Source organism: Sipha flava, unplaced genomic scaffold (genome assembly GCF_003268045.1).
Source record: "Sipha flava isolate LNK unplaced genomic scaffold, YSA_version1 246_pilon_pilon, whole genome shotgun sequence".
In the NCBI taxonomy this organism is placed as follows: Eukaryota; Metazoa; Arthropoda; class Insecta; order Hemiptera; family Aphididae; genus Sipha; species Sipha flava.
The window spans coordinates 156,398-275,749 of record NW_020272894.1 but is presented as its reverse complement, the minus strand read 5'-3'; the positions used below and the strand labels follow the sequence as shown (position 1 = coordinate 275,749).

At 30.3% G+C, this 119,352-nt stretch overlaps 5 protein-coding genes and 1 long non-coding RNA gene across 12 annotated transcripts; 2 read left to right on the top strand and 4 right to left on the bottom strand.

The window, feature by feature from the left end:
* Positions 1-14,829: 14,829 nt before the first annotated feature.
* Positions 14,830-28,158, bottom strand: LOC112684216. Its single transcript, XR_003148674.1, has 3 exons — positions 27,527-28,158; positions 16,588-17,398; positions 14,830-16,500 (listed from the first exon to the last, which is right to left on the bottom strand). It is a non-coding gene; the product is annotated as an uncharacterized LOC112684216 (long non-coding RNA).
* Positions 25,478-51,468, top strand: LOC112684215 (serine protease inhibitor dipetalogastin). The gene is made up of 9 exons (XM_025555599.1): positions 25,478-25,906; positions 43,072-43,203; positions 43,373-43,520; positions 44,148-44,309; positions 45,940-46,254; positions 46,769-46,930; positions 47,369-47,491; positions 48,708-48,884; positions 50,473-51,468. The coding sequence occupies exons 1-9, from the start codon at positions 25,837-25,839 to the stop codon at positions 50,702-50,704; spliced, it is 1,521 nt and encodes a 506-aa protein (XP_025411384.1). The 5' UTR covers positions 25,478-25,836; the 3' UTR covers positions 50,705-51,468.
* LOC112684214 (N6-adenosine-methyltransferase subunit METTL3) lies at positions 50,620-57,850 on the bottom strand. The gene is made up of 12 exons (XM_025555597.1): positions 57,149-57,850; positions 56,857-57,085; positions 56,624-56,787; positions 56,481-56,572; positions 56,287-56,413; positions 56,062-56,224; positions 52,793-52,953; positions 52,563-52,707; positions 51,958-52,105; positions 51,680-51,858; positions 51,474-51,601; positions 50,620-50,706 (listed from the first exon to the last, which is right to left on the bottom strand). The coding sequence occupies exons 1-11, from the start codon at positions 57,273-57,275 to the stop codon at positions 51,475-51,477; spliced, it is 1,662 nt and encodes a 553-aa protein (XP_025411382.1). The 5' UTR covers positions 57,276-57,850; the 3' UTR covers positions 50,620-50,706; position 51,474.
* A 1,772-nt stretch (positions 57,851-59,622) lies between these two features.
* Positions 59,623-63,299, top strand: LOC112684237 (putative ATP synthase subunit f, mitochondrial). The gene is made up of 4 exons (XM_025555636.1): positions 59,623-59,633; positions 59,692-59,917; positions 62,133-62,231; positions 63,032-63,299. Exons 1-4 carry the CDS (start codon positions 59,623-59,625, stop codon positions 63,239-63,241), a joined length of 546 nt encoding a protein of 181 aa, XP_025411421.1. The 3' UTR covers positions 63,242-63,299.
* Positions 63,300-69,844: 6,545 nt separating this feature from the next.
* LOC112684229 (zinc finger protein 664-like) lies at positions 69,845-92,360 on the bottom strand. Of its 7 annotated transcripts, none has more exons than XM_025555617.1 (3): positions 73,398-73,888; positions 71,936-73,110; positions 69,845-70,028 (listed from the first exon to the last, which is right to left on the bottom strand). In XM_025555617.1, the coding sequence occupies exons 1-2, from the start codon at positions 73,404-73,406 to the stop codon at positions 71,959-71,961; spliced, it is 1,161 nt and encodes a 386-aa protein (XP_025411402.1). In that variant the 5' UTR covers positions 73,407-73,888; the 3' UTR covers positions 69,845-70,028; positions 71,936-71,958. The 7 variants fall into 7 exon arrangements, with proteins under 7 accessions (XP_025411402.1, XP_025411405.1, XP_025411408.1 ...); XM_025555620.1 differs by lacking the exons at positions 69,845-70,028; positions 73,398-73,888 and adding exons at positions 74,234-74,396; positions 92,153-92,360 and having other exon boundaries at positions 71,628-73,110; XM_025555623.1 differs by lacking the exons at positions 69,845-70,028; positions 73,398-73,888 and adding an exon at positions 92,153-92,360 and having other exon boundaries at positions 71,628-73,110.
* A 13,169-nt stretch (positions 92,361-105,529) lies between these two features.
* Positions 105,530-116,018, bottom strand: LOC112684217 (THO complex subunit 2). The gene is made up of 30 exons (XM_025555600.1): positions 115,761-116,018; positions 115,573-115,652; positions 114,890-114,978; positions 113,822-113,950; positions 113,643-113,755; positions 113,189-113,561; positions 112,993-113,133; positions 112,754-112,926; positions 112,493-112,691; positions 112,224-112,387; positions 111,929-112,115; positions 111,570-111,841; positions 111,380-111,497; positions 111,129-111,308; positions 110,906-111,070; positions 110,551-110,832; positions 109,430-109,543; positions 109,156-109,347; positions 108,832-109,092; positions 108,490-108,747; positions 108,283-108,427; positions 108,129-108,222; positions 107,938-108,064; positions 107,697-107,856; positions 107,194-107,234; positions 106,554-106,703; positions 106,432-106,489; positions 106,313-106,374; positions 106,175-106,230; positions 105,530-105,737 (listed from the first exon to the last, which is right to left on the bottom strand). The coding sequence occupies exons 1-30, from the start codon at positions 115,802-115,804 to the stop codon at positions 105,707-105,709; spliced, it is 4,458 nt and encodes a 1,485-aa protein (XP_025411385.1). The 5' UTR covers positions 115,805-116,018; the 3' UTR covers positions 105,530-105,706.
* Between the last annotated feature and the right edge of the window lie 3,334 nt (positions 116,019-119,352).

Genomic DNA, 119,352 nt, shown 5'->3' with positions numbered 1-119,352 from the left:
TATTTTTTAGTTGAATATTATCACAATTATTAAAAAAAATACATAATCATATCAGTTGTGTGCTCATTTAAAATTTATGCAACGGGAATCGTAGTACGTTTTCTGAGCATTATTTAATATAATGCGTATGTGTATGTAGAACTACGCGTATTTTTGACCAAATAACACTTCACTCAGATTCGTACAAAATTAACATGATAGTGCTTTAGAACAAAAAATAGAGTTAGAGATTAGCCCTCTAATCAGATCTAACCAGATTAGACCCTCTAGGTCGATTAAAACATCAGAAAACCATACTTTTCGAGAAAAATCGTATATTTATTTTGAAATCAATAACTTTCTTTGCTAACCGGTGTTGCTAACCGATTAATGTTGATTATTATATTGAATATTGATTGAGGTATTAGAATAAATCTTTCAAATTTTTTCTAAGTCCGTAATATAAATAACTTCGTTGCTATCCGGATGATCAACAAGTATTTAAATAATTATTGCAAATATTCTCTAAATCCGAAATATAACAACTAGGCGTTGCTAACAGTATTATTAACAAGCTATATAATAATTTCATTGACATTTTTCAAGTCCGAAACAAGACAACAACTAATACCCGTCCAGATAGGATTAGTTAAGGGAGATCTGGGGACTAGGCTAGCATTAGGAAAGAAGGAAAATGGAAGACAGAGATAGACCAGGACCTTCTAAAATGACAAGAGGTAAAAGAGCGTTACTGGGTAAGAAACCCAGGGAGCCTTCGCTTCCTCCGTTTCGTTATCATCAGATTCACCAGATAGTAGCAACAATTCGATTTCGATAAGTAAAATCCTAGTAGATGCCATTACAAGGAATTGACAACAAGACATACAGAAATTAAAGGAACAAGAAATAGTATCAGTAGAAATGTCAGAGAAATGTGAGTAATGTACAAAATGTCTTGCAGAAAAAGAAACCAACTTATGTAGAGTCATAACTTATCTAATAGATATACGGAATTCAATAACGAATAACCATTCAATTGACGACTCAGCAGTTGGAAAACTACAAGTATCAATTGAGTATCTAAAAGAAATATAAACACAAACAAAAGTGACAAAAGAAAACGAAAAAACTCAGACACTAAGACAAAAATTAGATCTTGTGGAAAAACTTATCTCAACAACAAGAGATGAAGTTAGAGATCTGAAAAAATCACTAGATCAGTCTCACAAAGAAAAATAGACAAATACAATTGCATCCCGGCCAATAAAATCACGTCTTGGTACCAGAGAAAGGCCAAAGACTAGAGAACAAAGACCAAACACTCCAAGAGATGTAGAACAATTTACGATTGTAACGAACAAAAAAAAAAGAAAAGAGCGCACACAAAAAAACTTAATTGAAAAGGCCAAGGAAAAAGAAGTGGAAACTGGGTACTTGATTAAAAACAACGAGAGCACAACCTCATTGGAATTAAAGAGAAAAACCTTTGCTGAAATACTTAAAAGAAACTCGACACTACATATAGCTGTAACCAGAACAATTAGAGGAACTGGAGACATATTTATTAAGCCTGAATCAAACACTAGATCAGCAATAGTTCAGAACAATCTACGGGTCATCATTCAGTCACCATTGAAACCAAAGGTATTGATTTACAATGTCGACTCGGATCATACCACTGAAAACCTAATCGACAATCTTATACAACAAAACCGAGATCTGAGAGACACTTAATTTAATACTTAATTAATTAATTAATATTTAATACTTAATTTAATGTTAATCAATACAACGTAATTTCTAAAAGAACACAATTCGAACAGCCCGTATCGAGAAGAGTATCTTGACTAGTTGAAGTAGATCCCTCGATCTACAAAAAACTGGTCAACAAGCAATACTATATTGACATGACGTACTGTAGAATACAAGCTCACGACCAAGTATCGAGATGCTTTATCTGCCAAAGATACGGTCATACCTCCAAATACTGTCCTACTTACGTACATACATGAGCGATATGTTCCTTTCAGGAAAAAGACCACGATGGAAAAAACTGTACCGCAACTCTTAAATGCGTAAAATGTGGTAAAGAAGAACCCTCGTACCACCTCGACTGTCCATCACGTTTAAAGGCAATCATCCAGAGGTGCAGAAAGATAAACTATGGCCCTAGCTCAACATGATGGATTTAAAAATAATTCAAATAAATGCATCTAGAAGCCATATAGTCAATGACGAACTGTTACATTACAGTCAAAATAACGATATAGATATTATACTTATAACCATACACAAGAAATCACAAATTAGAAGGACTCGACATTAAACCACATTGTGTTATATGTTATAAAGGCCATCATATAAGAAGAAGAGAAAGCATAACTACTTGGACAGCTATTGTGGTACTAAAACCAGACCTTGAAGTGGTCGTACTACAGCAACATATGAGTAAACACTAACAAAAACTAGCAGTTGCTAGTATAGGAAAAAATTGAACAAATTTAATTTTTATCTCAGCCTACTTCCAATTTAGAGAACTCACAATTAGATCCACAACAGAACTAACAATCATAATAGAGAAAATAGGATTAGAAAAACCGATCATAATCGGAGCAAATGTGAATGCATTCTCTACAGCGCGGAGCAGTAGAACAACTGACCACAGAGGAGTTTTTGTTGAAGACTTTATTACAAGGGAAAACCTTAAGATAGAAAATAGAATACCATATATTCCCTGAATAAGATTTATAGCTTTGAACTTCTAAATCTGTTGTTGATTTTACAAATATTTAAACTATTGTTAGTTGAAAAATTAAATTTTAAAACGTTATAGCAACGCGTTATTGTTAATAACCAATAAAAGTTATAGTGCGAATGATGTCATTTATTTTCCAATGTTTTCAATATACCAATCAAAAACTAAAAGATAATTATTTTAAATGCAAAGGAATAAAATTTTAATGTTTTTTATTTTAATTTTAATGTACCAACTACTAAATTTTTACATGAGAACTGTATGGAAGTGTTTTGGATAATTTCGATACTATTTTATTTTAAGTACTCGGATACCGTGTATCTTATGATTTTTTTTTTAATAATATTCAACTTATTTCCCACGAATATATACGTTCTACAATATATAAAGAGTATTGTGTTCCAATCATTTATCTGATATTTATTTATTTTATTTTAGATTATATTCGGTCTGATCCTTGTCGACACTTAACAAATAATAATAACAAGTTCGGATATAAATTACAATAATTATCAATTAACAATCATAATAGTGATTTTGATAGTGAAATAAAGGTATTATACAACAACAGAAGCAAACAGTTTTGATGCAGAATATAACAACGCTGATTTATAATACAAATGGTCAAATAAGAAAAATGGGATTCGAATTAGCATTAGACATTCTACGTCTTAACGGCTCATTACACAAGTAGTTGGTGGTACATATAGGGACATGGAAAGTAGTTATAGAACGAGAAGTGCATTGTGGAACTCTAAAATTTTTAAATGAAAACAAGGGGAATCTACGATACCAGATTACAATCCTTTTAAGTAGTTTGCACCCATATTACGCCTACGCCCCGCTAATGAAACTAGCCCAAGGTGGTCGGAAATAAGAGTTTAGTCATGTGGTGCACAATTAATGTACAGAAAGTGGCTGGTGAATCTTAAAAACCTACGCTGCACTCTTTCGACCTGACAAGCGTTGTCGGCGATATGGGATCCCATACTATGGCACCATACTCGATAATTGACCGGACTAATGAACAGTATAATATTCTAAATGGGGATAGTTAGCTTAAGATCCTTTCACAGCCTCATTACAATACCCAAGTCTCTTAGGGCTCTACAGCCAACCATATCAATATGAAGACTCGGGTCAATATTATTGTAAAGCTTGAAACCAAGGTTCAGCATGAATCCATCACAGCGTTTATATTGATTATATAATAAAATGTAATTTAGTAGTTTACAAAGTATTAAGTATTCATTTTTTAATAGATAAAATATTTTCGTAGACATCAATAAATTAATTAATACATACTCGCAAATAAACGCTAAATATGTATTTCGCCTTTCACTGTATAAAATAATCTACAGGAACGATTATAGTATTGCGTTCAGTATACTTACAAGGTGTATTTAACAATGATTCATGAAAATAACTATAAAAATATAGTATACAACAGTATTTTAAAGTTAATTTTGATAAGAATTTAAAAACGCATCTATCATAGTTATTCAATTATATTTATCATGTAGAGCATATTGATTATTAAGTTTTATACTATGGTTAATTGTATTCGTAAGAACGTGTACAACTGTAATACAGACGCAGTATGTTCGTTTTTCGTTGTAAGTCGTAAATAATTATCCAATAATGTTTTGCAAAGGCCACTAATTCGTAGACATTAGAAGAATAAACCGTTATTATTTAATTATATTTTGTTAGCAAATGCGTTCAGTCTGCAGACGTACCATGGTACGTATCCTTGAAATACAACTAAATACAGCCGTGTCATTACGCAGTCTCCATTTGTACTTCACTTCGTAATCTCGTCGTCCATCAAAGGTGTCTTCACAGTACAAGATGGGTGTGCACTTCAAAGGTATTAGGACCAAAACGTTTAGATAGCGAATTACTAGAAAATGATAATGTTTTGACCAATTTTTCGGTGTAGTAAGCATGTTAACAGATCAGAGTAAATTGTCGAATCTTTTTCTATGCATTATCTTCAATTGCTCCGAGCATAGTCGGTTTGATGATCGAGTAATGAGGAAACGTGATTGATGATACTATAGTAAATGAAATAGCTAGAAATTACCCTTCCGAAATCCGAATTCTGAACTAACTAATGTTATAAAAGAACGCATTTTAATCTATTCTTATGTCTGTACGGTAATTCAACTATACAGGACACTCGTTAAGTATTTAATAATTAATGACTTTCATAATGTCAAACATTAACTATGAACTGATACGTTTACGTATTTTTTATATCACATATAACACCTACTAATTTATATTATTTGACAATATTGAATTATCGTGATTTAATTTATTCGACTGACATTGCTAATATATTTGCACTTGTCATTCTCAGTTGTAAGACACAATATAATAATGTAGTAACCAGGATCGGATTCAGCATAATTACGTCGTATGCCGTTATAATGAGGGAGTTTAGCAAAAATATTATACACGATGAAATGGAATGCATCACTTAGAATCAAGATGTTTCACCTGTCAGTTTGACAAAGAACTGAAATAATTTTGACCTACGTCAAGTAAAAGTGGAGAATACCATAGCTATAATGGGCCTCGATCGGTAATGTAACGAATTCATATAATAATAATAATAATAATCCTTTTGAAATACGAAATGTCTGCGTGTATATGGGGTAGGGCTTGTCATAAATTAAGATAAGTTGTAATTATACATTTCAAAAGAAACATGTTTTAAAGTAAATGTCATGTTGATCAAATAATTGTAATTTTCAATGAAAATGTTTCCACATTTGTCGAACGGTAAGTATAATTGAATTATCATAATGATGATGTAAACACTGATATCGTACCGAGTCGAAACACTCGAAAATTACACATAAACAATTCGAATACTTATTTATTTTTATCGAATTAAAATGATATAGTTGCATGCGCATTTCAAAATAATCTTATAAAGTGTAGGCACCCATATCGTTTGATATGCATATATCAGGAGGGGCTTAGCCCCTCAAATATTTGTCTAGCCCCCCCAATATTTATATATTTTATATATAAAATATATGACTTTATATACTGTACATACTTTATATGTACTTTATATATCCTCCACATAATAGGTATGGATACAAATAAAAAAAAGTAATTTACTAAATTGATACAAAAAAATAATAAAAATAGCCCCCCCTAGAAAAAACAAAAACCCTAGTTGCGTCTTTGACCAAACTCGGTTCCAGGGGTATGTAAAATAAGCTCACACCTAGGACGTCATTTAACATTTTTATACTATAGAAAATTTATAAAAAATAGATTACAATTCCTAGTACCTACTTATATCAAATTTTGTATAGTAAAAAAAAAAAAAAAAAAAAACTATAATTTGTTTTATTTGATTTAAATCAGTAATGGTTTACTTGTCTACAAATATATTTATCTAATCAATTGTTAACTTTGTGTAAATAATTATAATGAACTCAGAATTAAGTCTATTTTAATATTACTTATGTAAAAAAAAATTATTTAACGTAGTATTTACATGTTAGGGGCAGCAAGACTTAAATTTGTCTAGACGTGATTAAACATTTGAGCCGGTCCTGCCTATGACTATACGTATTGTACAACATGCATTAACATATAATTTTACCACATGGTATATACTGTACGGATGGCAAAGAGAACGCGAATAATCCATTAGCTGTTTATTATTATTATTTCGTATGGCGTCTATGAGCAACATCAACATCACTTAGAATATTAAAATACAGAACATGTTAAAATTAAAATTAAAATTAAAAGATGGTCAACAGTGATAAAATTCAAAAATAAATAAACACATAAAACACATAAAACATAAAATAGATAAGAGGTTCTCCATTTGGTAAATGTTAGGGTCATGCTATAGCTTCACATCCAGGTTCTTCATCCATTCCACCGCTTCTTCCTTCACCAGGTGGATATCTTCCATGGTGCCTTTAAATGCACGAATTGGGCATTCAGTGGTGATGTGATTGATCGTCTGGGATTCACACCCACAGTCACACGTTTCATTGTCACGCAGTCCCCATTTATACATCATGTGGCCACTCCTACCATGACCAGTTCTAATACGGTTTAGTGTTACCCAAGTATTTCTTTCGAGGTCAAATCCCGGTTGTTTGATAGTTGGGTTGATCACCAGTTTTTGGTTATCTGGATTTTCTATTCTCCAATCGTTTTCCCATTTAGAACTTATATTGAAATTGTCTTTGGTGAGATCCCTCGCTGTTTTCCATGGTGGTTTTCGTGACTTGAGTCGTTGGATATTTTCTAATGCAGTCAGGTCCGTGTGTATGGGAAGGAGGGGGTTATCACCGTACTTTTTCCATTCTTGCAATAGTGCATGTTCTCTTCGTAACTTTGGCGGAGCAATGTTACTAAGCACTGGTAGCCATTTTAGTGGTGTAGACTTTGTTAACCCACCAATTGTGCGCATTGCGGCATTAAGGTGTTTGTCTACGTTCTTTGTGTGGACGCTGTTAAGCCAGACAGGGGCACAGTACTCAGCTGTAGAATACACTAATGATAGCGTGCTTATACGTAGCGTATTCGCATCAGCTCCCCATGTTGAGCTAGATAGCTTTGAAATGATGCTCTGACGGGTCTTGACTTTTGCTGATAGTCTGGTTAGGTGTTCTCTATAAGTGAGTGTTCTATCTAGAACCACTCCTAGATTTTAGCTGTTTATCTTTCGCGATCGAGTACTCTGCGTAGTGTAATAGATGCATATCGTGCTTTTGCGACAGGGGCAGGTCTATGGGGGAAGGGGATTTAAGAGGTTAGTTGACCCACAGTTTATAGTTTGTTGACAAAATCGGCCTGTTAAAGACTTCTTATATTTTTTAAATATGCCGACTATAGGTCGAAATTAATATTAGACTGGGAAAAATACCTCAGTTTCTATTTCCCAAATGACGCCAATGGCGTAATTGTATGATCCAGTAAAACATTTCTAAGTTATGTAAGACTATAAAATAAAAATAAATACGAATGTTTTCAATGAGAATTATGAATAAACTTAAAAACACAAATTATATGATCTTAATGTGTTTTTTTTTTGTCACAAGGTACACGTTAATAATCCAGTTTCAGCCTTAATAAGTGGCCTCTTGAAAATAGCTTAACCCACAGTTCTCTCACTGTGGATCTGCCACTGCTTCGCGGTGTACAAATAATTATCCTTGCAATTAGTGTAGTTATTTCAGCGACACGTGAACGTCAGCAAAATACACCGTACCATGGTCGTATTATTATATTTAATTTACGTGGCAAAACGTACAAACGGATAATATGATTAACAAAAACGTGTTAGGCTACTTACAAAAAATAAGGAAACGTTGTCGCGTACATTATCAGATACATTTTTTTTTAGTAAACGTATCCAACAATGTCGGCTACAACGTCACACCAGGTCTTATTCTAACGGGCAGTACGACCCAAATTGGGTAGTAGGAAAAATAAAAGGGGAGTTTTGACTTTATGAAAATGAGCACCTTACAAAAATATAATTTTCCTTATAGAATGATTGAATTTTTACTGAGTATTTGAAATGTGCGTAATTTATAAACCCAACCTAATACGTAATAATTAATAATTATATAAGTCTACAATCTTTGCTACTCCGATGAATGATGATTTAATAAAGCACACACGAACAATAACAACGTGTACGACGTGTATTTAACTCGGACGGTTCCTAAGATCATCATTATTCTTGTACGCGCGAGATCGCCCGTCGTATAACAGTACACGTGTGTGCTACTAGCCGGGACGTGTGCGATTTTGATTCTTCTCCCGTCATACGAGTGCAAACGTCCTGTAAGGTCCTGGTTTGTTCATACGATTTTCCCCCGCGACGATTGGAATGCGTCTCGCACTAACCTTCTCTCGTCTTTGTGCCTTAATGCAGTGTTAAGCATATGCGTGTCCAGACTTTTCGCAGAGAGTGCAACCCTAACCATAATAATTCTTACTAACTCAATAAGGTTGCCCTAGTATAATTTTACCGATCTTTTAGTAAATGAGTATACTCAGGGATCACACGCAAAAAAAAAACCATTCTAGGACTTTTTCTAAGAGACCTTTTAAATATATCCATTTTGCTATCTTGACGTATCCGACGAGATATTTCATCTGAGCAACAATTATATCTTTAATCGTGATAATGATATAGGTAAATAATTACAGGATATCCGTATTATTATATTCATATACATTAATAGATAATTATGCGGATTCACGTTGGTTTTGCAAAAAGTTGGTATGGGCTTGCGGCAGTGACCGCTTCATCTCGCAGGGGGTGCAAGTGCATACCCTGCCATCCCCGTGGACACGCCTATAACGATAACGTGAAATCCAGGTCACGGAAAATGCAAGATTGCACGTCCAAAATGATTGTGTATTAATTTTCTAATCGAAAATAGTTAATATTACAATTTTGGGATCTAAGAAAACAGTTGCGTAACAAATAATCAATACCGTTAACTAGTGTGTGATCAATGATTATGGCTAATTAGGTTAAGCGAATTTGTAAAACGAAGAGGACATGAAAATAAAGAGACTTCTCGTGTTACTCGACCACTACGGAAACATACGCCTTACATTAAGTGTTACCTGAATTCAAGTTGTTGGCCTGTGTCTATATGTACGATTTGATCGGCGTATATGACACTGATTATATACATATATACTCGTATAGATGCAGTGCATTATTTTAGGAAAATTTCGCTGGACGACAAACCATTTTTTTCTCAAAATTGTCAACGTGTAATTGTATATAATGGTAATATTACACGTTCGATCCGCGTAATTATTACAAATAAATCTTATTTTAAAATACTCTTGCTTTCTCTAAAATTGCTTTGAGTTCGTTGGTGTGAATTTTAGAACCTCCACAGAATGTTACTACAAATCGTATATTTATTTTCCATTGCTTGACCTCTGTCACCATGATTCTGTATCAGAAAATGTCAAATCGCGCCTACACGAATACACCAAATACGTAACAGGTACAAATTTTACATTAATTAAAGTGTAACAGGTACACTTTATGTACAAATGTATTCGTCTTACATTACCTAACTATTCTTTTTATTTAATTAAAAAAAAAATCTTTTTACAATTAACTGTATTCTACTGAGTCTTTCAAATTACCATCGAATTAGGCAACAACATATTTTCATAGGTCAACATTTGTGTCGCCCAGTTAACTAATTTAAAAAAGGCACTGTATACATGTATAATAAACAATAATAAAATGTACACGCAAACGCACACATCTGTACGTGTACGTGTACACCTATGTGTGTATGTTTTATATAGTTGATGCGAAATATATTATTATTGTTATTATACACTCTCGGTTATCAAATGAACGTCAAGAGCGAAAAAAAGAATATTCTACTCGCGCGCCGGCATTATGTGTTGAACACACACAGTTATAAATTTTATATTATTTCGTTAGTTTTCCAAACAATATGTAGACAACAATGATGTATTGTAAAACCACGATAAAAAAAAAAAACACTCACGTACGAATGTGCCATACACCTATCTCTATAAACGTGTATTATTTATCTTAGTTGCCATCAGATCCGACACCAAAGACGTTTAAAACTGAAATAATCCAAGTAACTACACTAGTTGTACATGTACACGTTTATATGTACATAATTTATATATATATATATAATCTTATTCGTGCGTTACTAAGTCATGGTGCTCTGTGAACTGAAACACAAATACAGTTAACCAACTATATAATAGTAATATATCCGTGAGGATAGTGTTTGAATTTATTTACATTTTTATTTTCTTCCATATTTATCTTTTATTTCGTTCATTTTTCCCTTATTTTTATTGTCCTCTGTCGCGGAGAGACCGTGATTTGTCCGCGGTCCAAGGTTTCATATAGATTTCAACGAACGTTATCTTCTACAATATATAGCAACATACAGTGCCGCAATAACCGTGTGTGTTGCGTGTGTCAAACACACGGGCCCACGACCCTAGCTCATAACAGGGCCCAATGGTAATATTTTAAAAATATGTAGAAAGCAAGAGAATTAAACAATTTTGTAATAATAATTAATTATGGAGATTGAAAAATAATTAATTGATTTTGTTTTGAATACATTATCGTACATCAATGTTTTTTTTTACAGCCTGTATAATCGGAATTCAAAATAGTTTGGTTACAAATACGGTACGGTTTCTCTGCAGAGTCCGGATGCGGGGGAGGGTATTTATTTTATTTACACACGGTTCCAAGTTAGTGTAGTTGCGGCACTGGCAACATAACAGCTATATAAAGTCGGTGGCCGCTCACAGAACCGCAGCAATAAATCTACGTCGCTGCTGCAGTCTTATGTATGTACATTTGATATTGGAACGACTCGGCAACGTTTATAAAACGAACGAAATAAATAATGTAGTGAACTGCACGGCGAGACTGGATCATCTGCGTAGAACGAGGTGCACATTTCAATTTGAAATTCAGCTCAACTTCTTTTTTTTTAGTGTTTGTGTGTGTGTGTGTGTGAGTCGTAAAGTGATAAATACACCATAACTTGTACGGACGAGTTGACATGAGTGTTGTTAAAAGTCCAACTAAACTTGCAGTTGTATAGTATCGTGTAACGAATTTATGGCCGATCTAGTAATAAATAAATATGTGTCTTCGAAGAAAACAAGCTAATAGAACGGCTTCGAAAATCTATTTATCACACAAAACAAGAAATAAATTATCCTATTATAAGATATAATATAATATATATATTCACTTGAATTTAACTAGAAACTTTCTCAGGATTCTCATCTTCCTATCCAAGTCAAATATAACACGTTGCTGGTACGCACGTACGTCTTATATTTTTACATATTTGATCGTCATTATTTTAATATTCTAGTATACTTTTTATAATAATATATTGCATATCGCTGTTCTATATCATTTAAAGCACTTTGTTTTATGGCTATAAGATTCATAACTCGTAAATTGCCCGTATAACTATTGAAAATACATCTATAAATCGGAGTTCACATATATTTTATACGTTATTAATACAAAATTTTCCTGGTTAGTGTTTCGGTTTTAACGATATGCCATAAACAATGATTAATTATTGTAACATTATATAAGCTCTAAAAGTGGTTAATTATTTTAAAATACCAATGCATATTTAAGTGTAGAGTAAATATAGGTACAAATTTTATGATTAAAACACGACTAGAAATGTTTATATACAATATATAACATAATGTATATGCTCGTAGTTGTGTTTCGGATGATTTAAAAACCTAACATTCTGTAGCAATATATTCTTATATTTATTGCCAATTAGAGCTCTTCGAGAAAATGTTCTTATCACACTAGGTTTAAAAAAATATTGTATACAATATCAATAAAATTAAATATTTCTTTCATATTAATACGTCGAGGATTCTATAAAGTTAATAAAAATTAATAACATCTAGTATTAAATTGTAATACATTATAACTGTCCGTAATTTGAAGTATTTTAATTCATGAGCTATTTCAGTATTTCGCCATATTGGAATGTGTTATTTTGAAAATTTCATTCAATAATAAAACAAATGAACTTAGCAAATCAATTTGCAATTTTGTTGCAATTATAGAAATAACAATCCTTAACTTTTTATAATATTATAATCATTACACAACAATTGTTGGGCTATATCATACAATATTTTATACGCAAGTACCGTTTAAGTTTAACAGTAATTTACTTGTTCACGATTTTATTAAAATGTTTACATTTATTTTAATGAGGTATACATTTTTGTATAAGAAACATAATATTAGAATACCTACTACATAGATTAATAACCTAATAATATACCTATTTTATCTGTTTAAATCACTGCTTCCAAATTCAATCGTGCCCACAACTCAGAGCACAAGTAATTTGTTGTTATAACTTATACGGAACAACTCTAAGAAAGAAGACTTTTGAAAAAAGAGTATCTATAACAATGTATTTATTATAATATATCATTTACGAATTTATTCGCGTAATCACTTCGAACAGACTTGAATTCATTTTAAATAAATGATAAAATGTAATATTTAATATTTTATAGTTAATGAATACGTTGTATAGTACAAATTGAAGACGATTTCCCCAATAAGATAACATTGATATACTATTATGGTGTAAATTTGTGAATAAATTTACATAAAAAGTAAAAATAATCCAGTCTGTATACTAAAAGAAAAAAAATTAATGTCTAAACAAGACGCAGGATTGACTCGAAAACAGATAAATACGTTTTTTATTTATACCATATTATTATGATACACACACACATACGTGCAAACGTAGACCGAAAGTTTTACGACAACTGAAAAGAGGCCGACGTGATTTGAGACTGAGGCTATAAAATCGAAATCTTTTTCGATTATACAAACCGATCGTTGCTGCAGTCCAAAAGCGAATAAAACGCGTCACGTGTGTGCATATTTATGCAAACATCCGACCACTTAGAGTGCATATCATATTATATATGCGTAGCGTAGTGGCCGAAAAAGGAGAATAGAAAGAAAGAAAACGACATCACGTTTGCGTTTACTACGTTTTTCATCGCGCCCGCGGTGTCGAATTTGGAAATTTCTCTCTCGACGCGCGCGGCGTGGAAACCGGACGGATACACACGTACCGGTCAACGTTCGGTCGCCGGGGGGGGAGGGACATATGGAGGAAAATCAGGCCGTACGAATAAAAACGGTATAATATATTGACGATGTTGTGACTGACGGACGGCCGTCATGACGACTAAAATCGTACGCTAATTCGCACGCCGCATATGGTCGCATATATGCACGTGTATATATATATCATTGTTGCCGTGAAGTATAACGAGACTGTTGTAGCTCCGAGTGTTTAAGCGTGCGGATCCTTAAGAGAGAAAAAGAGAGAACTCGTCAGTGTTGACGGTCGTTAATTAGCATACACGCCACGATTAGATCGATTAGTTTTTTTTTTCTCTCTTCTTTGGAAAGCTCTCGCCTCCCGGGTTTATTATACACTTATACTACATTTCATGTACACACACGACCGATCGGGTAGACGGCACACATTATTTTCCCATATCATAGAAGTACACGTGAACGCAACGTACGCTTGCATACATCGTACTTAATACATTTATCGTGTACGCCTTCGGGCCGGCGGACATCCGAACGCACACTCGAGCGCGCGTGTGACACATCGTAAAACGCACATTATAATATTGCGTATTTACAATCTCGATTCGGACCGGGTCCGCCGCCGCGGACGTATATGTAATGCTGCTTTTCCAGCGGCGTTGAAATCTCCGCGGAATCTCCGTTTACCGTACGCGGGCGTTAAAGTCGATCGCGAGAGCCTTCCGAGGTCCGTCTGCACGTTTCATCTCCGAAAGACGTTCTCCCCTCGCGCGCACCACTCGAATGAGTTTTGCCGACCGATTTGTCCACGACCGTTGACCAGTAACGGCTCGTAGTAAATATTCTGGGGTAAAATAAAACTCCATACAACAACGAACAAGAAAAATCCTTTTATTGAAATATTAATTATACTTAATACTTAATTTAATATTTAATTAATATTTTTAACTCGATTTAATGGTAAGTTTTTTTATAAACTGATTCAGTTCTGCATTTTTTTTTTTTATCTGCGAATTACAGAGATTAACGACGGTGCGATGGCACGGAATTACTGTCGTGAATTCAGTTTCAATAGCGTCTATAACACGCGGATTATGCTCCTCGGCTCCAGCCGTCCAACAAGCCTAACTATTACATGTTACGATTGAACCTGTCGGACGTCAGTGTCACTGAAACGGCGACCGTCGTCGAAATTACTAAAATAGTGTTTTCATCGTCGAAATAACTATTTATAGGTTTTGTATTTTTTAACTTATAATAATAAATATAGAAAACGCTGTAACATATTTTCAATAAAAATAAAAATATTTTTATACATTTTTAAATAGTTATTATTTACAAGAAACCGTTTTTTTTTTAATAAAAGAGAGGCGCAGTCTAAGAGTTTCCCCTAACGAGCCGCCCCTACCGTTGATCGCCACCACCCAATGTGAGACGCGCGCGCACGTCGCTTTTCACGCTTTTCGGGCTCATCCGAGGATTTTTTTTTTTTTATTCCATGCGGCCGTTCCCCGTTTCGCGCACGTTATCGTCAACGCCCGTCCAATATGGCACCGACGGAAACCGAGGCTGTCGACTAGGGCCACAGTGCACGAAATCCGTTATTCGACGATCCGCGGTTGGAGAAAAAAACAAAACACACTTTAAGACGCGTATCACGTTAAAAAAAAAAAATACAGTACATTATAATTACACGTACGTTCGTTGATAATACGAACGCCCGACGGGCACGTAATTAGTTTTATTACAGTGTAAAGCGATGTGTACAAACACGGCATCGCGATTAAACGACGTCGTCGGTGGCGGTACTTGCACCCGGTGGTCACTTTCTCCCGACTACTGATCGACGCGTGTGTCCCGGCACCGACCAAAATCGCCGCAACACCGTGCACCCATCGGAGCCTGGTGCGTGTACGTATTTAACCCCCGCAGGTATGGACTATCTTCTATAGGTCTAGCTATGTGTGCAGTCAAGTTACGAATTCGAAATGAATGCGGAACAACAAAATGAAGTTGTACGCGGATTGAACACATTGCGTTTGAAAATACCTGAAGTCTAATAATATAGCTATTTGTGACTCACTCGATGTTTCTGAACACGTATCTGAAGTGCAGAACGCTAAATAGGTACTTTGTACATATTTTCGTATTTAAATTTTTCAGTGAACATAAAATAATCGTCAAACCTTCGGTTAAAAACCAAAATGTAGAGTTCCAAATGTCAATTTGCGAAATTGCGAAATTAAACAATACTTCAATGCTGCAGGTGACGACGAGTACATCACGTGATGTAAAGTTTTTTCTTTTTAAAATTATTATGGTTCAACTCATTAGTAACGATATTTATGACAAGAAATTAAATCTTTTGCAACGGAATATTTTCCACCGTTGATTATACGAGCTAGATATTTTTCCAACGTTCTCGCGGAAAAAAAATCTTATTTACACTAACCAATATTTTAAAACGCTAAGCGTTCTCGCACTACTATCCGTGTTCATTGTCCACAGGTACGAAAATTGGTGCTTATTTGAGAGTGAGATTTATCTTCTTCGAAATATTTGTGACTTAAATAATGTGCATAAAATGGTATACAACGTATATCTTAATTACATGTTAGTGTCAATTACATGATAACAAAAAGTAAATTATTTCATTGATAATACATTAACAATAGCTGATACGTATACCAACTGAGCTAAGCTCGTATCTGGTCTGGTCGTACCTTATTCGAAAGGATGGTACCGTATCGGCTCCCACCAGACGTTAAGAGTTTTACTCCGTACGGGTCCGGATGAGTAACTTTGCCATCGATTAAGTGACCATATTGCATCCCGTTACGATAACGAATTGCTATTCTCACCGAAACTCTCTACATTTTTCGATTACGTGCCCATCACGTTGACGACTAACACTTCCCCCTCGAGTACAGACGATCAGACCACGAACTGCTACAAATCTTTGCACGCCAAATTAAGCACCGATAACTCGGCTGCTCGTCGTAACGTTTACAGTTCCATGGACATTTTGAAGCAGATACAGGCTGACCTCGTGTATAAAGCTCCGCAGCGAGAATACCTGGAAAAAAAAACAACTGTAGACCAGCGAAACATTTGTAATGTTATTAAAAAATCTCCGGATCAATTTAAACCAGGTAAAACTTACCGGAGCGGAATGTGTGAAAAGCGTTCCCTTCGAGTTCGAACCACAAGTTTCGATCAGTTTAATTGTTTTCGATTTATTTTGTATTCGTTTATTTTGCACGTCAACAACATTTTCGGTCGTGCGAACGGTAGTGGAAAATGTCATTGGGGAACCGATACGTCCGTGCCCGCCGGCTTCCGGACTTGGATCCGATGCGGTCTCGCCTTCGAAGGAATGGGCAGCCGTACGGGACCCGATGCGGATACGGACACGTCGGGAGGGGTTTCCGGACGACAATTATCGTTGCGACCGAAGTCGGCGGGACGTCGCGACGTTGCGAAAGGCGCGCTACCGTTGTTGCGCAATGTCGTTCGGTGACGAGCGAGAGACAAAAGACCAGCGGGAACCGTGCGCGGCGGCAGCGGCGGCCGTAACGATGGACCGAAAAGCGTACGGACGTGCCGGGCGGGTGACAACGTGACGTTTTCTGTGCACGTCGCGAGCACGTTTCGCAATCGTTTCACGCGACGTTTACTTTCGTTCGGGTTTCTTCTCCGCGTGACATTTTTGTTTTTCGTCGCCGTCGCCGCTCTCCCTTTCAATCGTCCGCCGGCGTTACCGCGGTATTGTACGACCATTGTTACCGGTACATGCGATTGCTGCAACAATGTACGTACACCGGGTTCTCGGCTTTTACGTCATCGCCGCCGCGGCGACGAAGAGATCACGCGGTCACCACGGATTCGCGCTCGTACGGCGGTGCAGGAATACTGCTTCCGGCGCCGCGAATAACGTGAGTGTACTACCGGACGCAATAGGGTTACACACATCTCTAAAAAGTGAAAACCATCGTTAAAAATAAAACAGTTAATAATTAAAAAATAACAATAACAATTACAACAATTTGTCAACGATTTGATTGATCTACGCACTGCGCACACGTAAAACAGGGATTAGCGCCTATACGATCGTTTCGAGGTCCTACGCGCACCGACGATGCGTTCTGGAGGTATTCTACGAACCAAAGAAATAATTAGTCGCGCATTACACGTTGTGTTTTGTGCATTTCGCTGATTTACAATAACTCTTTTTGTAATTATACTTAAAATTGAAAAACGTCCATTGTTCAGAAACGACTTCTTCTTCGATGTTTGAACGAGAAACGTTTTTTATTAACATACTCGTATAAACGATAACATATTATATTACAATTATATGAATTAACATTGAAACTCGATTTATGTTTACTATTACAGTCTGTCTTAGAACGTTTTGAACAAATAATTAAAAATAATGTAATCGATAAGTTTGTTTTGAATATATTGGTTTATAAAAATTACTAATTACTAATTTATATATACTCTTCAAAATATACCGAAAATGTCTCTACAATGTGACACATTCACAATTTAACGGCTGACAATCTACAATATATATATATATATATATATATATATATATATATATATATATATATATATATATATATCAATAAATTCGTAATAATCATAATCTCAGGTAATGTAAAATTTTTAACATTCGAAATACACAATAATCTTCATTATTATTGATAAATTTGAGTCCGATATTTTAATAACTATTTATAAATTTCTGTATGCGTATTGTTTGTAGACAAATCTAGTGCAACGTGTTCATCTATGTAAATTAAACAACTTTAAAAGATATCACTTAAATGCCTTTTTTAGATAAATATAACTTGGACTTTTTTTCAATACACATCAAAAACTGGTTTGCCACTTTAGCACTTGACTTCTCGAAACTGTCGACACCTCTTTGATCATAACACCGACATCTTCCCGCAATATTATAACTGTTAACCCGGAAATACATACGGTTATGCGTACGTGTGTGTATGTGTACGTCTACGTGTGCGTGTATGCGTTTTTTTAAGGCATTTAATTGATTTGTGTGAATTATAACGATACGGCATACTTTCTCTACAAATACTATAGGCGATTGCTTTTTTCCCTTCCTTTTTGTCGTCATCTCATCCTAAACGTCGTTTGCCCGCATTTCGAAATGGAACAATACTGGCGGAAAATGTGTTACGACGAGGCTAGACGTTTGCGTTTTACTCGCAGTTAACCTCTTTTACCGAATAAGGCAATAAGATAATATTTAAGTATCGCATTACATGACTTTAAAACAACCTATAGTTTATTACAGTTCCGGTACTCTTGGCCCTATTTGTCTTTCATCTGAAAACCAATACTCTTGTACTGTAAGCAATAAAAAATATTATGACTGTTTTGAATTTTCAAATAATTTTTTTTCGATTGGATCGCTAAGTAGGAACCGTTATATATTTACTGATTGATTTAGAATTAAAATTAACACATTTTTAATCATAACTCGTAGAGTAGTTTAATCAGGATATATAAAATAAGGAAAGACTTTTATCTTCTATCATATATTTACAAGATTTTTGAACATTCATAAAAGGCAAAAGTCATATTAGAACTGCAAATTATTTACAGAAAGAAAAAAACTAAAAGAAGGAATATTTTTCCTTTTCCCCCTCTCCATAAGTATACCACTGATGTTGATTATATTTTTTCCTCGAAGACTCGACAACAATATAATACGATGTTCGGTAGGGATTAATTTTTAATTTAATAAGGAGAACATTTAACGACTGGAATTTTTTTTTTAGAGAACATATGTATAAAATAATTATTTATTTAATAATAACATGTTGTAAAAATACCCTTCCCTTCAGGCAAAACTACAAATTACACTATGGGCCTATATTAAAATGTCACCAAGAAAGGAGTTGAGTAACCTGCGTTTTATATCACCATCTAAGTTGTATATTTATTAAGGAATTATAGTGTAAGACCTTCGACAATGATATATACAATGATACTAATAATAAAAAATAATTCGTACATAAAAAATGACAAGAACACTAGACTTGTATTTTACAAGACTATAATGTCCAAGGAAAAAAATTATAATGATAAGATTTTCTTTCTGAAAAATGTTATTATGAAATTAAGTTTTTTGTACATAAACGAATAAAATAAATAATATAATGTAATTTATATATAAACACGTAAATAATGAATTGTTAAGCTTGTGAATACAATAAAATATATAATTATACCTTAAAAAGAAATGCGCTACAACCGTCTACAGATTATACAAATATTAAATGTTAAGAACTCGTCTCACTTTACTTTCTTTGATACAAGACAATGTTCTATTGTTATTTTTTTATTCCAAAAGAACAACAAATCAAGGCATTTAAAAAATGATTCTGAGTGAAACTCAATTTAAGAAAGTCTTGATGTAATTTTTCAAACTTTAAACATACCTCACTATTAATTAAATATTTCTTTCAAGTATCATCTGTATCTATATTCTAATTTAAAAAATGCCGTAAAAAATATTGGAGCATTTTAAATTGGTTTTTTTTTTATATAATTATATCATTATTAAATTAATATTTTATTTTCGCTCAACTAAAATTTTGAAATAAAAAATAATTTAATTTAACTATCATTACATATTTCGAATCGTATTTAATATAAATACATTCTATTAAATATTTATACTTGTCAACATTATTTTCGTAAAGATTTCAATCTTCTTGGAGTCAAGAGATTATCATGATTATTATTACATAAAATAGTTGAACTATTTTATATGTACGATAAAATAGTTGAACTATTTTATCGTACATATAAAATTATGTAAATGCCAGTACGCTGTTTTATTAATGAAAACAATTTATCGACGAATGTTATGATGAAAAATTTTTACATGCATTCAAAAATAATATTCAAGTGCATTAAGAAATAACTTATAAATAATAATATAATACACCATACAACCTTGAAAACCACACGATTATTAGTGAGAATGCAGTTTTTACTTTGATTTATTCATAGATATTATTATAAATTGTACAAAAAAACTAATTTTACATAATAGTCACAAAATTATAAATCATATTTAAATTTATAAAGAAAAATACTGCTGCTTAATATAACTGTGTTCATGTAATTTATTCATAAGCATAAATTAAAAACTCTAAAATAGTAAACACGCGTGCATATTGCATAGACACGTATAAAATAAATTATTTTTAAACTACTTCGTTAAATTAATCACGACGTTACTACATTTTCTTTCGAGCAATAATTAACAAGGATTCCGAACATTATCCGAATTTAGGTCTCTTGTCAAAAACATAATCGTATTATGGAATTTATCTTCCAATTTATAACTACATGTACAATCTATTTTAAATTTATCATGTAATTAATTAAAACGTGTTCAGTTCTTAAGTGCGAATACGATATGGATGGTTAAATTTTATTCAGATTATAAATCTTTTAATTGTTTTAAATCATCACTTACCTATATACTAGAAAAATAAGAATAAAACAATTATAAAATACATGCAGACATGCATCATAAATTGTCATAAACTAGAATCTATTTCTGTATCTTCATCTTACACATTTCCATAATTCATATCTGATTCTAGTTTATTTATTGAACAGTGTATAAATAACTACAGTACTTAATTTCGCAGAGAAAATTCACCAAAGTGTATTCTTAAGGGAGAACATTTATTTTGTTATAACATTTTATGGCATTTATGTGAGAAGCGTTTGTCCCAATATTCCACTACAAATATTATTTTTCAATATGTATCACCAATAATATGTTGACCAAAAAGTTCTTTAAATGACAAATTAGTAAGAAATTATAAATATTTCTGATGATTTCGTATGAAGGTTGTTAATTCTTTAAATATTCTTGTCTACATAATATAAATAAATGTCACAAGGATTAATATTTAATATTTTTTACTAAAATATATTGAAATTAAAATTTTTAACAATATAAAGTTTACAATTTATTAAATTGGTCAAGTGAAATTATTTGAAATCCTTAGTTATAAAATTAAAATAAATACACAATGTATTATAAAATAATACTTATCAATTATAACATACTATATACATAACTATATCATTATAACACAATATTTTAAATAAAACGTAAAATAACTTTTGAGTCCCTTTAAGTTTTAAAAATCAACTATTACTAATACTATTAGGACATTGTTAAATGGTGACTAAAGATTTATCAGTATTTTATTATATTTTAAAAAACTCATAATCATTTATTTAAATTTTTGATTAATGTTAAAACCAATAGTGAAATTATTTTGAACCCTACAGCCAATTATCAAAATGTCTACCTACAACCTACACAGGGCTATAAATGTGTGATTTTAAACGCTAAAGGCCACAGCGATAATTACCACAACTGATACCTATTCATCACATAACATGAACTAAAAAAGCTAAATGAGAACAGGTTTTGGGTGGTATATAATAATAATTTGATTGGCTATTATAGTGGGCGTCTTTAAATTCGAAAAAAATATATTAAAATATCATCAGAATCATAATACTATCTCAGTTTTAAAATGTATTTTTAATTAGTTTTTTTATTCATTATTTGCATATGTCACATTTTTTCGCAGTAATCTATCAAAGTAATCAAACAATTATCTTTTTTAACGTATCAATTATGTTTTAATTTGAATAAATTAACAAGTTTACTAGTATTTCTTAAAACACTTATAATTCAATAATTTGTTAGCTGAAATATAATTAATGGAATAAAGACATAATAAACATTATATTTGTACTCATTTTTGTTCGTAATACGTTATAAATCATACGTTAGAACTTGTTATACTTAATTAATTTCAACAAAAGTATTGTTAACCTATGTTTTTACACTTAGTGTTATAATTATAACACGTTTGAATTTTTAAATTTTAACCATTATGTGTTTGGTCGTTTATAATTATACTATATTCTTAAAAAAAACATTGTTTTAATATTCTAAATATTACCATGTAGTTAACTTAAATTAGATAAAATATTATAATTTTTTTGTTTTTGTTTTTTTCATAAATAATGACGAACTATAAAGAGATTAATTTTCATCAAAATTTGCAAAAAAAATTATTACACGTATTTAATATAATAAAATACTTATATATATATATATATATATTTATTTATTTATTTATTTAAATTCTTTTAATTTATTTAAACTACGACCTGAATCAATATAATTTTAAGGTATTATGGAAAATTTAAGTAGGTATGTAAAAATTTAACTCACTTTATCAGCTAAATTGATTTAAACCGTTATTAAAACAGGAACAGGAAATTAACGACCCTCCAATTTAATGAACTTAAGTTATTTAGGTCATAGTAATAAGTCATCTTGGTGTGATGAAAACTTAAATTTAACTACTAAATTGAGTAAAATTGATTGTTTTTTTCTATTATTATTATTATTATTATTATCAAAAAATGTATGCCTGTATGATATGCTGCATGTAGTTATATTTTATTTATATATTGGAATAATTATTGTATATAATTATACACACACACACACACACACCAAACATACATATATATTTATATGAGAATAAATAGTAATACAGTAATGAAGGTGTTCAAGTTGAAAAATTTACAAAATATTAAAAAAATATTTGGTTTAAATCACGATTGATTAATTTGAAAACCGACAAGATACTGCTAAAAAAAATGTTAATTTAACATTAAAAATTTAATGTTATTAAATTAATTAATTCGTAATCTCTATAAATTAATAAACCTCGAAATAATCTTGAAAACTTATATATATATATATATATATATATATATATCATAATGTAGAATATAATTTTTACCCATTTTTAACAATAAAATACATTTGTGGTAAAAAAAAATAATGTTACTTACAATAGAAATTGTATATCAATGATAATGGTTGTATTTGAAAACCTATACTTAAAGTGTACTATTTGAGTAAAATTAGTATAAATACCTATGATTTAAGGTTAATAAAATAAAATTTGTGTGACACATATTTAGATCAACAATAATACAGGAAATTACAAATCAAAAATGAATTGTATCATAGGGAAAGTATATAATTTTCATACAGTTTAAATCGTGAGAATTAGTTTTAAATCCAAAGTCGTGGGTTCACGTGAACCAATAGCTATTAAAAAGAAACGTGTTATTCTCCTTTTTTTTATTATTCTTAAAATATGAAGGCTATACTATCATCATTGCTATCTTTTTAGTATTAAACATATTTTTTTCTATTTCATATCTTAATAAATAATATAATATAATAATATATATGTATTATTATCATAATTTAAGTATGGTTTTTTATTTTTATAAATTATTACTGCTCGAAAGGTAAAAACAATAAGAACAATTATGTTTATAGCAGTTTAAAATGATTTCTAAAATCAATTTAAATATATAATTTATTACTTATATATATAAATAAATAAATTGTATGAAAATAGTACACATAAGTTACTAACAACAATTGGTTTTTAATTTAATATTTGAAAGCTTTAGCCTTCAAAAATGCAATATACTTTTGTTTATGCATGTTTTTCTTTCACTCACACTTGTACTTTAAATATTTCTTCTCATTTGGCTATTATTACAGTTTAAGCAATAATAATAGAGAAAGCTTATTATTAAATTTAAAATGTATACATCTCATCTGAAAAAGAGATAGTCTTAATGATCCTGTTAATAATTCAATTCGTTTTGACCCGAATATTTGGCCTAAGCTTTCACATTAGACTACTATAATGTAATAATGCAATATAATAAATATTCATCAGTATAAATCAATCACGTATGTCAAAAATCACTTAACTAGAGAATTACACTTAGTCCATCAAAACATTAAACATAACTGCTAAATAACTACACAACTGAATATAAATCCTTTATAACAACAATTCAGTAAAATAATGCATTTCAAAATGCTCGAAGATTATACTTTAATGTAAGATAAATATACGTTGATAAGCAAAACATTGCTTTAATATTTTGTTTTTTTTTATTCTGGATGCCAATATTTTTCATTTAAAAACTTGTTTTAATTATATCAGTATACGAAATTCAAAAATATTTATGAACAAATATACTTATTATAAAATTCAGCTATACTTTTTGTTTTTTCCGTAAATTAAACGAATCTATATAAACGGTTATAAAATATTATTAATTTATACTAATCACTTCCTTTTTGTCGGACTATTAATCTGCATTAGAAAACTTTACAGTAAAACCAAATTCGTCATTAAGAATTTCTATCAAGAAGAGACTTGTTGCATCAGTTCAAAATAAGTTCATTATTTCTGTGTTCGCGCTCGTATGATAATAGCATCTGTTAAAATCGAAATGTCTCAAATTTAGTATAAAATGATACGAAACAATAATAAAAATCGGTGTGCAAAACCACAGCCTATATAATAGTTATCTACGCATTTTGATGATCGTCTCATAAGGACATATAAATTGTACGAAATGTGAACCAAAGCCGTCATGATTTTTGATAATACTAATTTCTTACATCGAGAATACAAGCAAATACGAATCGTTTTTCAAACGGTCGTTGTTGTTTTTTTTTTAAATGTTTCGCGTTCGCAATAAAAGAAACCATGTACTCATTGTTTTCCCGAACGGCCTAGTCATGGCCCATGGATCACAAATCACAACAATAATGACAATAATCATCGCATTGAAACAATCGCGAAACTAATCACGATGGATTTGCTCGGGAAAGGTCATCTAAGCTCCACCGATACGAAGTATGCATGCACGTGTATTACAACCCGTTGGCCGTGTTAGAGTTACGGAGAAAGACGAATAGGAAGTAAGAAAACGACGACGGAGAGAGAAATGAAGACTGCATCTCCCGACGCCGTGCATTCCCCTACCCCAATCACTTTTCCCTCCGCACAGCCAGACACAACTATATTATATGCGCCTTTCTCCTCTTGTGCATTTTTACTTTACTTATTTTTCGTGCAGTTCATTGTCGCCAGTATTTTGTAGAACGGAGTCAGTAGGTTGTGGCCCTGCTCCAGGTGCTCGTCGTTCACATACACGCAGTCTCGTGCACACACTCTTCGGCGGACAACCGACACGCGAATTTATTCGTTTCACGACACTTCTCTCGTACGCCTCTCGCCGTATACACCACGCTTGTACTTCATAACTGAACCTATTATTTTTTTTTTATTTTTTTTTTTTCATAAACCGTTTGCCTTAATAACCACCGCCGGTTTAGTGTAATGTGCAATTAATATAGTACGCGAACCAAATCGTAATCCAATTTTCTTACTGTTATCTGTATAACGAGAATATAGCCTGAAGAACAATGAAGAGTCTCGGATTTACCGAGTACCTTGCCATTTGTTGGTGTCTGTGCCAATGTTTGATATACCATGGTAAGCATTGTTTTCTCTTTGTTTAAATAATTATATTACCGTTTTACTATTTACATTTATTTGTGTGTATGTCGTTCGTTGATATTTCTAATGGTTTAAGATGGTTTAATATGTACTAGGATTTTTTTCATATGAAAAATATTGAAAATATCGTTTGCATATAGTCTGTATATTTTATTTTGCGGCAATTTGTATAAAACTTGTGTAACATAAAATCAGCAACATAATACAAACGTTAATAAGAGTTCACATACCTTCACTGCAGGAAAATTATAAATAAATGCATTCTATTGTCCTTTAAAATACGGATTGTACAAATTGTTATTTTCTTAATTAAGATTTCTAAAAATAAATAATATACTCATCGCTCGTTGAATATTATAAAATGACCGATTAAAGAAACAAATCATCTGTTTTCAGATTCACTTTGTACATATCTATATAGAATAATCCTTTGTCGTAGTAATCATTAATTAAAATCCAATTAAAAACCAGGTCACTATTATTTATACAAAATGTGATAATATTGATTTACTTGTAAAATAAAATACATTTTTAATACTTAAATACCCATTAATGATTTCATCTATATTTTAAGACAACTTATCCTACCAAAAATAATAAAGACAGATTAATAAAATTTTCAAATATTTAATTTAATTTATAGTTTATAAACTAATTTATAAATGTAATATATATTTTAAGTACTTAGATAATAGATATTTAATTGTTTTAACTTAAAACATTAGAATATAACATTTTTTAAACATTTAAGTATTTCATATAATAAAATAATATATAGTATAAGTACGTATGTAGAAGTTAACCTCTACAAAATAATAATTTAAATAAACTTTATTCCTTCTTCACTATAAAAAATCTAGTCATAACCTTATATAGCATAAAACCCTCAGGTCTGCTAATTGAATTAGATATTTAATTAATAATTTTATCTAATGAAATATGCTTTTCAAAATATATCTACTCCGAGGAGTAGATAAGATAAAATCAAATTTAATGTCGGTAGATATATAGCACTACTATGTTGCAATTTTAGAGAAAAAAATTATTAAGATTTTATAGTTCAACCAAGTATTCTGGACCAATAGTACCGTCATTTCTAAAAGAATTTAAAGAATTTTTATGCTAAGAACTCCATCTGTCTGTCAACAATGATTTATATTTAATATATATTTTCTTTGTTCATTTCTGATAGACTGTAGGGTGTGATGTATATATATATAAATACAAATATACACACATTATGAGTATGAAAAAAATTCTGTGTATAACACGTTAGCAAACATTATAAAGAATTTTCGATCAAAAAAAGAATTCTGATTCTGGTCTAATGGAGCAACCCAACCTCATAAATTTGTCACCAAACGCGATCTTATTTATATTTGATAATTGTGTTACATAGTAATTATATCGACATAAGGCAAATAGGACTTAAACAGCAAAAATACAGGTTGGACCGGAACGAATGTAAATGCATGTGAACACATTTGATTAGGTATTTTAATGATGCAAGCACGTCAACGGTTTATCCGTCCCGTAGATGACAAAAGTATAGTAAATTATATCTACGCAAAACCATTTAAGTACGACTACACTTACGTTGAGCTAATTAAAACGTTCGTACTGCTACACACGGCGATGTTTCAAATGATTTAACCAAGAAATAACCCGATCCGGGTACGATCGTTATTATACGACCAGTTCGATCGCGTTTCGTAGACTTTTACCGTCGCGATTTAACGCGCGTTGACATTGAGATACGCGATCAAATCGCGTCGCGCACTGCGGTGTAGTAGCCGCTCGAGCGACTACTCCGCGCGGGGACGGATTTCAAAACGTACAGTGTGCTGGTAAACACGAGACCGTGCACTGATACGATTTAGAAACGAATACGTGTAGTTTTTTTTTTTTTTTATATTTTTTACCCCGACGAGTCCTGCGACGTTTCCGTGCGAATGTTACCGTGCGCCGCGCGAGCACAAAGCGCCCCAATCGTTTTCGTTGCGATCTCGTGGCTCTGAACAACGACCGTCGGCACCCATTGAAACGGCGGAACACGCGAGGAGGGTCGCACGTACGTGCATTATAATGGGCGAAAGGTGGACGTCAGTGCCGCACGCGGTCGATGAGGCGCGCGCACACACGAATGGTGTATACGACGCACACGCACTCGCGTAACAAGTTCGCGTTATATAAACCGACGGGCCGAAGGGAAATGGACGTGCGCCAGTGGCTGGAAGAGAAAAAGCTTTACGGGCACCGAACGGAATGTATGGACGTACGGCTCTGACAGGAAACTGGTTTGTCCGCGTTGTCTCGGCGGACGTGAATAAATCCAAATCATCAATTAACCCGGACGGACGTCGAACGACGGAAATCCGCGCGCGTATCGTCGTGCATAAGCCCCGCCGCGAAGGGTACAACGCCGTCCGACCGACGATACACGTGCAATTGTCGAACCGTTGATCGTCCCGATTTTAGACGAATCGAAACGTTTGCAACTTGCACGTATCCAGAAAACGTTATAACAAAAATAAACACGCCGGTGCAACACGCAACGACAAGAACGGAACGTGAAGAAATTTAAAAAAAATCAAAACAACTTCGTACGTGGTAAACGATAAATATGTTATTGATCTCAACCGTGGACGCGTCTCCTTCGCTTCACGAATCGTGAATTTCGTATTCTCTCTCTCTCTCTATTATTCTGAAAATACCTATACTATTATATGTAAAACGCTTTAATATTTACGTTCGCAGTTAAAAAATAAGTTCTGGACTGGAAAATACGATCACGTCTACCTGATACAGAAATGAAAACGCGAAGAATCCACCGATACGTGAGATAATGTATCCGAATGAACCGCGAACGGTATTGCGCGTCCAATCAAACCGATCGGTAATCGAAAACGAACGTTTACGGGTACGACGATGTGCAGACGATAAATGCGGCAGCGGGCGCGCACACGTGTACGATAATCGTCGAAAATAATCCCAAGGAGGAGCAGAAACGTTGAGTCGTCGGAACGTCAAAACCGCATCGCTCGCGATATTGGTGTGCGGTCAGACCGCACTCTCGCATAACATACGCGTCAATATTACTTATGGCGATGCCCATATTTCTTCGGGCCGATTTGTTGTTTTGTTTTACGCGCTCGATTCTTTCCCGCCGATCACACTCGTCCAATTTTCCACGACACGCCACACCGATTACCGGGCACACACGACAACGGTTGCCGAAGGTACGGGGGGGAAAAGAAAAAAAAAAAAAGAAGAAAAAAAAAACTGGTTCTCGACCTTGTCATTATAATGCTCGCGGCCGGACGTATGTATATTTTATGTACCTCCGCGCGTGTGTACGTGCATAAGAAACGAGAGTACACGCCGCGTATAAATCCATCGACGTGACCGACGATCACGACGCATCCGTAACCGTCACCGCAGACTCGAGACCGTTTTTCTTATTTTTTTTCCCTTCTCGTCGGTATCGGAATTTCGGTTCTGGTCGACCGCGCGCGCGCGGGTTGTGATTCGAGACGCGTCCCGCGCGCCGGCAGTCGGTGGCGCGAGCAGGCGCCGGTGACCTCTACAGCAGCCGCGCGGATAACGTTATAATATTCAAATAGCGTAACTGGAAATCGTCACGGCAGGGAAATGATGGAACCCAAAACAAGACGCGTATCCTGTTACACGTATACAGTTAAGAAGACTTTTATCTAACGGGACGTAACGATGTTTGAAAACGTAGACACAATTTCACATTGTTAAACTGCACTACGTTTATCATATGGGTATGCAATGTTTTCGCGTTCGATGATAGGCTTTTGAAATCGAAACCGGCAGCATTTCTCGACCGACGAAGCGTCGCGCTAGTTACGCGAGGAAGCCGTTCATTAGGAACATTTTTGGACCAAGGTGCAGTGATGTAGTCAGGGGGGTGGGGGGTTCTAAGGGGACTATAGCCCCCCCCGTGGGCCGTGTTTATATGTATAATGTATCTTGACTATATAATAGAATCAATGGATGCTCGTTTTAATCAAAGGCTTATTGATGTTATGCCACTTGAAGGATTTATTCCGGCCAATTTAAATATGTATGACGATAAAAATATTATAAAACCTACTAAAATATATGTCCAAGATCTCCATGATGATACCTCATCTACAATCAGAGCTGACCTGTTCATATGGAGGCAACAATGGACTCAAAATACTATTCCAAAACCGAATTCTGCTCTTGATTCACTCTCTCATCGCACCAATCTTCGACCTAACATTAAAATACTTTTACAATTATTCGCCACGTTACCAGTTACCTCTTTCACTCCGGAAAGAACGTTTTCAGCACTTAATCGCTTAAAAATTTTTTTAAGAAGCACCATATCGGAAAACAGACTGAATGGGTTGGCTATGGCTAATATAAATAAAAAAGAGCAATTCGATGAAAGTGAAATAATAACTGAATTTGCCAGAAATTCGCCTAAGAGGATGCAGCTGTCAGAGTGGAGTAAGTGACTGAACACTGAAACCAAAATAATTATTATTATTATTATAAATTATATATTAATAAATATTTTTAAAACTATACAAAAATGCTTGAATTACGTTTAGAAACTTAGTGATAGATGGTGGGGGGGTTAAGGGTGAATTCTCATATCCTCTCTTACCTTACTTATCCAAAAAAGTGGTTAGCCCCCCTCATTTAAAAATCCTGGCCACGCCACTGCCAAGGTGTAATGTATCCGATTAACACTGTGACGAAAAAAAAATGTATATGCTAAGTAAAATATGCGTTTATCTGTTGTTTTGCGTCGAGTAACTTGATGACCATGGTTTCGTAAGAATGTTGCCCGAAGCCTTTTTCATCCGCATGGTGCAGAACTGCTCTTCTGAAAACTCTTAGTACTTCTACAATTTCGTGGGGATGTCTCGCTTTTTTTCTACTTCATCATTAGTGACAGCATGTAAAATGTTTAAGGATTCATAATCGCATTACAGATATCTTCTTTTGTTGGAACCTCTACAACATCGAGATGTGAGTTCACATCGATCCAATCTTCGTACGCTTTTTCCGAGAGTTCGACATAAGATTCGATCACAATGACATAAGATAAAGTACATTGTAATTACAATACACTAGTTATCGCCAAATAACCGGAATTTTTCGACGACCAATCCGTTGGTCGGTCGATTCAATAAACTTTCGTCGGCCTGTGGAGCAAAAATCGCGTTCGTAGCTACTGGTCGTCGGATGGACCCACACGATAACCGTTAAAACATGGTTTCGCCATGATCTCAATTGTGTGGGGGATAGAGGAGGGGACCTCCGAATAATTATCGATCCTCCACATAATGGGTACAGATACAAATTTAAAAATAAAGTCATAACAAAAAAAATATATAAATAAAAATAAACAAACATACAACTCTAATTGCCCCTATGGGTTTCGCGGCGAGCGGAACGAAATATATATCAACGGGCATTGTATGTACTTGCACGATAATATTATTATCATTCAATTATAATAATATTATTATTAACACTGCCGTGGATCGGCCGACGACCGATTATACACGTACACACGCCCGAGTCGTGGGTTACCGTTATCGTACAGGTATAACATAAGCAACTCGTACCGTATACCACATAATAGGTAACACCACGAACGACGTCGTGCAGAAAAATCAAAGGCGGTAAGTACATGCGCGCGCGCACTTATACGCCCATCGCTCGGCCCTCGCACTGACCGCCTTTCACCGCGCTTGTGCGCTTTTTATTGGGATGCACGGAGAACTCGATTCGCCGGACGGACCTTTAGACAACGACAACCCTAACCCTGACAACGGTAAAAACCACGATAAATCTCAGTGCAACGCGAGATTAACGCAACTCGTACCTGAACGCAATCGAAGCCACTCGGGCGGCGCGTATCGTTTCCCGGTCGACAAACGCAGTCGCGCAAAACTACGTGTTATCGGAACGTAATACGCGTACGTTCCGTTATTCCCTCGTACACGTATGTTTACAACAATTTTTCGATCTCTTGTCCCAACCTAAATCATAGCGCAGATGTGTGTCTATAAGCCAAATTTAGTTCTGTGTTCGTTGTCTCACATCATGTGCCAATATTAGCCACTGCCGACAGAGACGTCTTCACAAATGTGGCGGATTCTCGGACATTTTCTGTCCGTTATTTGCATTGGATTTATGTACTGATTACCGATGAAAATAATGTAGCAACACTCGGAATAAACAGAACCAATCAACTATCTGGAGAAAAAAAAATGTACCGATAATCGTACCGGGTTCTAAATAGTTTGTGTCAAAAAGAAATACCAAAACAATTATTTTTAATTTTAAGCTCTATACACCCGTGTCGGAGGGTAAATAACCTGATCTTACACACCAACGAAATCGAGCGCAGAAATTATGTCGTGTGGTCCAGTAGTCACAAAAGAAGTGTACGCCGTAAAAATGAATAGGCTCAAGGGTTATGTTATATTGTTTTTGTTATCTTTGTTTTATAAAATGATGTGACCCGCGGATCCGTTGAGCAATCCGAACAGTGCGCTTGCCGTTAAATCATACACCTCAGTTCAAACACTTCAAACCCGAAATCTGGTCGGAAATACTAAGAATCGTTTTATGCATATTTTTTTGATTAAATACAAACACCAGTTTTGGTTCAATGTATTATGAGTACTTTAACATTCGATACCACGAGTTTTGGAATGATAAGTATTATACGATACACAAAGTTTTTTATTATTTATTTAACATGTTTTGGTTTAATCTCATACCCGTTTTCAATCTAATCTAGTTGCGCAGATACCAAACGTCGTTTAAAATCTCTAGACATAACGTAATAATTTATGGCTTTGGAGTTAATTACAAAAACCCAACGTCATTTGCGGTTTTCTTATTTCCGTTACACTCTGAAACACACACGGAATATTCTATTAATTTTAATATCTACATAACATGTACACATTACATTGTGCGCCTTTATATATATATATGAATACATAAATATTTTAATAAAAAAATGTATTCATAGACACTGATGTACTCAAATGCGTATTACTCTACGGTTGAAATATCTATCGTGTTTATTAAAATATATTCAAGTCTAGCTATTGTGTGTTTCTGATTCGTATGACAAGTTTATAATAATTTTATTAGTTTGAAGTCAAAACAACTAAGTGTATAATTATTATTAAATTCGAGTATGGAAATTACTACGCATTTCAACTTCACGTAATTTAAAAAATTTATATTAATAGATACATTACGGTTGTATATAATTTCAATTGTCTATACTTAGGTAGGTTTTATTAAATATATGTCTAATGATCGTCTACGTTAATTCACGTAACGTAAAACCAGAAGGTATTACGGCAGAGATCAATGACAATGGTGATTCTGCCAGACAAAAGGATCTAATATCGCATAAAAAAATATAAGCAAAGATTCAAGAACGACCGTTTAACTTATTCTTTGAATTACATTAGTCATTAGAGGCCATTATTATTATTATTATTATTATAGACGCACAACTCACAGCTATGTCGGCATTTTATAAAAATTATTAATATTGCATCCCACGTTTTTCATTTTTTATCATTTGCTTCTTGGAAAGATTTCATTATTTTATACCACACTTATAAGCGCATTATTATTATAAAAATAGTCGTCACAAATAATAATAATTTCTAAAATCATGATGTAAGTGTTAATGTGTTTCAATTAAAATTGAATAATGCGTTACGCTGAAACGTCTAAAGCGTAAAAAATAATATTTCGAAAAATTAAAATACAAAATTGTTCTATTATAAATGTGAATAAATGATTTATCTGTTTAATAATTATTATACGTGCATCTATGTGTATTACATGTATGTACCTACCCACCCGTTGAAGAAAAAATAACCGTTCAGTGTATCCCACTGAAAGGTATACTGAATTTCAGTACCGTTCGGTTATACTGTTGTAAATTACACGTTTATATATAACTTAAAATACATTATAATATTTCGTTTAACTGAACCAATACGATCTTACTAAAATATATATCAAACCATTTCCCAATAAATGATTGTGTAAGTGTATTCGATGTGTATATTTTGTTGTTATTATATGATGTATTTTTTACGTTTCAATTTAAAGATAGCCTATCACGTCGTCATTATACGTACGTTGTTCACGCATTGAATGACAACATAGGTTGGTATATTTGTGTTTTTCATCATTAGACTGAGATATGATTTTCATCGTGTTAAAAAATATAAGAAAAAAAACTTGTTCAAATGTATGAAATAATATTGGAGGGTATACCGTATACCCGTGGTTCTCAACCGGTGTGTCGCGACATACTAGTGTGTCACGTATTACTTTGTAAGTGTGTCGCCAAAATATTATTAATTAAAATTATAAGCTTTCAAAGTATGAACGTATATTATTACGGAATTATGATGAAATAATAAAAGCCGCATATAAAAAAAAATTATAATGATATTCTTATTGATTCTTATTTTTTAGAAATATCATAAAATATAACGTTAAAATCTAAATTTTGTGTGTCTCAAAATGATTCATTTCGAATTTTTCTGTAAATTCAATACACAGGAATAATAAGAATTGAAAATTTCGTTTTGTTTTCAACATCGTACATGTCTGAATCAGCATATTCGATATTGGAAATAACAAAAAGCAAAAAAGATATTGACAGTAAATTACGCGAAAGTTTCATTAACCATTTGCCCATGAATCGAAGACCTATGCAGGCCTGCATATTTGAAAACTAATACTGTTTTTCATAAAACTTTCTTTAAACTTTTTAATTTCAATCAAGAAATTAAGACTTTTTTTTAAGTTTTAAATTTTTAAGTAAAATTTCCAATAATAATCAAATCCATTAATTGTTTCAAGTGTGTCACCATTTTTATAGATCCAAATTAGGGTGTCGTCATACAAAAAAGATTGAGAACCACTGCCGTATACAATATACATAACTCACATATAAGCGTCTGGTGACCAATACAAAATAAGAATGAACTAACTCCTGTTCCTCCTCCTCTACTTACGCAATGTTTTAAAGTTAAAAATTCAAGAGTTTTCGTTGTTACGTGTTCAATATAATACACGGTCGTCGACCGATCGTCAACCTCAAAAAACGTGATCGTGAAATATCGTTGGTATCGCAAAACATTAAATAATAGAAAATTATATGTGATATAAACATTAAAAATAGTCTACGACGTGAAAATTACGAGTATCATAGGATTATCAGACTATATGTAAAACTAATAAAATATTAATAAGTTAAACAACATTCTATTTTAACTTAAGTTGTTATTGTAATCAATGCATAGAATTCGCCCAAATTCTTTGAAGTGAATAAATGGGTTATTTAAAAAAAATAAACCATAACTTTACTAAATTCATATTAATATATACAATGTACACACCATATCATACACTTACACTCTAAGCAGACATTTGCTGATCATTTTATTGAAATCGATTTTAATTTTTTCATTCCATTAGTAACAGTGAAGTGAAATAATCGTCATGAGAGGGCACTCAACTGGTTTAGAAAACTAATATCCTCGACACGAATATCGCAAACGAACTTGTGACAGGATATAACTTACCATTTTGCCCTTCTTCGCAAAGATATACATTATATACATTTACCGATACACCTATAATTCCGTTTCATCCGATTCACTGTGCATGCATACAGACACGATTCAATGCGAAGATCAAATGCTAGTATACGGTGTGCAAACGCATTGTACCGTTATACAACACCGGTATCCTCGTTCCGAAACAATAACCACATGATACATAAATTATGATCTTATTAAAATATACAATTAATACCATTAATTAATCATAATCTTCAAGAAACTTGTAAATGCACATCTTTTCGATCATATACATAATATATTTATATAGCTTTCACATATTTCAACAAAAAGAGACTAAACTATTTTATTGCTATATAATAGTTATTACAATCATAAAAAAATATATAGGTACTGATTTTTTTTCTTCTTAATCCGGCATGTAGAATTGCAGAGACTTCGCAGTAACTGTTGATGATTTTATAATGATGGTGGTTTTATTGGGGAAGTATAAAAACCGCAATCAATGAATCATTAAATTCGACACATATTATGTACGCACTATCTCTTCGATAGAACCGTTTAAAATATTATAAATAATAATAAACTTGATGACGTTGTAAATATAATCGTTTCATAAATGTATATTTGTTTTCTTATTAGTCGCCACACGGCCTATTAAACGAAATAAGTGATTTCAAAGTATACCAATTTTCCATTTACTTTCGAAACTATTAAAATCAAAAAAAAAAATCTAGAACAATAGTGAAACGAGATCAATTATTTTATTGATTTAGAATTTTAAACACGAAGCGGCACAATTTTCTTTAACGCTTACAACCCCGAATGCACCCGCACGATGTTCATAAACGAGTGTCTTTTTAAATTATATTCACGTTTACGCTTATGTCGATGCGTCATCCTATCATACGTATTAAGTAGAGATGAGCAAAATACATCGATTTTTTAAAAACATCGATGTTTACGTTCGATATATCGAAACCCTACATCGATGTTTTTATTGCGATGTATTGAAAAAAATCGATTTTTTTCTAATCCGAAGTCCGATGTTTAAATAATGTATTTATTTAAACATTTTACAATTTATACATAACATGCACACATATAACGTAGATAAAATGTTTTCTTAAAACTTATTAAGGTACACATGAATATTTTTAAACATCGATGTTTAATTGGTTTAGTATGAATCAACAGTAATCTTTTCATGAACGTCAACCGCGCATAAAACCTGCGCACGGTTGCTGTAAAATACTGCTAGAGTAAATATTGTGATCGGTTATGTCCGCAGACGGCGTTACTATAAAAATACGACCGATCAACGTTCGAAATAACGAATGTATAATTGACAGACGTAACGTTAAAAAAAAAAAAATAAGACCAGTAAAATTGAAATACATTTTTATTCCGTCCGTCATCCGTCGGTTAACGATCGAACAAGGAAAAATGTACCCACCTACGTATCTATACACGAGTCTTGATCGGTTTTATTTTTACGAGCTTCTAAAACTTATTTCCGGGATAGAAACGTTACGCGACATTTCGCGGTGGTTGGGCGCAGAGTTTAACCGAATAATTGTACACGTTCGCGGATTACCGATTTTTGGACGGTCATTAAACCGTCCAAAAAAAAAAAAAAAAATTAGCGAAAAAAAAACTGGTAAACGATAACACTCATTTGGATAAATATGTACACACACACACACACACACACACACATACTCGTATACATACGTGTGTGACCGAGTGTTTGTAGTTTTTACGTTCTGGTCAGTAGGTCAGCCACGACAACTGTAGCCGTCGTGCGATGGTCACATTTCTATTTCTATTGTGTGCTCACATGCGTGTGCGTGCGCGTAGCCTAACAAAGAACGAGGCTAGTGACCCTCCGGACCCGACGGTAGAAAGTAACGCGTGTTCGTTCCGCCGTCGACAATATTTATATGGGTGAACGAGGCGCGACGCGACGTCTTGGTCCCGTGTTACGGAGCACCGGGCTGTCGGGACGGCCAGCGCCGGCGGAGTGTTTGAGGGCGAAGACGAAAGTGTTTTTACGCGGTTTTTTTTTTTTTTTCAATGACCGCATTCGTATCGCGTTAGACGTGATTTAATCTTAGTCCAAACGAATGGTTGACCGTTTGATTAGGTTGAACACGAAATCATAATATAATTTTTACCTACCGTACATAAGAATCGTATGCAACACGTGAGTGCGCGGATCTCACTGGTTTTTGCGGCGAACCGTTCCCATCGTCCCTCCAAATCTTAATCGGGATACGGCGTGGTACGTATTATTATTACCTACAATTATCCTAAACACCGACATCTAAATACAAATATACAAATACCTGAATGCATATTACACCCGTCATAGGTACGAGCTTGTCGTACGTGTTCAGATGTAAAAAAAAACAATTGAATGAAACTATACTTGGACGAGAGTTGTTTCGTTGTCAAACCACAGCGAGCGCGCGTGTGTGTACACGCGTTAATACTTTTCTCGACGTCGTACGAATATAAAGAGAGAAAAAAAATGCTTTTTATAAATATTGGTTTTTTTTCTTTCGATCCCGTGCGTATCATAATCCGATGGTATGGGAACTACTTTTCAAATATAAGCCGACGTAAAAAATCCATGCAAATATAACATCTTTGATCGAAACAACCCGAATACGTTGCACATTTTTGCTGTGGAATTACAAAAATCGTGATAAATAGGATTAAAACGTTATTATATGAATATTTTTCCTACATACTAAATGAAAAAAAAGTACATATTGAACATTATATGTGTATAGATATGCGTTTAACTACCTATATATGTAGTATTTTTTATTTTGCACAGGAGTTCTATAGATTTTTAATCAAAATGAGTAACCAACTATATAATTTTATTTAAATACATGCTTTTTTTAACATAAAAATTACGATACAAAATGGCAATAAATTTATACAAAAAAAGCAAATAGGTATAAAAAAAAAGAGTAGGTTTTTTCTAATAGAAATATAAATACAGTTTTAAAGCATTTTTCAATAAGAAGGTTATAAAAATTTTTGGAATCATTTTTGTACAAACTGAGCACCGTAACATTGTTCTTCGTTTTTTTAATGAAATCTAAATTGTTTGGAATTAAAATATATCTACTATTAACCAAGACTCGTAAGAACAGTTTAGAAACATGATTGAAATATTTCACGATTTCGATAATTATTTATTTACGAGTAAACGAAATGTTTAACTGAAAAGTATCTCGATGGACTTAAATAACGTGCATTCTTTTAAATATCAAAAATATCTTAACTTTGAGTTATACATAGTTACTATGTGTTGTAAATTTTTTCACAACAGATATTGTATTGTCCCACGCGACATGTGTGATGTGTCATACGAATATTATTGTGCTTAAAAACAGCAATGTTAAAATGTAATATATGTACTATTTTTTGCACACAATGACACGGTGTATTATTTAATTTTTTGTCAGTACATTCAACACACGTGTATCTAAACTCTACAACATAAACAAACCCATTCAAGTGAAATATATTGTAACGACTCGTATTGTTAATCCGTTGACAAAATTATAATAAATAAAACTATACAGTTCTTCTTTCGAATATTACGCCGAGAAATAAAATTGAATCTGATATAGTGTGCAATAATATGGTCGCAGCGGATGGATATGCCCGAAAACGCTTATTTATGGATATTGTCGCTCGAAAAAAGGATGTACAGTGTAAACAAATTACGGCGAGAGAAGTATTTAATCGTATTGTTATGCTAATAATTCTTACCTCGTAACGTAGGTACAGACACAAAAACATGCATAAGTATTCTGAAATCCTTGTATGTCTTCACAACGTACGTGGTGTGTTAATTGTATTACTTTTTGTTAAAGGAAATTTTTCCGTTGAATTTATAACAAATAAATAATATTAAGACCTATACGTGATAAATCTTTTGGTAAAAAAAAAAAACACTACATGCACACCACGCGTGTAAAATCTAGTACACAATAAATTGCATGCAAAATATTCTTAGCGTTCTATACGATATATATCACGTTTAGATTTTGACAAATGATTTGAAGTTCGTTTTACGCATATACGGTTTCGATTCTTCTTGAAACAGCGCTAAGCACGGAAAGCGTATAAGCCGTACGTGTATATGTACCAGGGCTTAAAATACATTTAATTTTAAGGGCTACACTTTTTAATTCAATTGTTACCATTTACATATTTCCATACAAAAAGCATCAGTGGGGGTTGTAGCGCCCAAAATCTTACCTAAAATCCTACACACATTTGTAGTTTAGAGGACACAGTATTTTAGGTCGTACTCGTCAAATAGCTTTGCTTACTAATTTCGAGTCTAAATCCGGTTCGTGTTATCTATAAATTTGACAAACATGTCAAATATTTAATTTATAAAAGCAATACAACATAACCCGGATGACAACATATGCACGCTCTAGATAGTGCCGGATCTAAGTCTCAGGAGGACGGGATGCAAGTACTAATTGAAGGCCCTTACAAAAAAAAATTTTGCTCAATATATATACGATTATATATTCCAATAGTTTATTTAATTTAAATGCAACAACATAAAATCAAAAAATATTCGAATCGCGAAAAAACAAAAAAAAAAATAATGAAACAGACAATTTTCAATTTTAGATTTCGATTATAGAGCTTGAGGCCCCGGTGCATTGTAACCCTGCACGTCCTCACTAAATCCAGCATGATAATGTTGATAATGCATAAACCTGTGCGTGAGATGTCGGTCTGGCTCATGGTTACAACCCTCCTGATTATCAACGGGCTCCCACAAACTTAATTTTGGTTAAAAAAAATAAAATAACAGTAATAACGTAATTTTAGTTTTTTTTTTCTAGAGTAGGGCACTCGACAAGCTCTTATTAAATTGCCGAATCGGTGGCTCATTTTACCAAAGTGCCGGTGAACGTGGTAGGAAGGGGACGTCCAACCAGTCTGAAAATATAATAATTTTTACTTTGCACATAAGTACCCGCATAGTGCAAGAATTATTTTTCTGATTTACAATATGTCAATGAATTTGTAAAATATGTACCTATTTATATTTTGATGATATTCTGAATTTGGAAAATCTAAACTCTAGTCCGTGGAAAATTCACGAGTTGCAACCCCCCCTCCCCCGTAGCTACGTGCGACGTGTAATTGCCGCAGAAACAAGGCACTGTCACCAGGGGCGTCTTCAGAAGGGGGGAAAAATGGGGCAGTCGCTCTCCCACAGGTCCTTCAGGCTGAAACAACAGCGACGAATGAACGTTCCATTTCAACATCCCTCAGATCGACAATGTGTGAAGATCAACTGAACGGTTTAGCTTCGTTCAATATACATCGCGATGTCGAGGTGAAGAGTTTTGGAAAAGTTTTTTTCCAAGCCTCGCAGAATAAACTTATTGAACGATTGTGACTGAATATCACGTTACGACATAATAAAATGTTATAAAAGAGGCTTTATAATCTGAACAACTGTGCACCATGGTCAAGTCGGAGTCTGAGATATTGGGGTTCCAATACGAGACACATACCGTTTCCTAAGGTTCGTAAGAGTTTGGAACCAGCTGCTACATACTGTACGATTTTACTGAGGGCGAGACAAGGCACGACGAACGGAATCAACGATTGCTTTCAATTTTATCGCTAGCGTATAATTTTGCTTTCGTCCCGCGTACACGTACGTGCGCCTGGCGTATTTGAAACGTGCGTGTACACGAGTAACGTGTAAAGTTAACGTGTTAACGTTTAAGGTTAACGGATCGAGATCTTCATCAATCGGCGCCCGCTCGTGTCACGCTTCCTGCACAAAACCGGGCAGGATTTCCAGCCACGCCCGTCATCCGCGAAAACGCCCCGTCACGTCAATTAATCCTTCGCGCACCTTGAAACGTCATTGTTACAATATGGGTTCCCGTACGGCGCGCGCCACAACGGACGCGCAAGTCCGTGCGCAGGAATCGAACGGAGAGGTTCAAAATCATACATGTTATGTTTGGAAAAATTCAATATAAAAATAATACACGTTGGAATATCCATGATCGAAGATACCAGGATCGAAAATCAATTAACGTCAACAAACGTCCGAACAGCTTGAACAGCTGACTAGTCAGTAAATGTGTTCTGTCAATGGCTGCATTTACAACCACAGATCGACGGTAGGCAGAAAATACGCGAAAACTCAAAAGAAAATCGTGTAAAACCGAAATAATCGGCATTGCTAAAACGGTTAAAATCAAAACAGAAACTTTCATGAAATGATGACTACGGTTCAATGTACGTAAAAATATCCTCAACGGGCGGAGGGGATCAACCCCCCTCCATCACCGCGAGTATGCCTGGTCCCGTGGAACACACTTTCGGGGTCGCTGGTACACTGTGTGCGGTATGGTATGCCGTCAACGCAACAGCTAAACGCTTCGAACAACGTTCGCGAGAAACGGTTCTTCCGTCCGTCCCAGTTGACTGAAACGGTGAAACGAAACGAAATACCGAATTTTCGCGGGAGCCTCGTGTCATCGAAACGTCGGAATAAACCGTCGTCAACACTTGACGACTCCCCGATGGCTTTATTAGTTTTGTGATTTTCGCTGTACACCGTTATTCTGTCGAATGTGAGCGGGTACGGCTCGCGCGGTAATGACTTGCCGCACAACATATCGAGTGTTCTGCACCCAGAGATTTATTTATCGATCTACTCAACCCCCCCCCCCCCTTCCAACCGTTTGCGTAAGTTTCATGTCGCCACGACTCTCCGCGATCGATCGCCAGTCTTGAGTCATACGTTCTGACCGTACGCAGTCGGTTGTGTGTAACGTTTGCGGTACGAATGCAAGGATTTCCTCGAGAGAAACGTTCGAGAGTAACGCTAAACAGGGAATGGGACCCATTGAATTTATCGTTACCGGTTCACAGAAAACAAATTATCTGTTCCGGTTCTTTGTTGGAAAAAAATTAAAGATACCAGTTCCTGTTATCAGTTTAATATATAATATTATTTCTTATCTAGTGAATATTCTGTAATATACCATTGTCCACCTGTTAAAGTGCATCATAATGATTATAATTATAGTGATAAACGAAAAATTATTTTACAATATATTACTACCCACCAAAGTAACCCCCTACATAACACAGTGGTACTGATATCGGAAATCGAAAATCACAGTCACCAAGATATTATTTTCGATTGACCAAACGTGTCGCTTACGCGTCGTTTACCATAATAATATACTAGCGGACGGTGTATAGTCCGTGTAATAATCGGTTTCTGTTCCTAACGCGAAAACGTCCGTTTGTAACAACGATATCCATGTACGTGCACGGATGCGTAATAACGGGCGGGAAATCGTGCCATGCTGAAAACGAAACGTCCCGTTCGTGTTCGCGGTCCGGTGCAACGCACGCATACGTCTGTGACGTATCGATCATTAAAATTATGTTTCGTTTCAGGCGCGTCCGGAGCCAGGGATTCCGGGTGCCCCAGAATATGTCCGCAGGGGAGTTCCGAGGAACCGGTGTGCGGTTCAGACGGTGTAATCTATCCGAACGAGTGCGAGCTGAAAAAGAAGACTTGCGGCAAAGGTGAAAAAAGGCAGTCGATTTATTATTACTAATTATTATTGCTCTTTTTATTACTATCGTTACTATTGTTAATACCGCCATCGTCGGCGATGAAAACGTTCGACCGCCTATTGGTACCAAATTATACTCACCGACTGCTCTGGTTTTTTACCGCGCGTGTGCACTGCAGGCATAACCGTAGCGGACAGCCCCACGCAGTGTCTGCGTGCCTACGGATCGAGTTGCGAACACCGTTGCGGCAAGGAACAGGACGCGGTGTGCGGCACCGACGGCCGGACGTACCTGAACAGGTGCATGATGCAAGTGGAAATTTGTAGGTCAGTATACAATACATCCGACAGGTTTTGAACGAAAACAATGTACGCAATAATAATAATATTATTATTATTAGTAATATTATCATTATTATTATCATTATTATGCGCACATTTCAACGGTAAATATACGTATGATATTCGTGTGCAGCGTACGACGGACTGCCCCGTATGACGCGCTGAACAAAACGAAAAAATATTATTCGAGTCGAACGTGACACGATGCGACTATACGCGGCAATCGAATTGTTTTAAAAAAAAAAAACCGTACCGTACCCCTAATGAATGGGGTAAAATTAAGTTCCGTGTACGCTCTTTTGTTCAAGTCGTTACGTCGCTCTCCTTTTAATTTTTCGATTCGAGCACTGTTGCCGAGCAAGTGCTTACGCTCAGTAGCGTCGAACTGTTATGTCGAAGCTATAGGATAAACCCGCAGTAATATTTATGGTCCAGAGAAACGGATCCGCTTCCGGAAACCCGTAGTAAAACTGGTAAAATCGAAAATAATGCGGCTTATCTGAGAGACCGCACTCTGACCACTTGTAAGGCAACTCTGCCCGACATGAACACACGTGATGCGGAGTCCCTGCTGCGTGCACTGCATTTAATTCACCCGTTTCTTGTGCACAGGGTCGGCACGTCGATGTCGCACTTGGGACCATGCAGCAACATATCGGCCCACAGGGAAAACTGCCCGGTGAACTGCGACCAGGCGCCCATGGACGGTCCGGTTTGCGGGTCCGACGGCAACGTCTACAGGAACACATGCCAGATGAAACTGTTCACTTGCGGGTAAGTTCGAACGCTTTTCGCACACCCGGTGCACACATAAATGTACACGTTACTTTGTAGTCGCGCGTAACTATCATCTGCGAACACAAGTCTCCCTGGGAGAAGATGACCCAATAAAATAATGTAGGTACCTAATTGTAATCCGACCGGACGCCGCTCGCGATAAATATCTTCGCGAGGCGACCCGCGTGCGTGTTGTGCATTTAAAAAAAATAATCCGTCGTTAGCCCACCACATAAACGTAAACGTTTAAACGATCCTCCTCCACACGGACATTTCGGAACAGTCTACAACTACACTAATGTAATCTCAATATATCGCAGCACTAGTGCTTAACAACTGTTAAAACCAGTGTTTATTTCAGGGGGGTGACCCGGGTTGATTTTACCTCCCCCCCTGAAGAAAGATGTATACTCCTTGAACAAATGTATTTATTTATTAATTATTTACTCCTATGGCATATCACATATCCTACCTCCCTCCCAGGATAAAAGGTCTGAAAGAAACACTGGTTAAAAGTTTTTAAACATACTAAGTTATACGTTGATTGCAGAGACAAGTTATTACTGAAATTAGAACACATAAAAATAAATTAGTTTATCGATAAAAATATCGTATTAGATAAATAGGAACCAACTACCAATAGCAATAAAATTCCAAGAATTCAGTTACCTGTTTATTATTATTGTAACTAACAAATAATAATGAATACACTTTATTTTACCTTAGGCACGTTTAGCTTAGAATCATAACATCCTAAATAGTCAAATATACATGTCCATTTCTCATTCTAGTTTACATAATTAATTTTTAGTACACATTTATTATAATACATAGTATCTATGACTTTTATACTTCATCTATTGAGTGTAACAAGTTTAAGGATTACGTATAAGCAAATTTATACTTACAACTTATTTTTCACAACTTATTTTTAAGAATTATGAAAATGTAACGACTTCAATTATTTTTGCTAGGTAGTTATATTATATCTGCAACACAAATAAGCATATATTGATTGTAAACATAAACATTTTACGATGAATATATGATTGGTTGGAAAAGAACATTTAATTTTAGAAAATAATCATCAAAGATTAAAATCAGCCAGCCACCATTTTCGATCTAACGAAACTCTGTACTAATTATAACAACAAATCTTAGATTAACTATTTGCCTAAACTATTAGTGCGTGTAGGAATCAGTACTCCTCGTAAGTAGGACTCCAACACAACTTACGGTTAACAAATAGCTATAATTTCAATGGTCTGAAATAAAAAAGAAAATATTCGAAAATCGAAATTGTGAATTACAAATTTTTACTTGCGTATAGCACAAATCCTCGGATTGATATAAATATACAACTCTTATAACTCGCAATGTGTAAACATAAAAAAAAAAATGTCTTCATAGTTTTGGTTATTTAAGTAATCTCCTAAAAGTGAATATGATACATCGTATATTGTCTGAAAGAGTATGTTAATAATGATAGCAAAAGCCAGCAGTTTCTATCAAAACCTATTAATTTTAATATTATTTGAAAAAAAAAATTAACCAAAATCACTAGCGCACCGAAAATCAAATAATCTAATTTAGAAGGTGTTAATCTTAAGGTTTTGTTTCTCGGCAGACAAGGAGTGGTCAGGACGTCCAAAAAACACTGCCAAACGACCAGGCACTGTCGGGAGTCATGTTGGCGAGTGTCGAAGCCCACTTGCGGCTCGGACGGAAACATCTACAGCAACGCGTGTCGCATGAAGTCAAAGAACTGCGGCAAGCATGTGTTCGAAGTACCCATGGCATTCTGTTTGAGCCAAGAACGTAACCGGGTGGGCTCGGCCAACGCGTGTCCCGTGAACTGCGACAAGGAGAAGGAAAGGTTAACGTGCGGCTCGGACGGCCACGTGTATCGCAGCGAATGCGAGATGAAAATGCTCAACTGCGGGTAAGAGCACTTCGATAGTTTACAACCGTAGGCCTATCAAAAATATTGCAGGACCGTTTTCAGCAAGGGAATTTCTTACGTCTCTTGCCAGACCGTGATTTCTGCATGTGCACAACTATAGGGCTCTCCCGTATATATAGAGAACGCTTCCCGTTCTGCACCCGAATTTTTTTTTTTTTTTAAATATATAATTTTTAGATGGATAACGTTTATTTGTACGTCTAATTTTATTTTGTTAGTAACATAACTGCTGAATTGCGAAAAAAATTTCGCGTATTATGATTAAATATACCGGATTAAACTTCTAATGATCTTCCTTTGATGTACTAAAGTAATATTTTTTTTTAATTTTTACCAAAAAATTAAGTTGAAAAGAACTCCCAGAGTTAACAATATTGCGCCTTGCTCCTTCCGTAAACGTCTCACCTGTGCGCCGACGCGTTAAGCTGAAACGTCATATTATTTTCAGTATTTTATCATAAACGTGAACAACAATCAATGTTTATTTTTCCAGGCAACAGACCAAGAAGAAGGTGACCAAAGTAGACTTGGAGAAGTGCAGGTCCAGGATTAACAAATGCAACAAAGTACAATGTCCCGACGAAGCGGACCCGATCTGCGGAAACGACGCGCAGACGTACAAGAACCAATGCCAACTAGACCAAGCCACTTGTTTGTAAGTAAAAACGATATTTTGCACGTGCAGAACCGGATCGGGAGGCTGGGGTGAAAACACCAATTAGAGATACCTGAAAAATAAAACAATACATTTTTTTTTTATAAAAGTACCTAACTTCTTTTTTAATATTTGTGCGTCACTTTCAAATACACATTTAGAAATTTCGATTTATAAATTTACTATATTAAACGTTGTTGAACAAAATACAACGAATGAACATTAAAAAAAAATAATAATAATAACAAAACTGACAATTCCAATTTTAGATTTTCGTTTTAGGGGCTCCTTAAATCTTGAGGTTCCGGTGCATCGCACCTCCGCTAGATCTGGCACTGTGCACGTAATAAACATCATTATCACATTAATAATATGCACTCGTCGGATCGCGGGAATTGCGATTGTGCCGTGTACTTAAACGCATCATTTTTGTTTCAGGAGAGGAATACAAATGGCACATTTAGGCAAGTGCTCGTCGCTGTTGTCCAACGAAAAATGTCCGCAGAACTGTGAAAACGAACGCGAAGAACCGGTGTGCGCTTCGGATGGCAACGTGTACAGGTCAGTGTCGTTTATCGAGGCGAGAAAACCGTTTACAACAATATCACGTCGTGCGCAATACAAATCTCAATAATCGAGCGAAACGTTTCGAGGACCTCTTAAAATGCGTGCACTATTACCGGCTTCTGAAAGCGCGTAACTCGACATGTACTCATAGGCGTGCGCACCGGGAGAAGGGGGGCACCCACCGAAATGTTGTAAGTGGGGAGGGGGCATACAATTTAAGTATAAAAGTAAGGGTCCCGTATTTCAACTGATGTTCGAATTAAATGTAATTAATTCTAAAATATTTGGTAAAAAACATAATTATGTTTCGTAATAAAAAAAAAAAAAAAAACAAAATTGTTTAGCCTTAAAAACATTTTTTAGCTATATTATAATTATTACTTATCAATTTATTAATCTCTGTGAAATATCTTGTATGCATATATATATATATATATATATATATATATATGTACTTAATTTGTATTTGAACTTTGAAGTATTGCCTGCCGGGTGTCATAATATAAATGAAATAAAACTAAATTTTCTAAATTTTCGTGCAAAGACTTATTACACGATAACGTAACAGCTACAACATAACAGCTGTCAACAGAAATGCAAATAATAAATAATCGAAACTATCCGAAAAAAATCTACGAGATTCAAGGAAAACATAAGGTCATCGGGACTAATATTGCATAAGAAATTAGTCACGTTTGTTTAGCTAACAATAAATTATAATGATTTAAATAGGTACACGTTTTCTTAAGATAGGGCCCAAAATAAACGTAGGCACCCCCCGAAATATAGGTCTGCGCACGCCATGCGTGCGCTCGAGTCGTGGACCATCAACCGTTTCCGATGAATCTTGGGCAAGCAAAACTTTAACACCTCTTTCGGTCCTCGCGGGTCACTGAAAACTCATTACGAACCACTGTCGTTGTATTATTATAATAATCAATACAACCATAATCCACGTGTGAAGGGAGTGGGATCGACAAGTAATGTCACGAAGCCGTAATGAATACTCGTAATGTCTGTACGTGGAAATTTATCGGTCAATGTAGGGATTTATATTTGAATCCAAACGGACGAATCAAAAATATCAGCAATCCGTTAACCGTTCCGCGTTCGAAATATTTGTGATTCGTGCGAATACTCGAAAACCGATTGTGCTGAACCGACGGTTGTGTTTCGCTTGTTTTTGCTGACGCGCGTATGTTTTACACAGGTCGGAGTGCGATCTGAAAATGAACACGTGCGGGCAAAAAGTCGTGCCCGTGCCGCCGCACCACTGTCCGACAACGGCCTCGTGTCACCAACAATGCGACAAAACCAAAGATTTCGTGTGCGGATCGGACAACAAACTGTACCGGAACGAGTGCGAGATGAAAAAGGAAAACTGCGGGTGAGTGACTGAAGTATTTTATCACCGGTTGCGTGCTGTTTTCGGCCGAGGTCAGGTTAAGAGTCAGGTTAAGGTCACCGAAAACGTGAGATCGCGCAACACCACACGCGATGTCGAATGATTGAACGATAAATAATGGAACGGAATTTTTTTTTTTTTTCGTACACGCTTACAGTAAAACCGTATAATTTCCCCCGGAAAATGTCAACGGACTCGCGTTAAAAGAATAACCCTAAAACGGTTCTACCGACCCGTCACAGGTGTTAGTACCGCGGAGAGGATGTTTTGAGAACACAGCAGTCCCAAGAGGATTCTTAGGACTGCGGGCAAATTAATTCGAGGGTCCATCAATCTTCGTAATAATATGATAAAAAAGGACAATATTTTATTTCCGATTTCATGTTTTTATCTCTTATGGAACCCTATCATATTCCGTTCCGACGTGACGCAAATGTTATTCTGTCACTGATAACATCACCGAATAATTGCGGCTCAAACACTACCACGAAGTTCAGCATCGTGGGAACGTTTTTTTTCCTACTTTATTGTGGCTTTACGAAAAATAAAGACTCGGTGTCTTAGGGTCCCGACGTAGAATTTAAACGGGACAAGTATAACATACAGATTTTTCGATACTATTAATACGATATAAAAAATTAAGATTTGTCAAAATAAGTTTAACATAGTTATAGTCACATATGCGGAACATAGAGTACAGTGGCACAACCAGGGGGGTGGACTCCGGGTCTGGACCCCCCTTGGTACGTATAATAGTATATTAATATCATATTCTAGATATATATATTATAATTTTTTATTATTTGTATATTAGTTTATTTTGTCAGACCCCCCCCCCCATGAAAAATTCCTGATTGCGCTACTGATAGAGTAATTATTCTATGATGCGGAATAAGATAAGCGTATTAATCTCAAATAAGGTATTTGGCAACATTGTATGAACTACTAATATTTTTTGTGATAAAATATCAATTAACTAAAGTGATAAGCATTCTTGGTAAAAAAAAACACCATCGCTTGTTGGTTCAATACATTTTTTTTTTCATTTATTACAATTTAATTCATACAATAATAAAAAGTAAAATGAAAACTAAAAATTATTAAATGGTTTATATCTTAAATATTCAATTGATTCAATTATTGTTTTTACATTTATGATAGTAAATGAAAAACAAATAAAATTTTATAATGCACAAAAAATAGAGGAATTAAAAAAAAAAAAAATAAAAAAATTATACTTATATAAGAAAATAAAATGTTTAGTGCAGTTATTAAACATACAATGTTTTTCATTTATTACAAGTCAAATTGTACGATGCACAATAGAGGAATTAAAAAAAAAAAATTTACATATGAGAAAATAAAATTTTTATAATGCAGTTGTTATACATGCATATATGTGATATGTAATTACAAGTTTAAATATATGGAAAATACAAACTTTAACACCAATTAAATTTCAATAGAATTATTGAAGTTATACCTATGAGTATAAATTAGATTTTTAGTTACTATTGTATATACATGTTAGTAACCCATGGTCCATATCATTCATTTTTTTTCCATGCAGGAAACACGTGTATGTGGTACCCATGAAGAGGTGCCTGACAGGATTTCAGTTCAAAGGATGCCAACGGGTATGCCCAACACTGTATGACCCAATCTGCGGAACCGACTTAAAGACATACAGCAACGACTGTTTCTTGGAAATGGAAAATTGCCGGTCCCGCTCGTTGGTCAGCAAACAGTATCACGGTGTTTGTGGACAACCCACCGAAGAACCTAAAAACTATCTGTACTGATCCTATAAATTATATGCGTCGACATATATATATATTTATTTTAATTATTATTAATATTATTTTTACATTTAACGATTTATATAGGTCATGTTTTTTCTCCTTTTCTATTAAGTTTATATTTTAATTTATTAAAATTATTCTTTAAGGCAACTATCTGACATAATTTTATATTAGAAACATGTGTTAATTGTGCGGGACATATTACATTGGATAGTTATATGAATGTTGCCGCCCAACACACAATAATGCTGTTGCTTAAAGTGTTTAAATGTAAATTTTATAAAGTTAAATTTATAGTTTAATTAACACATATTTCCCTCCTCCCAATATTCTAGGATTTCTTACAACATAAAAAAATGTTTCTTTTTTTTTATATATATATGCATAATTGAGCAATATGTTACAAAAATCAATCAAATTTGAATGTATTACCTGATACTTAGGTTATAGGGAATCGCATTTTAGTTATAAGATTATTTATTATTTAATTTATTTACTGTGCTGTCAAATAACTATAATTCAGCACCGGCCTGACCAGTTATGTGTCTTAACTGATTCAAATATAAAAAGTAATAAGTGCCAATACATATTATAATAAAATTAATTATTTATATAACTTTGAATTAAATATAGAAATGGTAATTTAATTTATTAGTTTTGTTTGTTTGTTATCATCAAATATTTTTGTCCTAGCTCATTTTTGACCGTGTAAAAAGTTTATTTTTTAGCATACTACAATATTAGACCAGTTTATAATAACAATAGAAACCTTATGTATTTCTTTTTGATGTAGCCATTGTTGATAAACAATTTCCAGATGGATATGCTTTTTTAAATTTTTCAATGAGATCTTGATCGGTTAACCTGATTCCTTCCACTTGATTTCCAAGTGTAATCCTGAAGTAAAATAAAACTTTTCATAAAACTATTTAAAAAAAAAAAAAAAAAATTAACAATGACGACCAATTTACTTACCAATTGGGTTGAATGTTATGTGCACGTCCAAATAACTCAATTTTTCTAGTACCAGGTGAAAGTCGTTCTATAATACCATATATTTCATCAGGTTTGTGACTAGTGTCACGTACCTCGGCAACAACCACATCGCAATCTAAACCACGGTTCAAGTTGGTAGGGTTGCCTTTCATGCCAACCTTTAAAATACAAATCCATTGTGTAACAGGATTGTTTTCATTAGATACAAGACAAATATTATGAAAACTGAAGTTTAATAAATTGTACATAAAACATACTAGACAATGTTCTTTGCCATGATTGAGCCAGTGACCTGTTCTACCAGTTCTTATGATTCTTTGTAATTGATTAGTCTTTACCCAAATTATTTCGTCTACTCTTTCATAACCCCATAATTTTAAACATTCCCTACCAAGCTCCATAGCCCTAAAAGCAAAAATAAATAAAAATATCTTCAATGATAATAATTTTAATTAATAGCTTAACCATTAAATACATAATATAATATGTAATATTATTTACTTTTTTGGTTTATTACATTGTACAATTAGTACGAACAATTTTTGAATAAATATACCAAAAGACTAGTACATAAAGACTATTTTGATTATCTTTTTTGTTATTAAAAATAAATTATTCAATAAAATATTCCTTTATTTGTTGACATATTTTTTAAATTAAAATGTATTGATAATTTTACAAAATAAATAATCTTTTTAGGAAAATAATTTAATTTGTTTTAATAATATTTCAAAACGTACATGTATAATAAAAAAAAACTAAAGAAGTCAGGGTTTTGTTAAATTTAAGTATCTATATTTTTTAGCATCTTAGAATATATTATAATTCCTAGTTTTATTGTATATTATTCACTATAACATACCGTCCAGTAACCCATAAAAATATCAGTCCTTCGTCTTGCAACTGTGGAATACCCAATCGTCGCATTTCATCATCAGATAATGTACCGTAAGGAAGTTCCATATGAATATCCCATGGTGGATCAGCCATAATTACAGCAAATTTTCCTAAAATGGATAACTTTTTATAGACTTTGAAAATTTTACAAAATGATTCTCTAAAAATATATCCTTGAAAATATTTATAACTAACCTAAGAATGTGAAATCCATAAATCTCAAATCGCACTGTATCCATTGACAAGGTAGTAATTCGTTTTTATCATCAACCAATCCTTTTTTTGATGGAAAATTATTTAAAGCTTTAACTAAATTTACTTTACTAGTGACACCATCCACTTCGTAATGAACATATCTGAAACAGGAAATTATCACTATTTTACTAAAATTAAAATAATGAATATTATTTTTAAATATTTAATCAAATAAAAATAAAACTAATAATAATAAAATAATAAAACTACTTAATATTAATAACTAATTAATAACATACCAAATAAAAATCAGCTATATTAAGAGTTATGACTAGGGCTCATAACTTCTAACATTTGAATATTTTTTTTTTTTTTAAGAAGTTCAAGAGATGTCTATGTGAGCTATACATTTGTTTCAGATAACTAAGAAGCTAAATATGAAATGTAATGTTGCATAGTTTTGCATATTTTAAAATATAAAAGCTATTTGGCTTTTTTAAGTCTTTTTGAGTTCAGTAGCATTATACACAATTATAAATTGTATTATGTATAATTCTATTATATTAAATAGGTGTATGTTTTAATAATAAACGAATAAAAATAGGTGCATTTTTTATTATTGATTATTTAAATTATAATGTGTTAATTAATTTTTTGTTTTTAATTTTGAATTTTTATACGGGGGTTTGAAAATAAAAATAGGTTTATGCCCTTTTTTTTGTGTCTAAATCAACTAAATAAAAAAGATTATTTTAAACCAAATAAATCATAATTAATAATTCATTTTTTTTTTATTTATAGAAAGTATAACCATTTTACAAATGTAACTTTTGAATGATGAAACTCTTTAAAATTATCTGTTTTTTTATCTGCATAAATGTAATAATATTTTATCTATTAGCCAGATAAATATTTAAATAGTTATCCATTACCTTAACTAGATGAGTTTTATAATATTCTTCATCTTATCTAGATCATTTTTTGGTTACCTATGTGCAACACTGTTAAATAGTGTATGTCAGTGTTTCAATTTGAACATTATATTAAAAATAAATTCACCAACACAAATATTAACTATAATTTACAATATAAATAATAATTGTTGAGATTAACGACTAGACTTCATGAAAAACCCGTTTGGTATGGCATTCACCGTATCTATAAATGCAGTATAATAGTAACAAATCAACGCTTCAATTTTATTACAAAATTCCATGTGGACATTCAAATGCATAGGCGTAAACTTGGGGGGGGGGCAAGAGAGCTATTCCTCTCCTAGAATAAAGAGGGGTAGTGCTCCCTTTGATATAAACATACCTTGTTTTAAGATAAATATAAAACAACTGGTTATAGCTATTATTAAATTTTTTTTTTTTTTAAACTACATTTTCAATTTTTACTTATTTAACATAATGTTAGAAAATGAATAATTTTATAAAATAATATATTGGTAGTGAAGCAGCGTTTAGCCGTAATATATGTAATTATATATTCTCCCCCCTAATAAATTTCCAAATTACCCCTATGTTCAAATGTGTTATTCATTGCCTTTTTTTTTACACAATGATAAATGCAAAATAATTTGGTGGGTCACGAAGGGGAAAAACATTAATTACCAGGCCAGCCTAAAGATGAGTTTGGGAAACGCTGGTATATAATATATTTATTAATATCATAGTAAAGCGATCGATAATCGAGCAATCATGATGAATTTTATTCATGAGGAAAATTTTTGTTTCAAACATAATATTTATCGCATAGGCAAAGTCAGCATTTATGAAAAAGCAAAAATTGTTATGCTCCAATAACATGAATATTAAGATGAAAAAACGTTTTATAAAAGTGGAGTGTGGCACTCTATGGTTGCAAAAGATTGATATTAAATAAGATAGAATAACAAACACTCGAAAGCTTTGAAATGTGGTGTAGGAGAGGATGGTGATAGTGAGTTGGATAGAACACCGTACCAACGAAAATATACTCAATGAAGTAGATGAAAAAAAATAGATAACCAAAGCCATCAAAACAATATGATGACACATGATGGGTCATATATTGAGACAATAAAATTAACTAACCCATAGAATAATAGAAGAGATAATTGAAGGTAAAAGGGACCGAGGACGTTTGAGAACTTAATTTAACAAACAAATGATTTCCAAGGCTGGATTAAAAAGTTACACCAAACTGAAAAGGCTAGCTAAGAACAAAGAAGAGTGAAAAGCACTCTTGAAATACCAACCTTAAAGGTTTAATACTAAAAGAAGAAAAAAAAGACATAATATTTATTTTTTCCACATAATTATAATGTTTTTAATGCATATTTAAGTGCTTATATGAATATTTTTAAGATCATATTATAGTGCTTAAAACAAATTTTTTAGAGCTATAAATTATGACGTTATATAAGACAAGCCATGGTTATGACTTATGATCAATGCAGGAACACACATAACATAACATACAACAGAATCAACCTATCTTTTATTTATCCCGGACACAAAGATGTATTTTATTACTAGCTTATTCATTTATGTAATAGTATTTATACAAATTAAATATAATATAGCTTCAATTAGCATTTTACACAATACTTCTAAAATATAGAAAATCAGTACATTTGTAGTCTTTTACAAAATGATTATTATTAGATAATAATATTTAGTCACGTAAGATTAAGTTATTGTATATTTCAAATTTCAAAAAATGCATTAATAAAGAAATTGCCTATGTATTATTTATTTATATAAAAAATAATTATTTATTTAGAATTTTAGTTATTCTAAAACTTGATATTTTAAGAATATTTACCAATACATATATTATTCATACAGTTTAGTGTTCATAAATATTTTATTAATATAATTTATTTTCATAATCTATATATTATATATACATGTCTGTATACTAATACAACCAATAATTTAAAACTAAAATGAAATTATTTAAAATATAAATAAAGTATATGTAGTAGATTGTACACTTTACCCCAGGCAATTACTTTACATTATTTTATACTTCTCCAAGTTTATGAACAGTCTAACATTACAATACAAGGCAACCCCAACTTATAGATATCTGTAGCTTCTTTGTGTGCTAAGCTACTTTGAAAAAACTTATAATTATTAACATTAAAAAATTAAAAATTAATAATTTAATTAATTTAATAGTTTGTAGAAAACAGTGAAGATATTAGTAAAATATTTTTAGGTTTATTCAATATTATTGAATAATAGTAAGAAAAATTAATAAAATACTCAGACACTTACTTACAAGTATCCATGTGAAAACATGTGTTTAAAAATGAACAATCACCTAAAGATTCATCAGTATGCATTTGAATATTTTTTTTGAAATGAAGTTTTTTACAGACATGTCCTTCCATACAATCTGACCGAGTACCATGTGGACAAAATTCCATAACATGCGTTCCTATAAAAAAAAGATTTAAATATACATTTTCAAACAGATATCACTATAATGCCTGTCATTACCTCCTTTGGACCGGAATTTTTCAGCAAGTGATTTTTCTTTAACTGTTGGTTTGCTAAGTAGTTCCATTATTTCTTCACTAGCTTTTTTTATTTCTTTTTCTCGAGCAGATGGCATTGAAATAAGAGACTACAAATATTACATTAATATATTGTCTTAATAGTTATTTTAAGTCATACTTCAATACTTTACTTACCATAATGTCATCGTCAGATTCAACAGAATTTTTAAAATCATTAGTTAACTTTCTTACTTTTACATTCTGTTGACATTCATCAAAATCTTCATCTAAAAATGATAATTTTAATAATATAAGAAATAACAACATAAATCAATTACATTCTAGTTGTTTAATTTTATCTTCAATCTGCAAACGGGACTCTTCAAGATGTATGCTTGTATCAATCTCTGATGATAAATCGTTTATCATTGCGAGCAATTTTGCATGTTCAGCTGTTATTATTTCCAAACCAATCTGACCATCTATGGTAATTTCTTTAAATCTAAATCAATTTTATAATTAAAAATATTTGAGGTAAGCAAATTGACAATGAATGAATAATACTACGAACTGAATGAGATTCTGTGCAGCGAATTTATTAAGTAAATTAACAACAGACGAATGTGATATATAAGTAGACTGTTTCTGCAAAAGATCATTTAGTAATTGATGAGATGTGATTGGAAGATTGAAAGACATATTAACGAGTGTTTCAAGTAGCACACGTTCGCCACCAACTTTGCTCCAATCAAAATCTGATTCATTCTCTACAATACTCTTGCTGGGTAATAACGATTCTCCTGCAAATTCGATATTGTCAAATGAATGGCGATGAGAACCCCGTAAATGTATTCAACACTTACTAGTAACAATATTGTCGGTGGTCTTATTCAGAATAACTTGCCATTCGATTTTTCTTTTCTGGAGTTTTTCGCGCATCGAATTTCGTTTGCTCAACACTGCTCTAGTCTCTTGCCACGCGTCGGACATGACGGACGCTTATGAAAATAGGTACGAAATTCAATAAAACGTACATGGGCCGTCGAAAGACGGGTTGATCAGGCGACATCTGATTCGTTGCAGAAAATACATTTGGACCGCAGCGAACGATTGTGCGAAAAATCCATCTCTGGTTCGAGTGTAGTTTCGAAAAGAAAAAAAAAAATGTAACAGAAATCGAGCGGTGATCGAAAACGACAGACTACGGTCCATGTCCGCGGCGGTCCAATTGGTGTTCACCGCGGAGACGCGAACGCATGGTGATTTTTTTTTTTTTTTTTTGGAATTCCCGTCGGAATATTGGCGCTTGATAAAACGGAAAAAGTTAATTGCTGCCAAAAACAATGATAAGGCAGCTTGTCCGGTAATCACGGTCCACGGATCATGGCGGGTGTACGTGGTGGCCGCGGACTTGGTGATCGCGTATGAAAAAATAAATAATCCATTTTATCATGAGTCTACGGAAGGGTAATAGCATCGGTGCCATGGTGTCCCGTTCACACGGACGTGCAATCCGACGACGATCGCATTACATTTGGCAACGGGCAATGGCACCGGGACGCTCATCGCTGTTATCATTTATTTGGTTTTTTTTTTTTTATCAATACAACCAAAACGATGTGCGAGACACATATAAGATAATATAAATCTTCTATCTTCTTCTAATACATTAAAATAATTCCCTGGGCTGTGATTGGTCGGAAAACTTTTTAAACCCCGCGGAGGCTTTTTCGTTTCTTAGTCGACTGTTTTCCGTAGACTTTTGTCTCCTCTGTCCATTTCAAGGATCCGTTCGATTTTTCGACCCACCGTTTTCCCGATGCGACCGGATGAAAATCCGAAATTTTCTCCACTAAGCACCAGCCCAATCGGAGCGTTCTTTACCTGTGCCTCTCGCACCGTCGTGACGTTTGGCCCGCACGTGACGTCATCGATCGGGTATTCCATCTACCTTATCTCCCCGTCGAACGGTTTAAATGCCCGAATCATTCTCTGCGATTCCGACCTGATAGGTAGGTAGGTTGTAGGCGTAGGTTCCGATAGGTCTTTCCGTAGGTACAGGTTCTCGATTCCGGGCTTAGGTCAGTTCTCCTCATTGATAAGAGATAAAAATGAAGTTTCCAAATTCATTGATGCCAACGTCCAAAAATACCTGAATTTCAAATTTATTTATTTTCAAAATCAAATTTATTTATTTTCAAATTCAAATTTCAAAACCAATATTTTTGAAAAAATTAAAAACCAGTCTGTTGTTTCATATATGAATAATCACAAAATATTATAGCTTGAAACTTAGTATAGTCAATAGTTCGTAATAAATTACATACGAGGCAAAAATAAATGATTACGGGTTGTCGCGGCTAACGACAAGTTTTTATTTAAAAGTAAATTGTGTCTTTTATTGTGAGACTTTGAAGTTATTATAATCTAATTTGGTTTTAAACTATAAAATGTTTGTTTTGTCATTTTTTTCATAGTAAATTGGGAGAATAAAATCCTAGTGTGTGTACTGAAGCGTTTGTGGTGATAAAACACTTTTGTGAAGTAACAAGATGTTTCTGTACTTATCCTGTACTCGTTATTGTGGTCACCAAAAGGAGAATTTAATAAGTTTTAACCGAAAGGTATCGATATTTACTCTTTGACGGCTTGAGACTCAATAATCAAAATATATCTGTTATATGTCAAGCCTTTGCGTGGCGTATACGACAGGTCATACTGTAACATACTATAAGTAGATCTATTAACTCGTCAAAAATATCCTATATGGTTTGGTTTTGAACTAAAACATTTAATATTTAAAAAGAAAATAGGTCATAAAATCTTTAAAAACTGGTGCCATTAACGATTATAATAAATTTTCAAATTTACGTGTCCAGTGTAAAGCTCTCTCTAAATTAAATTACCAAAATTATTTAAAAAATATCCAGGAAGATTTTAAACATCAATCATCCAAATTTTGGAAATTTATTAATGAAAAACGCAAAAAAACATTTCTACCTGACTGTATGCATTTAAATAATTCTAAATTTAACTCTCCAAATTCTATTGTTGAAGCCTTTGCTCAACATTTTGCTATTGTTTTTGAACATTATGATAATTCAAAATATATTGATCTAAGTGCAGTTTCTCCGAATAACTCATTGCTAGCACCTATATTTTCATGTAAAATCACCTTAATCGAAGTTTTTAATGCTTTAAATAACCTTAGTTCAAAGTGTGGTCCTGTACCTGATTTAATTACAAGACAGTCTTATCAATAATGTAAATTTGTCCTCTCTTCTCCTCTACTTTATATTTTTAATTTATCTTTATCTAGTGGTATTTTTCCTGATAGATGGAAAACAAGTATTATCCTTCCTATTCCTGAGACATCATATGACTTATTAAATATTTCTAATTACAGATCTATCTCTTTACTTTCAACTGCACCTAAAACATTCGAATCTATTGTGTCGGATATGATAACTCCTGAACTTGACAGAATTATCGTTGACGATCAACATGGTTTTAGACAGTCTAAAACAACTACTACTAATTTACTTACCCTTCAACATTCCATAATTGATAGTTTTTCAGCTGGTTTACGTATGGACGTTATTTATACTGATTTCGCTAAAGCTTTTGATAAAGTTAATCACACTATTCTTTTACATAAATTAAAATATATTGTCGTATGTGGTCTCTTATTCAATGGATTGAGTCTTACATTTCACAGCGTACTCAAATTGTTGTTTATAAAGAATTTCAGTCAAAACCAATAATAGTTACTTCGGGTGTTCCTCAAAATTTTCATCTAGCCCCAATTCTATTTCTAATATATATTAATGATATTACCTTTAAAATTACAGTGTAATAAAAAATATAATACATGTATATTTAAAATAATTCTCACTAGAAAACTTTTGTCCTTTATGCAATATTTAAATTATTTTCATACATATAAATAACTATTCCCAATAAGTACTACAGGAATTGAATGTAAATAGTTAATACAATTATTGTGGAATCAACGTTTGGTATATATTTTATATTATTTGAAATAAATTAGATGATTATTGAAGATTACATTTTACATAATATGTTATATGTAGCTGTAAATATATTATTGTTAAAAATAATAACTATAATTCATAATCAAGGGCTGGTTTTATCACTAACCAAGGGAGGGGCTAATGGAGGTTTAAGAATTTAGTTAGTTGGTTTTTTAAATCTATATAAAATTTTAAATTACAGAATATGTTTTTGAGTCCCTCATAAGTAAGTCATTTTTTTCACAATAATGACAACGTTTAAATAGTTACATTATTGGTATCAATTTTAATCTGAAACCATTTTAAAATATAGGTAAATACATATAATTAATAACAAAAGTGAGCTATTTATTTATAAAAAAAATATATGAAATAGGTACCATATTCATCAATGACCATTAACAGTATTTTATTATAATTGATTTAATATTTTTAAAGAAAGTATCATCAATCAGTTAATTATATATTGAAAAATAAAAGATTATTTATTATATATATATATATATATATATATATATATATATATATATATAATATTATTGTAATATATATATATATATAAATAATCTATTTAAATTGATATAATGCACATCTATGAACTTACACAATGTCACTTGATTTGTGATCTATATCATGCAGGTTTAAAAGAGATTGTTGTATCATAGTCTATGCCTTTAATTTGTTATATGTTTTTTGGAAGTTTAGGATATTATTTTATTATTCCTTATTGCTGAATTTTGAAATAATAAAAATAAAATTAATTAACATTGTTTTTTTTTTTTTTAATCGCCTGAGACAAACTTAAAAAAAATAGTTGCTTTAGAGAAAGAGGATGCTTTCCAAAAGTAGGTACTAAAAATATCACTAGAAGTTATCATGCGGTGCTAAAAGGATTAATTATTTAAGCCATAAAATTGATGAATAATTCAAAAATGTCAAAAAATAATATCAATCACTGAAATATCCATAACTCAGCTATTTTTTAACATAGGAAGGTGGTTTTACCACTAAAATTCATGAAAAAATAAGAGTAAAAATAACTAACCAAAAAATAGTGGGGTTGCCATTTAAAAAAAAAAAAGTTGTTATGCGCATGCGCGAAATGAAATGGCATAAAAATTGTTTAATTACTTTAATAAGTTATAACAAACTTTGTTAAGCACCACAAACAAACAGAATTCAAATATCTTTAATACTTGTTAAGTTATAGAGTGTTTCCAACAACCGATTACACACTGTATTGTACAGTCTCGATGTCTCCGTGGGTACGTTCGAAGGAGAATTATCAGAACGTGGATATAAAATGAGGAAATGAAAATGATAACGAAAATTAACAAGATAATAAAATAAGATATGTTAGGACTCAGTTCAGTTTTATAAAGAATTTAAATAAAAATTGAATAATTGAAATTTATTTTAAGTAATTATTAACATTAAACCATTATTAAGTAATTAAGATGGATGGTATAAAATCAATTCTCATCATGGCAACTATGTATAATATAGGTATATATTTCTATAGATACTTATATTTCGTATTCCATAAAACATAATAACAATCGGTGTTTTATTACGTGCTTTAAATATTATAGTATTTTGTTTACGTTTAATTATTTGACAAACATAAGCATCATATTATATCGGTAAGTAAGGTTGTACAGATAAATGATAATCAAGGATATTCAACAGTTTTGTTTTAGTATTTATCAAGTTTTTTTGTTTTATTTGATTGTGCTGCGGCAGCCGTGTTTGAAGCGTAAAACGTTCCAGGAATACTGTTTATTCGACGTGTTTTCGAGATGGCCATCGGTGATATCCGAATGAATACAACTCTAAGGTGCACGGGCACTACGATCCAGCCCGTTTCTACGGAGCGCCGGATACGCCAATATCGCAAGTGAAACTCGGCGAGGTGACTACTATTTTAACATTATTACGTTATACGTGAGAAACGTGAATGCCTACAACGCGTTCCCCTTCTTACTATTATACGCATTGTCCTCGCCATTCCGGAGAGCCATACCGAGGCTTTTTCATCCTGAAGCACTGCGTCCCTTAGGTTGTAGGGTTGTCGCACTCACAGCTTTTAATATGTATAATACGATTCGGAAAAATCTGAAAATTGTTATTAGGTTTCTAGCAAAACAAGAAATAACATTGTTAAACTGTGTGTAGTTTTAAAGATAAAAATGGATTTATAGATTTAATTTGCACTATAAAAATCCATCTGTATGTGTCCTTCACTTAGAAAATATTTTTTCAGTTCTCATTATATTTGCATTTGTTTAAATTGTACAATATTTTACCGAATATATAATAAACAATAACAAATCTTGAAAGAGTTAAATTTTTTAGTAAAAGTATAGATAAATTTGACTTTGCTACTATTACTAAGCCTGTTAATTTCCTTAATATTTTTATTAATTTCTTTGATACCATTGTTATCATTAATTAACATGAAATTTGTAAACATTTATTTACACATAATCATTAACAGTTTAACAGTTGTATGTAAATAAATCTTAAAACTTTTTATAGAAGTGTTGGTGTTTATTTTATTTTCGTATTCAGTTAATTTACTTTTCACTACTATGAAACAAAAATAAATAAAATAATAATCGAGTAACGATTTTGATGTTTGCATAATTATAATTTACTTAACACTTGAAAACTATAATATTTTATTTTATCTAATGCTTTCGTTGGTTTTAGATGACTCAATGGATTGGACGTCGTAATAAGTCGCCATCAGCACTTGCTGGATTATTTTCTCGTGCTTACTGGCGATGGTCCCACAAATATGTCCAACCAAAACGTGCTACGGTTGCTCCACTAATCCACATTATTACTGGATCGATGTTGTTTTTCTACACAATTAACTACGGCAAAATAATCCGTGGACGTAATTACAAACATCACTAATGGTCGACTAATAATCGAACTACTGTGTTTATATAATAAATTAAAATAATGTCACAGCCGCATGTGTTATAAATATATTAAAAATATTTGTATACGCACAAAAACCAATAATATACTTTTTCAAAAAAAACTACTAAAATATGCAAAAAAAAAAACCACAAATATAAACTAACTACGTGATAGAACTCATTATTAATTCACCTAGCTATAAATAGTATAAATAGAAGAAATAGAAAATAGTATGTAATTTCTATAACTTCTGGTCCTTAGTCTTAACCAAAGCTCAAATCTAGTAGATAATATAAGAATATTCTTATATTATATTTGTGGGAGTGGCCTATCCATTCTTATATTATCTATGGCGAGACACGAACGAGGGGATTTGTCGGTAGACTCGTACGACATTGCCATCTAACGGTTGCGGATTTCAAACCGTTATCGAAAATCTGAACACCGATTCGTGATACTGTGGGAAAACGAGAGCGCGGTTATTAGACGGACGACAATATAATAATAATAATAAAAGAAATAAGTGTACGATGAATTATGTGGCGCGAAACAGTGACGTGAAGGGACAAGCAGGTCTAGCGGTTTACAGGTAGTCTGGAGAATGAGGTTCTTGAACGTGTACGTGTTACGGTTATTTTAAAGTCGGAAAAACATACGTTCTCGAGTGTCCAATGAAATATCATGCAACCGTCTTGATACCTAGTTCATTGATTAAAAAATTAAGATATTTTATGCCATTAAGCGCACCATAAAAAATAATGGTCTTATTAGCTTTTCACCGACTAACAAACACCGTACATTAATTCTCGAAACCAGTGTGGGTTTGTGTCAACCCAGTATTGATGATTTTGTGAATTCATGTCATAGTTGGTGAATTTTGATTTATCATTCAAGAGAATATGATTGACAATTAAAGGGTTATCATAATATTTTATATTGAACCAAGCTATAAATTCCAACCTACCAATAGAATCTCCTGCATGCAAATGATGGACAAAATTGATTTTATATGGGTCCATTTTTTTTTGTTTTAGAATTGTTTGGGTATAACCATATAAAATTCCTATTGCGCTAGCAACATGCTTAATTGATGAATGATTAGTTCTTATGTACCTGTAATTCTGTATCGTCATCAAACATGTTTGTTCTACGCCTTTACTGGTTTATTTGGCATTCAAAAAATATTCTTTCCTGAATTAACCCTTGTAAAATTCGTAACACATATTTAGAAGGTGGATGGTATCTTTCTGACTATCGTTCTGCCAGTGGCGTATTTAGGAATTTTTTTTTTTTGGGGGGGTGTCATACCTAATAGTGAAATAATTTTATAAATTAGTATAAAATGTTCTTTAATAACTTATTGTTAGGTTTTTTATCAACTTATTGAAATCAAACTATTGATAAACCACTATAGCAAAATTACAAATTATATTATAAATTCTAGTTTTCGTTTTTTATTTGCCAAATCATCAATAACTTCATCGGTTCGAAAGTCTAAATCTCGACGAATCGATAGCACGGCAAGGACATCGACATATCAACCGATAATTTCCCAACATCAGATTATTTATATACCATGTGTCTGTGAGTGCCATGCGGTCGATTGTTATTATTATTATCCGATTACAATTTAATTATTAGCGATAATAAAAATTTTTTATATATATACACATATATTTTTCATTATACTTTAATACTTTATTGAATAAATAAACTAAAATTATTATATAACTGATATGTTTATAATTTGATGTTTTCAAATATTTTGGGGTGGAAACTCCAGCACCCCCTTCCCACACACACAATAAATACGCCACTGCGTTCGGCATACGTCATTGCAGCTAGGCGTACATACAAGTACGTTGACATTCGCTATAAATTAAAACCAACTCAACTTTTTTAGCATTATTCATATTTAAAAAATTATAATTTTTAAGAATACTTAATAACCAGATATACATGGACAACGCACACACTTTAGTACGGGTCTAATTACAAAATTAATGTAAAATTATTTTTCATTAAACTAAATACCTTAATAATTACATTATCTTATTGTTAGTAGAGCTATTGTAAAATAAAATAAAATTCAACTAGAAAAAGAGTTAAAATTGTAATCGTATTATAGCAGTTTGCTGAACAAATTTATCAAATACTCAAGATAATCATTGTGGTGACCAACAGTAATATTAAATTATTATTTGTAAACAGCTAAAGTAAATTAAACATTTATTTGGCACTTATTATTTCCAGTGATTATAAATGAATATTTCATTTAACACGAATTATGCGTAAATTCAAATTTATACTTACTCTAAGTTGGTCAGTTTTGTGAGTAGAAAAAAAACGGTGATAAATAGAATAGTAGTATAAAAAAATGTAAAGTTTATTGCTTATAAGCACTTCAAACGTATTGAAAATTTGAAATTCATCTGAAAATATGTACTTAGGCACTCCCTATCACCTCCCCAAAAAACCATATTTCAATACAAGGTCTTCTACCTAAGATATTTAGTACTACCTTAAATCGTGATTACACTGTATAATATGTACTTATGTATATATATTGTTTAATTAATTATGTTATGTTGCGTTTTGCGTATAAAATGGTAAGGTAAATCCAAATGTAATTTTAAGTATTAACAAAACATAGGCACTAAATATCAGTTCCTATACTTTTGAATATACTAGTTAGCAAAAGTGGGCATTATTTTGTTAAAAAGCTAAAGTAAAGTTAAAAAGTTAAAAAAATTTTAACTTTTGAACTTAACTAGATTAACTGGCAGTTGAAATAACTTAGCTTTTTACAGTTGATTGAAAAAGGATCTATCAAGTAAAAACTTTTTTAAATTTTTCGTTTATACGTAAATATTAATACAAAAATTAATTAATCAAGTAAAGTAAAATGGTCGCATACACTGTAAATCAGATGTCATATATGATTTTGTAGGTTGGCAGCTCACCTTTTGGGTATTGGGTTCTGGATCAGAATGTTATGTATAAAGAATTTTAACTATAAAGATAAATAAATATGGCAGTGAGTGACCCCTTGATGTACATTGTATAATGTCATAGTACTTTTCAAATACTTCAGCGCCACTGCTGTATATTATAATAAAAATTTAATAGAATTATTTATTATAATTTAGAAAATAAATCTTTCTAAAAAACGAAGTCATTTTTTATGTAATCTACTTATTAATTAATAAAATAGATTAACTTTTTTTAAACTGAGTTAATATTTTTAGTTAATATTTTTTTTCTTATTAACTTATAACTTACCAAGTTAAATTTATGAATTGTTAACTGTTAACTTTTAACTTATTGATATTGTTCTCTTAACTCGAGTCAATTATTTTCATTAACTTGCCCACCTTTGCTAGTTTAACCTAACCTATACTTTGCTAGTTAGTACTTACTTACTAGTGTTAGATATCAGTAGAAGTAGTTAAAAGTTTAATATTTAATTCAATGTGATTGAGATTTACAACAATGTTTAGCCAGTATAGCAAACAACTTGTAGTGTCAAACAATTTTAAATTAAAATTTAAATATGAATCAAAAATAAGTGGTAATAAAATATAGGAATACGCGAGACGCAACATAACATAATTAATCAAATGATATACGTATATTTAGGTACACACTACCATAGGCGTGTCCACGGGAGTAGAAGGGTATGCATATGCACCCTCTGCGAGATGAAGCGGCCACTGCCGCAAGCCCATACCAATTTTTTGCAAAATCAACGTGAATTCGCATAGTTATCTATTAATGTATATGATTATAATTTATACGGGTATCCTGTAATTATTTACCTATATCACTATCACGATTAAAGATGTAATGGTTGCCCAGATGAAATATCTCGTTGGATACGTTAAGATAGCAGAACGGATATATTTAAAAGGGGTGTTGACCAGTTGCCCTCAGCATCTGTTTTCGGCATTTAAAAAATGTACCAGTTGCCCTCAACCAAATATAATGTACCAGTTGCGCTCACATATAATATACACAATTATAAATAGGTGAAGTAAATATGTAAATAATAAATAATGAATATAATAAACACATAGTAATTTCTTACGACCATAAAAATCCTAATAAATATATAATAAATAATACTAACACGCATGTTGTGATTAAGCCTTACATTATAATTGTCACTCCTCGTTACTTTTATACCAACTAACGGCTCATGGGCCGTAACAAACCCGTATCAAACCCGTAACAAAGATTTTCACTTTTACTTGTTTATACATATTTATCAAAATTTAGTTTTGCATGATAAAATTCCTTATAATAAAATTGTTAGTTATGTGATTATATAAGAGCGTAATAGGTTTTTTTTCTTGGAGGGTCATTTAACCAACACAAAGAACATTTTTTTCGGTCGCCTTAGAAAAAGGTTGGAAAATACAGGTATAAAATAAAACCAAAATCTATATTGTTATGGTGTGGAATATCTCTGTACTAATATCATCACATAGACGTTTTTCTTTTTAATGCACCGAGTAGTATTATTCCCATTATAGGGACGATGACAATATTAATCTTACAGAAACAAATTATGGTCTCCAAACAAGCCTTATCGTCATCATTTTATGACTTAGAATCGATTAACAGATATCTACACTCGCTGAAATAACACATTCAACAACTCGAAATTCCCACCAAAAAAATGGTCATAAAGCATGTTTAATTAACACGAGTCAATATTGTAGTTATTATTATGATTTTTTTTTTCACTCATCCTATTAACAAATATCTACCACAACAAACAGTATGAGAATTACTATAATCAAGAACATAATAATAATAGCTACTACACGAATACGAATTTGACTTCAAAGGCAATAGACCGATACCTTACAACCCAATGAACACATGAACCCCCGGCTTACAAAATACAAGTTTATAGTTCAAGAAAAACATTTTTGAAAGTATAAAGCTATATTGAACCCATAAAGATTAGTCGACCCGTGTCCAATGTTTAATTAAATAAAAATCGTACAGCGGTGGCAGTATTTAACACCACAGATCATATAAGTATAAGTGTAATTCGTGACTACACTAAACTTAGATTTTAAACGACGAAGGAATGTACGCATACTTAGATAAAAACAATATTCTTTCGATTTCATACTTTTAAATTATCAAATGATTTCGATCGAATAATTCGAAACCACACATCTAAACCAATGGTTCTCAACTCGAGGGGCGCGCCCCCCAACGAAGGCGTGACATTTTTTTAAAATTTATACAACATAAAAACGTTATTTTCGATTGTTTATTTTATATCGGATATCATTGAGTAATTAAATTGTTTTCTATTTATGCACATTAGTTTAATAATAAATAATAATAATTATTATATGGTTATTTTCACTTTTACAGTTGTTTACAAACATTTGATAAATTAACAGTAAAAGCCTTTCATTCATTTCTAAAATGTAACATTTAAAAAAGTTAATATTATAATTTTTTTTTTAAAAAAATTGAAATTATAATAATTTTTTTTCCTCTACAAATAAATTCATTTAAATTTAATAAAATGTCGATTGCTTAATGATTAATTTAATCAATCAATCATTAAACTTCAATCATATAGTGGTGAGAGGGACGTCATCTATACAACAATATGAAAAGGGGTATGGACTTCAATAGCTTGACAACCTTGATCTAAACCGTGTTCACCATTCTAAGCGAATTTGGGCTAAGAGTTTTTAAATCCTTTATAACACCGTATAAATGTGGAAATATCGGATAAACATTTTCATAAGGTTCGTCAATTCTTCAAATAAAATTAATTTAACTGGAAGTACTTTACCTTATTAATTATCTTCAATTGGTTATCTTCAATCTTGGTTCTTACGGACTCGGAAAGTAAGTATTATCTTCAATGCACCAACACCGACGAAACCACGTTATGAAATAAATAATAAGTAAAACGACGATGAAAACAGTATTAATTTATAAATTTTTATAAAAGTAATAGTTGTTTTTTTATTTAGAAATATTTTTAACTATTAATGGTTTATGTGTTGAGTGAGTTAATCGCTAAAAATCATGTCATTGTCGTACTAATAACATTTTTCATTAAACTAACTAATAAATATATTTCAATAATAGTTATATTACAAGACTTTTGTGTATTGATGTAAATTCTTAATTTCTCCGGCAGTGTTCTAGATTTTCAAATATAATTTAAATTAAAATAAACTGTAAGTAATAATTAATTTTGAAATTTTCCAGCAATTTTCATAAATCAGAGATCAGCAAAAATATTTGGTTAAAACACCAAAAACCCATACTCAGGCTTGTGTGCAAAGGAGATTTTAATTCCCCCCCTCATTGAGAATTTTTTTACATACATTAATACTAAAAATATAACTAGTCCTCATTATATAAAAGTAAAGCTAACTAGAAAATGTATATAATTCTATTTTTATTTTAACAGAGCTAATTCGCTCGATTTAATGCATTTTTCAATTAAACGTTCACGCATTTTCCACCTGTTTATTATAGTTGTAAATGCAGTCATCGTTAGAACATGTTTTTTTTATTAACTTTTTAGCTAACATAACATAAATAATTTTGATTCTTTCCCCCCCCCCCCCCTTTGGACAATTCCTGCGCAAAGGCCTGCTCATACTTAAACTGTCAAGATAGTGAAGCCTTTTTATAAAACATTAGTTTAATTAATTTTTCTTTTTATTAAGAAATAGTTAAAGAGTTCTTCAAATGCTGTTATTGCCAATTGGTGTCAGGTTTCAAACTATAAAAAAAATCATTAAAACTCCAATTAATTTAATATGAATAACTCTTAAAAATTATATTTATAACACACTAATAATTTCACAAAAGATAAATAATAATAATTTTGCATACATATTAAATTACATCTAATTACCCGTAATAAAAATTTTGTACTCACACACAAACGCATTATTAACTTTACGTAAAATACAATTGAAAAACCCCATACATTTATATACTAATTGAACACAGATCATTAAAATTACTTAACTTAATGTAAACACAACAATATAAAGGCGCCGATCTCATGTTCTGAGTGAATGTAACATATTTTTCAACATGCCAATTTGATTAATTATAATATATCAAGAATTTTTTTTTAACTCATTATAATATTGAAAAAATGAAAATGATTTAGTAGATGGAATGGTGATTAATACGAATGTAATACTTTCAATACTCATTGGCGCGCCTGATCTGAAATATCCCAGGTCATTTTTTAAGTTTTTTTTTTTTTAATTCAAAATGAGCACCCATTTATATCTAGTTAGACAGCTAATCAAACAATATTCAATTAGCTGAGTTGTAGATTTTACCTTAAAAAAATACTCAACTAATATAATAATAAAATTATATCTATAGAAAACAACAATAATACCTAGGTCCCAACATTATTTAATGATATTTTAATTTATATATTTTTTTTTTTTTTTTATACTTAATAAATTGTTATAGAATTTGAGCGAAATTATAAAAATATTATAATGTATAATTTTAGTTACCTATTTCTAGTTTTTCAATTATGTTGTACATTTTATATTATAATTAATAGTTAAAATTCATTTGTGTAAAATCACCCAGAGCCAAGTAATAATTAGTATTTATATAGGGACAAATGCTTACGAGCTCTACATTTTAAGGGGAACAAAGTAATAAAATCATTAAATTTAGTAAATCGATAATTATACTAATTACGTATGTGATCAAAGGCATAATAATTAATCTATGGTAAAATAAAAATAATATATGCAAAAAGAGTAGAAGAAGACTGATGGCCCATAATGAAATATATATGAGATTATTCTTTTAATTGAGCGTATTTTGTTTTGTCCTTAGATGTCTACATTGATTTAAAATGATACAATTATAAAAGAAAACGGTGTATATAACCTAAGTATCGTAGTATAATTAATATTATTTCTTGTTTTAAATAAGCGATTCAAAGACATAAGCGTACCTAATATTAAATTGATATTTCTTTAAGTACTATATTATAAATTGTAACCTAGAGTAACATTGACACACGGAATTATAGTACGTATATATAGTATAATAGATTGAACACTTATTTTCTTAAAAAATATCAATTAATATTATTTACACGCGTCTAACCATTTATATATAATATTTGTACTAAATAATCAAAATAATTTTATATTATCTTAAAATTACTTTTAAAGTTTGCGCATAATTCATAATTATTCAATCATAGCGTTATCATTACGTTTGAAAGTTAAAATAATTTTCCATTTCTACTGTATCTTAACGTGTTTGACATTCAAACTGTTTTATTTATCAATTTACATTTATTTTTATTTTTTTTATTACAAGGAAGAAAATCGGAAAAAAAAACATAAGACATCTAGTGAAATAACTTAATAAATAAATGTTTGTGAGAAAATGATTTAAAATACAGCCTGCAACGTACCAATCATAAATTCAGAAGTGGATCGTAATTATAAAAAAACACTTCGTATACCGGGAAATAAACATTAAAATTACAAAAGCGGAATCGAAAAAACAAAAATAATTATTTATGTCGGACGCGGGTCGTTTGTAATATAAATGAATGTGAATGCTTCGGGATTGCTTCAAGCGCACGGGACAATTGGCGCGTGCGCGTACGTCATATATGATATAACTCACGTGGCGGTGGGCGTGGCGGGTGTTCACGCCTCGACGGGACGACAGGCGTGTTTGTTGAGCGCCGCCTTGCGGGTGTACGACCTGTGGCACACGGGGCACGCGAACAGCAACTGAATGGGGTCGTGCAACCGCCGGTGCACGGTGAGGTTGGACTTCTGGGAGAACCGTTTGCCGCACACCGGGCACAGGAACAGCGGCACGCCATCGGTGGCGGGCGCGTGCAGGGCCTTGTAGTGCTTGTCCACGCCGGACTGCTGGTCGTACGAGCGCGGGCACAACGGGCACTTGAACCGCTTTTGGCGGTCGTGCACGGCACGCACGTGCACGGTCATGTTGTGCTTGCGCGAGAACCATTTGTCGCACCGCGGACACTTGAACGACACCTTCGGATTGGCCGCGTGCACGGCACGCCGGTGCTCCAGCATGTTGGACTTCTGCGCGAACCGCTGCCCGCAGTCGTAGCACTGGTGCGGCCGCTGGCGGAGGTGCACGGCGCGCCGGTGACGGTTCAGGTCGGTACGCCGGCTGAACCGTTGGCCGCACGTCTCGCAGTCCACGTCCGGGCGACCGTGTTTGCGGCGCAGGTGAGCGGCCAGCTGGTCGGCTCGGTCGAACCGCCGCTCGCAAACGTAGCACGTCAACTGGCGTTTCGGCCGCTCCGTCCCCGGCGGCTCGCGGTGGTGATCGTCGTCCCCGCGCTGTTCCGCGTCGAACCCCTGCTGGTCGTGCTTGGACCGGAACGCTCTCAGCACCTGTTTGCCGCAACCCTCCGACTGTTGCATGTGCGTTTTCATCTCGGCCTTCGTCTGGAACGCTTCCGAACACACGGCGCACTCGAACTCCACGGACGGCGAGTCGAGCCTCGGCGATGGCGGCGGCGACGGCGAACCGAACGACGACATCGAGACGGACGGCGACCGGCGCGCGCGCGGAGGCGACCACGAGGCAGACGAGCACGGCGACGGTTCCCGATCCGTATCGTCCGAGTCGAACCAACTGCTGATCCGTTGGTGCGCGACCGTGCGGCGCGTGCTCCTCGCAGTCGCACCACTCCCGGACGCCAGAGCCGCGTCGCAGTGGTTCCCGGTCGACGTCTCCCCGGCGGTCTCGTTCCCGGACATCTCCTCGGCGACCGGCGACGTAATGGCAAGTCCTCTCCGAGTCACTCCGATCCGCTACGCATAAACACACGCGTCGTCGTACGTTAAAATGCAGTCCACACGACTATCAATGATAGTATTATAATGATAATGTACAGGCGGGTGTCTAGATAAGTTATGAAGCAAATGTTACGAACGGTTGATTTACGAGCTCAAGTACAGTAAGTACATCTCTACACGATCCCGGGTCATCGGTATACCGGAAAAAAGAAATTTATCCCGACGACTGTTGCTTAGCGCGCGACGTCATTTTTATACTCAAATGTCGCCTTGATATAGAACCCCACCGACTCGTTGATTACCCGGTTCATTATTGATTTTCCGTATCACAATGAGGTGCCCACATAAATCACGTTGTGATTTATGGCTGCCGTCTATAAACGTTTTCGTACGAATTCCGTGGATCACGCGAGTATATTTTACTGTACCCGGAGAATCGTCGTAGCGCATGCAATACGATTAATTAATTTAATTAGAAGCAGACGATAAGCAGTAAACGACGGAGCAAGATAAACCCGATTGAGAATACTAAGAAAAACTAATATAAAACTAAATGATAACATAATATTATTTTAGTAATGCGTTTACATTTTATAATTGTATTATTTACCACGTAATACCAAATTGTTTTAATTGTTTACTTAGCCTCATTTACAAAAACCATTTACGAACCGATTTGTTAGGACTCGAGTTATTATTTCCCTCCATAGCGCTCAAAACTGTTCAAAATGCATTGCTTCAGAAGAGTAAATAGCTCTTATATAAATAGGATAAATATCTACACGTTATATACAAATTAATTGTAATCATAAATCAAATAAAATCCAAATACCAACTATAATAAGTTGGGTAAAAATAAATTAATAATAAAATTAAATAATAAACGCTCTGTTTACGTAATGAAATTCGAGTTAACACAATACTTATGATTACATATCATAATATTTAAATAATTTAGATATTCAAAAATCTAAAAACTAATCTATGACAGCAGCACTAAACGTTTACTTTTTACCTATAATTCTACTATTCGGATTACCTACTGAAAATTTCCTATTGTCAACGGTTCAGATATTACGATTGAATTGTAGTAATATAATTTTAGATTCTGAGCGGTATAAGAAAGTATTGATTTTACACTGATCTTTCTTTTTTCGTATACACTTCTCGTAGTAAAACTGCACCAAAAGTTTCATATATATAGTCATTTCATCGGAAATTGGATTCTTGATCTCGTAAAGTATTCATTCTTCGATTTTCTTGGTAGTTTTTCGATATAAATAAAACACCAACGGAAAAACCTGAAAATATTGTTACACATCATCAAAAAAAGGCTTGTATTTATCTTCATAAAATAAATAATTTTTTTTCAATGTTTTTAAACTAAACACAAAAATAACTATTAAAAATTACACACACATAAGTATACGAATTTATTAGCTCAATCAATCAATTTACTAGTCATAGGTTTAAAATAATGTAAATTTATTATTTTTTGACGAGCAATAGTCATTACATAATTTTTATGTTGAATCTCTAATTTTATTTATACTTAGTTAAATACATATGACACAGTCTACTTATATGCTATTCTAAAGTAATTTGTAAAAGCGTGTCTTTAAGCAAGTTTATTTTGAAGCATTTGTTAATGAAATATTTACCTAATATTATGATTTAAAATTTTTAGCAACTATGAAAAGTTACTTATTTGAACTGTACGCATTTGAGTTACATATTACTGTATAGGACACTCGATTTTTACTTGGTATCGTTTGTGCAACCGAATAAACTAATCAATTTAGTAAATCTGTAAAAAAATGTATATAAACCATATATTATGATACGAGGTGTGGCAATTAAATAACCAGAATTTGTTTCTAGTTTCTATAATGGCAACACTAATATCTTGAAAATGTGTTGAAGTAAATTTCACAAGCTTATACATAAGTCTACTAAGTTTGATAGTGATCGGTATTAGATTTTGTGCTCTGCGATTTTTAAAAGTTAGTAGCATAGTGTCATAACGTACAAAAATGTGTGACGTGAAAATTGTTTTTCGACGATCGATTTGCAAGGACTTTCTTGAACGAATTCAGAGTGAAGGGCGTGACTGGGTGAATTCGATTATCACGGCAGATGAAAGCTGGGTTTATCAATACAACCCTGAAACTCGTTGACAGAGAAAACAGTGGGTTGAAGAGGCGGGAGAGCGTCCCACGAAAGTCCGGGTGTCTCGAAACCAAATCAAGACAATGCGTATCTGTTTCTTCGACATCGAGAATTTTTTCTTAATAGTTAAACGGTGACTTCAGTAGTTTACATTGTATTTTATAAGTTTATAAGCGATTGTGCCAATGACTCATGTGAGGCCGGGATTAGCCAAAAATGGTTGGATCCTTCACCATGACAATGACGACGTACACATCATTAAAAAATGTTGACCAGTAGGAACATAATAACGCTACCCCGTCCGCCGTACACCCCTGAAATGGCTCCACTGGACTTCTGAATATTTTCAAAATTGAAGGAACTAATGAAAGGACATGGCTATGATGATTTAGAGGACATTCAACGTGCCGGAACGTCGGTTTTGAAGAATTTAACTTCTAGAATTTAACTTCCAGAGGTGTTTCCGGAAATGGGAAGAACGTTGGACCAAGTGTGCTGGACTCGGAGGATAGTTCTGTGAAGGCATGAATGCATAAACTCGGTATTGTAAATACTAAATAAATGTTTTAAAACTAAAAATGCTCGTTATTTAATTACCACATTTTGTATTTATTATAAGAATAATATATTAAACAATGAGCTAGATAAAACTTTACTCATAAAATTGGGTATATATTTTATCTATAATCGCTTCAAAATAAACTTATTAAATTCGTGTCAAAAATTTAAAAAAATCTATTTTTATTTGATAGTGTATTTATGTAACCTAACACTTAATAAATTTCTAAACTTAAAACTATATTTTATAGGTGCTTTATCTAATATAATATTGTTAATTATTATCTTTTGAAATTTTAATTCAGTTTTCCAAGAAATTTACTTTGTTTATCTACAAAATATACCGAATAACATCTAAAAATTAAGCTTTAAAAACTGTAAAATATTTGAAAAGGTTAATAATTTTCATGTATTATTAAACAAATTATAAATTTCTAATCATCAATAGTCAATAGAAAAATATTTATACATAATCTGTCTAGTGATTGTAAATTCATGTCTTAAAAAAATGTTTGAATATTCATTTATACCATAAAACATCTAAGAAATAAGTGTTGAAAGACTAATTTTAATTAAAAATCTCAACATTTTATTTATTTTAAAGTGAACAAAAACAGAATTAAAAAAAAATTGAGTAAAAAAAGAGGTAATTATTTAAAGATATTTGAATCCGTATAAAAAATATAGGACATAAAATAATATGAATTAAAAATATACAATATTTATAACTTTTTCATGCACTACTAATTTTCAATCTATAACAAATAAAAAATATATATATTAATTAAGAATATAATATTTTAATGATTTATTTTCTTATTTTATAGTTTATACTTCCATTACTTTAAATTACTTACCTGTGATACACTGTCAGGTGATATATGTGTATTACTCAATAAAAACAACTTTTCGTATATCCAGGGGTGTACTTTCAAATATGAAATTTGCAGCCAAATCTTCGGTTAGGTTTAAATTTGTTAAATCGTTTTCTTCATCACTTAGAACCTTGTAATCATTGTCCAGTTTTGCGCAAATTGCATTTTAGTAAGGCCCAGCTAAAATTTATTTATTTTTCCGATATTTCTTCGACTTCAAGCACACCGCACTAAATAGAGTACCTTGTTCTTGTACACGCATAATCGGCAATGGTAGAAAATGAAAGACTTATATATATATATTTATATTTCACATAAGACTACAAAGGTCCGTAATTATGTTCAAAATCAAAATATCAAGCATGTAGCCAAACTTGAACGAATTATGAAGAAAAAAGAAAAGTTTCACATAAAATGATCTCATAAAATTTGAAAATAAATCATTAATTAAATCAAAATAATCTCTGTATGTGGTTTTTCATATTATTTATATTATTACAAAAATGACGATAAGATAAATATAAACAATTCTTGTCATCAATTTCATTCCTATTTAAAAACCAAACTTAATATTTTAAAGCAGATTTGCTCATCCAAAAAACAAAGAAATTCAAAATGCTCAAGAGTAGCATTATTTTATAATTAACTGGTTAGGCAGTACATTTAAGCACAGGCGTATTTAAGGGGGAGTGCGAAGGGTGCGATCGCCCCCCACGATATCCGTATTTAAGAAATCGATTATACGAGTATGTGAGATAGACATTACAAATTTTTTTAATGTGGATAATTTTACAATGAAATCAAATTATGCGTGGCTGTGAATAATGAATTGGGCTTATTGTCGGGTCCATACTTAATGAAAAATCAAATAAAACACAAATGTAACTTTCAACACTTTCAACACAGATAGGTGGTAAAAAAAACTACAAATATTTAGAATTCACACGACATAAATAATTTTGAGCCTGAATTTAAAAAAAAAATTGAATCGCCTCCCCCCCCCCCCGAAGTAAGTCTAAATAATCCCCTGCTTTTAAACAACACCTACTATTGACATTAGATTTGGATGAACCAATTTTTTTATAGAAACTTTTAGAAATACTTTTTTTCTACCTCGAAAATTGGCTGAATTTCAAAAAATAAAATAACAATTTAAACTATTAATTATTATTTTAATTTTCAAGTATTATATTATAATATTTTAATTTTTCATGTAATTTTGCGTATTTTATTAACAATTTTAAGTTTATAGTCATAATATCATAATTGTTAATAGATAATTTACAATAATTACAAGTATGACGTACAATTGTTAATTTTCTTAGAAAACCTAAACCAATTAAGTGAGTTGAATTATTCGCCAATCGAATTAATTGTGATTTCTAAAGATAAATTATTGAAATAAAGACAGAATTAAAAAAATACTAAATTTTAATATACATGATTTTGTTGTAATCCGATACGCCTTTTATTCCTCTATATTATATTCTTATAATTTACATATTATATTTTACACTTTGTATTTTATATTTACTGTTACATTTTATATTTTTTATATATATTTAGATTTTTTTAAGCAAATTTATTTTGTACATATACATTTATATTCAGATCCCGACATTAGTAGGAACAATGTAAAACAATTATTACAATTATTGATAAGTTATATTAAGTATTTATACTCAGTCCTTTCCTTTCACTATTTATAATGTAAACGTACGTCGATTTCTGTTTTATAGCTCAGAAACCTAACGCATAGTTTCCAAATTATTTTCGGATTAATAAGTTTCTAAGCGCTTAGCCCATTACTTTCAAGGCGTGAGAATGAACCAGGTATAAGACCTTCAAGCACAGCAATAGCATTTATTTCCAGGGGGGACAGAGTGGGGCAAATATTTTTTTTACATGAATTAAGGTTTTTTTAACAAATATTGAGGTTATTTAAATAAAATATAAATATTTTCGTATCGTATAACATAATATAGCTATTATTATTTTCATAACATACAACCAAAATTAGATGAAAACGAACAAATGGTGATAAATCATAAACAAATAAGATAAATAAATAAAAACAATTCAGAGTCTATCTAAATACTAAAAATACAAATCTTCGAAAATACGAAAGTATTTACATAAATTAAAAATTTTTGAAAAATATTTTTCATAAATTCTTTGATGTAGCTCTTTTAAAAATAATTGTATATGACTTTATTATATCGTACATAATTTTCAATGGAGGGGGAGGGCTGGCGAGGAAGCAGAACTGTTTTCTGAGAGGGCTAGGGTCCACCCCCTTACCCCCATGCCTGATGACGATTATTTAACGCATACCTCCTTTGACTCATTTTTGACACGTCCAGAGACTACGCCCATATTTATACTATAATACTGGTCGTAGAATCCCTACAAATTAAGTATAATTAAATTTTTAACTAGGCAGTTGATGTGTATGTTCTCAACTGCCGTTCTTTTATCTCAGTAAATCAAATATATCATTAAAATATTTCTTTAAGTATCTATTTTGTTTTCTTAAATAAATTATAATTTACATCATAGGGGCCCATAAAAAAGTTATGGTGGGTGGGGGTGGGAACAAAATTCATTAAAAATTTAAAAAATGTTATTATAAGAACAAAAAGCTGAATAAACGACAAAAGGTGGAACTCGTCGTTAAACTTGTTTTGAGTTGGACTTTCGAGACCGGCTCACTATAATTTGAACAGGTGGAATGCAGTAATAGAGTGATAAATGAGCAAAATAATTGTTTTTGGGTAAATAATTATAATAAATAAATTGGGTGATCGTAATGAATTTCCTAATAATGTAGGGAACAAATATGTAGTGTGGATTGATTAATTGGAAGTCCTATGATATGAGGAATGATAGATTCCCACTTCAAATGATAAGATTAATTCTTATAAAATAATATAATAATAAAAAAGTAATTTTTACAAAAAATTAAAATAAATTTTCTCAAATATAAATAATATGATTATCATACAGCATTAATTATAAAAAAAAAACCAAATGACTTAAGTATATAGATCAAAAAATCAAAATCAAAATAATTTATTAATTAAATAAAATTTAATAAAATAGTAGTTATATTCATTTACGTTTATTTTTATAGTACACTTAATGCCTCGATTACAATGGGCAAATTTGCTCTTTGCTTGTCAATGAGTTAAATCGTGCTAAAGTGAGCGTGTACCGCGATCTGTCCGATGATACTCCAGCTAAGTTCAACACGCGGCGACTAAGCGAGTAGGTCTCTACATTAAGAGCATTGCAAATGGTCGGTTTTTAAGAGGTTCAGTATAGGTGAATTAAGTAAGTGAGTTAATTGACTAACGACTAGCAAATTAAATTTGCTAAACGGGGATATTAGTTTTTTCAACAAAATGGTGCTCCTTACACACAATTAAGTTGTTGTAGACAATACTTTAATAATACATTTGGATAACTTTGCCTTATATTGAGTCTTTAATTCATCCGCTATTACATCATTTGGGGATAATTTAATACTGTTCAACACACCGATTATTCTAGATTAAATTATTAATCTAGCATTTCAAACAAAATCATCGAAAAATGTTCAAAACTGCCAAACATACTAAATTAAAGCAGTTACCTAAACTTAAATCATATGACGTTAAGAATCATGGATGAAATATAACGGACATAAATTTGAATCGTTTATAAGATAATATTGAGTATATTTTTGTAATAAATTTTTTAATTAAAATTAGCAAAATTAAAACAAGTTTTTCATGTACCCTATTTAAAATCAAAAATAATTTTGAAATTAAAAATACAGACATTTTGGCAATTGATCAAAATTTTGAATTTTTAAAAATCGAGCATAAATCTATACGTTCAAACATTAACTCTTCGTCGAGTTCAGTCAATTCTTAAAAATAATTGATGTACAGTATAGTGTAGTATATAATCTAGTGTTTAAAGTATGTGTTTCTTTAAACAAAAAAGAATAATAGTTGTATTGCACATGTGCTTAATGAAAGAATGAAAAATTTGAAATTTGTTAAATCAAGCGTATTTTAGTGTTTTAAAACTAATTCAATTCTAACCTAATTTAATTCAATTTCAAGTCATTCGAAGTCATAAAACCGAACTATTTCATGTTATATTTTGAAAAAAAAGCGAACTATATGTATAATATCAAAAAAAAAAAGAAAACTAATACCTGTCTATAATAATTTTTTGTGGGTTTTTGATCAAAATTTTGATGTAGCTACGTTTTAAGTAATTTTCTTAATGTTCTATAAAGTTAAAAAATATTTATAATATTTATCAATATTTATTAGAAATAACTTATTAGAAGTAACATCTCTAGAAGAGCAGCATAAAATAATTCAAGTAATTGTGCCGACCATATATCTATAACCTCGATTGCTGTTGTTTCATCTATTGATGATCATTCTTTCTTTCCTTCAATACTCCTTATTTAATAAATTGTCTGGATGTAATACTGATTAATATACGAGTATATATAGTAAAGATCAATGAAACCCAACCATTTTTATTTTACGTCTCCTTGAAGATTTTTAAAATCCCCTTTTTAAATTGAAAAGTGCAATGAATTTTTTTTTTTACATTTTGCAAAGAAACTATACAATAAATTTATGTAAAGACTATTTTTATTATTTTTTTTTTTTTTAATAATAATAATTTATGTACTTTGTGGTGACTTCTTTCATTCCCCTCTACTCTTCAGAAATGTGTTTACGTCCTTCAGATTTGGAAACATTGTTATGGATTAATGTAACGGGGACTTAAGTGTAAAATTTAGAATAAGGTGATTGCAAATACCATGGATCTTATAGGGCTATAGAAGTGTCATAGTTACCCAATACATAATTTTTTTATATTTTGCAATCGATGAATGATAAAATATACTTAACAAAAATGTAAAAATGTTGTTCACTGCACAATTCAAAACCTGTTATACATACATAGATTATATGGTTAAAATATATAATGACCTATATCAAATTCAATAGAATTATATGGTCAATGGTAAGTTAAGGGAGGTTATAAAGGGGGAAGTTATCCCGGTGGCAAATTTTTAGGAGTGGTAATTTCTTAACAGCAAAAATTAAAGTTTGAAAGTTTTCACATATTTTCTAATTTTTAGGAAGAATATTAATCATTGAAAAGTTTGTATTGCAAATAATAATAGTAATAAAAATATTAAAGCGATCGGACTGACGCATTCATATTTTTATTCGCATTAAAGTATTATTTTATAATATTAATTTTAAACATAAAAGCAGTAAACGTACTAAAATATATTCGTATTTTTGTATACCCATATGGCTGTACTATAAATTATAACTATCATTTAATCATCAATTGAATTTGATATTAATAGTTTCAAATAATTTATTTGTACACTACTAAGTAATTGTTTTTATTATTCTACTGTCTATTCGTCTTTCGAGTCTCTTAGACTGTAGTTGATGTATTTTTGCAAGATTTTCAAAAATTTAAAAATGTCTATATTTTTTAATTTCAAAATAACTTTCGGTTAAGAACAAGGTACATGAAAAAGTTGTTTAAATTAAGCTAATTTTAATTTTAAAACTGTCAAGTAATAATGAGTAAAAAAACAAACAGGTTTAATATTTCCTAATTGTTGTTTTTCTTCAATCAAAATGAATAGAAAGCACATACAGTTAAGTGGTGCTAAATAGTATATACGTAGCTTATGAATAATAGGTCTATTAAATTAAAACTGCTGATTTTACTATTAGTTTATAGATATATATAAATTAACCCATTTTAACGCTGTTATTATAAATATATATTTTTTTTATGATGGATACAATAGGTTTATCAGTGGCGAAACTAGAGTTAAAATCTTGAGAGCGCTACTTATGAACTCATACCCCCCAACATTTCATATAACAAATATTCATATTATATTATTATTTTATTCATAACACCATTATAAGACAAATATGTGCTTGATCACCCCGTAGTTGCGTTACCGAAGTTTACACTATTTCTACAAAAAAAAAAAAAATTAGTTTACAGCGAATAAACATTATTTAAATGAACGTTGCGTAATTTTTCGTTAACGAGATGGCACATATCAAATAAAAATGGAGATCCATGAACAGAGATTTTAATGAAATAGCTACATTAGAAATCAAATAAAAATGAGAGATATCATAATTTCAATAAGAAAGAAAGCGTAGTATAAGGATTTTTTACGAAAATTTTGATGATTATTTCTTTACTTTATTATTGCTTTACTTGATGAAATATTTTAGTCATTGTAATTTATTTAACATTTGATAATGCAACAATACAGTTAAAAGAACATTTTACTAGTTCAAATGTCATATTTAGTCGTTCAGCTAAATTTATTAATTTACACCAACGATAGGCAAATTTATGATAGCTAATGAATTTATGGAAAATAATCTGATTCTGATCTACCTAAGGTTTTTACGAGTCAATTTTTATCATTTAAAAGATCTAATGATAAATCTCGCTTTAAAGATAAATTGCAAAACGAACAAAATTAAAAGTTATTTCTCAATTTCTTATTATAGAGAACTTTACAAAACTAACGATATTTTCTGAAATATGTAACATCATGGACAATTTTTTTTTTACTTAATTAATAGTAAGCTGTAGTAGCTGAGTAAACTGAGAGTTAGTGATAATTAAATTAAATAATTCGAAAAGTAACGACGACTTTTAAACTTAAGATCAATCAACTAATTATGTAGATATTGTTCTGCTATACGGGGGTCTGTAACTGAATAACCAAAGAACGAGACAAATGTATGATAGTTAAAAATGTTTTATTAATAATTGATTTATTATTTAATTGGTTGATTTTATTTAAATTCAAACTTATTACATATTTCAACATACCAGCCGAAAACCAATTAGAGAAAGACAAAAGCACAGCAAAAGAAAGTTCTCAATAAATAACATTTATCGGTACATTCTACAACTGAATAAACACTAACTGACCGCTAGATGTCTCTGCTAATCAATCGTTAAGTATGTAATCGATTACAATAAAGGCACTTAATATTTCTTTACACTACAACATAAACATAAATTAAATAAATAATAATTAATAATAAATTTAATATTTTATTAATGTTCTAGCTAACCTATCCTAACCCTGGCTTTGCCTCGGAAACTAAGATTTATTATTATAACTAAGGCTCGGTTTTATATGTATTAAAATAAATCAAAATATTTAATAATTAATAAATTATATATGTAATAACAAATCGCTTTATATTTGATGAAAAAATGAAATCATGGAATATAAAAAAATTACAAAAAAAAAAAAATAGAAATCGCTCTACAAAATTTGTAATTTATATAGCAATGAGATACTATATACATACTCAAATTTTCAAAGTTAAATGATCTACGGTTTGGTCAAAACACAGATTTGTACCGACTAAAAGAACACTCGCCTTCAACAGAAGTCATGGGTGCAAATTTCATATTTCCAATGTTCAAAGGAATGAGATCAGCCTGTAATTTTATCCCGTTCATTCCACAATGTACATCTTTAATTAATTTTAGGTAGTTAAAACCAAGATTTTTATTTAATACACTGTACATTTTTTCTTTAACTGCAATTCCCAATGGTCCTTGTACTTGTTCTATGCATTTTACAGCTCCCTCTACAAGTTCTAAACTTTGAACTCAAGTAATTTTTCTTGTCAAAAATATCAAAATATCGAACATAAATCGATCGTTGATTAAATTCAATAAGTGGTATTATTTTGTTTATGTATTTTTGGAAACATGGGTACTTGTCTGTATTGAATAATTAATAAATCGTAAATGGAAAAAACTGTCGAAATTTGTAGGACAAAATAGAATTATTGAGAGATATATGAAAATATGTACTTAAGGCAAAATACGTAAAAATATCTATAATATACTTAAATAAACAGAAAATACAATAAGTAAAGATTAGTACCCCACTCGCCTTTGACAAAAAAATCGAAAAAACGAGCGAATTAAAAACACACGAAGAAGTATTTATTAAATAAAGCAAGGAATTTTTCAACGGTATTGTGAAAAAATTATACATAAAAAGGTCTGTTTTTTTATAAAAAAAAAAAAATTAAATAATTGCTGAAAGAAATGGTAAGTAAATAAATATTCTATAGCCAATATTAAAGAAATTACAATTAAAATAAAAAATAATTTATTTTTATACTTTTAATAAGATAAAAATCTAATGCAAAAATAATTAGCGTTAAAAACATCAGGCACATTTCTCGCATAAATAAAATGTAAAAAAATATTAATGTTAAAAGGTGATGAGCGAGTTACTACTCAATAAATATAATTTTCTTTTTGCGGATCTCATTTATGTAAAAAGTAGTAGTAGGCATTAGTAAGTTAATTAGTAGTTAGCATTTGAGCCTATAGACTTTTAATCAATTAAGCTAGTCTTGATAATATTGCTCACAAAATAATACACGAGCATAAGCTTCAAGAATTCAGTATGTTAACTAAAAATTATTATTATTGGATTGCTTCTATTTTAGGAATTTTTAAATATAAAAATATGTAACAAATGAATCCATATAATACCGCTTTCCGACAGCGTAAAATAGACAACCCGTAATGATGTAGAATCTTAGAAGCGTGTCATGTCAGATACGATAGAATCTAGATAATTTTACAATGTTTGTACTAAAGCTGATGCCTTATCATTAGTATACTTCATACTTTATGATTCATTGTTATAAAATAAAGTAATTAAAAATATAATTTTATATCTACTAGTGCATAACTATTTTATTTTTATTAGAATTAATTAAATCAGAACATTTAGATTCATTAGTCTTAAACGATATTATAACTTAATATACTTCAAAATATTAAATAAATATAAATTCATATGTTGTGTCATTTAAAATACTTTTCGATACACTTGAACTAATTCCACGGCACGTCAGTGTGTCACGTCGAAGTGGCTGAGAAACACTGCTCTGGATTCCTAAAAAATTATAACTCAGAGAACTTGATTTTAAAAATATTAGACTAATATAAAAACTATTGGCTGAATCCAAATTATCCTAAAAGGTTCCGGTGTAATTAAAATTTAGCTTCTACGTGATTTTATTTTTATTTTTTAACCTATATTAAAATCATATGTTTTAAAATTATGGTGTAATCATAAATTGCAACAAACGTTTAATTCGGATATTATGATGTAAAAGACAAAACTTTAGCTTAGGTATACTATTAATGAAGAACAAGCCCAATTGCAACAATATCAAAGTTTACGTATTAAATTCTAGGTTAGTATTTCTGTCTCATCTTGAAGTGCAGCCAGTATATTTATATATAAATGAATACATATACAGCATTTCTAAGGGTTGAAGAAAGAGTTATGCACTTATAATAATTTCCTAGTTAAAGGAATTTATTAGACATGTATACAGAAATATTGTATAACGTTTAATAAAGAATGATATTAAGAGAGACATAATCACCTAATCTTTTTCCGTGTGTAGCCCTACAGCTCCATACAATTGTAGAGTGCTACGCAGCTGTGCTTGAAAAAAAAAGTGGAGTCTCCAGACATGTAAATCTATTAATTTGTCAATAAAAAATAAAAATAACCAAGAAATTAATTTAGAGGAATAATATTAATATAAACCACAATGGAATGAATATAATAGACAATCATATCTGTAATACGAATACATTTCTTGCTTTTCGTGCGCCATAAATACCTATAAATAATAACTTATTCGTCATAAGAAACATATGTTTTTATCTAATTTCTTAATATCTAAATATAATTATCTTAATTTCTTTAATAATATTAAGACAATTATTTAACATTTCATGAAGAAATACAGTACACATTCCGGAAGAAATATATAATCAGTATAATTAAAACTTAATATCGGATATAAACAAAATTATTACTACTTGACTAGGACGCATGGCTGTCGACAGAAAAAAAAATGAACACAGAGCCAAACATTCACACACAGTTATCATACGACTTAAACAATATATACTTTCGACTCATTAAATTGAATACAAGTGTCTTGCAAGTAAACATATATTATAAAGAGATTAATTAATTTTTAGTATTGTGATTCAGTGAAACTACTTTTTGAGTTTTGAAGTGATTTTCCTAAAACTTTCCACAAAAAAAATTAGAAATACATTTCTTTAGACAAGCGCAGTATTTATGTTTATATTTATTTTTATAAAGTTAATTTTTTTTGGTGCATAATATGAAGTTAAATCTATGTACTCCGAATGACTAGAATTTGTTAAGGAGGAAGAAGAATCTAATGATGGTTTTAACATCTTCATATTTTTGTCTCATTATGAGTAAAAAAAACGTATTTTTAATGAATTTAGTTTTTTTCTTATTTATTTTTTTTCTTATTATTAAAATAATAACATTATAGCTACTTATAAAAAAAAAATGAGCATTAAAATTGAATTAATAAATTAATTTATAAAAATTATATCTATTAAGATAGTATGAATTATCATTCTAATTATTGTTATTGTTATTATTATTATTGTAAATTTAGCACTTTTACTTATTAATTACTAAATAAATATTCAACCTTTCAATGAAAGGATTTAAAAATGTAATTTAAAAAATTGTATCGTATTGTGATCTATCAATAAATTTTGAATGTATATCCAAAATACTATTGGATACACTATCCACAATTTAGTAAAATATTTAAACTATCGTATCTATTTAAATACACTACTAGTATTCAAAATACTTTTCGATAATAAAATTTAATGGTATTTTATTGTTATTAAATACAACATACAAAGTACCTAGATATATATATATACACACTTAATACTAAGTAAATATGGTAAACAGATACTTAAAACCAAACGTATGCATAAAAAAAAAAGAATCTAAAATTTATCACAACAATTAGGTTGGTATATATTTTAAAAAACGAAGTTTACGATTATTATAACCATAAGAAGTTGAATGTGACAGCAGGTTTGTGCCTTAGAGAAGAACTTGGGTGTTCAAATCCCCTTTCCCAAAATGTTAATGAATAAAAAAAAAAGTATTGCTTAATATTTCTAAATAATTTATGTTAAATATCATAAACATTTACCAGGGTTCTTTATATAATCTATTTTCGATCTATCTAATAGCATAAAATTATTTATTACCAAAGTTATTATCTTGTGAAATAAATACATTTAAAATCCGTGGTAATAGACATATTAAATTTCCACGAAGTTCAAAGATGGTATATAATATCGTTTCTCAAGCTTTTTAGTGTCGCGACCCTCAAAATAGGTATAAAATATAGTCAATCTCTTCGCGATCCCCCCCTCCATCCTAATATATTAGGTAAAAATTTGATTTGAATTTACATTTTGTAAATCAACGTTTTATTATTTTTGATCTACGCGACCCTAAGTCAAGGTGTTCGTGACCCCCTGGTTGAGAAACGCTGGTATATAATATATAATATTTACCCCCATCATGAGGCCCTCATTCACCACTGAATGCTTCACAATATTAGAAGCCCTTTTATCTTTTTTAACTCTTTCCCTTAATCATAACCTCATAGTTTCTGACTCTTCATCAAGTTTTCAAGTCTGTCTTCAAATTTCTTTAATTCCCTTCCCTCTTCCATATTCACCAAGATCGAACTGCTTCTATATGAATTAAATAATTTAGGTTTTGTTACAGAAATTCTCTAGGTTCCCGGCTATTCTGGCATAAAATGCAATGAAACAGAGGACTCCATTGCAAAATCCACTTCACCTCTTTGTAGTCCTTCTCCACCTTTGATTCCCTGGAACAATTTTTGTTCCATGTTAATATTTCATATTCATAAATTATGGCTTAACCTATGGATCCTAACAATTTGGCCCTCACCTATGCTACTTGGTACAAAATTATATCACCCACGATACTCTCACATCCCTGGTTTTACAACCTCAAACTAAATAGAAACACAATTATCTCTTTCTCACGACTAAGATTTGGACACACTCTACTCCATAGGTGTAATCTGGGGACGGGGGAGGGGCGCAAGAAAGGGCAACTGCCCCTACATATATTTTATTGAGGGGGCAATAGTATCGTTTTGCACTCCCCCCCCCCCACTTTAAAAGTTATAACTTATAATTTAATTTCTATTTTATCATAAAAAAATTAAACAGCATAATGGATTGTATAATAATTAATAAAAATAGATTTATCGTTTTGACTTTTTGAATGCCTCAGTTTATTATTTATTAATAATATCATTATATGAAAGCTCATATCGTAATACGTGGAATTGCAGAGAGATGACAGTGATTGCATGACGGGTAATTAGTTATTACCACAATTGCACAATGCGAACTAAGATTATTATCGTGTTTATTTTTATCATTTATAAATGTAAATGCCTATGGCACCAGTTTTTTAGTTTTACTACTGCTTGCCCCCCATTGACTCCAAGTTACGCCACTGTTCTGCTTCCATCACACTCTTACAAACTGTCTCTCGAAGACTTTCCTCTATGCATGCAACATGAATACAATGCGATCTATGATATCCCTCACTTATTCTTTCATTGTTCTTCTCTTGTTCACCAACATAATATCCTCTCTCCCTTAGGTTAGGATATCCTCTTTCAATATCCTATTTAACACCCAGCATATTTTCTTCACACAAATTTTACCAATTATCATCTCACTAATATCCTTCTTTTATCAGGCTGGTTTAAAAATTTAATTATTTTTGTTGTCTTGGTTTTGTTTGTCTTTCTTATTTTAATTTATTTATATTTAGTTTTTTTTTTTCACTTTCTTCTTGTTATATTTTAATATTGTTATTCATTGCACTTAACTATACTTAAACGTCGAAACTAATTGTAGTACAAAGTTTCTAATTAAAAAAACAATTAAAAAAATATATACCGAGATATTTTTATAAAAATACTCGTTGGTGATGAGTGTCATGCAGGAAATATGAATAGAAGATTGAGTTATATTGTCTAGAGAAAGTTATGATTTGGAATTTATTAAGATTAAGTCTCAAACCAAAAAGTTCTATCCAAGTGAAAAATATATTAATTTCTGATTGAAGAGAAAGAGACAGGTTTCCTGATTATCAATTTTTAAGTACCTTATATCTTTATATCATCGGAAAAAAGTATAAAATTTACATTTATAATCCATTTTTGTTTATAGTATTAAAAAGTAAAACAATTATTAATTATTAAAAATTATTTATGAATAATTAAAAAACTTTCACTTTTTTACTATTTTCATTATTTATGACTATAATTAATACAATTCTATTGCCGATTGCAAAAATGATTTTAACTTAAAATATTATGAAACACTATCATAAATCAAGTAATTTAATGGCAGAAATATTAAATGTTTGGGTTTTGAAACTTTTGTTTGATGTAAAAGAATTAATATAACTCATTTTATTTATTTTTTTATTACATTTTTTTTACTATTACTATTACTACTTAAGGAAATCTAGAAAAATATTTTGGAAAAAAATATTGAATTTAACATTTTAAATAATTAAATAGTTAATACAAATATTCTTATAAAAAAAATGTAATACATAGTTTAAATGTAAAAATCAAATAATGAGAAATAATTTATTAATGCTTAATACTTTAAAAATTAATCATGTTATTAATAATATAAAAAACCCATAACAATAGTATTTAATGTTTTATTTAAATAGGTACTTCAAGTAAAGTATCAGTGAGTTTTATATTCTTCCGGTTTCTTTTAGTTTTTGACCAAGCTAGATTAGCTGATAATGAATATGCAGTCATAAGCCCACGATTTTGTATAGCCCCCTTACACAGTTCATGCTCTTTATCATACTGAATCTATTTCCTTCCTTCAAACTCCTATTTTCGTTTTTTATGGTTATCTATGTTCCATGGTCTTATTAAATTAACAAATCAACTGATTACAATAGCAACTGTTAACTGTGGACTTTTATTGTTTTTATTATTTAAGATACCTCTAATAATTATTTTACGTTACATAATTTTTGCTATATGTTCTTTTCAAAATTTAAACATTTTTAACATAAAAAGAGTTTTATTTAACCTTTACTCAGTACAACTTTTTGATTAAATAGAAGAATTCATAACAATATTATAATCTACTAGTGTTATTTAGTTAATTTAAATATTTTAATAATAATTATATAAAACAATAAGCAAATAGAGTATACGAAGATTAAGAGTTTGAAAAGCAAAACTCAAAAACCGATAGGTTGAATAATTATAGGATCAAACGATTGCTGCAGCCTCTAGCGGTATAGCGCCTAAGCTCATACATTTACAACCCCGCGAAGGTTAGGCAAATAAACACGCTGCTCACTGTTGTAAAATAATTTCATCACGCCATTATCAATGTATATTAATATCAACATGATAATGATAGTATTAAATAATTTGTTATATTAAAATTAAAGGTAAAAATTACATTCATAATACATTTTTATTTAAATGTAAGTAACTGCTAGTCCAAATTAAGAGGAAAAAGCATAGCCCCCAGGCCTCAAAAATTAAGATTTTTAAGAGTTTAAATTTTAAATAAACATTAAGAATATTAAAATATTTAATAAAATAAGTTCTAAAAACACCCAACAATGTATTATTTAGGAATCCAAAATTAAGAGTACAAAATGAATCTGTAAATAGGCATTATTATAATTAGATATAAAAAAATTAATAATTAACACATTTAAGTTTAAGGAATATTTTTTGATAAAAATGCCAACCAGTTAATTCATCCTGGCAACTATTAAAAAAGAAAAAAGACAACTGCTGCTGGGTATTCATAACTGAATACACAAAGCTTAGTCCACAAGTCACTAATATCTTAATTCAGACTAGGATATCTTAACATTCCTAACTATTCCATGTAATATAATACAAACATTTTTTCATTTTTATTTATTTATAAAAAATTATTTACATCATTCCAGTTAAAAAAAGTATTAAATTAATTCTAAGATTCGTTAGTTATGTATAAACTCTAAACCCTCAATACAGGAAATGAACAAAAAGCCATTTACCAACCCATACCCCGACACAGTTCATAATTTCACCCAAACATTACGTCCACTTTATTTTATTTCAAATCAAGTACTATGTCAATAAAGGTGTCCATACATATAACCACTATTAAAAATAATTGTTAAAAATCATGGATTGCGACCTACCAACTGATCTTTGCGATACAAATGAAAATTTATCACTGGTATCAATGCTATACACATTCGCATTAATAATTTATAAAAATTGTATGCTTACTAAAAATGGATCGAAAATTATTAATACATACACTTACGCTTTATACAATTACACTTAAAAATATTATAAAAAATAATACAATAAATATGTTGTACTCCTTAAAAATGATATACTTACATTATGTATCCAAGCATTGCTATCCAGAGGCCAAGAAATTATTAAGCGTCTCTAGGTGATTTTCATTCGCTTAACTTACATCTTCTTCAACAAAGCATTTGCTATACCGCTGTATATAATCAATTTACCCCACCTCTTATGGTTTAGTTCAATTAACATTAAGATTGAAAATGTAGAATATATACTAACATAGTTATATAATATTATACTAATCTAACAAAACACAAAAGATTTAAACCAATCAACTAATATACAACAATTATTATCTCAAAAATTACTGGGCCTTTATGTTGAACGGCATGTATGTACCCGAATACAATATAATATCGAATTAAATGAAGTATAACATAAATTAAAATAGACTCAACAAGTAATTTTGATCCATGAAAAACTGGTTTGAACAATTATAGTTAGAGACGCAAATAGTTCATAAACCCAGATTATAAAACTAAATACCATACTCTTTTTTAAAGAAACAAAAGTTTCAAATTCACGCATGCTTGAATATTGTATTATTTATTAAAATGTACGGAGAAACCATTAAAAAGTCGAAAAATAAATCTTTGAGAGACGATTTAATATCGAGTTTAATAGTTTCATTAAACATGTAGATTTTCTACAATTAGCACTTCATCATGAAAACTTATTTCCTTAATAGAGAAAAAATGATTGATTTAGTACTTCTATATATGCATCCTTTCAAGATTGAATTATATTTAGTTATTTATACTTGCGTTTATTAATCATTTTATGTACATCATTTTCAACTTCTAAAATTGTCAAATTAATTTTAATTTACTTCGATAAGTAATTGAAGAGCCACATCAGTGACTATAAACGTTTCAAAAAAAAAAATGTCCTCCAAAAACGTAAATTATTAAAAATAAAATATAAATAAGCTAATAAGCGATAAACCGACAAAAATATGAAAATTGAAAGTCGAAAAATTATTAATCATCTACATAAAATTACCTTATTTGTTAAACAAAACAAATTGTGTTATTAATACTTTTCAAAATTCATGGTATATCGGATGTACTCAGACTAGTTAACCCCAAATTAAAGAAACCAGTTCTGGGGCAGTTCTACTATAATAACTAAAATTATAAATGTATAAAAAATATTATAAATAATAAAATTAGTACCATGCAAATAATTTTACATCAATAACTTATTGTTAATTAAATACAATAGAGAAATTAAGGTTTATATGTAAGAAATTATATGAAATATAATAATAAAGAAAGTACACACAAAATATATTATTATTAACTATTGAAAAAACTTTGCCATATTTCGAAAGAAATTTTAAAATATTCTTTAAACTCTAAATATTATAAACAAGCCTAATTATTAAAATAAATACTAATTGAGCTTGCCTAAAGAATTGAAACTTACATTTTTTTTTTTTTTTAATTAAAATATTTAAAAACAACTTAGAAGTCCTTTAATTAATTGCACTTTAATAAACTTCAATCTTATATAATATCTGATTATAAAACATATATTTCAATGTAATTTTATTTAGTTTTACTAACAAAGTAATATTATTATTAAATTAATTGTACATATATCTTGATTATTAATTCATTTTTATTATGCTTCAATTAATTGTTTTAAATTCTAAGCAAAGCAATTTATTGATTACACAAACCATATTTTTTTAAAAATTGAGAAATTGAAAGGATTAGGATGCTCAGAGTTCCAAAGAATAACTGGACATTTTATAGAAGTTAATATACTATCAAAAAATTGCTATAAAATTATAATAAAAAGTAATTTTAGAGCAAATTTACTTTAACATTTTAAATATTTAAAAATTAATTAATGTAAATGCTTAAAAAAACACTTAAAATTATATATCTAAACGAGTAAAAATAATATATTTCATACAATAAAAAATAATAAAAGCATTTTCAAACTTAATATTGATAGTTGGTTAATTTTTTTTTCTGTTTATATAATATTAAGAAACCTCAGAAATTATTAAATTTAGTAATAAAGTTCAAACTTAATTTAATTTACAAATAACCATTTAAAATAGTTAATTCAAATATATATTACTATTTTAATATAAAATGGCTTACTAGCAAATGAAAATATATTGAACAATCTCATGAATTTTATTTTTAATTCAATAATTTTAGAATATTAAAACTAATTGCAGCACTTTGTTTTCTTAGTAATACTTGGAAAAGTTTTAAACAAGATAATTTATCTTTTCTTTGAACTATGTAAGTAAACAATATGACTTAACATATCCAAACTAAACAAGGTATGAATTATGTCATCCTACTGCAATGGTACTCATGAGTATCTTATCTGGGGGAGCGAAGCATCAAAGATCGACACATACCTTATCTTTATATCCTGTCACCTACTTAACTTAAAATCTATGTAATCATACATTATATTCATAATGTTTAATACTTCATAAAATTTATGTAAATGAAAAAGAATACAATAGTTTGAACATGCAGATAAACTATAGTATATACGAAGAGCTTAAGCAATAAGTGAAAGGAAAAAATTTTAATCAGTAGAAGGAGGTCAAATATATAAGGAAACTATGGATTTAATGGATAAGATACAACTTAGAAATAATAGGAGTATAAATTGGAAGGAAGAAATTTAGAATCAAGACAGAAAGAGGTATCGGTGGGAGTTGTTAAAATCATTGCAACATTATGAAATTGAAAACAATAGAACATGAAACAATTAATATTACTTGATGTTAGATTAAAATTAAATATATTTTATTTTATAAGTAATGATTCTTCATGAGCTTTCATCCTCTTTATTAAAAATGTCAAAGCACACACTACTACTTTAATCTTATACATTAAAAATAGAATATCATTGACATTTAAAAATGTAGAGTAGAAGTTAATTTATCCATATTGCATCATTATTAATTAAATTAATATTCCTTTAAAATATTAATAAAAATGATTGACTTTTAAAAATAGCTTTTTTGCCAATGACATCATAAACTTAACTTACAATTGGATATACCATGAGGTTCACAAATATATAAATACAGTATAAGCCGCTTATTAGGAAGACAGATAATTGACTCAGTCACATTGTTGAAATAAAATGTCTAGGGACGGATTGGCTGTATATAAAAACATTTGAAAATCAATTGAATTATTGAAACAATACATCGGTTATTTGAAACAATATGAGCCAAGGTCGTCGAAAAATTCCGGTTATTTGATGATTATTTTCATAATAAATAAAACTAATCGTTTATTAGAAACAATCAGTTAATCGAATTATTTCACCTTGTCCCAAAGGTGTTCCTAATATGCGGCTTCTACTGTACACAAAAAATTATTAATATGTTACACGTAATATGTGAATATTTTGAACATATTATTTAATACAAATAATCCATGAAAATACAACATAAATTTAAAATAAAATATTAAATAACTTTTTCAACAGACAACTATGATACTGTGAAGTTATGGGGAACTAACCAATATAATTCAAATTCTTACAATTAATATAATTTGAATGTCCAACTGTGGATAAACAATAGTATAATAAACATTGGAATTCTAATTAAAACAATTTCAAACAATAATTCTTTTGGAGTTTTTACCCTACGATAGAATTCCATCGATACAATTATTCCATACTTGTATCATAAATTCACTACCATTCAGTAGAGTTGAAAGCTTTATGGAGTGTTATTAAGTTTTTTAAACAATACTAAAATATATTAAAAATTAAGAAAAACTGTAATAAATTTGTTTTTAATACATCCAAAAATGTAAAATAATTAACTAGATCATATCCTAATGATTTTAATGAAGTTATACAACTAATTATAACACTGATATTATATCAAACAATTGTTGAAGAACCATGTTTATAATATGTTAATATAGAAATATATTATACTTTCAAACCATATGCAGTCCCAGAAAACTTAACTTCAGGTGCATCACATTTAATTTTCATATTTAATTTACGTAATACTTATACATAATACACATTTATACATTTCTTATCACACGCATATAAACTTCATTCAATTTTCCTTCTCAGAATTTTAATTTTATTTAATTTAATTTATTATAATCAGTTAATTTTTAAAATGTATTACAATTATTAAATATAACACTATTCAGTGTGTTGTATCTCTCAGTATTTTACAACTCTTTATTAGCCTTCACAAGTATCCACATTATTTTTTTGTAGTTTAACAAATAATCAGTGAATCTGATTTTATTTCAGCCAATTTTGATTTAAGTTTGTTTTTAACAATATTCATTATTATGAATCAGCGTTCCTAATTACAATTTGTAATAGGTATTGTTACAAATAAGTGTAGAACTTTAGAAAAGTTAGAAAAAATTTCTATTTAGTAAAAATCTTGTAGACAAACTGTTTGAACTAAAATATAATTTGGTATAATTGGCTTAATTTTTAATAACATTATTTTTGTGCACAAATTATCTTCACAAAAATCAAATTATTCTTTTAAAGATTTATATGATAAATTTTCATCAGTCTTCAATTTCACCAATTTTTCCAAATTAATTAATAATTTGTAAAATATTGTCACTTTCATTTCATCTGATTTTGTTTGAAAGAATGTTGATTTTGTAATATATTAATTTTTGATGTTACTTTTTTTTTCCTCTTGAGTATTTCATACTTTTCACACATTTCCTAATATGTTTGCTAAATATTTTCAAAATAATTAGCATTATTATTTATTTTATTTATATATTATATCATATATTATTATTTTGAATCAACAATGGAACCATTATTTTGTGTTAGACAACTAGTAGAGAAGTTTAAGGAAAAGAAAAAATTATGCATGGTGGTTACAGATTTAGAAAATATGAATGACAAAGTGCTAAGAGAAATTTTAAAGTGGGCATTAATAAAAAAAAAAGTCCCAAAAATATATATACAAATTGATTCAGGATATATATGAAGGCTCGAGAACTAATGTAAAGAGTTTGTATAGCGTAAAATTTTAGTGTAAGATTTTGCATGTATCAGGGGTCTGTCCTTATTTGTTCTCTATGGTAATTAATGAAGTTACGAAAAAGATACAGGATGAGATACCATGGTGTATGATGTTTGCTGATGATATAGTTTTGGTAGAAGATCTGGGAGAAGTTAATAATAAATAGGTTGGATGAGTGAAGGTTAGCTCTTGTAGGAAAAGGATTAATAATTAATGAAATAAAACAGAGTAGGTATATAGAGTATGACTTTGGAGGAAGATACCAAGATGAGGGTATGAGAAGATCAAGTACAATAAACGGTGATGTGATAGATGAATTCGAGAACTTTAAATATTTAGATCATTTGTATAAAAGGGCTGGAGTTTTGGCATGGATGTAACACATAGGATTAAGTGTAGTTGGATGAAATAGAGAGAAGCGTCTGGTGTTTTAATGGATATGAGAATTTCAATGAGGCTGAAAGGTAAGTTTTACAGTAATGTTAACTATGCTATAAGTTTCGGAGTATTTGGTGGTTGAAAGGAGAATAGAACAGAGTATGAATGTTGCGGGAATGAGAATACTTAGATAGATGAGTGGAGTAAAAAGAGAAGATAGAATTAGGAACGAATATGTAAGAGGCAGTATTGGTATAGCGTCAATAGAGCACAAGATGTGAGAAAATAGACTGAAATGGTTTGGGCATGTGATGTGGTAAGAGGAAACAAAAGCAGTAAAAATGGTTATTAAAATAAATATTGAATAGAAAAGAGGAAGAGGAAGACCAAAAAATAGATGGTTGGATACAATTGAGAATGATATGAGAACTTTTGGTGTGTGCATAGGGGATGTAAAAAATCGAGGTATAAATAAAGGTAGAATAGAGGTATAGGACAAAGGTGACTAACCCCAAATAGTTGGGAGAAAGGCAAAGGAGAAGAAGAAGATATGATATCTTATTAATGATTAGAACACTGAGAGATGTTTATAATGCAGGTAAAATAAAAACACTGAGAGATGTATTGAATTTGTTAATATTAATTATTACCAATAAAATGCTGATAGTTCTTGTTGTATTGAAATAGCGTCTATAAATGAATGTACTTTAATAAATTTTACATAATTGTTTTTGTTAGAATGTATATAAATAATATTAACTTAAAAAATTAAGTATTTCATTAGTAATAATTTAGGTAATTTAAGAGAATATAAATAAAGTAGAGAATAATACAATCTAAGTGATAATTATTGAGCAGATTATAATTTTAAATTAATTAAAACTGAAAGTATTGTTAGTTGGTATGATTTATTTTACTATAAGATTCATGTATTAATATTTCTTTAAACATTTTTTCATAATTAACAGATAGTTCAAAAAAAATTTCACAATTAACAAATCTGCTACCACTTATGATCCTTTTATGAAAATAGTCAGCTTGATATCCCTTTCACGACGAACACACACATTTGTGTAGGTTAGCATGTGTCTAATTAAAAACGAATATAAAATCATACAATTTTAAGAAACCAACCACACATTTGTGTAGGTTCGTTAATACCAATTACTAAAATCAATTAATCAGGCAGGACTAAAGATAGTATAGATTTATATACACAATTGTGTGTGATAGTTGTAAAACAAATTAAAACATATTAAAACAAAAATTAAGGGATATACAATTTCTCTATGTATAAATAAAATTATATTTATTAATAGATAACATCTATCTAAATACATAATCCTAAAATAAATTGTTATCATTTAAAAAAAAAAAAAGTTGTAGATTCAGTAGTGTTTTATTCGTACACAATAAAGTTAATTAAGTTAATACATATTAATTAATGTCATTAAATAAAAACCTTAATGATAAAGATAATTTTTAACTTTTACATAAAATTATGATTTTGAAATCTTTTTAGAAACAATTAATATCATATATACAGAATTTATTTTAGGAAATTTAAGTAATAATATTCTTCTGTATTTATATACCCCATCTGCAAAATTACAATATTATAATAGTCTTGTAGAGACTTTCTTTTAATCTTCCACAAGCAAAACTCAGTAAATATCATTATATCAAATGCATTTAAGTATTTTCATAAGAATACATCAAAATGAAAAAAAAATAAACACTGAATACAATTCACTATTATACTAACCATTATTAACAGTAAAAATAAATTAATATTTATTGATTTACAATGTTATTGACTTTCATTAAATACATGAATATAATTTAAAATATTTTTAATAAGTTAAAAATAAAAAAGGACAAAGTAATGCTTTATATTAGAAGTAATATTAGTACTTTATAAATTAATATAAATATAAAAATGTGAGAAGTTATTGCAACCATTAAAACAATATTTTATATCAATATCTCAAATTTTAAAATACATAATAAGTTACATTAGAACAAAACATTCTTAATAAACTAAATGCCAAATGATCATGACCTGTAGAGCTTAGGAGTAGTAGTAATAAAATAAATGAAATAATAGTTTTGTATACTCTGAAAATGTATAGAATACATTTAAGAAAAAAAGTAGTTCTAAGTAAAAAATGTGAGAAACTCTTTCTTTGTACTTTAATTCTTGGTTTCAAACTAAATAAAAACTATAACTATAGTTCATATGTAAAAATCCATTTGCCAAAATGGCATAATGTACAAGAATATTTTGATCATCCATCCTTAAAATATAAGCTTGTACCCTAACAAATTAACTGCACTTAAATTAATATACAATTATAAAGCTATTTCATAAACTGTAAGTAAAAAATGATTTAATAACTATATAAATTACATTTTTATTATTTAAACTATTAATACTTTTTTTTTAATAATTAATTATTTTACATCAATAATTTTTAACACAGGTATTAATTTTTATTACATAAGTACCTAGATTTATAAATAATATTAAAAGCAAAAAAAAAACATTTCAGTTTCAAATTACATTGAAACTAAGTTCAATACTTAATTCAAAAGTAGAGTAAAATCATAACACATAGTAAAATATGAACAGTTATTACATTTTAAGAACAATCAAAAATATTCTTCTAATAAAATATCTAAATATTGTTGATATTATAATACAACCTTTATGCTAAATAGCTTAAATGAAACATAAAAATTATGATCTTTAAAATACCTATAAATATCAAATCAACAAATTCCAACCAAGATCGTATAAGCCGATGTACATACAGAATAATTTATTTAATATAAAGATTCATTAATTAATCTCGATGCTTTCAAATTCATTAATTACAATACCTTTAATTCCCGTATTCTGATTGTGTGTTCATCATCACTTTTGTTGCCATGGAATTTTTTTGATTATATCCATAAAAATATTTCATAACAAAGCTAACAAGTCTATTGATAAAAATAACGACAAAAAATTGTCTGGGTACGTCACTAGAATTGTAGACTAATTTCCGTACCATTGATCATAGTTGATCATAATTCACAGAAAATTATGTGTTCTCTATTGATAAAGACCAGAATAATCCAATGGTTATTATTTTAGTCTTTATGATAAAAACAACGTGAATACGATATTATATAAGTAATCAAATTGATTTCACCATAACAAATGAATAAGCTAGAGCCGGGATCCCACGGTACGTGGCGCGTGAGTCGACGCAATGCGCACTGTTGCTCGGCAAAGGTCGTGTTCATCCGAGAATTGTCGGGGATTTTTGGTACACGAGTCAAAGGAAATAATTCAAACTTGTTGCTTGGCTCACCAAATCGGTCCACTGACAGGTTCCCACCAACTTAAGTGGCTCGTGTGTTTTTTGTTAATTATAATCAATTTTACTTTTTTCAAAATAATTTTTTTAATTAAACAGAATGGTCCAGAAATTCCTTGTTAAGCAGAAACCTTGCACGTTGAACCCTAAACATCCTACTAAACACAAATTTCTTAATTATGTGCATGATTCTCGATTTTCTTCATCTTCACTCTTACGATGAGTAATTGTATAAAAACTCACTATAAACTACCCACCATAATACAAAATGCTAGAACATTGGCAATTTTTTCTTGGTTATCCATTTTCAGTAAAAGAAAAAAAGATTGTATAAGAAAAACGCAGAATCAACGACGATAAGACAGATCGGCAATGAATGCCGAGCAACAGGCTGTGGGTATGACGAACTAATGTGACGATTTAAGGTTAAGGTGACCATACGTTCCGTTGTCCCCAGAAAAATGTTCGGAATTTCAGAAAATAGTAAAGAATAACGACAATTAAATTTAATCTGTCAATGAGTTATTATTTCTATCATATTTAACTATTATGTGTGCATGTAACGTGTATATACTGTATATACAGTATTACATTAGTACGGTTGACGTTGAACGAAATCGGAGCTGTGTGGTGTATCGGAATATAGTTATAAAACTGTAGGTACTAATAAAATATAAAAATACATATTGCGGCGAATGATGTATCAATATGGACGTATTAACCTAGTATTTTAATACCGCAAGATCAGCGATGACAAAAAATTATTTTTCAAAATTTATTACTTCGGTATTACTGTAATTGTCGACCATTTTCTTTGCGCAGACGCTTTTTCTTTTAAGTATATAAAAAAGTAATTGTTTTTAATAAAATTAAATTTTTTTCTCTTAAAACCTTAATAGTACATAATTTTGTTGGTAATTATTAAATAAAAAAAATGGTTTTTAATTAAAATTTTTTTTTCTTTTTGTGTCACGTTTTGACTAGAAAAATATATGGTCACCTTAGATATACTCGACTCGACTTGGTTTGGTATACTAGACGAGTTCCGCGCTGAACTACGCGCCATGGGGTCTCGGCTAAAGTGTATGTATGGTAAGCTCTTGATGGAAAGGGCTTATCGAAAGCATCCTTGTTGAAATCGCAAAAATGTTTGAAAACAAAACAAACATTAACCTACATAATACCTAATACAAAATAAATGTGCTGCATAGCTCACGATACTCCCTCTCTTTTATTATCTTTGTCATACCTGATTTAATCCTTTATTGGTACACTCGTCATCCGTAACACTTCAAAACTGTGCCGTTGTTTTTGTTTTAGATTCAGCTCAGTAATTTAGGGATGGCCACAGTGGGCGATTTACCGTCGAGATTTTGCATGTGACCACTAACGTACAGGTGACACGGTTGTGTCAACGAAAATTGTAATTATTATTAATATTTGTATGTATATTAAATAATGTTATAGATTTTAATTGTCTCGATTAAACGAGGAAATTGTTTTCGGCAATGTGTACTTATCAGCTAACGTCCACGACAGAGGTCGACGCGGACCAATCGTAAATCGCGGTGGTTGTTGTTTCCCAGAGAGAATAGAATTATGGAATAGCTAACAACGCCGCCGTCAAGACGTTATATAAAAAACTACAAAAAAAAAATATAACGTTGTCACTTATAAACTGTACTTTTTTTTTCGTATAGCCAACGGAAATAGAAAACAAATAAACTGTACAATAGAGATGAAAAATATGATTCAGTTTTGTTCAGTTTAATTCATTATTGAATCGATTCAGTAATTTCGAATCATTTAAATATAAGGTTAATTGAATTGAAATAATTATATTATTTTGATAATCAGGGCAAATCTTTAAATTGTATAAACTTATAGATGTAGGTCTAGTTGCTTTATTTAGGTAGTGGCCTCCAAGGTATGTCAAAACTGTGGGCGAAGGGGGGGGGGGGGGAGCAAGACCTCATAATTATAAAAAAAAACTGAACTTTTTCAATATTTTTGATGAAAATATGTTTTGACCACATGTTTTATTTGTATTCTGGATTCAATATAAACATTGTTGTTATTATTATTATTTTTATTACTATGTATGTACATTAATTTAGAGAATTAAAACTATTAATTTTATAAAAATAATAAAAAAAAAAAATAACAGTCTTAATAAACCTAGTTAAATTTAACAGTCTTCTAAAAAAAATATCATAGAATTATTGCAAAAATTTGGAAATAAAATAAACACAGAAAATATAGCAATAACAAAATGTTCACATAAAATTGAACACTGGTTACTGATAACAACGAACTACAGTAAAATATAGTAGAGTTGAATCACAAACTAGATTGAATTGTTGAATTTTATTTGACTTTCGTCTCTATAAAATAATTAATGTCACCAATAAACCAATTCATTCTGTAACACTGAATCAACTTGTTCGCTTCTTCTAATTTTTACGATTCAGTGAATCGAATCATTCATGAATTAACCCCAACTGTCAGAAATATTTGGATAAAATACATTATGGTTTCCAATAGATAGGGTTACCATACGTCCGGATTTTGTCCGGTCAGTCCGGATATCAAACATCTGTCCGGATTTGAAAAAGTCCGGATTTTACAAAGATAATCGTTTAAAATGGTTATATTGATACAAAATGTTATATCAGGTGACAGATTTTCGTGTTTACTCTGTATAAATGTACAATATGTAATTATTTTTTTTTTTATATTTCATATTTGTATTGTTTTAACATATTTAACCTAATAACTCTTATGTAGACATTTTATTCATAAATCTAATTTAAATTGAAATTAAATACTTCTGTACTGCCTCACAATATAATTATTAGATACCTGCATGGGCCTTTAAAATTTAAGTCTAGCCGAGCTGGACTTTTTTTAAACGATACGTGGCTTTTAAATTTTTTAAATCTAATACGATCCGAGCCGGGTTTTTTTTTAGAATGTAAAATTTATTTTACAAAAATTTAATTTTAGTGATATAACATTCATTAGTGCCAAGCCGGCATTTGAAAAATATCTTTAAGACTTAAAGCCTGTTTCACAGCCGAACGTTCATCGTTGCGTTTTTCAACTTGCATTGTTGAAGTTCATACGTGCCGATCGCAATAACCCATACGGGCTTTCGTCAGTTCGGCGCGTATGAACTTAAATAGTGTAATTCGAAAACGGACGATACGCGTGGCTGTAAAATGGGCATAAAACATACATCAGCAGAAAATTCGAACCGCGTCGGGCTTAACATTTATGGCCCGTACAGACCTCTAATAAGTACGTCATTAAATAATGCGTGAATAATTAAATCGGCCAATATAAAGATTATTATCTATGTAGTATATTAACGACGGTTCGAAAAATAAGCGTTCATTATATAAATACCATTTAAAATTAGCAATATTATAAAAACTTGAAAATTTAAGTTTAAAAAACTAACAATATTTTCAAATTATGTTATTTATGTTCAAAATATGCAAAAAAAATTGTACTATTTAATCGAAAATATACCATATTGTGGACATTCTGAAAACCAATAAATTTGGACTTAAGGAAAAAAATATGTAAATGCATATAAATCCTAGCCCTAATTACTACTTATTAATATAGGCCACTAAAATAGTCTGATCCCAGTCTCAAAATTATCCTAATCCGGGCTTGTATAAGTACATTAGATACATAGTTTTCAAACATTGTTATGTCTCGAGTTAATGATGTTTGTATGTAAAAGTGGATGGTAACTTAACTGATTATAAAAAACATAGAAAGTTATTATAATTTAAATAATAATATATTTTGAAATATATTACTTATCCACTATTTGGGTTCTCACTAACTCATGAATTCCTTCGTTTTCTACTATGATATTCCTCTGATTTCAGAAACCATTGATGAATTGGGAAGAGAATACAGAAAATTAGGTATTAAAAATATACAGAAAATAAAAAAACAAATTTTTAAATATAACCTTCCTCCATTGAAAATATGTATGTTCATATAAAACAATTTGCCGGAAATAAATTTTTCCTGTCCTAATCCAAAAAATAGTTATAGAAACCTTGAATTTTCTCTGAATGCTAATACAGAAATCTTAAGATGGTATAAATTTAAATATTTTTGCATTTTAAATATTAAGTTAATCAATTCCATCTATCCTTTTAATATAGTATGAACATCAAACATCCTAAAAAATAGGATTTGAAAAAAAGAAAGTTAAAAAAAAGTCACATGGTTGGACTTTCACATCACTTAAGTAAATATAAATAATTATTAATAGCTCGAGAAAACATGTATTTTCTTTTACTTAACTGAATAAGTTTACGTGTTGAAAGTTTTACTTATCATTAAAAAGCAATTAGTTCACCTTCTGGTATAAAATTTAAAATATTTATACATTTTCATGTCATCATCATGTTAAAGAATTACATAAAATGATTTAGAAAGTACCGATACTGACATTAAATATAAATTTAATGAAAAAAAATGTTTGCAAAATAAAATATAGCATGGTAAGAATAATTGAGCAACTTTTGTATTTTTTTACTTTATTATTATAAAAAAATGTTTTCACTAAGTGTAATAAAATTAGTGAATGTTAAAAAAAAAAAATAATGCTTAACTGACTATTGATATATTACAATCATAAGAAAATGCTTTATTAACACATACAAACAAAAAATAAAAATGAAAAAATGATAAAATACAATGGAAATAATATTTAAAATACAATAATTATTCACAATTTTATATGACAATATATATAAATGTTGATTTATATTGATGAAAATATGATCACTTCCTTTTATCACCTGTCCTACTATGCGTATAATAGCTTTGTTAAGAAAAATTTTTTATACTTAAAAATTTATAACATATATTAATAAATAATATTGTATATACAACTATATATTTTCTTTTTTTCATTGGTTAATTTATATTGAGTTAATTATTCCAGTTAGATCGTTGATCACATGTCATACTTTTGTAACAAGACAACTATTTATGTCCAAATTTAATTCACTGGTATTTTTTTATAACCACATTTACACATTCTTAAGTACAAAACTACTCCAATACTTACGACAATAGCATAATAAACTATGATAACTGAGTCATCAGCATTGAGTGTGCTAATAACTTTGTATTCACCTCACATAATAACCCTATTAAACTATTTTCACATTTTTTTTACAAAACCATGATAATTTATATTATAAATAATTTTTAATACTACTAATTAAAGAAGTCTTAAAAGGATATCTTTTATGACGAGATTCAGTTCTCTCAGGCCATTCTTTTGGGTGGGGTGATTTTTCCTACAAAAAGTGATTTTTAGATTACATAATTATGTAATTATATGAAATGTTTAATAGATTTATATTATAAGTATGAACTTACTCTGCTAGACCTATGTTTATCACATGTGATATCATCATGACGAATATCAGTAGATTTTATATCTATAAATAAAAATAAATTTATTTTCAAAATTAAATTTAATTAATACAAAATCTTACGTTTCTCATCTTCTTTACGTCTCTTTAATTCAGGCGTAGTATCTTCACGTCGTTCATGCTAAATAAAAAATAATGATTTGATTTTTTCTTTAGTAATTATTTTTATTTCTAACTAATCATACCCGTTTACGGCTAATTTTACGATCCTTACGAGTTTCCTTTAATGATGTTGGATCAGCAGACTGAGTTTTTTTAACTTTCTTGTCTTTTTTCTCTCCCAATGTTGATCCATTTGTTTCAGATTTGACATCAGAATTATGCTTCATGGACAGCTGTGAGTTAAAAGGATAACAAAAAATGCAAAAGAGAAAAATAACAAAATGATTCTAAATTATTAAAATATAAAAGAACAATTCTTCTTTTTTCTCCATAAGCACGAAAACAACAACCAGAGCAATACTTTTTTGAAGGGATTGATTGAATAACAATATTTCATTTACTAACACAGATAAGTGTAAATAAAAAACACCAAGGTTAGCTCTTCAATTCATGTTGAGGAAGATGTTCAGCTACAACAGCAGCTATTCGATGTCCCAACGTATTTGAACAAATTAGATTTTTTTTCGAAAAATGTCAGTAATTGTAGTAACAATAAATTATTGAAGAAACATCATTTCAGGCGACAGACACAACACCATGAACTTAGGCTGCTCGAGCACTTCGATTGAGAGATGAGAATACTAATTATTTATTTTGTAAATATCAGAAGAAATGGAATTGTGGTAATGTATTGATATGTTTTGTCCGTGCTTCAATTCTTACCTTCGTAATTGGACTGGTGTCTAACTTTTTTCGTTTTATATCTACAATAAAAATAAAAATAATAATGTATTAAATTTAAATTTACATAAATTCACTGATATGGCAAATGAAAAACCGCATATATTTAACTTTTATTCCAACCATTAGGTTGGTTCACTACAGTTAGACAGTTTTATCCAGAGGACAAAATATGATCATTAGTATTTAATTTTCTTCTGAAAGGAGAGGAGAAGGGAAGATAGACTTTTTCTTTGGAAAATCACCTGGCTATAAAGAGAGACTGAATGTGGCCAAGTTTAAAATAGGGACAGTGTTTATTGTCACTAACGCTTTATTTCTCTCGGCCAATTGATCTCTATAATTAATTATACAATATTCATTAATAACAAACTGGTTATTAATGTTCTTATTCAGTGTTATGAATAGATTATAGATTTGGTATAAATCATTTTAATAAACACAAAGCTAGAGGATTATAATTTTACATTTTTAGTTATTCTTACCTTTATCAGTAGCAGTATGAGAACCATTACTTGCTACTTCTACATCATTACTAATTGATTTTTCAGATATATTAACAGGCACCTGTGCTTTAATAATATGATTAACTGCTGAACCACTACTAGTTACATCTTTTGACAAATGATTTTTGGACACATCAAGCTAGTTTAACAAATAAAAACAATATAAGCTTTACACTGAAATTTAAAAACTCTACTCTAAGAAATATTTAAATTTATTTACATATAAATCTTTTTCTCTTTCAATATTATCATCTCTTTGTCTTTTCTCTCTTTTTTTATCATTTGAATCATCAGATTTTTCTTCTTTTAATGTTTCTGTTAAGTTCTCTTGTACTATAATTCTTTCACTGGAACATTTTTTAAAATATGAAAATTATAACAAAAAAACTTACTATATAATTTTGTACTTACTTAACTTTTTCAGACACAGTACTTGATATTTTTAGAGGCCGTTTTTCTGTTTTGACTTTAGTATCCACAACTTTTTTTTCTGCTTCGACCCATTCTACAATTTAAATTAAACAACAATTAAATATGGAGTTCTATAAAGTAGTATTCAAATTACCAGTTACTGATGTTCCATTTATAGCATTGACAACAGGCAATGGTGGAGTTTTAGCTTCAGGAACCTGATCTTCTTTTTTCTTAATAGATTGATTATTTTTTGTAACTTCAGACTTATTATCAACAATATTTTTTACCTGACTTACCTATCAAAATTAATTATCTTTTAATAAACAATACTGAATATACAATGAAAATAAATGTTTACCTTTTCAGTAACTTGATGAAAATCTGAGTCTTTAAGAAACTGACTAGCTCTACCTTTGAGAAGTCCACAATATGATGTTGCTAATGTATAAAGATCTTGACGTTTATCCTTTTCATCTTCTCTTACCTTCTCTACTTTTTTTTCAATTAAAGTAGCTAATTTTGCCAGAACAGGAAAATGATTAACAATTTTAATAAGAATGATCAATGAGTTACGAATTTGTACATAATCTTTTGACTCCAAACAAACCATCATGGCCTAAAAAAAAGAAAAAAAAATTATTTATTAATATTATTAATTATATTCAGAATATGATTAAAATAATTTATAAATTTAATTTACTTTGGTGATCTTATAATGCCACTTATGACAAACATGTCGAAAGTTTTCATATCCCACATGATCATTACTAGATTGAACGAATTGATCACTATTTTTACATTTAGTTACAAAACCAGGATATGTAGCACATTCTTTTTCAAATATATCTTTTGTAGAATGCCAACGAGTTACATTTTTTAACATTTCATTTAGAAATATACCATAGCGATGTGCTTCATTTTCCGTGCAAAGTGTAACAGAATAAGTTATATCACAAAACAACTGAAAAAAATAATAAAAATTATCTTTGTATACTAAATTTTAAATACTTAATACTCTACATACTCTATCATAGCATAAAAGAGTTGAAAAATTAGCAGTTTTTAATGAATGTAAAGTTTGAACAAATTTAGCACAATACATAGCATCTGTATGTGTGAAAATACAACGAGGAAATAAACACAATTGTAAAAATTGAGTAATAGTTTCATTTTTTGCTGCTTTAGCAGAACGTGATAGAAACCATGAATCTTTTTCCTATAAATAAATAAATGAAAACTATTATTACATACATATAAATATATTTTTATGATAAATAACTCTTATATATTTTTTTTACCTGATTCAACATAAAGAATATTTTCTCAACATGTTCTTGTTGCTTTTTTTTTTCATCATTCAATTTAGCAATTATTGATCCTAATCTTTCTTGTTCTTTTTTCACTTTAGTACTCTACCAAGAAAAAAAAATTATTGTCTAGTAACATACTAGTTCATATAATCAAACTGCTTAAAACTAAATTGAGTTGACTCATAATACAGAAACTTGTTTATTATGAATATTGTGTTTGATCTTTCAGTAATATTAAAAAGGAAGTTTTGGTTCAACCAGAAATATTTTGATTATACTATAAAGTATAAATAATAATTTGAAATATAAAAGAAAATATAATTATATCACACAGCTTAGTATATTTTATATTTCATGGTGAATAACTTACTAATAATTAAACGTTTCATTAACTATAATTTATAATAAAATATATTTTCAAAAATAAAATTACTTAAGATTTTTTAGTAATATTACATTAATAACAATTTTAAGTATCACATTATAACAACATAATGACGACTCAGTTCAAGACTGTAATAAATCAAATTATGAAACTACTGGTTCCAGAATGAAATAAACGACCTCTAGAGGTGAATGATGCAACTAAAAGTTATGGCGTTATAGAATCGAAATCGTCGCAATTTTGCAAAGAATATCACGTAGATTACACAATTCCGAATATTTTTAAGTTATTGCTGTCTTGAACTAAGGCATCGATATTTCAATAATAGTTTTTTTGAGTTATTGCAGTTTTGAACTGAGGCGACAATATATTCAAATACAACTGGTTAATATACTTATAAATTATTATATTAAATGTTATATTTATGACCACCTGGAATATTCTTATATGAAAAAAATACTACAGCACATTGAAAAACCTGAAGTTTATCTTAAATAATAATAGATAATATTTTCAAGAAGATTATAAATCTTTTCCGAAACTATTTAAAAAAAAAGTAGGTAGTAAAAAAATAAAATATGTGCATACTTATTCATAACTTAACATAATAGTTTATAATAGTTTAAATTTACCTACAAAAATTTAATAAATTAATTTCCAACATCTAAAAATGATTAAATATATATTTTTATAATCAAAGTAAATAAATAATAAATTATCTTACAGCTTGTTTTGAATCTCCCATTGCTGTAGACTGAGCTTTAAGTTTATTAATTTCTCTTTTGTATGCTTCATTTGGAACACATAAGTCATATAAAGTCAATGACCAAAATGTGACTAAAAATCCTGGAGATACGTCTTCCCATACCTTTTCAGGATGTAGTGGTACAACAGATTTGACAATTGATGACATCACTTCCTTATGAGCTTCTGCATACTTAGTTTGCCGTACAGGTAATGACTTTTTTGCATTAGGATCAGCTTTACGTAATACATCAAAACGAGTCTGAATAATAAAATTAAAAAAAAAAAAAAATATATATAATTCCAAAAACTTAAAAAAACTTAAGGATGCTTACATTTATGGAATGATTAAACATAGGTCTAGCTAAAAAAAATGCTACATCCATATGTACATGATGTTGATCAAGTAAATCATGTACAGATGGCAAGTGATTGATATACTCTTCCATAGAAAACGTGGATCCCAAAAATGTACCATACTGAACTAATGTGTCTTGGCACTAAAAATTACATTATATTGTTAAAAAAAAATTTTAATAATATCTAATACATTTATACTTGATCATAGAGTTGTCCAGCAAGTTTGATGTGAATAGATTCATGTTCTTTATAAATTACACTGTGTCTTTGTTGAGCAATTAATAGACATAAAGCTACAGCCAAATTGTTATCTAATAATGATTCTTTAAGTCTAATAGAAGATTTCTTCGTGTTTCTAATTTGATTATAGTAACCAGCCTAAAACATTTAAAACACACTAATTAATTTCACTAATATTTAAAAATAGAATAGTTAAAAAAAAATCATACTTCAGTTTTTAGATGATCACCACCTGACATAGCTTCAATTTGATCAGGTGTTATTTGCTCCATAACCTCAACACCAGCCATTCTTAATACGATTTCTTTAAGAATAAGGAGATCCAAACTACAAAAATAATCAAAACATTTATAAATAATAATTGTTCTAAGATACCAAAAATATTCTTATTATATATACCTATTTTCTGTTTTCAATTGATTAGCAACATATTGAAGAATTCCTGTTAGTTCTATAGGATGTTTTTTAAATATTGCACCACAAAATGATGCTGTACTCTGAAGCCATACTGAAATGGAAGTACCATCATGTTTTACTCTATCTTGACCACTTTTGCCTAATGTTTCTACAATACAATATCCAAGAACATCAAATGATAAATTTGTCATGTATTTTAAACATTCAACTACAATGCTCGCCAAGTTGTCAAATACTTGGATTTGTCCTAATATCTAATTTAAATAAAATAATAAAAATAATTAATTTTTCTTAAAATAAAAAGATTATTAGAATTATCTGAATAATATATTGAAATTTACATAATCAAATAAATAGCCAGGGGCATAGTGTGATATTTTTCCAATTACACGACTTGATGGTTTAGTATTATCTTTGCAAAGACGCTTCATTACAGATCTAGCTTTTTTCTGTACATCTATTTTTTTTGCTAATAATTTTGGATGATATTTATGTGTATCATTTTTCCAACTGTTATAAAGTGCATACCTGTTTAAATACACAAATAATAATAATAATAATAACCTAATATCAAATAACAAATTAATAACTTTTTAAAATCCTAGAAAGTTAATAAGTTGTTTTAAACATAAGCACCTGCAGTGATAAGGATATAGTTGTAATAGAGTCCACAAATGTTCAGAAATACTACTTCCTTCAGCTAATGATAATGCAGGAAGCAAGACACGATCCAATAATGATAAAGTATCAAAGTAAAAACCAGTTTCAGATGGAACATAATCTTTATTTTCAATTCCTTCCTAAAGTTTTAATGATTTACTATTTATATAATTTTGTTGAATATTATTTTATTATACTTAAAAAATATTTAAAAAAAAAAAAAAATGTAATCACAAATTACGTACGTTAGTTAATGCTTCTCTCACAATTCTGACCACTTTAAACATAAGAACTGGATCACGGTATAGGCCTGGACCTAATGTAATTAACATTGGTAAAACTATATCATGAAATTCCTCCAATGTTGTTACAGGTTTAATAGACCGCGAATTTTGTTGGGTTACAGATAAATGCTTCATTGACTTTGAATGAAGATTAAATACGCTATAAATTATTAAATGACAAATTAATATTAAACCAAATAAATAATAATTATTTATACTTACTGAATATAAACAGGTTGTATAACTTGATTAATAAGAAAGCAAAGAGCATCGCCAATAGGAGGATGCTCAACAACATAGTATTCAGGAAATCTTTTAATTAATACTTGAGCATTTTTCCAATCTCCTATTTCTAACATTGCTTCACACAAGCAGAATTTTTGATTTTCTTTAGACTACAATTATTATTTTAATTTTAAATAAAACATATAAAACCAATGATTAAAATAATTAAACTATACTTTAGGTTCAATATTATCTTCAGTAGATTCAGATTCTGGGGTTTTTGTTACAATCATACTTGAAGCTTTTCTCAGATAATCTTGCTCAATCTTCATATCTTTTTCCCAATTTGATTTAATATCCTTATCATCTGGAGTCAACTAAAATAATTTGATGTTTAGTTAAAATTTTCCCGCAAAATGTACCTTAAATTACCCAGGGATAAATGTTATCCAATTCAATTAAATTATACTGAATTAATAAAGCAATCAATCTGTAAGAGGAACGAGTTAAATCATTCACTTGTCGTAATTTAAATGCCAACACTTCAGTCAGTCTCTGTGATTCAGGCATGTAATCACGTAATAATGGAATGAAAAAGTTTTCAGCTTTATTATCTGTATGATGTTCAAATGAATCTAAAATAATATCTAAAACACGATTTGGGTCCAAATTGAAACAACCAATCAATGACTTGATTATCTCCAACATAATTTTAGGATCCATATTATCAGAATTTAATTCAGTAACTAATTTAGAATAACCTTCAGATTCTTCACGAAATAAGTTATACTTTCGCTGCTTATAGCTAAATAATAATATTAAAAATTATACAAAAAAATTGTTATTTTTATTATTTATATTCAAATAAAAAATATTAAAAACTTACAAAAGTTTGGTTTTTATTTTTATAAATTTTGTAGAAAAAATGTTATTTAATAACTTAATATCTTTTAATGAGTCAATCTCTAATCTTTCTTTAAGTAATTTATCTGTTAATAACTGCAACAAAAAATAAATATTAAATATAAGTTACTAAAAATATATTAAAAATGAATAAAAAATAACCTTTTGTGATTCTTTGACAAAATTACTAAAATATTCTCTATCTGGTCCTACATTATCTGACAGTGCTGTTTCAGTATCTAAATAGTTGAAAACATCCATTACAACAGAAGCTACTTCTGTATTAGAACACTAAAACATAAATTGCATACAACTTTAATTTTTATAAATACAAAAATATTTTAACATATGAAAAATTAATATTCTTCAGCATTTAATTTTTAAAATAGATTTTTAATTTTAAGAAAAAAATGTAATATAAACACCTAATTTGGTTAAGAAAAATAATTTAATTATTAAGTCTTATGATACATATAACTTCTAAAAATATTATATTAAGCTTGACTTCTTTATTTTATTTTGAATGACACCATAAGTAATTAATATATTAGATTATTCTTGAAAAATATCTTAAACTAAATACAATATAATTTTAATAACACTTTTTTTATTCATTCACACTGTGTATTAAAATTTAACTTTGCAAAATTCAATAAAAAATACAATTAGAAGATAATATTATTATCCATAACAAATACTCCAGAATAAATTATTGGTAATAAAATAAGAAAAATGAATTTCATTAAATATTTGAATTTCGATAAAACATAGGAAACAAAATTGGTTAAAATCGTAAAATAATATGAATACAATAATACAATACAAAGAATACTTTTAATAGCATATTTTGTTATTTCAAAAAATAAATTAGTCTTAGTAAGAAATCATCAGTTCACTGAAAAGAAAATGTTTAAAGATACAGAAGTTAATATTTTCATATCAAAAGATAATGCAATTTGTCATAATGCTTTATTATAATCTTGCTATGTTATATTTATAATAAATTTAATAAATATATGATTAACAAAAATATGATATGAAATTCAAAATGTATGCAGATAATAAATTTTTAAAAATAAAATAATAAGTTTAAAAATCTACTATAAAATCAAAACCAAAATAATTTATCATTTAACCTAATATATTGTGATTTAAATATATTAAGCACTCATACAATATTTGTTAACTTATAAATATAATATAATAATGTATTTCAAATGCTATACTTACTATATCACTTAAAATAGATAAACCCATGGTCATTTTTATCTTTCCTTTTATACATGCTATTAATAATGAAAGAATAGCTTTTGCTAAATCTGAAAAAAACAAATTAACAACATTTGTAATAAAAATATAATAAATTTCAATAAACATTTATCCTTTTCACTATAAGTCTACATATTTTTATAGGTTAGCATATGTTTATTTAAAAACAAATATTAAATCATACAATAATTAGTTTTAAAACGAAACTTACACAAATATGTAGGTTTATTGTGGACTCCTTAAAATGTATTTTTTTTTAATTTTACAGCTTTTTTAGTTAAAATGAAATCAAATAATTAAAAATAATTATATTAAAAAATATTAAATTCGTTTTTTTTAAAAAAAAAAATTGTTCAGATAAAGAATGACCTGTACAATTGTATGATTAAGGTTTAAATAATTTTAATCCACATAATTTAAAAAAACACCCACAAATTTGTATAGGTTTGTTAATACCTATTACTAAAATCAATTTATCAGTCGGGACTTAAAATTGTATAGATTTACATACACAATTAAGTGTGCTAGTTGAAAAACATACTAAAACAAAAATTAACGCTAGTTAAGAAAAACTTGTTAAAATTCTGACAGAAAAAATTGATCAGGAAGTAAAAATAACTAGTTAACAAACACTGTCGACTTACCAGTAGGGTTGCCATTACTATTAATTGTCAATGAAAATTCTGATTTAGAAGTATTAACAAACTCGTGACACTTTGCCAAGCTAAAATAAAGTCAAAATAATCATGATCAAAAAAATTTTAGAAGTTTTAACATATTACATTCTATTCGTCAATATTATGAATAAAATATAAAAAAAAAAAAAACATACAATTCATTTTTTTCGGCCGTTCCCCAATTTTCATATTTATCCATTTTTAAGTGATTAAATAATAATTTTTGAAGTACTTAATCTTCCTAGTAGGAAAACATTTTTGTTTACCGTAAATGGCGTACAATTTTTCAACCAAGTAATCAAATGAAAGTAATGTAATAATATAAGACCAACAAACTAAAAACTTAACTGAATTAAGTTCATGAAATAAAATCAAATTACAATTTTATCATTAAGAATTGAGATTTAAGATAAAACAATGAAATACGAAGAAAACAAACTTGACGCAAATAATCGTGGTGGAAAAACATAACAGTGGTTTTCGGTCGTTTATACACGCGGTTTGATAGTAAATTCAAAGAGGTTCTAATACTAACATTGATAATTTGTTCGTAAATAACTTCCTCCATGATAAAACCTATTTGAAGTTTGGTATCAATCTCAATTAATTTTATAAATCAAGCAGGTCGGTCGACCTGCAAACCAAGTTTAAAAAAAGAAAGAGGGCATCGCGCCGGCAATGGAACAACGGTTGGTCGAACAATGCTTATTATACTCTGCACTCAACGGAGGATCGGCCCACCGGGATACCGGGAAAGTTCCCGGTGAGCCGATAGTCGTATTATAACACTGAGCCGATCTACTTGGATTAAAAATTATTTTATAAAAATAATTTACCACCGCCCGTGTGGCAGTGGTGGTTTAACGAGGGTGAGGCATAGATGAACCACCTTCCCCCTTGAGCCGTGTAAAAACTAAAAATATGAATGAACAAACAGTTTACTAAAAATCGGTTTAGCGATAATTTTATGTTAAAACTATTTGCTGTTTACAAAAAGGTTTGCTCCTATAGAAGTTTGACTGTTAATTGAGTTAGAATAAAAAAATAATTTTTTTATTGATACCTATATTTTTAAATTATGCCATTGTGGTATTAAGCTTATAAAACTTAAAATTACTTCTTTATGAACTGCATTCAAATAATGAATTAATTTTTCAAAAACCAAATTTCTTAAAGGTGTTAACCATTATGAATAATTACGTATTTACTTTAAGTTTATCAATTATTATGTAGTATTGTGTAAATCGCTTTAACATTTCACATACAATGAGTTAACGGAGTTCTTCAATAATTTACCGATAAAAAAAGGTGGCATTAAATGAAAATGTTTATTGAAAATCCTAAAAAAAATATATCGGTAACCACAAATTATATCATATGCATTTGTTTAAAATACTTTCCACACGATGTTGGATTCTATTGAAATATATTCTTATATTTATGTTCATTTTATTAGTACACCATTTATATATATATATATATATAATTATTTGTAATATATTAAAATACTACAAAATTTTCATGCAGATGGTTTTAATAATTTCTTTTTTAAATTTTAATAATTTACAAGGGATAACATAGAAATGTATAGTTATTAATTTGATTGTTAAAAGTTGCATCATTACATCGTACTTTTGTTCCTATTATTCAATAAAAGAAAGTTGTAACAGAATATACATTGCATCATCCGCTGGACGTAGTGAAATCTGTTCTCATATTTTCCTTTCTGGAAGTCAACTGAGAATGTAAGTGTTTAAGTAATAAAATATATAATACTTGGAATATGTGCTTTGGTATATTCTTCAGGTATACCTTTTATAATAGAATAGGTACTTTATAGAAGTCATGATTTATAAAAGTAATTAAAAGAAAATCATAAATTACTGACCCATTATAAAAGATTCTACGTTAAATTACCAAGCCAATAAAACCCATTAATCAATGATACGTTCTTCGTTTCCTCTCCCAGTAACGTCTCAAACTTTGTCTATAAATAATACTGGTCTACAAAATTTAATTTTTTGAATCATCAGGATTGAATATACATTTTTCCAAACCAATTTTTTGTGCTGATTTTAAATTTGTAATTAGATTTTTTTCTATCACCTTTATTTTTTTAATTATTGCTTTTTTATAATATTATAACATATTATGGAATAAATTAATTCAAACAAATATTCATAATAAAATAATTAAATTAAAAAGGCAAATAGTTTACATATTTAAATATTTAAAAATGTTGTAAAAATTATTTTCTATTATATTTTATATCAGGTACGTCACGATATAGCATCCAACAGTAGTCCATACTTTCATACTACATACTTTCATTCCAAAAACCCTGGTAACGAGTTTCCATTAACTGGATGTCTTGATGAAATCTTTCGCCTTGTTCATCACTGATCGCACCTAAATCGAAAAAATAAAATCGAGGTGTGAATGTAAAAAATGGATTTTCATTGACATTCGACATCCTAGTTTGTTATACGCATTTAATAGATTTTGAATTCCATCCTTATACGTAAGCGCTTTGTTATTCCTCAAAAAGTTTTCACAAGTCCATATAAAAGCTTACCATGCTTCTTGCTCAGCTGTATTAAGACGACGCACAAAATCATTGTCTTTTATAAGTTCTCTAATTTGAGGTCCAATGAGTATACCTTCTTTCAGTTTAGCGACACTTATATTTGGACATTTTTCTTTAAGGTACTGAAATCCTTCAGAATTTGTCTTACCCATGGCTTTCACAACATTTTTTTTATCAAACCTAGTTTTATATATAGTGGAGGTAAAAATATATCTTTTGGATCCACTAAAGGAATTGATTGAACACTATTTGTACCAGGCTCATAAAAAACTCGTTGATTCCAATCTTGTTTAGTATAATGTTCTGCTGTAGCATGACAATCCCACATGCACAAAAAACAACAGTATTTGGTGAACTCTCCTTGCATGCCCATAAGCATGCCAATAAATTTAAGATCACCACAGATTTTTCATTTGTAAGTTTTATACTTCATAGCATCAAGTAATATTTTCATATTATCATATGATTCTTTTAAACGCACCGAATGTGCAATTGGAATACATGGTTTTAGGTTACCGTTATGCAATAGAACAGCTTTCAAGCTTCGTTGTGAAGAATCTACAAACAATTACCAATCAAATATAATATAGTCTTGTAATAATGCTTTGAAAAAACCATCAATATCATGAGCATAACAGAGAGGTCCATTTATTTTAAAATATGAAATCAAATCACAGTTTCGATTTCGGTAATAACATACTCAAACATTTTTTGGAGTAAATTTTTTTGTGTAAATCTTTAAGCTTTAAACTTTGTTTAAGTCTTTAACAGTGGCGTAGCCAAAGGGGGGGGCTAAGAGGGCTATAGCCCCCCCATGGGCCGTGTTTATATGTATAATGTATCTTGACTATTTAATAGAATCAATGGATGCTCGTTTTAATCAAAGGCTTATTGATGTTATGCCACTTGAAGGATTTATTCCGGCCAATTTAAATATGTATGACGATAAAAATATTATAAAACCTACTAAAATATATGTCCAAGATCTCCATGATGATACCTCATCTACAATCAGAGCTGACCTGTTCATATGGAGGCAACAATGGACTCAAAATACTATTCCAAAACCGAATTCTGCTCTTGATTCACTCTCTCATCGCACCAATCTTCGACCTAACATTAAAATACTTTTACAATTATTCGCCACGTTACCAGTTACC

Coding starts and splice junctions, on each gene's coding strand:
- LOC112684215 (XM_025555599.1), top strand. CDS start 25,837: ATGAAGAGTCTCGGATTTACCGAGTACCTTGCCATTTGTTGGTGTCTG. Junction 47,492..48,707: donor TCGGATGGCAACGTGTACAG/GTCAGTGTCGTT, acceptor TGTTTTACACAG/GTCGGAGTGCGATCTGAAAA. Junction 48,885..50,472: donor ATGAAAAAGGAAAACTGCGG/GTGAGTGACTGA, acceptor TTTTCCATGCAG/GAAACACGTGTATGTGGTAC.
- LOC112684214 (XM_025555597.1), bottom strand. CDS start 57,275: ATGTCCGACGCGTGGCAAGAGACTAGAGCAGTGTTGAGCAAACGAAAT. Junction 56,573..56,623: donor TAAAATTAAACAACTAGAAT/GTAATTGATTTA, acceptor TATCATTTTTAG/ATGAAGATTTTGATGAATGT. Junction 52,106..52,562: donor TTTTTATGGGTTACTGGACG/GTATGTTATAGT, acceptor TTTTGCTTTTAG/GGCTATGGAGCTTGGTAGGG.
- LOC112684237 (XM_025555636.1), top strand. Junction 59,918..62,132: donor TCGCTAAAGCTTTTGATAAA/GTTAATCACACT, acceptor GGCCATCGGTGA/TATCCGAATGAATACAACTC. Junction 62,232..63,031: donor CGCAAGTGAAACTCGGCGAG/GTGACTACTATT, acceptor CGTTGGTTTTAG/ATGACTCAATGGATTGGACG.
- LOC112684217 (XM_025555600.1), bottom strand. CDS start 115,804: ATGGATAAATATGAAAATTGGGGAACGGCCGAAAAAAATGAATT. Junction 111,842..111,928: donor CTGGCTATTTATTTGATTAT/GTAAATTTCAAT, acceptor TATTTAAATTAG/ATATTAGGACAAATCCAAGT. Junction 107,857..107,937: donor AAAGAGAAAAAGATTTATAT/GTAAATAAATTT, acceptor TTGTTAAACTAG/CTTGATGTGTCCAAAAATCA.